The 127558-nt window shown below is 48.8% G+C and overlaps 3 protein-coding genes and 3 non-coding genes across 9 annotated transcripts; 4 read left to right on the top strand and 2 right to left on the bottom strand.

Annotated features, from left to right (window-relative positions):
- Nucleotides 1–10602: 10602 nt before the first annotated feature.
- On the bottom strand, nucleotides 10603–32889 carry TAB1 (TGF-beta activated kinase 1 (MAP3K7) binding protein 1). 2 transcript variants are annotated; one of them, XM_073326779.1, is made up of 11 exons: nucleotides 32756–32889; nucleotides 31377–31513; nucleotides 31018–31171; nucleotides 28604–28690; nucleotides 27881–28019; nucleotides 27244–27390; nucleotides 20039–20150; nucleotides 19770–19914; nucleotides 19184–19406; nucleotides 18685–18841; nucleotides 10603–17888 (listed from the first exon to the last, which is right to left on the bottom strand). In XM_073326779.1, exons 1-11 carry the CDS (start codon nucleotides 32786–32788, stop codon nucleotides 17681–17683), a joined length of 1542 nt encoding a protein of 513 aa, XP_073182880.1. In that variant the 5' UTR covers nucleotides 32789–32889; the 3' UTR covers nucleotides 10603–17680. The 2 variants fall into 2 exon arrangements, with proteins under 2 accessions (XP_073182880.1, XP_073182873.1); XM_073326772.1 differs by having other exon boundaries at nucleotides 27244–27357; nucleotides 32756–32887.
- Nucleotides 32890–35708: 2819 nt separating this feature from the next.
- SYNGR1 (synaptogyrin 1) lies at nucleotides 35709–73881 on the bottom strand. 3 transcript variants are annotated; one of them, XM_073326795.1, is made up of 4 exons: nucleotides 73553–73881; nucleotides 57374–57611; nucleotides 53492–53637; nucleotides 35709–36349 (listed from the first exon to the last, which is right to left on the bottom strand). In XM_073326795.1, the coding sequence occupies exons 1-4, from the start codon at nucleotides 73649–73651 to the stop codon at nucleotides 36179–36181; spliced, it is 654 nt and encodes a 217-aa protein (XP_073182896.1). In that variant the 5' UTR covers nucleotides 73652–73881; the 3' UTR covers nucleotides 35709–36178. The 3 variants fall into 3 exon arrangements, with proteins under 3 accessions (XP_073182896.1, XP_073182894.1, XP_073182897.1); XM_073326793.1 differs by lacking the exon at nucleotides 35709–36349 and adding an exon at nucleotides 49853–50511 and having other exon boundaries at nucleotides 73553–73876; XM_073326796.1 differs by lacking the exon at nucleotides 35709–36349 and adding an exon at nucleotides 50418–51806 and having other exon boundaries at nucleotides 73553–73880.
- A 24201-nt stretch (nucleotides 73882–98082) lies between these two features.
- Nucleotides 98083–109693, top strand: RPL3 (ribosomal protein L3). Its single transcript, XM_073326762.1, has 10 exons — nucleotides 98083–98185; nucleotides 99941–100133; nucleotides 100847–101015; nucleotides 101926–102061; nucleotides 103558–103744; nucleotides 104272–104432; nucleotides 106311–106412; nucleotides 107724–107819; nucleotides 108475–108594; nucleotides 109580–109693. The coding sequence occupies exons 1-10, from the start codon at nucleotides 98183–98185 to the stop codon at nucleotides 109622–109624; spliced, it is 1212 nt and encodes a 403-aa protein (XP_073182863.1). The 5' UTR covers nucleotides 98083–98182; the 3' UTR covers nucleotides 109625–109693.
- On the top strand, nucleotides 101879–101925 carry LOC140905654 (small nucleolar RNA U82P). The gene has a single exon (XR_012156899.1). It is a non-coding gene; the product is annotated as a small nucleolar RNA U82P (small nucleolar RNA).
- LOC140905650 (small nucleolar RNA U83B) lies at nucleotides 103908–104000 on the top strand. Its single transcript, XR_012156896.1, has one exon. It is a non-coding gene; the product is annotated as a small nucleolar RNA U83B (small nucleolar RNA).
- On the top strand, nucleotides 108947–109039 carry LOC140905651 (small nucleolar RNA U83B). Its single transcript, XR_012156897.1, has one exon. It is a non-coding gene; the product is annotated as a small nucleolar RNA U83B (small nucleolar RNA).
- Nucleotides 109694–127558: the final 17865 nt, after the last annotated feature.

Below are 127558 nucleotides of genomic sequence, written 5' to 3'. Positions count from 1 at the left end.
GATTATTATCCCTGCTTTACTGATGAGGCACTGAAAAATGTAGGGACTTTCCTACAGTTACACAGAGGTGGGGGCTGGTGGCTCATCTGGGTGCAGCACAGTGTAACTTTAGCTCAGGGCCATTCCTATTTGTCTTTGCTCCTTGCATGTTATGAATAGATATTAGCTGGAGCTCAGTGGTCTCCAAACTGGTCTTGGAACCGTCTGAGTCAAGCTGGGATTTGTTCCCTTGTTCATGTATTTTCTTTAGTCCTACAATGAAAACGTTGCTTTCTTTCATGAGCCATACAGAATATGTTGGTGCATTTCTTTGCAGCTGTTAATACTCAAAAAAGTGTTATCTGCCATTGACCTGAGGATTAAGAGGAGTATCTCCCACAATATAACAAGGCAGGGTTTCTAACAGAATAACAGGTTCTGAGAGCTGTCAGTATGTACCAGCGGAATGTTTGGCTCTCTGCACAGGCCCCAAAATTGAGGTGTGTTTACAACAGTTACATAATGAGGTGTTACCCAGGGAAGCAAGCTTGTTTGTTTTAATCACACTTTTTTCTGCCTTTAGTCTCCAATGTCCCAGTTCCGAGCTGCAGCTAAACTGAGTTCATAGACTCAGGGGCGGGGGAGAAGAGGGAAGAACGAGAAGGTGGCTGTATGCCAGCTTTGTAGCAGCTTGAATTTTGGTGACATCTGGGGAGAGCGGGGGTGGGGGAGAGGAGATCAGTCCAGTCCCCGCTCTGATCTACAGTAGCCCAAAGGCTACGTTAATGTCCTTTCAGCCGCAACTGGTCACAAAGCACTGGCAGCCAAAACCAGAGGGAGCACTGAGGTGCGCCAGTCCCCTGCCCTTCACCAGGGCTGCCAGGGGTGTGGCAAATAGCCATTCTTCCAGCTCTGGGCGTCCTGAGAACCCCTCTCCTCTGTGCTAGCGAGACTCCCAGGTGGCTGGTTCCAAGGCCCCTTTGGGACAGCAAAGCCAACCGAAAGGGGCTGCAGCGCAACCTACAACGGAGGCAAAGTGCTTTTGATTTCTGGGCACTCAGGCTGCACTGAGGTACAATTAAGGAAGCAGGTGTCTGTCGCTCCAGACCCAAAAGATTGTGGCATTTTAAGTGCGTAAGCAGGGCCTTGTTTGACAGCCGATTGCTGGCTCTTGCTAACAGCATGTTTCCAACAGGTTTTGGAAGCGAGTCCTGACTTGCCGAAGTCAGGGCACTGCCTCAGTCTGTCCTGGATGAACCCCCATGTTGCAGGTGACTGAGCACTCATGTGTTTGCTTATTTGCGTACAGGCATTTCAGTAGCAGACACCATTGCAGCACTGGATATAATTAGCAGTTTGGGTTTTTTTGTTTTTTTAAATACACAGAGCACTTGACAGAACCCACAGGAAGCCATAGCCTAGCCTCAAAGAATGTCCAGACTTGGGCCTGATGCCGGAAGACTACCAGGCACCGTCCTTGCCCCCATGAAAGGTCCAACTGTCTTCTGCGCAATTAGCCTGGTAATAAGTGTCCGCAGGACCTTAGTTTTAGACATGACAAGTAAATGCAACAAACAAAAGGCAGGGGAGGAGCTGAGATAATATGGTGATGAGGACTATATGAATACCTAGTGAGACCGGGTGTGTGTGTGTGTGTGTGTGAGTGGGTGTGTGTGTGTGTGAAGAAAGCAAACTGCACAAAACCGAGATCCTGTGTTCACTCAATCCAAGTGCATGGATATTGTGAGGGTGCCATTAAAAGTGGTCCTATACCACTGACTCTGGTTTTGTGGACATCATGGAAGAAGTGCATATTCAGGGGGAGTGTGAAGGGGACAGTGTTCCATCATCATCCGATTGGGTCTCACATTTGTCAGGCCTCCTTGTGGGTATTTGCTGACTGAGGGCTGCTGGCAGAGAACTTGAAAAGCATTCCAATGCTAATTTAAATAAATGAATGACTCAGCATGGTTTGCCTTGGAGAAGGGCATTTTAGCCAGCCATTGAAGCATCAAATACCTCAGGGATTCTTAATTTGCAGAGCTATTTTCTTTTCCCTTTCAGGTGCTTCTTCTTTTAAGCCTCTTTCCTTTGATGTAGCCAGAGTCTCTCACAGGTACTGTAAATCAAGGTATATTTGATGCATTTCCTCCAGTTTGAAGAGCTCTCAGGGACATGTGTTTAAAAGGGTGTTTTTCTGACATTTATTGCTGCCGCTGTTACTGATCAGCGTGCAAAGGGACATTATGGTGGTCTGACTTTTTTTTTTTTTTTTGGGTACCCATTGGGATGACAAATCCTCACTCTTGGAAGCACATTCCAAGTAGCCAGGTGGGAGCAGATGTGCTGGAGCAGAGAGAAAGAATCCTCCTTCTACCTCAAACAGCAGCTGCAGAGTTACTCTGTGGAAGCTAGCTACTCTGCATCTTGGCGGCTGGCGTCATCTCTTCAGCCCCTTATTTGGCCACCAGAGGATGGAGGATCTTGCATGTGTCCAATACACCATAGATACCTTAAGGACAAAAGGAGTTCAGGCCTGCAGGAACTGCTTTTACATTCACAGTGATCACAGACTGTACTGGGGTTGGGGGAGGAATGGATAGATCATAGAATCATAGAATCATAGAATATCAGGGTTGGAAGGGACCCCAGAAGGTCATCTAGTCCAACCCCCTGCTCAAAGCAGGACCAATTCCCAGTTAAATCATCCCAGCCAGGGCTTTGTTAAGCCTGACCTTAAAAACCTCTAAGGAAGGAGATTCTACCACCTCCCTAGGTAACTCATTCCAGTGTTTCACCACCCTCTTAGTGAAAAAGTTTTTCCTAATATCCAATCTAAACCTCCCCCACTGCAACTTGAGACCATTACTCCTCGTTCTGTCATCTGCTACCATTGAGAACTATCATCTGCAGCTATCATCTGCAGCCTCCCCACCCCACACCTTTCCTGTCACCTGACTCCCCTCACACATAGTGCCAAAAAACATCATCAATAGCAATTACAGGGCTGCAAAGTTCAAATGTTCCAGAGGGACAGTGCTGCCTACTTTTGTCATGCTTGGTGTTTTTCTTAAACCCCCAGTGCCTGGAGTCATGTGATTCTGAGACTCAGCTTTCATTTGTTTAAAAATAGACGTTTTGATCCCTCATGGGTGCAGAGAGAAAGCTTGAACACAGGACCGGTGTGCACCCCTCTCCTCCGCAAAGGCCCAGAAATAAGAAAGCAATTATAAAATTAATTGTGTTTATTTTTAAGCCCACGATTTGTATGCCAATCTCATGATTTGAGGCCTGAACGCTTGGGGTTGATAATAGTGCAGTGAACGTCACAGTCTACTAAAAAACACAGGAAAGTCCTTGGACACGGGCCTAGGAATGTCTGTCTTTCTGGGAAACGCTTAATCAAGGCATTGAGACTCAGCAGGTCACAAACTCAGAGCTTTCTTGATGCGACTAGAACTCATGTTAACTCTTTCCTTGTTCTACTTCCTTCCTATGTTCAGCCTTTCTGGTTCCTGGCCTATATTTAAAAGGTGTTAATCGTCAGAGCAGGGACCAGGATTTCATTTTAATCTCTGTGTAATAACAACAACAAAAGATATGGTGCTACATACATAGTTAATAGCAAACACCATCTGTGAGGCAGCAGAGTATTTACAAGAGTTCCTAAAGTCCTGGCCCAGAATGCACTAGATTCAGTGTGAAGCCTAGGATGGATGCTCTGGAAGCAGTCTCTTCTTTGGTTGGTGGCTATCTAGGGATACTAAATGCTTTGGTAACTTTTTATAAAATGTCCTTTTAAGCTAAAGGGGGAGGCGTATGTAGTATAAAGGGCTTGGGTAGCATCCTTTTACATAGCTCTACTAGAGGGTGGCTCACAGTGGTCTAAATTTCAGAAACCAGACAGAGCAGCAGTGTTGAGATGTTTAGTAAACATGGTTTATATCCTAATGGGCCCCTGTGGTTCCTTCCTATTTCATATATGGCCCAAAAGGCAGAAGACACACCAGAGGCTCCAAGTTCTCAGCCGAACAGTAGGGAATGTCCTAAGGACCTCGTACATGCAATTCAGTCACTCTCCTAGACTCTCTCTCTCATTTAAAGCAATCTCACCAGTTATTGGTAACAAGAAGAGATCAAACCTTTTAAGAGACGGTATTGTTAAGTTGCTAATTATGTTAATGGAGGACATTGAGGGAAATGTAAATCCTAGGAAAGAACAATGTTAAGGGGACTGGGCCTTTGAGGGGATGTCTATGCGGCAGTGAAACCCCCCCCCCCCCCCCCGGCTGGCCTGTGCCAGCTGACTTCGTTTGTGGCGCTGTTTAATTGGGGTGCAGATGTTCAGGCTCGGGCTGCAGCCCGGGCTCTAGAACCCTGTGAGGTTGGAGGGTCCCAGAGCTCAAACTGCAGCCTAAACTGTGTCTACATGGCAATTAAACCAACCCTTAGCCAGAGCAGCTGGCACGGGCCAACCGCGGCTGTCTAGTTGCAGTGTAGACATACCTGGAGAGAACTTAAAAGATGGTACGGGAGTAGTATGTAGGAAGGATACAGAGGTGGATATACGCTGTTAGTCACTACGAACAATTCTACTAGCACATGATAATATGTAACATTGTTCATAGGTTAGTGGGACCAATAAAGTTATCAGTGTGCACTACAAATGGCTTCCTTATCACAAAGCTCTTAAGAGGAAGCTCCAGGAGCTTTGATTACCATGCCCCAGAATACACTGGCCACCAAACTTGTCCCTCCAAGTGCCGTGCCAGCATATCCTATTCCTTTGAAGGTGCTGGACACAGCAAGACAAGCTGTTACTCTTGCTGCTCTGTTACACTGGAAGCTCTTAAGATGCTGACCCCCAACCCCCTAAGCAGTGCTCCAGTCCTTAAAAAAAAAAAAAAAGTGTAGTACCAGAATCCACTGCTGGTAAGTGAAAATACCGGGAGTACCAGAATGTGGAGACAGCTTTCTCAAGACAGTGCTGGAACAGGGTTTTCCAGCATTCCCACAGACTCAAGTCCCACCCATTGGTCTCTACTGTTAGGTTTTTCCTTTCACTGAATAAATGTGTTTCAGATTATTTACCCCTGACATTCATTAACTTTACAAAGCTGAATTCAAATTTGTGGTTTCCTACTTATCTTTAGCACATCTTTGACTCCCAACTCCTTGCAACTGTGGGGCCTGTTCTCATTTCCATTGAAGACAGTGGCAAAACTCCTATAGGTTTCAGAGTAGCAGCCGTGTTAGTCTGTATTCGCAAAAAGAAAAGGAGTACTTGTCTCGAAGGTGCCACAAGTACTCCTTTTCTTTTTGCGAAAACTCCTATAGGAGCAGCTCCTCCATAGTAAAGAACAGTCAGCAGCTCAGACAGGCACTTAAGCTGTCCTGGAGCACAGGTGATGTAACTTGTGGCTTTAAAATATTTTGTCACACACTAAGTGAACAGGCTTGTCTGCGATTAAATCTACCAAGGAGGGGAGGAGACAGGAAACATGTGGGTGGTTTGTGAGTGTTTATGTCTGCAGCTCAGTTTCCAGGAGTTCTTCACTGCTCTTACTCCAAGCAGAGTAACCAAAAGGTACAGTTTTCCCCTCCATTTCAGTATCCTTGTAAGTAACAGCCAGTCACCTACCCTCACACATGTGATCAGAAGCACACCAGTGGGCAATTCAGCCATATAAGGCACCGGAGTTTGACTATCCTAATTCCACACTAGTGTGCAAACAGCTCAAGGGGAACTCTGTTGAAATCTTGAATCAGACTGCCTGCTACCGTAACCACACAGCTGCTTAATAAGGTATCTTTATTTTCCCTGTTAATGCAGAAACAAGTAAGCAGCATACTTAGTAATAGCAGTGATTGGAAACTGGCATTTCCATTATGCAGGAATCCCTGTTCTGTGTGGCAACTGAGAACTCTTGAATGAACTAGTGATGGGAACAGTAAGGAAACAGACTCAGTGAACAGGACACATTGGCTTTTTAAAGCAATGATTTAACTACCTGGTTCAAAAAAATGTCCTTTCCCAAAGCCTCATGCTGCTGATATGCTTGCTCCTCATTTTATTTATCAGCTGCACTTCTATTTTAAGTATTGGAAGTGATTTCTCTTCAATGGTAGGAAAGTATTTATCATTTCACCTGCAGCCAAGTAGGACCTGGAAAAGAATGCTATAGCTGATGGGAGGGTCAGTTGGAGCCAGTTCTAAACTGGTTGTTCTGCCTCAGTGCTCAGCAGAGCTTGCTGTGTCCTTTCAGAAATGGAGATTTTGCTTCTGTGCATATGTCTGATCTGCATAGTTCACTGCATTCTAGAGCAGCATTCAGTGATCATTCAGATAGAACAGACAAGAAAGAGCTCTGCCCAAAGTGGTCCATTTATACAGACCAACAGAATTGTGTCTTTTGGTAACAGACTTATTGAATGTTCATGTTAAACACCCCACAACCATGGCAATATTTGCTCACTGTGTTAGTGGTTTGGATCACCACAAGAACATTTGTTTAGATGTTTTTGTTATTGGTTCTAGTATCAAAATGTGTAGCCATGGAAATTAATGATTACCAGACACCAGGGTCCCATAGGTCTCCCCTTCTGTGAGTAAAGCTTTGGAATGATTAGGAGGGGTCTCTTCTGCCTGCTGTCCTGGCAATGGAAGTGGCTTATGGGCACACTACACTGGAGATTTGGTGGCCTGGGAGGTCATATTAGAAAGCTGTTCCTCACTCAACTTGCTCAAGGGGCACATTAGTCAGGGACCTGATTCTTGGTTACTGCTCTTGAAAGGAGATCCAGAAGCTGAAGTTTCCCTGTTGTGCACAACCATTGCGACCCAGCTCTTGTACAATGGGCTATGCAGCCAACCAGCCCCCACCTTGTTTGTGCTCTGCTCTCACCTGCCCATCCCACTCCTTACAAGTGAGCCGGAGAAAGAGGGACCTGCCTGCTGGACTTTGCTCTTCACAGCCCCTTCCCCTTGGTCTCCTCCCGAGAAAGCAGATTTACAGGACTCTCCCTTCTAAACAGCTCCCTTCTTTCTGCATTGGCTAACTGAGTCTTGGCTAATTTGTACAGCTAGGGGATGTGGGGGGAGGGAGGCCCTATTTAAAGGGAAGGACTTATTTGCTTCTAGTCTAGTTCTAGCAGAGTCGACTTGTTGATAGGTGGACTATAATGCAGTGACTGTTTAGTCACACCAGTTCCGATTCTTCACTGCCGTGTGTGATATGGCAGCGTTTAAACCCCCAGTGTGCTCACTGGGAGGATAATTACACAAGAGGCAGAGCAGTGAAGAATCAGGCCCTCAGCCTTTTCCAGGGTGGAGTTTTGGGTCAGTTTTTGACATGGTAACTTCAGTTTCTGCTGTTTATGTTTTTAAATTGCTCAGGAACCTAGAAATCCATGAGGCACATGATATACATGGTGCAGCAGATATGGCAAATGCCTACAATACCCTTGGAAGACCTTGTTGTGTTCAGTTTGTATTATTGTGAGCCAGGACATATGTAACCTCTGTAGAGGGAGATGTGACAGATGTAGGACCAGGACATCCAAAAGACTATAAATTAAAGCAAATTCCTCAACTCCAGTTATGCAAAACCCCTGCCTTTTGAAACTATGCCCTGCTGACTGAGTCACTGGCTGCTGATTACTTGTTGCAGAAGGCCCAGATCAAAGGCCCAAGCTAATTCTGGATCAAAGGTGGATACACACTTGTAACCACAGGGAAAACCCAGCTGTGGGACTTGAAGACCAAAACTCTGCAGAGCCTAAGGTTGGAGCTGGGGTGACGTCTGGTAAGCTTGTTAGTGTGTGGAGGTTCTTTATGGTTTTCATAGGTTTTCTCTATAATGTTTTCACCTTAAGAATAAATGTGCTTTCCTAGAAGGAGTTTGTGGTAACTTATAACTGTTAGTAATACACTGGCCATAGCCCTTGGAGAGAAAGCAGAGCGCAGATGCTGGCCTTTTTGGGCAGTCTGGCTTGCTGGGGATATCACAGCGTAAGCAGGGAAATATGCAGCCTTAAAATCCCTGGTCAGGCAGGAGTAATATGTGGGTCTTCATCCAAGAAAGGTAATGCGTGGGAGCCAGACGCCTAAAGTGGGTGCCCTTGGTGGATCACTGAGGGGGAATACAGTCCAGTTGCCCTGAAACCGTGACACATGGAGCAATGTTAGAGGACCATCCCTTCTTGTGGTTTACCTCTTTGAACTTCTCCAAATGCTGGATGAAACTTGGAGCTTCCCAAGGCAGAGGTGGATTAAGGCCATAAACAGACTGGCTGATTTGAGCCTCATGCTTTGAGAGGACCTCCAGATTTTGGAAAATAGCTCTCTTCCCTTACCCACCAGGGTGGTCCATGCAGTCTGAATCCAAACCTGTTCTGAGCTATATTCTGCACTTTAGGGAATGGCCAGACCATTTAGTTACTGGGCTCATTCCCATCTGATTTTATGATAGTTTCTTACACTTAACCCCACCCCACCCCAAGAGCTCAGAGTAACTGTAGAAGACTCTCACCAGTTGGTGCACTCCCTTGTGGCAGGGCATGATGTTGCAGGACCTTCTCATCAGTCACCTCCACTGGACAGCCAGTCAGGCTTGCTGGTGGTCAAGTTATTCTGGTGATCTGGGCCTCTGGCCAGCTCACATTCAGGCTCACCCCTTCCAGGGTAAACCAGGAATCCAACAAAATGATAGTCCCCTGCCCTCACACTGGACCTTCAGCGTGACTCAAGAGTCAGTAGTCTTCACCCCTTGTATCAAGGGTTTCTGCACCACCTTCCTCAGTAGGCCCTAGGGCAGTGGGTGTCAACCTATATACCATTCTGGGCTGCATATGCGGCCTACAATATGTTATGTGGGGTGCATCCAATACTACCTGTATGGCCCTGATGTCACATGAACTGCAGCTGTGTGCTGATTGGGCCACAAGCAGCCCAAGGCCACAGGTTGAGAACCACTCCCTTAGGGGAACCAACACTCTCCTTCTATTCTAGAGTCCAGTCCAGGGACCCTCTAGCAAGCACACTAAGATGGTCTACTCAGACACCTTGTTTTTATCCCTGGATCGCTTCCTCCCTGGCCCGATTTCAGAGCTCTTGCTGGACTCAGCAGGTCTCTCAGTTGGCCTCTTGTCTAGGCCTATTGCAAAGAGCTTCCTAACACCTTACTACCACCTCTTTTGCTCTATGCGAATTTTTCTACTCCATCCAGAGGCAGGGTTACTACTGCCGAGGCATAATAAGAACAGCCATTGGCCATCACCCAAACACCAACAAAAGCCAGCCACTGGCCACCTAACAAAAAGGATCCAGCTACAGCTAAAGTGTTTGAGGGAAACATTTTACACACACACACAGATTTTAAAGTGTATTTTGATGTTATTTTATCACTTTTTTTTTTACTTTACCTGGATTACAGGGATGTGAAACAGAGAACATTCTAACGCACCCCAACTGAAAAAAAAAAAAACTAACAGCACATTAACGCTATCGGCTAACAAGGAAGCTAGCTGAAAACCAGCCACATAGCAACCCTATTCATAGGTCAACTTCCTGATGCTGCAGGCATCTATACCAAAGTAGAGATCCCCAGTGCATACTCACTTCCCCTTGCTTTCCTTCCTGTTTATAACTCCATCTGCCTCTATCATAGTGACCCAGCTCCTCTGCAGCTGGGCCTAATGCTAAATTGGGCATGGCCCACCCTCCAGGGACCACCAGGAGGGCTAATTGGGCTCTTAGGCTCCTGTTAACCCTTTGTTTGCCAGTGTGGGGTCTATACACACCATCCCAGGAACCTTCACTTTGGATTTCCAGGCTAACAGTTGTTTTTTGAGAAATCTGCAATACTCTCTCAGGGGTGTTTAAAATCATGGATATTCACAATCTTCAGGCCACATTCAGCGTTTTGCCAACTATTTCCTGTGGTACTCTGTAACTCAAAGCAGCACCCTGGAACCCCCATATTCATCACTGTCATATAATTAGGATGTGTTTTGTACAAAGTATGCCTTGTGAGGTATCATTTTTAAAGTCTTGATCTGTGGAACATGAATATCCTCCTGTTGGATGGTATGTGCTGTCATTGTATGGAAAGTGATGACGTTTTGCTATGTGTGTGTGCCTGAAATATGTTGTGAGGTTGGGAATACCTTTCAGGTACAACAATGGAGCAGCCAGATGCACTGAAGGCCAGTGAAGAGAATCCACTCCCCCAACATCTCGGAGAGAGCGTATATACAATGGAGGCTGTTTGACCCACATTATCGCAAAAGATCTTTCCAGCAAGCTGGAAGAAACTATAAAGAGAAGTGACATCATGACTTGGCCTCACCCCTCCCACAACTCAACACCTGGAAACATGTCTAGAGGACAAAGTCTTTGAACCAGGGGAGGGTGGTCCTGGGCTGGAAGGCAGTTCCAGCCTATGCACTGAACATCTGTGACCAGTTTGTACCATCTGTCAGGGTGAGACACTAGTTGACTCAAATTCTGTTTAGTTTATAGAACTCAGACTGCAAATTTATTTTTGTTTCTTAGGTAACCAACTTTGATCTCTATGCTTGCTAATTATAATCACTTAAAATCTATCTTTCTGTACTTAATAAATCTGTTTTATATTTTACCTAAAACAGTGTGTTTTGGTTGAAGTGTTTGGGAAATCTCAGCTCAGTTTACAAAGGCCAGTGTGCGTCCTCTCCACATCGAGAGAGACAAACTGGGCAATGAACGTACACTGGTCAGGCTTCTGACCAGGGCAAGACAGTACAGTTCTGGGGTGCAAGACTGGGGAGCTGGGGGTAACTGGCTGGATCCTCTCTATTGTTGGTTCATGAGTGTCTGGGGAAAACATTCAGGCAACTCAGTTGAGTGTGTCCCTGCCAGTGGAGGTCGGTGTAAGTGCTGCACCTGCCAGAGGTTTGTAGCTTGCCAAAAGCATCACAGGGTGAGACAGATACTTGAGGTTGGTGGGACAGAGGGCTCAGTGGTCTCACAATCCAGGTTGCACCCTAGGGGCCCCATCACATTTCCTCAGGTGTTTCGAGACTGTTTTATGTAGTATTGAGATAGATGTGTCGGTTCCAGGACATTAGAAAGACAAGGTGGGCGAGGTAATATTTTTTTATTGGACCAACATCTGTTGGTGAGAGAAACAAGCTTTTGCGCGTACACAGAGCGCTTCTTCAGGTCTGGGAAAGGTACTCAGAATGTCACAACTAAATACAAGATTGAACAGATAGTTTATAGCATAAGTAATTAGCACATATTCTGAGGGACTATTCAAGGTGAAGCGGCCCATGTGTTAAATTGTTATCTGTGGCTATGGGGAAGCTAAGGTGCAGATGGCACAGCCGCTCCAACATGGGCCTTAGGAAGGATGCAGTGTGGGAGTGTGACCATCCTAACCTAAAGGACACCTGGCAAAGCAGCTACAATCGAGGCCTTATGATCCCATGCCAGAGCACAGAAGTTCTGCCAGACTCCACATATGTATGCAGAACATGTGGGCATCCTGAAGTGTCACAACTAAATACAAGATTGAACAGATAGTTTATAGCATAAGTAATTAGCACATATTCTGAGGGACTATTCAAGGTGAAGCGGCCCATGTGTTAAATTGTTATCTGTGGCTATGGGGAAGCTAAGGTGCAGATGGCACAGCCGCTCCAACATGGGCCTTAGGAAGGATGCAGTGTGGGAGTGTGACCATCCTAACCTAAAGGACACCTGGCAAAGCAGCTACAATCGAGGCCTTATGATCCCATGCCAGAGCACAGAAGTTCTGCCAGACTCCACATATGTATGCAGAACGTGTGGGCATCCTGAAGTGTTTATTGCCCCACTTTACTCAGGGACAGATTCTGCCCCCTTTACTCATGCACATTAGCACCTTCTATCTTACTTTGTGAGTAGTCTCTATGAAATCAATGGGACAACTTATTAAGTATCACACTCCACAGAAGCATATTGGAATCTGACCCTAAATCAGTAGCCTGCTAAGGTCTCCTCCTGGAGAAAGCCAGCAAAGCAACACAAATGTGACATTTCTAGGCCAAGCTGTTCTTGTGCAATTGGGTGGGTGGGTGGGGGGAAGGAGTGTTAGGGACCTCTTAAAGCATCTAGCACACTTGTGTGCATGATCAAAATAATACCTCTCCGTCAGAACTATCCTCCAGTAGAATTTCCCATCTCTTGGAAACTGTCTAACTTGCCTCAAGCTGTGGGAAAACTCCCTTAGTAGAGAAGTGTGTGTGTGTGTGTGTGTGTGTGGAGAGACAGCCTGGCTAGTGTGTGTGTGTCCCCAAATGGACATTATAGTGGAAAAGGAGAGTCACCCTTGACTAAGGAGTTCGTGCTATGTCACCATAGCATTGTACCTGCCACAGCTTCTCTTGTTTCCAACGGAGGGAGTCCTAGCCTTTTCCCTCCCATGCTCCACTGTGCTTTAAATCCTTCACGCAGAAAATTCCTTATGCTCTTGGCTCTTATTCCTTCAGGACATCTCTCTTCTCATCAGTTCTGACTGTTGAGTAGCCTGAATTCAGTTGTTCCAGTCCCTCTCTTTTCAGTTATCTTCTCAGCTTCAGAGGATAAATATTAATAGCTTCCATCTATACTGTGCTTCTTTTGCATAGAATCCCGAAGAGTCTTATGGTTCATATGTACACGGGGACAACTTGAGCCCCCCATGAAACGTAGCCAACTCTGGGATGGAATGTGGCAGCTGTTTAGCAACATACAGCAACAATACACAATGGTTTAAGACAAGAAGCAACAATGATCATTACATTTATTTGAAACCCCAGTGGGGAGTCCACGTTGGCAGAATGTAATTACTTGTTTTGGATGTTAGCCAGAATACTTGGAATAACACTCCTACTTTTGCAACAAGTACCATAGGATTTTGAAATACCTAATCTTTCTATAGTGGCATATTTACAATGGACACATTATACAACTAACACTTATTAAGATAGGTTAATACTAGTACATGTTAGGATTCCAAATACAACCCCATTAATATTATGGATAATTATCCAGGTCACAGGCTATAGAGCGGTGGTGGGGGGAGACCATTAGAATATTCTTTCTGCCTACACCCATTATCTTTAACTGCTGCTCAGTACAGAGGTGTCACAGATACACCGTACGTATTTCTAAGATAGATTTTTAAAAGATGTATTGCCCCTTTCATTAACGTTTGTTAGTCTAAACTGAAAGACTTGGAGCACACACTGGCTGCTTCTTTGCCTTTTATATGTTCCTTTATTTTATCTGTAGCTTGCTCACTAATGTAACTTCTCATTTTGAGGCTTAGCACACTGGCAGGGACGACAGACTGGCGGTATGGAATAGTTTGAGGGTCAGATCTGGGAAATTCTCTCCCTTATACAAAGTAGCTTGAAAACTTACTCTTCTAAGGGAGGAATAAGTATGCAAACCAATGGAGGCTTTGAGTGGTCTGAGCAGGAAGTATTTCTTCAGCCCTATTAGCTAGAGAGGTCAGTAAATACCTCCCCCATGTGTTTAGACACCCTGTCTGTGAGCAAGCGAAAACCCTGGGCTCTCAGAGTAGGAGATTAGCTGAAGATAAGACTCTGGGGAAGTATGAGACAAATTACATTTCGCAAAGTGAAGGCATTGTTTCTATGTTTGCTTATATATTGATTTTGGTCTTAGATGGCTGGATGTGAGTACTCAAATAAAACAGCTCATATCTTTTCTGCATGTTTGTTTGGGATTCCAGGCTTACTCAAACAAGTCACGGGCTGCTACATGAGCCTCTAACTCATGCTGGTACCCTTTCCCAAGGGGCATGGCAGGCTAGAAGACAACAGAACAGACACCTCTCATGTTATGTTTGGAGTGCTAGTTCAGAACTGACATGAGTAAACCTGCCACTGACACTACTTCGTGCTCTACTCAGGCACTTCCTTGGAAGTCTATTAGAATACAGGCCAAGCCTGACTCAACTCAGTTCAGGAGATCACATGACCACAGCGGACAGCTGCAGGCAAACATCACAAATCTTTTCCTTCTTGCTATGTAAGTTCAGGAAAGCTTGAATCGTCTTCAGTTTACAGGAATAGAGGTGACAGATGTTCAGTAGATGGCTGAGGGGTTAAAAAGCCCTTTCATGTCTCTCCGTGGTATTTGGACCCAGCCTGGCCTGCAGCTGGGTGCAATATAGATGTGATCTCACTGTGTATGTTTGGCAGAGGCATACTGCTACAGAGAGTTTGATGCTAAGAGCAAGAAGTGCATCCAAAACCCTTAGAGTCGCCTTCAACACTGCCTAATACTCTCTGGACTCTGCTTTAGCTTGGATCATTTCTTGTCTTACTATCTGTACAGGGGAGCGGGAACAATCCCCTTTCTTGATTTATATTGTCATCCTAATGGGGTTCAGAGACTGCAGTTCACTTACCTCTTCCCTACAGCAGTATTTGCCTTAGATTGCATGTTTAGGGCTCTCTCTTTCTCTGATCCTTGTAACCCCTTTTCCTGCCCTTGTGATTGTATACTGGAGACCAGGTCTACAACTCTTATTCAAAGTCCAGTTACAGGGCTATTCACCATTACAGACCTCATTTACATGAGATTGCTCACAGAGAAGGGTATCAGTTTTCTTCACACCAGAATTCCACAGCATATTCAACATTTAATTTGCTTGAGAGAAGCTAGCAGTCTCCTGCTGGGTAGCTGCACCGTTTGTTTGCTCTCCTCCTGTGTGGGACTTTACTCTTTCAGTGATACTGAAATTCATCACATTGCATGCAGGTGTCTGTGGGTTTCTCCAGATCATGCTGTAGAATTTGGTTCTGTCCTCCTATGTCTGCTACTTAGCTGGGTTTTTGTTTTTGTTTGTTTTTTTGGGGTGGGGGGGAGGGGAAGAGCAGGAGAGAAGATATTACTTGGAATTTGATCACTGCTCACTCTGTATCTTCTTATAACTCACTAATGAATATATTAACTTCTGATTTCTATTGTAGCCAACGTGGTACTATTCATACATCTTCCCCTACCTTTGGAGTCTTTTCATTACTTAGATTTCTAACCCAGGCTGTAGTAATTTTCAAGAGGATAAGCTTTTCTCCATCTTCTTATTTTGGGGTGGGGGTTCTCTATGAACACCTTAGCGCAATCCACATACCGCACTACGGCCACTTCATTCCTTGTATTCACTCGATCAGTAATTAGGTCAAAAGATAAGTTTGTTTAGCATGTCCTGTTAAATGTGTTGGTAATTCTTGAACTTTTCTCTGAAATAGTCACATGTGGAACATTTTCCATTGGAACTGATCTCAGACTAATTAGCCAACAGCATAGATGGGGGTGGGAAGTAGGTTAGGAAGGCCTGTTTATACAGATATCAATATACAGGGCAGGGAATTGAGGATGGGATTGGAATCTTTCACCGACTCCAATTCAGTCCACGTCAGCAGACACAGATCATTCTCACTGGATAGCTGTTCCACAGGCTATGGGGAACGAAGTGAGGATCTCAGTTCTGATTCTAGGATGACAGATATCCCAGACATCTATGAGAACTCTCAGACACCAAGGACTCAATGGGCTGTGATTTCCTCTAAGTCAGGGGAGAAGTGCACTGTAGGGAAAGCTTGCTTTTCTGCAAATAAGGAGAGGACTTCCATCTCCAGGTCTCATCAAGCCAACAACAGACAGAACATCAGAGAGGCTCATACTGCTCTCCTGTCTTAAAAGGGATCCCCTCACTCAGCCCAACATATGCCATTTCCTCATCAGGTTTGAATGGATTTGACAAGGGGCACCGCTCCAGCATGCCCAGATATACCCAGCACCCCAACCTTCCCAGAAGTCCAAGAAGGGCAGAGAATTGAACTTTTCTATGATAATTTGGAAGGAAAAATTAGCAGCCAAGACCCACCCAGCAAGTATGAATCAAAGTTGGGTCATGCAGAGCCAAAAGCATCTGTATTTGGCACATATAGGGAGCAAACCACCCACACGTGTTCAGGGCATTTCTTTGTACTTTTCAGATCAAATGCAGCTTTCTATGCTAGTTTGGTCTGGCCCACATATTTCTGATAAACTCTAATCTTGTCCTGCAGCACTCCCTACTCCTCCTCCACCCCCATGTTATTTCAAGTCCTGGACTCCGCTTATCCTTCAAAACATTACTAAGTAACACATTACTAAGTAACAACATCCTCTTGCCAGCTCTGACTGCCCCACCCCACAGTCCATCCCGCTGTTTATCAGCAGCAGTCTGTTTTGTCTAAACTTGCATTTGTAAGATCTTCAGTGCACAACTGCTAAGATAAAGTCTGCACAGTCCCTCGCACACTCTGGGTACTACATAAAAACAACAAACTTTTAGGCTACCTCTTTTTAGGCTAGCATTTTGCATCAGCACTTTACAAAGCAGGCAGGTATCAATGCCCTGTTTTACAGATGGGGAATTAGAGGAACAGAGTGGTGAAGTGACATGACCATGCTGGGAACAGAACTCAGGTCTCCTGAGGGCTAGTCCATTGCTCTATCCACTAGGCCAGTCTCTCTCATATCGACGATAAGAATACTCCTAGGAAGCTGACAGGCTCACATCTCCCTTTGCTAAGAGACCAGCATCAAGATTCCGTTTTCTAATTCATTGTGCTACAATTTGCCCTCTGCAACTACAGTTCTTTGATTCCTGGAGTCTGCCAGAGGCAGACAGAAGGGCGTGTGGGGAAGTGAGGGAGCTTTAGGAGAGCACTCTCTGGACAAGACCTTCTCTCTGAGGATCTGAAGTTACATTTTAACTTGAAGTCCCAAGCTGTGTGACTGGATGGGGCAGGAGATTATGAGTGGGATAAAGAGCCTTTCCCTTTCACGTTATCAGTTCTAGACAAGCTCCGACCAGTAATTACCGACCAGTAATTACCTCCAACACGGTAATTACTCTAGAGGTCGTAATTCCTGTTGGGCAAGTCTCTGCATTACAGCTAAAACTATTCAAGCCCTGACCTCACTAAAAGAAGAAAGTCCAAGAACTGCAGAAGCCAAGGAGACTAAAATCCCTGCCCTCTTGCTTAAAAAGGGCCCTTCCCAAAGAGGTCCAATACACACATGCAGGGAGAAGCTGGCATGCTACTGACTGTCTCACCTGTTCTGAAGGTTTCAATCTCTAGGGCTGTCAGCCCAACACCTTCCTTTCACCAGCACTAAAATTTCCTCTGAAGAAAACACAGCAAGCCACGCAGGTGACAGTAGCTATATATTATTTATTCTGCAAAATGGAGGTATCTTCTATGGAGTTAAACACTGGTATCACAGCCTAGTGTTTCTGCACTGCAATATATGACTGCGTATATACACACACGATGTACAGCCACTGTACAGACATCTTCCTTGCCCTCGCCATAACAGAGCCCTCCCTGCTGACGCTGTCCATAATACTGGTGGTGAGGGATAAGTTCGTGACCCCTTCCCATATTCATGGGGTTTCCCAGAGAAGAAGGTGAAATGCAAAAGCCACATACATGTTGATAAGAGAGTTGCATCAGCACCCAAGCCCGGGGTTCATCACAGCCTGGATCCAGGTTACAATTCATGACAGAACCTGGCCACCACCTGGAGTTATTTCATTCTCACCTCAGTCTTCATTCGCTCCTCTAGGCGAGCTCCTGGTGGTTGCAAGGCACACCTCTCCTCCCTACATCAGGACACTGTTAATATTCCCTGTTCACCGTGGTCCATGTTCCAAAGCCGGTAGAACTCTGCAAAGTCCACATAGGGCTCAACACGTCCATCCTCATCTGGCTGGAGTGAGTGGGAGGGGCGGGAGCGGAAGAGGCCGCCATCTGAGCTCGAGCTGCTGCTCTGGGTATGGGTGTTTGTGGACTGGAGAGTCACTGTTGGGCTCTGACTGCAGAAAAGTGGCAGGAGAGAACACAGACATGTACATTTTAATCAGTCCATGCCTAGTGCATCTCAAATGCCAATGCCTCTTAACTGTATCAAATTATCCCTCCCCATGGCTAACAGAAACATGTAGCTGCGGTCCCTCACTCCTCCAGGAACGTTATGGAGACATGTTCAGATCCACTCTGATATTCACAGGTGATAAGAGAGCTGCCTCATCACGACAGGCCTGACGCACGGAGCATTTGAGGGGTGGAGGACAGAGTAAGAAAAAACTGAGGGTGAAAATCACACTTCCTTCCTTGCCCCTACAGCAGAGTCTGTCAGCAAGAAGCACTTTTCACCATGTGAACTGCAACGTGGATACGGCAGCTCCACTGTTCCTGGAGCAACTGGAAGGTGGGAACCAAAAAGTTACTGGCACAGCAGGAGGTGTACGCCCCTCTCTTTGGCAAAGGTGGCGCTGAAATCAAAGCCAACCACGATCTTGCATGGTGGAGAAACGTCCCTCCCCAAAAATATGATGTAAATTCAACCCTTCTTTCTTTTCTCCTGCGTGCAATCCACCAGCCAGCCAGGCGACCTGCACAGCCACAGCCTCTCCATGGGCCAGCCGGCTGACCTGAGGCCCTTGGTCTAAGTCCAATGGAGTGGGTGAGCCCAGACTCCCCTACCACTGCCCAGGCACTGACTACTAGACCACCCAGTCCACCAAGGATTCTATTTATTCCACCACCCAAACCACACTGAGTGAGAAGCAGGGAGGGACAATTGGTACTGAAATAGCACATGTCATTTACTTAGTGAGCGTGGGTGTGGCTTCATCCAGGGTGGAGCTGCTGTGGGCACCATTGACCATCTGGCCTTGGGAAGGCATGACAAGGGACAGCGTTACGCTGGTCTTGCTTGTGCTCTGGGCACTGGAGTACGGCACAGAGACAGGATAGATGCGGCCTCCTGAAAAGTGGGGGGAAAAGGAACATAACAGCTGTCATGAGATGTGGGAGAGTGCATGGAAACCCCAGTGTCTGTAGTTCCCCACAACTGCCAGAGGGGCCTGGCCTACTGAGATCCTGTATGTCCCCAGTTGCTCTCTCCAGTGCCCTCCAGCCTCTGAATCACACTGTGTAAGGACACCTTGGACACCTGGTATTGAAGTGATAATTCCCTTAAGGATGTGGGGGAACAAAATCTCCATCAAAGGCTTCTTCCCCTGGCATCAGGTCAGTGTTGGCAGGACAGAGGGGTACTAATCTCCACTCCACCCACCCTCTTTTTCCTGTTCTCTCCCTCCCATACCTTGTGTCGGGGTCAGCATGGGCTGGCTCATCTCGCCCAGCGGGTACCCAAAGTTCCTCACCAGCAGCGTCATATCCTCATGCCAGGGGCAGAACTTGGATCGTTCCCCACCACTGGCAAAGGTGTCACAATGGATCCGCTTAACCCGGTCCACCACAGCCTGAGCCACGGCATCTAACGACGTTTGCTTAGCAAACTCGGTGGCGATCATGGCTGCGATCTCCTGACCGTGGAGAGAGAAAAGGACTTTAGGAGAGTATTCTGGGGGAACCCTGACCCAGCCATCCAGCGTGAAAGGTTCTTATGGTAACTGCCCAGTCAGATAGTTGGAGAGGCCTGAATGTCCCACCCTGAACTGACCTTTGTGGTCTGGAACCATCCCACTGCTCCATTTCAAGACAGGGAAAACAGCCTGGAAAAACCACTCTGCCAGAACAGCTCACTCACCCCACTGCAGACTGGGATGATGCATCCAACCATGGTGGTGCTAACAGGACATCTGTGCAAGGCAGCTTGCATGAGTGGAGCTGGCACGGATGGGATGATTTAACACCTTTGGGAATGCCTCCAGCCAGGAAGTTCTCACCTGATTGGCCTGCCCGGGCCCGTGAGCCGCCTCCAGAGCTTTGTAGAGCCCTTCTGACATGAGTACCAGGAAGCCAGTCACCCCATCCAATGGCTGCCCTCCATGGATTTCAGGCTCAGCTATGATGGGCTTAGATTTAGCAGCACTGAACGGAGAAAGCTGATTTAGTATTTAATAGAGTGACGCAGGCAGGTGGAAGGGGGAACCTGCCTTCAGAAGAAAGCAGGACTGGGGAGAGAGCAAGACCACAAAGTTGAACTTTTTCTAACCTGAGCAGTTCAATATCAGTGTAGCCATATTTGACCTTGTAATCTCCAATGCGCCGGGTGCTCTCTTGCCCACAGATAGTTCCAACTTGCTTTATTTTCCCTGCATCCAAACCTGACAGATAAAGAAAAAAGTTCATTGATTCTTTGATATACCTCCTGAATTTCCTGCACTTGTATCCTGAGGAAGGAGAAAGGAAACACCCATAGTTAAAGACACCACAAAGGGTAAACTAAGGGACATGAAGAGACATCAAGAAACCTTCAGGAACTCAACAGGGAAGGGAGGAAGAGCAGCTCATCCTGTCCCAGTTTTTAAAGGAGACAGCTTTTCCCCATCAGTTGCTCCAGGAACTTTAGAGAAGAGCAAGAGAGCACACACACACACTGAATTGGACACTTGGCCCTGGGACAAAAAGCCCACGACCAGTTCCAAAGCCACCGCTAGCTGCAGTGCTGGGTGTACAGGAATTCCAGAAGCACAGTCAAACTTTACAGCAAGGTTGCCTGTAGACCCTGCAAAAGGGGAGAGAAGGGTGTCTTATGTGAAATAAGATGCAAGGGACTCTGTCCAGCTCCCTCTCCATCTGCGACTGCCATCCCAGCCCCCAGCCTTCAACCCCACTACACCATCTTTGTAATCCAGGGGTTGAGTGGATGAGTTGAACAAGCAAATTCAATGCCTCTCACAGATTAGGTGCCTACATTAACATTAGCTGCTCCGGAGAAAAGGGTAAAAAACCCACCAATCTGAGCCACAAGCAGGCACTTATATGGCAAAAAACTTAGAAGGAATAGGAATACAAACACTTTTGCTTCAGGGCATAAACCAATCACTAACTAGCTGCAGTGAGAAAGGAACTTCTCATCTGGACAGGTTAGTTGTCCATTCTGGGGGTTCTAGCACCTTCCATTGAATCATCGGGTCGTGACTACTATTAGAGACAGAATGCTGTTTCTAGAGTCTGATCTGCGCTGGCAAGTCCCATGTTCCTAATTATGACTGGACAATAGGCACAAAAGAATTTTGGAAAAAATTAGTTCTAAAAGGTGACTGTCGCCACCCCATGGTGAACACAGGAGTCCAGGTCAGACTCCCATCTGATTCCAATCACATTCACAACGTGGATGGTCCAACATCTACTCCCAATAGGAAGACACAGCCCTGAAATCTCCTGCAGGCTGAGACTGACTCAGTCATTTAGTGTGGCTGACTTGCTGGCTCCTGGCATGGATGATTCTTGAGATTGTCAGACCAATACAAAGAGGCTCCTGGTTTGCCAACCAGTCAGTGTGTATGATCCAGCCTTTACATATGCCTGTCAGTCTCCAGTGTTGCATAAAGGCTGCTTGGAGTTAGATATCAATTGCCAGTAAAACCAGAAGGCACAACTAAAATGCAGCTTAACCAAGTAAGGGAGAGCATCAGGAACAATGTTAAACTTCTGATACAGTTCACTGACACTAGAGGTGGATGTAACTGCAGACAGAATCAAGTAGGATACACTGGCTGGCTAACGGATTGGGTGTGCAGGCAGCAGAGTGCGCAGCATGGGGCCCTGGGGAAAAGGAGCCTTATTTGACTGTTTAGTCCATAAGCCTCAGACTACCACTGGTTTTTGTGGGTGCTTGGTTGCATATATCACAACCCAGAATGCCCCTCCAGCTCATAGCTACTTCCCAGGAGCTTCTGGGGAACAAGATGTAAGGTGCTGGACTGACAGCCCTTGAGACAAAATCCTCTCTATCCCCACAACAGATACAGCACAGGGGGTAGTAGCAGTGCAAGCTCCAACTCCATATTATTCCTCATTAATGTATGTCAACCTAGCCCTGGAGGGACCTAGTCTGGGTGAGAAGGAAGTTCAGTCACCATGGCTCATTCATTCCTTGGCCTCTCTGCTTGACTGCCAGCAGAAGTCCAAAATAGTGCCAGAGGAGAGGGGGGTTTTGTGAGGCAGACACCAGTACGGATGGAACTGGACCCTAGCCCTGACTGCTCTTTCATCACCTGCATCAGCATGCAGAGGGCTGCCTATCTCTGGATCCACTGAACACAGCTCCCCTCTTCCTGGGACTCATCACAGTCCTAAACTGTTCAGGCAGGGCAGAAAAGGTGGGGGAGTTGCATTGTATGTAAGAGAGCAGTATGACTGTTCAGAGCTCTGGTATTTAACTGCAGAAAAACCTGAGAGTCTCTGGATTAAGTTTAGAAATGTGAGCAACAAGGGTGATGTCGTGGTGGGAGTCTGCTATAGACCACTGGACCGGTGGATGAGGTGGACGAGGCTTTCTTCCGGCAACTAACGGAAGTTACTAGATCGCAGACCCTGGTTCTCATGGGAGACTTCAATCACCCTGATATCTGCTGGGAGAGCAATACAGCAGTGCACAGACAATCCAGGACATTTTTGGAAAATGTAGGGGACAATTTCCTGGTGCAAGTGCTAGAGGAACCAACTAGGGGCAGAGCTCATAGATTCATAGATATTTAGGTCAGAAGGGACCATTATGATCATCTAGTCTGACCTCCTGCACAATGCAGGCCACAGAATTTCACCCACCACTCCTAAAAAAGACCTCACACCTATATCTGTGCTATTGAAGTCGTCAAATTGTAGTTTGAAGACCTCAAGGAGCAGAGAATCCTCCAGCAAGTGACCCGTGCCCCATGCTACAGAGGAAGGCGAAAAACCTCCAGGGCCTTCCAATCTGCCCTGGAGGAAAATTCCTTCCCGACCCCAAATATGGCGATCAGCTAAACCCTGAGCATATGGGCAAGATTCATCAGCCAGATACTACAGAAAATTCTTTCCCGGGTAACTTGGATCTTACCCCATCTAAAAACCCATCACAGGCCATTGGGCCTATTTACCATGAATATTTAATTACCAAAACCATGTTATCCCATCATACCATCTCCTCCATAAACTTATCGAGTTTAATCTTAAAGCAAGATAGATCTTTTGCCCCCACTACTTCCCTCGGAAGGCTATTCCAAAACTTCACTCCTCTGATGGTTAGAAACCTTCGTCTAATTTCTAATCTAAATTTCCTAGTGGCCAGTTTATATCCATTTGTTCTTGTGTCCACATTGGTATTGAGTTTAAATAATTCCTCTCCCTCTCTGGTATTTATCCCTCTGATATATTTATAGAGAGCAATCATATCTCCCCTCAACCTTCTTTTAGTTAGGCTAAACAAGCCAAGCTCCCTGAGTCTCCTTTCATAAGACAAGTTTTCCATTCCTCGGATCATCCTAGTAGCCCTTCTCTGTACCTGTTCCAGTTTGAATTCATCCTTCTTAAACATGGGAGACCAGAACTGCACACAGTATTCCAGGTGAGGTCTCACCAGTGCCTTATATAACGGTACTAAAACCTCCTTATCCCTACTGGAAATACCTCTCCTGATGCATCCCAAGACGACATTAGCTTTTTTCACAGCCATATCACATTGGCAGCTCATAGTCAACCTATGATCAACCAATACTCCAAGGTCCTTTTCCTCCTCCGTTACTTCTAGTTGATGCGTCCCTAGCTTATAACTAAAATTCTTGTTATTAATCCCTAAATGCATGACCTTACACTTCTCACTATTAAATTTCATCCTATTCCTATTACTCCAGTTTACAAGGTCATCCAGATCCTCCTGTAGGGTATCCCTGTCCTTCTCTAAATTAGCAATACCTCCCAGCTTTGTATCATCTGCAAACTTTATTAGCACACTCCCACTTTTTGTGCCCAGGTCAGTAATAAAAAGATTAAATAAGATTGGTCCCAAAACTGATCCTTGAGGAACTCCACTGGTAACCTCCCTCCAACTTGACAGTTCACCTTTCAGTAGGACCCGTTGTAGTCTCCCCTTTAACCAATTCCCTATCCACCTTTCAATTTTCCTATTGATGCCCATCTTATCCAATTTAACTAATAATTCCCCATGTGGCACAGTATCAAACGCCTTACTAAAATCTAAATAAATTAGATCCACTGCGTTTCCTTTATCTAAAAAATCTGTTACTCTCTCAAAGAAGGAAATCAGGTTGGTTTGGCACGATCTACCTTTTGTAAAACCATGTTGTATTTTGTCCCATTTACCATTGACTTCAATGTCCTTAACTACCTTCTCCTTCAAAATTTTTTCCAAGACCTTGCATACTACAGATGTCAAACTAACAGGCCTATAATTACTTGGATCACTTTTTTTCCCTTTCTTAAAAATAGGAACTATGTTAGCAATTCTCCAATCATATGGTACAACCCCTGAATTTACAGATTCATTAAAAATTCTTGCTAATGGGCTTGCAATTTCTTGTGCCAATTCTTTTAATATTCTTGGATGAAGATTATCTGGGCCCCCCGATTTAGCCCCATTAAGCTGTTTGAGTTTCGCTTCTACCTCAGATATGGTGATGTCTACCTCCATATCCTCATTCCCATTTATCATGCTACCATTATCCCTAAGATCCTCTTTAGTCTTATTAAAGACTGAGGCAAAGTATTTGTTTAGATATTGGGCCATGCCTAGATTATCCTTGACCTCCACTCCATCCTCAGTTTTTAGCGGTCCCACTTCTTCTTTCTTTGTTTTCTTCCTATTTATATGACTATAGAACCTTTTACTATTGGTTTTAATTCCCTTTGCAAGGTCCAACTCTACTTGACTTTTAGCCTGTCTCACTTTATCCCTACATATTCTGACCTCAATAAGGTAGCTTTCCTTACTGATCCCTCCCTTCTTCCACTCCCTATATGCTTTCTGCTTTTTCTTAATTACCTCTCTAAGATGCTTGCTCATCCAGCTTGGTCTACAACTCCTGCCTATGAATTTTTTCCCCTTTCTTGGGATGCAGGCTTCCGATAGCTTCTGCAGCTTTAATTTAAAATAATCCCAGGCCTCCTCTACCTTTAAACCCATAAATTCTTCAGTCCAATCCAAGCTCTTCTTGACCTGCTGCTCACGAACCGGGAAGCAAAAGTGGATGGGAACCTGGGAGGCAGTGACCATGAGATGGTCAAGTTCAGGATCCTGACACAAGGAAGAAAGGAGAGCAGCAGAATACGGACCCTGGACTTCAGAAAAGCAGACTTTGACTCCCTCAGGGAACTGATGGGCAGGATCCCCTGGGAGAATAACATGAGGGGGAAAGGAGTCCAGGAGAGATGGCTGTATTTTAAAGAATCCTTATTGAGGTTACAGGAACAAACCATCCCGATGTGTAGAAAGAATAGTAAATATGACAGGCTACCAGCTTGGCTTAACAGTGAAATCCTTGCTGATCTTAAACACAAAAAAGAAGCTTATAAGAAGTGGAAGATTGGACAAATGACCAGGGAGGAGTATAAAAATATTGCTCAGGCATGCAGGAGTGAAATCAGGAAGGCCAAATCACACTTGGAGTTGCAGCTAGCAAGAGATGTTAAGAGTAACAAGAAGGGTTTCTTCAGGTATATTAGCAACAAGAAGAAAGCCAAGGAAAGTGTGGGCCCCTTACTGAATGAGGGAGGCAACCTAGTGACAGAGGATGTGGAAAAAGCTAATGTACTCAATGCTTTATTTGCCTCTGTCTTCATGAACAAGGTCAGCTCCCAGACTACTGCACTGGGCCGCACAGCATGGGGAGGAGGTGACCAGCCCTCTGTGGAGAAAAGTGGTTTGGGACTATTTAGAAAAGCTGGACGAGCACAAGTCCATGAGGCTGGATGCGCTGCATCCGAGAGCGCTAAAGGAGTTGGCAGATGTGATTGCAGAGCCATTGGCCATTATCTTTGAAAACTCATGGCGAACGGGGGAGGTCCCGGACTACTGGAAAAAGGCTAATGTAGTGCCCATCTTTAAAAAAGGGAAGGAGGAGGATCCGGGGAACTACAGGCCAGTCAGCCTCACCTCAGTCCCTGGAAAAATCATGGAGCAGGTCCTCAAGGAATCAATTCTGAAGCACTTAGAGGAGAGGAAAGTGATCAGGAACAGTCAGCATGGATTCACCAAAGGCAAGTCATGCCTGACTAATCTAATTTCCTTCTACGATGAGATAACTGGCTCTGTGGATGAGGGGAAAGCAGTGGATGTGTTATTCCTTGACTTTAGCAAAGCTTTTGACATGGTCTCCCACAGTATTCTTGCCAGCAAGTTAAAGAAGTATGGGCTGGATGAATGGACTATAAGGTGGATAGAAAGCTGGATAGATTGTCAAGCTCAACAGGTAGTGAGCAATGGCTCCATGTCTAGTTGGCAGCTGGTTTCAAGTGGAGTGTCCCAAGGGTCGGTCCTGGGGCTGGTTTTGTTCAATATCTTCATTAATGACCTGGAGGATGGCGTGGATTGCACCCTCAGCAAGTTTGAAGATGACACTAAACTGGGAGGAGAGGTAGATACGCTGGAGGGTAGGGATAGGATACAGAGGGACCTAGACAAATTAGAGGATTGGGTCAAAAGAAATCTGATGAGGACAAGTGCAGAGTCCTGCAGTTAGGATGGAAGAATCCCATGTACCGCTACAGACTCGGGACCGAATGGCTAGGCAGCAGTTCTGCAGAAAAGGACCTAGGGGTTACAGTGGATGATAAGTTGGATATGAGTCAACAGTGTGTCCTTGTTGCCAAGAAGGCCAATGGCATTTTGGGATGTATAAGTAGGGGCACTGCCAGCAAATCGAGGGACGTGATCTATTTGACATTGGTGAGGCCACATCTGGAGTACTGTGTCCAGTTTTGGGCCCCACACTACAAGAAGGATGTGAAAAAATTGGAAAGCATCCAGCGGAGGGCAACAAAAATGATTAGGGGACTGGAACACATGACTTATGAGGAGAGACTGAGGGAACTGGGATTGTTTAGTCTGCGGAAGAGAAGAATGAGAGGGGAATTTAATAGCTGCTTTCAACTGCCTGAAAGGGGGTTCCAAAGAGGATGGCTCTAGACTGTTCTCAGTGGTAGCAGATGACAGAACGAGGAGTAATGGTCTCAAGTTGCAGTGGGGGAGGTTTAGGCTGGATATTAGGAAAGCTTTTTCACTAGGAGGGTGGTGAAGCACTGGAATGCGTTACTAGGGAGGTGGTGGAATCTCCTTCCTTTGAAGTTTTTAAGGTCAGGCTTCACAAAGCCCTGGCTGGGATGATTTAGCTGGAGATTGGTCCTGCTTTGAGCAGGTGGTTGGACTAGATGACCTCCTGAGGTCCCTTCCAACCCTGATATTCTATGATCACTTACCCAGCTGGGAGAAGCGGAAGAGCTCATCCTCATTCTCCGTGGTGTGGTCCACGTTCAGCTGTGTCACCTGCAACCCATCCACCGTAGACTTGCACAGCAGTGCGCGGTTTGTACCTGTGGTGGGAGCAGCATGTGAGGACCTGGTGACTATAAAGAGGGGGTGGAGAGGTGGAAGAGAGGGAGAAAATCCAAAGAGATGGTAGGAGAAAAGGGGAACAAGGAAGGAAAAGAGGGAAGGGAATGAAGAGCACACAAACCTTCACTGCAATCTCCTACAAATAGCCCCTCAATAGCATACAAAACAATCTGGACCAACCCCTAATCCAGTCCTCAACCAGTGCCTGCAAACACAGACAGTTCCTTTCTTCCCTAGGGAACCACACTACTGTACTCAGCCCCTTTCCCACGTGTCTTTGGTCACAAACATTAGAACAGCCAACCTTTGGAGAGGCACAGACCTAGCAACCAGCTTCTGGACCATTTTGATTTCACTGCCATCCCCAATTAACTCAAGTGCATTTCTCACAATGTAAGAAGCAATCCAATTGTTTCCCAAACTCAGGTTCTCCTCACTCTGCCAGAGCTGCAGCCACCCTCAGAAATATCAAGATCAAGCGGGTGAAGAAGAGGAACACACCTACATTGGCGATGTAGAGCTTGTTGTTGAGTATGACAGCCACAATAGCCATAGCTCCTCCAGAGATCTCCCGCTCCAAGGCCTTCAATCTCTCCAGAATCTTCTGGTACTGAGAAGGCAGCTGGTGGTGGGGTACCCCCTAGAACACAGGATAAGGGGGGAGCTTAACCCTACACAACCCATGGCATCGAAATCACAACCAGACACTGTAAGCTCTTCAGGGCAGGGACCATCTTTAATCTTGTGCAGAGGTGAGCACATTGTTTAGCACTGAAAAATAATAGTGCCAGATTTGACAGACCTTGCAGACAGAAGTCCTGTTTACTGGCAGAACAGACACTTCATAGACACAGAGGCCATGCCCACTTCCCTGCCTGTATGCCTCAGCCTTGTCTTAGAAGGAACACGCCTATAATGGTGAGTGCGGAGTTTAGTCTCCATGACCCATTCAGTTCTTGGCCTCTCTGCTGAGACTAACAGTAAGGGGTCCAAGTAGTGCCAATGGTGATGGTGGGTTAATGTGATGTGGGAATGCCAGGAATTGGATTGAGATCCCTAAATCATTTCACACAAGCCAACAAATGATCACCAGAGGGTAACAATTTTCAGTTACAGCCTCCCGTGGGCCAGACCGAGGCCAGTGACCTAGAGACAAGAGGCTTCAAATCCCATCGAGCAATTTGGAGGGGGCAGGAATGCATCCCTTCACTAAAGTCAGATTACCTCTGGCAGTTGGGACTGAAGGCTGGCCTTCTCTGCCAAAGCATCATCAATGGACTCCAGAAAACTTCTTTCTGCCACATCAAAAGCCTACGAGGGGACAGGAAATATTAACAGGAGACAAGTTAACAGCAGCTGTTTTGCAAACACAGCAATCTGATGTCTGCTTACCTTCCATCCTAACAAAAACTTACACTACTCAACAACTTTACAAACTGATGTATAGACTTGTATATACACAGGGATCACTATACCCACCAGTGACGTGCAACCACTTTGAAGTGGAGTGGTGAAACTGGGTAACAGCACGTAGGAATATTACGCAACAGTTAAGGGCAGGAAATGAAAAATTAAACTCACAGGGAGACCAGAGAGATCTACTGCTGCTTTAGGAAACGGTTTCACAATCCCATCTCCCCATATCCTAAATGTTTTCCCTTCACTCACTATCATAAACAAAAAAGGTCAATGATGACCAGATACCCAACACAATTAATATTAACAAGCAGACGGCAGGAACACAAGCCAAAATATGGAAAGAAAAAGTTAACGAATGTTTAGATAAATTAAATGTATTCAAGTTGGCAGGGCCTGATTAAATTCATCCTAGGGTACTTAAGGAACTAGCTACGCAATCTCAGAAGCATTAGCAATTATTTTCAAGAACTCACAGAGGAGGGATGAAGTCCCAGAGGACTGGAGAACAGCAAACATAGTACCTATCTTTAAAAAGGGGAATGAAGAGGACCCAGGGAATTATAGACCAGTCATCCTAACTTCAATATCTGGATCGATACTGGAACAAATTATTAAATAATCAATTTGTAAGCACCTCGAGGATAATAGGGTTATAAAGAATAGCGAGCATGGATTTGTCAAGAACAAATCATCCCAGTCCAACCTAATTTCCGTCTTTGACAGAATTACTGGCATAGTGGAAGCAGTAGACGTGAGTGATATATCTTGTTTTTAGTAAGGTTTTTGACACAGCTCCACATGGCATTCTCATAAGAAAACTAAGAAAAATGAAGTCTATAGACGAAATCACTATAAGGTGGGTACCCAACTGGTTGAAAAACTGTACTCAAAGAGTATTTATCAATTGTTTGCTATCAAACTGGGATAATGCATCTAGTGGGGTCCCTCAGGAGTCAGTCCTGGGTCTGGTACTTGTCAATATTTTCATTAATGACTTGGATAATGGAGTGGAGAGTATGCTTGTAAAATTTGTGGACAACACCGAGCTGGGAGGGATTGAAAGCACACTGGAGGACAAGATTAGAATTCAAAAAGACGTTGACAAATTATAGAACTGGTCTGAAATCAACAAGATGAAATTAAATAAAGACAAGAGCAAAGTACTTCACTTAGGACAGAAAAATCAAATGCATAACTACAAAATGGGAAATAACTGGCTAGGGGGTAGCACAGCTGAAAAGGTCCTGGGGTTATACTGGATCACCAACTGAATATGAGCCAACAATGTGATGCAGTTGCAAAAAAGGCTAATAGCATTCTGGAGTGTATTAACAGGAGTATTGTATGTAAGACGTGAGAGGTAACTGTCCTGCTCTACTCGGCATTCCTGAGGCCTCAGCTGGAGTACTGGGTCCAATTCTGGGCACCACATTTTAAGAAAGATGAGGATGAATTGGAGAGAGTCCAGAGAGCAACAAAAATGGTACAAGGTTTAGAAAACTTGACCTATGAGGAATGATTTAAAAAAAACTGGGCTCATTTAGTCTTAAGAAAAGATGACTGAGGCAGGGACCTGATGACAGTCTTCAAATATAATAAGGGCTGTTACAAAAAGGATTGTGATCAATTGTTCTCCATGTCAGCAGAAGGTAGGACAAGAAGTTAATGGGGTTTAATCAGCATCAATGGAGATTTAGATTAGATATTAGGAAAAACTTTCTAACTAAAAGGGTAGTTAAATTCTGGAATCAACTTCCAAAGGAAGTTGTGGAATTCCCACTGTTGGAGGTTTTTAAGGAACAGGATGGACAAACAACTGTCAGGGATGGTCTAGATTTATTTGGTCCTGCCTCAGAGCAAGGGGTTGGATTTGATGAACGTTTGAGGTCCCTTCCATCTCTACAGTCACTTTGTTTCTCCTTATAATCCCCTTCTTAAGCTGACCTGTTCCTATGTCCAAGAAAGACTGAATGCAACTTCCTGCAGAGTTGTCAACACTGCACTAACGGAAATCGGGTGACAGAGGAAGGCTAGGCGAAAGTGAAATGAATAGTGTTGTTCCACATTCTCAAGCCAACTGCACTCCCAGCTCGTGCCAGATGTCCACAATCTTCTCCCCACCCTTTAAGAGCCAGGACATTGCTTATCCTAAGGCAAAAAGGAGAGTGGGGTGTTGATACAGGGGGAGGCATGGGGTCTTCACAGCAGAATTCCATTACCTGCAGCAGGACCCGGCGCACATCAGCATCACTGTGATCTGCATTTAGCTGGCCCAGCAACAGCTCCGCGGAGAGCCTCTGGCCCACGAAGTTGGTGACCCGGTTGCCATCGTAGCCATTGAAGACCCCATAGAGATAGTAGTTGTTCTCACTCCTGCCAGAGAGGGTCAGGGTGGAGGGGTTAAGCGCGGGTGTGAGGTACAACGACAGGGACGGATAGCACCACTGTGAGCCTCTCCTATCAAGCCTTGTACACTCTAATTCTGCCCCATTTCTGACCCCTACTGTAAAAAGCCACACACCACTTCTGTCCTGCCTCTCCATCTGTGAGCTTCTATCTCCACCTGCAGCCCCCTTACCTGAATTTCAGCCAGTTATCCTCCCATGGGTGGCCTTCTGTCCCCTTACCATCTGCACTGTAGGAACGATTTGGAGCTGAGCCCACCCCAGACAGCTGGCAGAGGGGCAAGTCATCTGTCCAGCTTGGCTGCTGCTCCTGGGGAACAAAAACAGGAAAGATCCCATGTAGAATCCCAACTGGTTCAGAACTAGGGACACTGGGTTCTGCACAGGATGGAGCACCATCCTCCTACTTCATCACAGTCCTGAACGCAGCTACCCAGCCAGTGACCTCTTATTCCTTGCTGCCCCAGCGAAATTACTTAACACCACTCTCCCACTCTGAAGCTGAGAAGCCTGCAGCACTAGCTGCACCTCCAGCCCTCACTAACAAGGAAACAGGACTGGAATGCACATCAGAATCTCGCACTCAAAAGAGCAGAGCATTAACTGCCCCAGATGAAGCCTGGTGTAATCTTTCATGCTTCTAGGGCAGGAGTACAGGTGAACTTGGGGAACAGACTGATCAGGTTTTGTGCTGCACACATCCAACCGCAGCCAGCAAAGGAACATGAAACAATCTACTGTTGTGAAGGTAAACAGTGAGGAACTCTTGGGGGCATAATTACTCCACCCTGCCCACCTACAACTTTTCTCCCAGAAAACATTTCCTCCAGAAAGCTGCACAGTCACTTCCCAAAACCATCCCTTCAAAACACAGCGCACACCTCCCCACCCAAATCAGCTTTCCCATATACATGCCTCCTATAGACATCTGCTTCCCTGAACAGAAAGACACTGCTTCTAGGTGAGCACACACCACACATCCCTGAGCATGCAGGTAACCCCCCCCCCCCCACGCACACACACTCATATGCTGGCAGGGGTCTCACACCCCTCCCTAGAACCCTCACAGTCATCCAGCGGGGAGTATAATCCCCTTCACTCACCCCCTCCCTGTGCCCCTCAGACACCCAACAGCCACCCCCCTCCTCCCCTATGTTCTCTCCACACCCCCACCCCCAGGCGGGGAGACAGGGTAGCCCCACCCCCTTGCCTGTGCCCCCATAGACACCCTCCCCACCTATGCCTCCCATACACACCCCCTTGCCTGTGCCCCCATAGACACCCCACCCCCCACCTATGCCCCCCATAGACACCCCCCCACCTGTGCCCCCATAGACACCCCACCCCCTGCTTGTGCTCCCCATACACACCCCCTTGCCTGTGCCCCCATAGACACCCCACTCCCCGCCTATGCCCCCATACACACCCCACCCCCCCACCTGTGCCCCCCATAGACACTCCTACCCCACAGCCCCGCGTGTGCCCCCAGCAGGGGAGTCACCTCCTCCCCACACAGCGCCGGGCCATTGCGGGGGGGGGAGCTCTCACTCACACTCTGCAGCAGGCTCCTCCTTTGCGCCGCCATCTTGCAGCAGCCACAGACACACGCCGGTCCCAGCCCCGCAGAGGGCGGAGGCGCCGAGAGCGGCGCCCTGGCCGGGCCAGGCCGGGCCGGCGGGTTTGGGGAGCGCGCAGCGCCGCCTGGCGGGCAGCGGGAGCGCCGCAGGGGCCGAGCTGGGGCGGGGGCGGCTGCCTGGTGCTGGTGGCCCGCCCGCCCGCAGCCTGGGGGGGGTTTCCCTGAGCCTGCGGGCGCCGGGGGACTCACCCGCCTGGGCTGCCCCACCGTGCGCAGAGCGGCCCCCCCGGAGCAGGATGTGGATTAGGGTTGCCCACTTTCTCGTGGCACAAAACTGAACCCTCTAGCCCCGCCCCTTCCCTGAGCGCCCCCCCCCGCCCAGCAGGGAGTTGGGCTGCGGGAGGGGGTGAGGACGAGGGGCTAGAAATGAGGGGTTCAGGGTATGGGAGGAGGGGGGCCTGGGGTGGGGCAGGGAGTTGGGGTACGGGGGGGACTCCAGCTGGGGGTGCGGGCTCTGGGGTGGGGCTGAGGATGAGGGGTTTGGGGTGCAAGAGGGGGCTCCAGGCTGAGGGAGTGGAGCTGAGGGATTTGGAATGCGGGAGGGGGTTGTATGTTGAGGCAGGGTGTTGGGTTGCAGGAGGGGTTATGGGCTTGGGATGCAGGCTCTGGGCTGGGGCCAAGGGATGAGGGGTTTAGGGTGCAGGAGGGGGCTCTGGGTTTGCGGGGGCTCAGGGCTGCAGCAGGGGGTTGGGGCTTGGGGTTGGGGTGCGGGCTTACCTCTGGCAGCTCCCAATCAGAAGTGCAGCGGGGGGCTAAGACAGGCTTCCTGCCTGTTCTGACTCCGCGCTGCGCCCGAGAAGCGGCCAGCAGGTCCGGCTCCTAGGCGGGAGGGGGGCAGATGGTTCTGTGCGCTACTCTCACCCACAGACACTGCCCCGCAGCTCCCACTGGCTGTGGCTCCCCGTTTCCGGACAATGGGAGTGCAGAGTCGGTGCTTGGGGTGGGGGCAGCATGTGGAGCCCCGTTCCCCCCCACACACACACACCTAGGAGCCAGACCTGCTGGCCACTTCCAGGGCGCAGCGGGGAGCCAGAAGAGGCAGGAACTAGCCTGCTTAGCTCTGCAGCACTGCTGACTGGACTTTTAACGGCCCAGTTGGTGGTGCTGACCAGAGCCGCCAGAGTCCCTTTTTGACCGGGCATTCTGGTCAAAAACCGGAAACTTAGCAACCCTATGTGGCACGTGGCTTGGGCCCTGTGGCGTGGAGTCTGCCCGGCTGCCCTGGGGATCAGCTCCTTGCCCTCTGGGTTCTTAGCAGGGCCTCAGCCTCTGACCCAGCCCCCACCTTTCTCCAATGGGTCTGGACTTTCCCTGTCTGCCACACACCATCTCCGTACCCTCTCCCTCTCCCCTCAGCACCCACCCAGCGCCTCTTCCTCTCCTTCCTCGCACCCTGAACACTCCCCTCGCTGGCCAGACAGGGCTATGTCTGCACTGCAGCCGGATGGGCAATTCCCAGCCTGGACAGATGCACACATGCTAGCTCTCCTTGAGCCAGTGTCTAAAAACAGTAGTGTGGCCATGCTGGCACAGGTGGCGGCAGCTTTTAGGGCCTTACTAAAATCCTGCTTGACTCCCTGGGCACGTACTGTGGGGTCTAACCTGAGCCACCGCCTGTGCTGAGGCTGAAATACTGGTTTTGGTGCTAGCTCAAGCTGAGCTAGTATGTACCCATCTATCCATGCTAGAAACACCCTCCCACCCATACCGACAGCGTGATTGCTCATACTTCCCTCTTCATGCGTCAATCGCACAGGGCTGGATAAGGCACAGGCCTCTAGCTCCTGGAGTCATGTGATTACACCAGAACCTCTGCTTTCATTTTCACTTAGCCCTCATGGTTCAGAAGAAAAGCTTGAAAATGTGACCTGAAAATCTGCCTGAACCTGAAACAATAGATTGGAGAGGTGTGATCTGCCCCAGGCATCTCAATGGATAAGCCCCACTGCTCTGGGGGCCCCTACAAACACCCCCCAACAGAGGTCTCTGTGTGCCAGCCAGGAAAAGAGTACAGCAGTCCCACCCCCAGAAGCAGATACTCCTGTCCTGTGGGGAAGTACTGAAGGGCCTCAGTACTGCCATTCTGCCTCTTCTCCTGGGAAAAGAGGGCCCTTTGCTTTTACTCTTCCAAGGGGAGAAAGGGACCTTGAGGGGAGGGGAGGGTGTCCCTCTGCTACCATCATTCTAAGTGGGGGGAAGGACCAGGGGGCAGAACCACGGTGGGCCTATGTCATGGTGTGCTTAGGGTGCCTGAAATTGCCTTAATCTGACCCTGCTCTCCAAAGCTCTTCTCCTCAGCCCCAGATCACAGCTGGTGCATCTAACAGGTCTTTAAGGAGGATCAGTTCTGATTAAGTTCAAAACCTTAGGTGTCATCTCTCAGCTGTGTTCTTAGCCCCTTTATGCTGCTGGAGTAGCCAGATCTCCTCCATTTAGAAAGCCCCTGGTGTAGAGGCAGCATGCTTCTGTTGTCCTCCTTTGCAGCACCCAGCATAGGGACATGTTGGGGCTGAGCCCTGGGGCAGTAGAGGGCATGTCAGCAGCAGAAAGGGTGTGTGGAATGTCTGAACGCATAGGTGGCTGCGAGTATCCACCGTAAATTAGAGCAGCCCCTGGGGTGGCTCTAATTTACACCAGAAGCTCAGCTGGCTCCTGGACGAATTCAGGCACCACAAAACTACCTTTGCACAACCTCTTCCCCTACGACTGGGCTGTGCTTCCTGCGAGGCACAGCTCAGAATCTGGGCCACAGTTGCTGAGGTCAGTGGAGTTACTCAGCAGTCTCTTATAACTGAGATCTTAATCTGGCCCTTGGTCAAGGCTAATCCTACCAAAGGAACCCAGTGAATGAATTTAGAGCAAGACAGCATAGTTTTTAAAAATTTTATATAATGATATACATGCACATGTACAGATAATTGGTTTTGGTCTTTTTCAAGAATGTGCCTGCACCTTTCTAGGTGAGGGCAGCCTGGTTCAGGGATGCTGGGTTTTGTATAACATCTTTAAGGGAACAGGAGGGGAGATGTAAGAATAATCCCATCGCTTACATGAGGATTCAGATGAAGGGACCTCCACTTGTGTGACTGACACATTTTTGATATGAGTGATGGATGCACTGAAGGTTTCTCGGAACAGCAAACATTTCTCTGTGTGAATCAGTACCCAAGTGATCAGATGTGAAATTCTGCTCTTGTGTGGCAATGTCATGCTGGCCAGGGTGGGAGTTATCAAGGCTGGACACTCCAGCAGTCCCATAGTAGTCTTTCGTTTTGTAGAAAATATATGAGGTTCAGACACACAAAATTCTACTTTCAAAATAAACACCAGTGAATTAACTCAATGATTTTGAACTATGTCTATGAAATGTTGGGGGCCTGGCCAGCAGAGTCCAATCCCTCTTTGTCCACTCTTGTCTTGTGCCTGATCACATGTTTCTTCCAAATATGTGGAGAGTTCCAATCCTTTTCCTTCAGACATGGTACACGATCCGTTGGCTGGAGGTTGAACCTAAACAAATTCAGACTGGAAATAAGGTGTACATTTTTAACAGAGAGGATAATTAGCCATTGGAACAATTTACCCAGAGCTGTGGTGGAGTCTCCATCACCGGCAATTTTAAAATTAAGATTGGATGGTTTTCTAAAAGATCAGCTCCCATTCAAACAGGAATTAATTCAAGGAAGTCCTATCACCTATGTTATATGGGAGGTCAGACTGCAAGATCACAGTGGTCCCTTCTATCTTTATAATCTATGAAGGACACAAGAATGTTCAATAATCCAAATGGAAATAGATACCGTGTTAGAATGATTTCTTAGAAAAAAGGTTAATATTGGCCAGGTAAGAGAATATACTAAATTGAAGGTCCCAGTCCTGCAAACAGGTACACAGAGGCTTAGCTTTATGCACAAGCGTAGTCCCACTGACGATGGTAAACCCATGTGTAAAGATAAGCACATTTGTAAGCGTTTTCAGGATCAGGGCTTGCATGTGCACACACATCAAATAGGGAAAATTATTTTAAAATAACATTTCTCTGGAACTTCAAAATCTCCTGTAGAGCAGAATGTTTCTATTGGGTTTATATATTAAAAAGATGATGGGAGCTATCTATTTTAAAACACAACTGCATTGCAGCTATCACCTTTTCTGGATTGCAGCAGAAGCAGATGCTGATTTGATGATGCCTAGGGTCACAGTCCTATAACATGATGAGCATGGGTAGATTCCTGTGCCTGCAGAGAGCTCCACTGAAATCACTGAGGCTGTGTATGGGCCCAGAGATCTGTCCATATGCATCACATTGCAGGATTGGGGAATTAGGATTGCATTCTGCTTTATAACACGTACATGCAGCTCCCACTCAGGTTAACGGAATTGTGTGTATATGTTACAACAGAATTTAATCCAGAGAGAGAAAGCACTGTCTAGAGGTTAAAGCAGACCTGCTTTAGTCCTAGAGTAAGTGATGAAGTGAGCTGTAGCTTCACATCGGATGAAGTGAGCTGTAGCTCACGAAAGCTTATGCTCAAATAAATTGGTTAGTCTCTAAGGTGCCACAAGTACTCCTTTTCTTTTTGCGAATACAGACTAACACGGCTGTTACTCTGAAACCAATCATCTAATAGTTACAGCCTTGCCAATCTGTAGTGACAAGCAACACGGCTGCTACTCTGAAACCTATCTTTTTTTTGGAGTGGGGGGGGTGTTCTTCCTTGCTTGCAGATCATCGAGGCTGAGGTTGGAGGAGAGAGCTACAGTTTTTTGGGAAGGCTGCAGGTTGGGTGGAGGAAGAGAAATGCTAGTCCAGCATAGCTGGGCCTGCTGCACTCATGCTAATCTTGGTCTTAACGCTGCAGAGCCATTCACAACCTGCGCATTGAAGAGGCAGGACCTAAAGCTATAACAGAGACTCTCCCCTCATCTCTCCCTTTCCCATCTTCAGCCTTCTTCCCGCAGGCTCAGCTGCCACACCTTTGCCGCCCCCTCCTGTCACTGACCAGCCACTGTAATAGTGGCTGCAGCACTACGTGTCTGGTCTATGAAGTGATTAATGAAGATGCTGCTGTGTAGTGCACTGGGCACTACACAGGAGTCAGCAGCTGGGCCTACAGGCATCCCCCCCTTTCCATGCAGGCTGGAAAAGGAGGGAAATGGAGAGGGAAGAGACAGACGTGTGAGAGAGAACTGGAGAGAGAAAAGATGACCCCTCCCTTTCCCGAACACACCCCAGGGGTTTAAAAAGGCAAAATGGAATAGCTTCCCCCGGAAGAAAGGCAGGGGTGGGCATAGAGCTGCCTCCACTCCATGTCTGTGTGTGCCCAAGAGAGACCAAAACAACAAAGACAATGATCCCATGAGGGTTCAGCCAATCTGGATTTTTTGAGTGGGTGGGTTTCGGTGTTGCCAGCAACTGTGATTTTATTGAGAGGCTCATGATATTTATTTATAATTATTTCACAGTCTCATGATATCTTAAAGCCCCAGCTTCTGGAGTCCTTGTGATCTCATGAAAATTTCAGCTTTCATTTTAAAATACAAGGCAGTTTCTAGCCTTCAGGGCCGCAGAGCAAAGCTTAAAAACATGGCCCCTAAAGGTTCAAAAAACAGAAGGAAATTAAAAGATGCCAAAATGTCTAATTATTTGAAATCTCATGATTTTTAAGATAAGCTCATGGGTTTGGGGGAAGGGAGTAATTTTTTTGGAATACTTGGGGTCGGCAGTGCTGCAATGGCTCATGAGTTATTGGTTGACACTGAGTTTTTAATGGGCTCCGAAGGACATTTTTGCAACCTACTAACATCTCAAAAGCTAGGAGAGTAGAAAGAAGCCTTTCATCAAATACAGCCTCCCACTTCAATGGGTGCACTGTACTAAACTCTTTTTGGACATGGTTTTGAGTTGTAATCCAGGGGGACACAGATGACCCACAGCAGCACCCTAATCCTGGCCCAGCACCGCAACCCTAATCCTGGCCTGGTGTGGAGGTGAGGTGTTGGGGTGGGGAACTGGAGAGCAAGCCCACCCCACACACACTCCACAGTGGTGGCTCCTGTCCCTGGGGCTAGGCCCAGCTCCCCAATCTGGATGTGGCAATCTGGTGCACAGGGTCACAGCACTACTCAAGTTTGGCCCAGCCACCCCTCTGTCATGACAAAGGGCATCTGGGTCAAATTTGAATGAGTGGCATTGCAACCTGGCTCACGGGTCACAGCACCACTCAGGTTTGGCAGCCTTGGTTTCAGGAGTTCTGTGGGTACAATTGAACCCAGGCTAAAGCCCCAAACAAAAATGGATCAGAAGATGGCTCTGCCTTTCCTGGCTACTCAATATTGCCCTAACTAGAAGGAGGGTGTTGCAGGGGGAAGGAGGATGTCTCAGGGGATTGGGAAAAAAATGGTTACTTACTTTCTTGTAACTGTTGTTCTTCGAGATGTGTTGTTCATGTCCATTCCACATTAGGTGTGCGTGTGCCGCATGCATGAGCGTTGGAAACTTTTCCCCTTAGCTAAGGCCACACCTGTCGGGGTTCACACCAACATGAGAACCTTTTCCACTGGGCCATATAGGCCGCCCTGATAGAGGGCTTTCTACTGCCAAGCAGAATCTGCTGCACGGGAAGGGAGCACTGGATCTCCAGGGCATTTAGCCACAGAGCCTCCCTGCCGTCAGGTGCAGTGACTGCAGGTCGGGGTGGAGAAGCCGCCCGCCGTCCTGTGTAATGAAGTCCTGGTGTAGGGGCAGGACTACTGGGGCGTCCACCGACAGCTCTGGGAACAATGTGTACCAGTGTTGGCGGGCCCAGGCAGGGCCGGTGCAAAGTTGTTTCGCGCCTTAGGCGAAACTTCCACCTTGCGCCCGCCCCCCCCACCCCGGGAGCCCTGCAGCAGCTCCCCCCCTTTCCCCCCGCCCTGAGGCGCTCGCCCTGCGGCAGCTCCCCTCAGCCCGGGGAGCCGTGTGCGGCAGCTCCCCACCCCAACTCACCTCTGCTCCGCCTCCTCTCAGAGCACGCCACCGCCGCCGCTTCTCCCGCCTCCCAGGCTTGCGGTGCCAATCAGCTGTTTGGCGCGCAAGCCTGGGAGGGAGAGAAGCAGAGCGCAGCGGCGTGCTCAGGGGAGGAGGCGGAGCAGAGGTTAGCTGGGGCGGGGACCGGTTCCCCTGCGTCCCCCCCCCAGTTCCTTGCTGCAGGCGGCCCTCCCCGCGCCCCAGCTCATCTCTGCTCCACCGCCTCCCCAGAGCGAGCTTTTGGCCGCCCCCAACCACTTGGCACCCTAGGCGACCGCCTAGTTCACCTAGTGGTTGCACCGGCCCTGGGCCCAGGCTGGGTTGATGAGGATCACCGCCACCCTGTCCCTGTGCACCTTGAGCAGGACCTTGTGCATGCGGTACGACCTGCTGAGGAAGTCCGCCAGCTCGTTCCGCACCCTCGGGAGATAGAACGCCTCGAGGTGAATCGCATGGGCTATGCAAAGGTCCCAGAGGAGGAGAGCCTTGCGACAGAGTGGCGAGGAACGAGCCCCGCCCTGCTTGTTTATATAAAACATGGCAGTAGCGTTGTCTGTCAGAACTGTCACGCTGTGACCACCCAGAGTGGTGTGAACGGTCTGGCAGGCGAGACGAACCGCCCTGAGCTCCTTCACGTTGATATGGAGCGACCGCTCTGCCTCGGACCACAACCCCTGCGACATGAGGTCCCCCAGGTGAGCTCCCCATCCGTGGTCTGACGCGTTCGTCACCAGCGTCGGGTCCGGAAGTGGGGGAAGGCCACGGTACCAGTGCTGACACGGGCGGTCCCGGCGGCACAAGCCCCACCGAGCCCAGAGCTAAGGGAGCTCAGTGTGAACGATGGGCTCAAGGGCATAACGGATCAGCCCTCTATGCCTGGCACCTTTGAGGCCGCAAAGGACCTCATCGAGCTGTCTGCGGCGAGCCCCCTCCCATATGGGGAGAACCCTCCGGCACCCATGCCTCAGGCGCCATCGAGGGGTAAGCCGGCAATGGTGTGCTGCTCGAAAACACCGTTCCGGCACCGCTCCCGGAGTTGGTCCCGGTTGAGCTCCGACTCCGCAGACTCGCATTTGCCAGTGGCCCAGAAGGAGGTTGCGGCAGAAGAAGAAGAAGTGAAGAAGGACCAGGAAGGGCACACCGCTCTCCAGCACTGCCCAGAGACTGGCACTAAGCCAGGCTTTTGAAGGTGCTTGAGGACAGCGTACCAGACCAGTCATCGGATCCGTCCCTTTGTTTCCTGAACCGCCTGTCCCATTTCTCCCATGTGTGGTCCACCATTATGTTGGACCGTTGGGTCTTACACATGGTGCGAAACGGGTACTTGCTGCAGTTCGTCTCCCTCCCCCCCCCCGCCCAGCCCCCTTCCCCATCCCTCTTCAGGGACCCCTCTCACGAGCATCTCCTAGAGGAGGAAGTCCGCTCGCTGCTACGGGTGGGGGCAGTAGAGGCGGTGCCTCACGGCCTAAGGGGAAAAGAGTTCTATTCCCGATACTTTTTCATCCCCAAGGCCAAAGGGGGCCTTCGCCTAATCCTAGACCTACGCAGGCTCAACAAATTCCTGGTCAAGGCCCTGCTCTTGTCGGTGCTCGGTGCCTTGGGAGGCACCAGCCTCCTGTGCAGGGAACGACCACGCTTTCCTTTAGGCTGTGCCGGGGGCCACACCGGGGAGGACGATCGGTGCTGGGGCCTAGCCTGGCGCTCTGGGGCCAACAGTTTACGGTGCTTCGCCAGTGCCGGGTCTCCTGACGGCTCCGGGGCACTACGCACCGAGGAAGCCTGAGCCGGCGTCGGGCGCTCCGGGCCCGGCGGCTGCAATGCGGCCTCCATCAACAGTTGCTTTAGGCTAAAGTCTCTTTCTTTCCTTATCCTTGGCTTGCACGCCTTGCATATCCTACACCTTTCAGTTTGATGTCCGTCCCCACAGGCAATGTAGACACGAGTCGTGGGGGTCACTAACTGGCATAGGTTTGCGGCACGTGGTGCAAGCCTTGAAGCTGTGGGCCTGCGGCATGCAGGGCTGGTGCTTGAGGCCTCCAAGCACCTAATCGCTTAAGTGTTCACAGTCTGAATGTAAACGAACTGATAACAGCTACTCTAAAGGCTAAAAGAAAAGGAGTACTTGTGGCACCTTAGAGACTAACAAATTTATTTGAGCATAAGCTTTCGTGAGCTACAGCTCACTTCATCGGATGCATTCAGTGGAAAATACAGTGGGGAGATTTATATACATAGAGAACATGAAACAATGGGTGTTACAATACACACTGTAACGAGAGTGATCAGGTAAGGTGAGCTATTACCAGCAGGAGAGCGGGGGGGGGGGGGGGGAGACCTTTTGTAGTGATAATCAAGGTGGGCCATTTCCAGCAGTTGACAAGAATGTCTGAGGAACAGTGGGGGGTGGGAGGGAATAAACACGGGGAAATAGTTGTACTTTGTGTAATGCCCATCCACTCCCAGTCTTTATTCAAGCCTAAATTAATTGTATTCAGTTTCCAAATTAATTCCAATTCAGCAGCCTCTCGTTGGAGTCTGGTTTTGAAGTCTTTTTGTTGTAGTATTGCAACTTTTAGGTCAGGAGAGTGAGTTTGTGTGTGTGGTTTTTGGAGGGGGGGGTGAGAAAACTTGGATTTGTGCTGGAAATGGCCCACCTTGATTATCATACACATTGTAAAGAGAGTGGTCACTTTGGATGGGCTATTACCAGCAGGAGAGTGAGTTTGTGTGTAGGGGGGCGGAGGGTGAGAAAACCTGGATTTGTGCTGGAAATGGCCCAACTTGATTATCATACACATTGTAAGGAGAGTGATCACTTTAAATAAGCTATTACCAGCAGGAGAGTGGGGTGGGAGGAGGTATTGTTTCATGGTCTCTGTGTATATAATGTCTTCTGCAGTTTCCACAGTATGCATCCGATGAAGTGAGCTGTAGCTCACGAAAGCTTATGCTCAAATAAATTGGTTAGTCTCTAAGGTGCCACAAGTACTCCTTTTCTTTTTGTGAATACAGACTAACACGGCTGTTACTCTGAAACTTTTAGGTCTGTAATCGAGTGACCAAAGAGATTGAAGTGTTCTCCGACTGGTTTTTGAACGTTATAATTCTTGATGTCTGATTTGTGTCCATTTATTCTTTTACGTAGAGACTGTCCAGTCTGACCAATGTGCATGGCAGAGGGGCGTTGCTGGCACATGATGGCATATATCACATTGATGGATGTGCAGGTGAACGAGCCTCTGATAGCGTGGCTGATGTGATGAGGCCCTATGATGGTGTCCCCTGAATAGATATGTGGACACAGTTGGCAACGGGCTTTGTTGCAACGATAGTGGTTCTGTTGTGTGGTGTGTGGTTGCAGGTGAGTATTTGCGTCAGGTTGGGGGGCTGTCGGTAAGCAAGGACTGGCCTGTCTCCCAAGATCTGTGAGAGTGATGGGTCGTCCTTCAGGATAGGTTGTAGATCCTTGATGATGCGTTGGAGAGGTTTTAGTTGGGGGCTGAAGGTGATGGCTAGTGGAGTTCTGTTATTTTCTTTGTTGGGCCTGTCCTGTAGTAGGTGACTTCTGGGTACTCTTCTGGCTCTGTCAATCTGTTTCTTCACTTCAGCAGGTGGGTATTGTAGTTGTAAGAATGCTTGATAGAGATCTTGTAGATGTTTGTCTCTGTCTGAGGAGTTGGAGCAAATGCGGTTGTATCTTAGAGCTTGGCTGTAGACAATGGGTCGTGTGGTGTGGTCTGGATGAAAGCAGGAGGCAAGTAGGCAGGAATAGTGGTCAGCAGGTTTCCGATATAGGGTGGTGTTTATGCGACCATTGCTTATTAGCAACGTAGTGTCCAGGAAGTGGATCTCTTGTGTGGACTGGTCCAGGCTGAGGTTGATGGTGGGATGGAAATTGTTGAAATCACGGTGGAATTCCTCAAGGGCTTCTTTTCCATGGGTCCAGATGATGAAGATGTCATCAATGTAGTGCAAGCAGAGTAGGGGCGTTAGGGGACGAGAGCTGAGGAAGCGTTGTTCTATGTCAGCCATAAAAATGTTGGCATACTGTGGGGCCATGCGGGTACCCATGGCAGTGCTGTTGATTTGAAGGTATACATTGTCCCCAAATGTGAAATAGTTATGGGTGAGGACAAAGTCACAAAGTTCAGCCACCAAGTTTGCCGTGACATTATCGGGGATAGTGTTCTTGACGGCTTGTAGTCCATCTTTGTGTGGAATGTTGGTGTAGAGGACTTCTACATCTATAGTGGCGAGGACGGTGTTTTCAGGAAGATCACCGATGGATTGTAGTTTCCTCAGGAAGTCAGTGGTGTCTTGAAGATAGCTCGGAGTGCTGGTAGCGTAGGGCCTGAGGAGGGAGTCTACATAGCCAGACAATCCTGCTGTCAGGGTGCCAATGCCTGAGATGATGGGGCGTCCAGGATTTCCAGGTTTATGGATCTTGGATAGCAGATAGAATACCGCAGGTTGTGGTTCCAGGGGTGTGTCTGTGCAGATTTGTTCTTGTGCTTTTTCAGGGAGTTTCTTGAGCAAATGGTGTTTCTTGAGCAAAGGTTCCCCCTCCCCCAGCCCCGCTAATAGCTCACCTTAAGTGATCACTCTTTTCAGAGTAGCAGCCGTGTTAGTCTGTATTCGCAAAAAGAAAAGGAGTACTTGTGGCACCTTAGAGACTAACAAATTTATCTGAGCATAAGCTTTCGTGAGCTACAGCTCACTTCATCGGATGCATTACAGTGTGTAGGGAACACCCATTGTTTCATGTTCTCTATGTATATAAATCTCCCCGGTGTATTTTCCATTGAATGCATCCGATGAAGTGAGCTGTAGCTCACGAAAGCTTATGCTCAAATAAATTGGTTAGTCTCTAAGGTGCCACAAGTACTCCTTTTCTTTTTGCGAATACAGACTAACACGGCTGCTACTCTAAAGGCTAAGGGACTGCTCTTCTACGAGAGAGAGAGAGGTTGTTCCAATGCCGCCATGGACGGTAAGAAGGAACTGGAGGGGGTTGGGCCGGCAGAGGTATATCTGTGGGGCGCAGTGGCGCCACTCGGGGGCCCGCCGGGAGCCGCTAAGGGAAAAAGTTTCCGACGCTCGTGCGCGCAGCGTGCGCACGCCTAATGTGGAATGGACGTGAACAAGCACTCGAAGAAGAATGGAGTCTTTCACTACCAGGACCCCTGTGTTGATTGACCACAAGTTGGAGAGTGGGGTGGGATACATAGGACTCAGATACCATGACAATGGGCTCATTAGTGCAAGATAGACAGATGTGAGAAAAGTGTCATCTAAGGCTAGGCAGGGGATGGTACTTTGAGTATTACGCTTATCACATTGTGGCTATTGGAAATGAGACAGGTGTTTGTGGGAGGGTATCTATTGCTGAAGTCTACTGTAGCAGTGCCTGGTGATTTTTTTAATATTTAATGATATTTTTAAAATGTAGCGCCTGCTAGAAGCTAGAGCAATAGACAAATAATCTACAGCAATAAACTGTAGGGTAAAATAACCCCCAAATCCCCAGAATACAAAAGGGAAGAAAACCCAAGGCACCTCCATTATGGTTTGTTATTTTGAACATAATAACTTTATTGATAAGAGACACCAGTAGTTACCACCTTCACTTTGTTAACCACAAATATACAGGACGTAGTAAATACAGGTGCCAAGATGGCAGGGTTTATTGGAATTGGTTTTGGAAAACATACTAGGTGGGGGAGGGAGTGGGGGGACACTCAGGATTGGACAGACACCCAAGGAACCTGTGTGCAGCAGGCCATTCTTTAGTCATCATATATATGTATTGCTTTATATTATACATCTTTTTATTTATATATAATATATATATACTATACACAGGCAGTAACGCTGCAGGGGAGGGGCAGGGAAACCCAACTGGAGTTGTCAATACCACAGAGGCAGTGAGATCGTCTGGAGAAATGGTTCGTACATGCCACACGGGGCGACTGAGCTAACCTCTGGGCCTCATTGTCTCCTAGTCTCTCCAGAAGCTGGAGTTAAGATTCCTAAAAGGACCCACCCATCTGTCCTGCATTCCCAGGGTCTCCCACATGCTTATAAGGGTACAGGGTGCTGGCAGTGTTAGGTGCAGAGACTTATTCCTAGGGAGCTGTCAGGAACAAGGGGTGGGGAGGGGAAGAGAACTGAATTGAGTTGGTGAATCGCATGTGTGCATGGGAGGGGAGCAACCTTGTGCCCAGGACTTGTCAGAACACTGGAGCTATAACCTCCTCTGGCACCTCCTGTTGTGAAATAGCCTCTAACTCAAGGTCCCCAAATGCTGTGTGTGCACATAGACGGGGGGCCAGAATCGTTCCCTCCCTTCCAGTAAGGAGCCTGCAACCCTGTTAAAAAGCCACCAACACCACAGAGGGAAATGCACCCTTATCATTCTACTACTCAGAGACCCTTGTCCTCCTTTCTCTGTCTGCCCCAGTCCCTCATTTATCAGGGCTGAGGATGTTACACTGAAAAGAGTTCGCTGCTCCCGCCAGGCAAAAGCAAAGCCAGGAACTGAGCCACCAGAGTGGGCGAACCCTCTAGGAACCACTGCAAGCTCCTGCTTGCCATGCAGACGTCTACCGACGGACAGAGAACAGAAGCAGAGGGACAGAGAGATGGGGAATAACCTGAGACAGGAGCAGACTGGTTCTTCATCTGCCTGGGAGATGCCTGCCCTGACAGGGGAGGTAATGAGCCTTCCATTGCAGAGCAGCTAGGGGGTCCCTTGGTGTTGTGAGGGGAGCAGGGTGAAAGGGGGAAAGGTCTCTTTACTGACCAGCTCTAAGAAAAGGAGGACTTGTGGCACCTTAGAGACTAACAAATTTATCTGAGCATAAGCTTTCATGAGCTACAGCTCACTTCATCAGAATGCAGCTGTGGCTCACAAAAGCTTATGCTCAAATAAATTTGTTAGTCTCTAAGGTGCCACAAGTACTCCTTTTCTTTTTGCAGATACAGACTAACATGGCTGCTACTCTGTGACCAGCTCTAGATGACTTTAGGGACCCTCCTGGCTGTGATGGGAGAGGGGACATTAAAATAGTCCCATGGTACAAACCAAAATAAAAACATCCCCTCCCCACGGGCAGAACCCTCTCTGATGAAGTGGGGGATGGCTGCTGGGTCTCAGAGATTCATTCCAAAAGATATGCTGGGGTTTTACCCTGAGACACCAGTTGTTTATAATTCCTCTGCCTCCCCACACAACCCTCCCCAACTCCGTCATTCTCTCTTCACTCCAGGGGGAGAGACCACTTGGAGAAAGCTCTCTCTGACACGGATTACAAAGAACACCTCTCGATAAAGTCCCCCCTCTTCCCAAACCTAAATATTAGACTACCCCAACAGAAGAGAAGCTTGGCAGATGGGAACCCTTCCCCACCAAACCTCCTATTTACAGTATTGCTTTTGCTCAGGACCATGGAGTGAGAGACTTGCCCAGCTCCTCTTTGTGCTTCAGCTGTGACAGGGCCTATCATTTCCTTCCCCTCACCTCCACTAGCTGCTAGCCATGTGCCACGTACAGCAAAACACTAGGAGAGGCGCCAATGGGGAGGCCTGTAAACAATATACACACATACACACACAGGCACATAGATCACGCAACAGCTGGAGTCTCAGCTCCCTCCGGTAACAACTTCTCCTCTTTTTAGTGCCCAAATGTGGAAGTTCCATAGGCAGCTCTGAGAAACAGCCCTTTAAAGATAGGTTTCAGAATAGCAGCCATGTTAGTCTGTACTCGCAAAAAGAAAAGGAGTACTTGTGGCACCTTAGAGACTAACAAATTTATTTGAGCATAAGCTTTCGTGAGCTACATGCATGCATCCGATACATACATGCATCTGATGAAGTGAGCTGTAGCTCATGAAAGCTTATGTTCAAATAAATTTGTTAGTCTCTAAGGTGCCACAAAGTACTCCTTTTCTTTTTCCTTTAAAGATAGACACTGCAGATAAAAACAGCTGTATAATTGTGTACAAAGGAGGGGATTCCTCACTAGACAGTTCCTCCACTCATTTTGGGGCTGCGTCTCCCTATTTCTCCTATCCTTCATTTGGCAAGAGGTGTGTGGCAAGGGAGGGAGCTAGTAACCTAGAACAGTGGCTTTCAACCTTTTTTCATTTGCGGACCCCTAAAAATTTTCTTAATGGCAGTGCAGACCTCTTTGGAAATCTTAAACATATTCTGTGGACCTCCAGGGGTCCATGGACACCAGGTTGAAAACCACTGACCTAGATGTTTTGCCCTGCCCTCCTGGCAACCCAAGTTCAATTCCCAAGCCTGGCAGGAACTAGGAGTCCTAACAGTAAGTGCTCTACACTGCCACCTAGCACACCTGTGTTCCATCCTTGATCTCTCAGTTCCTCAAGGTGCTCATGGTTAGTGTTCTGTACTATCATATTACCCTGGTTCTGCTCCTGATCCCTCCATCCGAGGGCCAGCAGGGCTGCGAGCTCTGCCCAGCTCAAGCGTGGTAGCCTAGGAGTTAATATTCTACACACCCACATGAGATACCTAGCTTTGGTTCCTGGCCTCATTTTCTTAGCGCTTGTCTACATGAGGAAATTGACCAGAATAGCTATTGTGGAATAGCTCCCACTGTGGACACTCTATTCTAGAATAAAAGTCACTTGTAGTCCAGAATAATTAGTGTACTTCCAAAGCTGAGTAAGGATTCTAGGATAAAAAAAAAAACATTTTATTCCAGAGCATAGTGTCCACACAGGGAGCTATCCTGGAATAACTGTTCTAGTCGATTTCCCCGTGTAGACAAGCCCTTAGGCTGCCAGGAGCTAGGGACTGAGGATGGAGCACTGACGTCTCTGAAGAGCTGTAAGATACACAAAGACCGAGTTTCAGTGGGAAGAGAGTGCAGCATGGCCAGGTTTTGCAAGAGCAGGGGGAGATACTCCCCATTCAGCTCACTTAGCAGAGCTGCTGTTTAAAGACCCCTCTTAGGTTCCCTGATCCAGTCTCAGTCAGGATAACTGGGGCACACACAAGAGCCCAGCTGCTGGGACCCTACTCACTGGTTACACCCACCCTAAGAATGTCTAGACGCCAGCTGGCAGAAATGCAGCAGTATTTCTTTCCAGCAGGGCGAGAACCTCCATTGAGAGTTCTGCCCTGTTTCTCTGGGCTCCAGAGAGAGTGGCACAGATGCCCGGGATAATCTGTCTAGGAGCACAGAGAGGCTGGAATTTCTTTCACTCCATCAGAGATGTAGATTCAACAGGACTATAGAAATTAAATTCATCCGCTTGTCCCTTTCGTCCTGCACCTTTATTCTGGGCAAAGGCCACAGGGCTCCCAGAGTTGGCTGGCAAAGTTCCCCATCAACTGGTGTGAAGCTGGCTTTTCCCCAAATCAGCCCAGTGACTTCCTCCTCATTCCGTGCTTAGCCAGTTGTGATCCCTGAGCGGGAAGAGCAGGGGACTGAATGGAGTTCTCAGGAGTTTCTCTTAAGACATCTTCCCCACCCTGAGCGTGCAGCTTGGTTCTGGTTCTCCCTAGAGGACCACAGTGTTAACCTCAGAAGGGTGCTTACATGGGGATGGGGAAGCACCTCCAATCCAACTGTCTGGGGAAAGAGGGATTCTCATTGCATAGCTCATCCTGTCCAGTCCTGATTATTCTCTTGGTTTAAAATCTATCAACATCTTTGTAGCTTTTGATGGTGCCTGCAAAACTCCGCCCCCAAGCATTTTGTCTCTCACCCCCCGTCCCTCACCCTCAACACCACTCCTCCCTACACCCCGAAGATAAACTACCAACAACTTCCCATACAGCCTTGTATTGCTGAGGGGGCAATACCCCATGAGGCAAAGGGGTTATGACCTGCCCCGATGCTTGCACATCCCCCCACCCTTGCACGCCTGCATGCTTGCTCTGACCTCTCCCTCCCTCACACACTCCTCCCCCATATCCAACTCTCCCTCCCACCCACACAGACAGACACACGCATCCGCTCCAACACTGTAGGTGCCACCTTCTCCCCCTGCCCCCCAGAGCCGCTTGAGCAGTCCCCGTTATCTCCCCCTCTTAGGCCTCTGCTACCTGTGCTGGTGCCCTTGTCACCCTCCCCTGCCCACCAAAAGGCTGAGCTGGATTCTTGCCCAAAGCTGCTGCTCACTCCCAGGTTGCCAGGGGAGCTTTTGCTGTGACAGGGACAGGGATAGACTTGGGAATATGCAGTTTGGGTCTGGTGGACAATTCAGAGGGAGGGAGGAGCAGTTAGGGCTTTTTTTTTCTTTTTAAAAAACAATAAATAAAAACAAATGGCCCCAGGCTGGAGCATGGCCAAGGGCCACCTGTTGCGCTGGGATGCGCCTGTCTGTTTTGTGCCGCAGCCTCCCGCTGGCAGAGGGAAGGGGGCAGAGGGGAGGGGCATGGGAAGGGGCACCGGTGTAGCTCAGTAGTTCTGTGTTTGGGTTTGGTACCCCTGTGTCTCAGCGTCAAAAGCGTCTACAGGAGGGGGCTGCTGGTACGTCCCCACCGTGTCTGTGGCATCGTCCTCGTTCGTGTAAGGGGTGTAAGGCAGGCCGGAGTCCTGGCTTGGGTCCGTGTAGTCCTGGGAGAAGAGGGCTGAGTCGGCACCAATCCGGTAGCGCTGGTATGCCAGAAACGCCTGGCCCACCTTTAAGGGAGGATGAGGGGAGATGGGAAGCAGAGAGAGAAAGAGGCAGGAGAAAGGGAAGGAACATGCCGAGGAGGAGAGACAAACAAAAGCCAAGTTAGTAGTGGTTAAGGATTAGTGCACAAGGCATGACTGGAAATCACTGTTTAAACACACCCAAGTGCAAGAAGAGTTAGTGTGCCCCATGGAGAGCGCGAGCCCAGGACAAGAGAGAGAGCGCACAAGTGTGCCACCCACTGCTTGCACTTGCTTTGCCCACGCCCACAGCAGTTGCTGAGTCCATCCTGCCCAGCGACAGGGTTCACATTGTGAAGGCATAGACGGATATACATGGATAACGTCCCCCCCCGAGCCAGGTGATCTGCTTCACGTCCACCTCAGAGGTCTCGCTCCTTTGGGCTGGATCTGTGACTCATTTCACCTCAGACCCTACTGGGGCTCCAGACCGATCCGCCAGAGGAAAGGGATGGTCATGAGGTAGCGGCTGTTCCCATTAACCCTTTCACTGCTAGTCATCCACTGAGCAACCCGCTATGGTGCCAAAAAAAAAAAATCACAGACCTTGCGGGGGAAGGAGGGGGGGGAAGCAGAGGCCTTCTAGAATAGGTCCAGCCTTGTTCCTGCTCCCCGTCTCTGACATTGCTTTTGGAACGCTCTTTGGTGTGACAAGATCATTGGGGCTGGGGCTCAGGGAGGGTCAGGGACCAGAGAGCTGCCTTCCCCCAGTGTCCCAGACATGTCTGAATGGTCCAGCTACCCAGGGACCATCCCAGCATAGTGAGTAAAAGGAGCAGAGGAGTGAGAGGAAGTGGAGATGGGAAGAAGGGATTGTGGTGCGGGGAGCCCTGCCCGGCTAAAATATTAAGACTGAGCAGATGCCAATAGAAAGAGATACAGGTGTTATTGAGCGTTAGTCAGGTGCGGGGAAGTGGAGGAGGAGAGGTGGGTCACTTCCTTCCAACTCCCCAAAGGACAATTAACGTCCCATCCCAGTTCCAAGGCACATCGCTTCTCTCTCTCCCCACCATGTCAGCTGCACTGACATGGCAACGTGCCTCTGTATTCTCAGCCCCTGCCTCCCACCCCGATCCTGGGAGTTGGAATCATCTGCACTCCAACAACCTCCTCCCCTATGCACACCCCTTCTCCGACAAGGCCCTGAGGGAATGGTGCTAAGCGCCCCCTGGGGAATGGCACTAGGGCAGCGGTGCGGGGGAGCTAGGGAAGAGAGTATTGTATTCTTCCTGAAAGCTAATGTGTCTGAGTCTCCGGAAAGCCAGAAATGTCAGGAGGCCCTGTGAGGAGAGAGCGGGAGGGGATAGGGAGAAGAGTCAATGAGGGAGACAACCAAACAAAGTAACGTGACTGAAATAAAAACCCCAACAGACACCATTAGACTCCCCTTTTTCCAGTCAAACAGAGAGAGGAGCTGGACACACGCCTTCCTCCTCAGGCCTTTCATCTCACATCCCTCTCTTCCTGTGGCTGAGGAACCCTGGTCTGTGGGGAGAGCCCTGCAGTACCACTCATTGGGTACGTCTGCACTGGAGCTGGAGGCATCATTTCCAGCTCCAGTTGACGTACAGGCACTAGCTTTGATTGAGCTTGCGTGCTAAAAATAGCCACGTAGCCGTTGTGGTGCTGGCAGTGGGATGGACTAGCTCTCTGAGTATGATCCTGCCTGGATCCTAGGTACTTACTCAGGTGGCTAGCCCATCTTGCCATGGCAACACTTCTATTTTTAGTGCCCTAACTTGATCAAAACTAGCATGGGTACATCTGCCTGAGCTGGAAACTACATCTCCCACTCCAGTGTGGACACACCCAGACAAAGTTTGGGAGGATGTGGCAGGTGTTGCTCTCCTTTGCCGCATTTCTCAGGAGGTGAAGATGCCGCCTCCACAGCTCTTCCAGCCCCTGATTTCCCACCCCCACTGATAGCCCCATCTGGACTAGAACTACAAAGAAACGTCTAGTAAGAGGAGCAGGTTCTGGTTGAGCGGGATGGCAGCTATGCCACTGGCATGATCTTATCATCTACGTACCACACATTTACATTCCTAGGAGTGTGCTGGCCGCTATTTTGTGTGGCAGGGGTGACACAGTATCTCACAAAAGACAGACACACTGTGCTCTCCTGTGCAGACTTTACTTATGTTCTTTCTTGTTCCATCTCTTAATTTCAAATAAAAGTCACATTGACTGAAAGTACAAGGAGGCTCTTTGTGTATGGAAAAAACCCAATCGGTTACATTGAAATGGAGCCCCAAAATCTGGACAAGTAGAGAAATTCCCTGGTGCGGGTTGGGGGATAAAAAGGGAAGGGAAAGGAAGCTCTGGGAAGGATCCAAACAAATTCCACCATTTTCTTCCTACCAAATGAACTAGGAATGCCAGCATGGGGGCAAACCAGATACAGACAGGAGGAAGACCACATGCTGTGCTACAGGATGTTAACAACCATCCCCTCCCCCAACACAGTTGCTGAAGCCCCTCCTGAGGTCAGTAATGCTAGCCACACATCCTGGAAAGAGAAACAGACTCTTTGTATGGTACTTATACGCCCCCACTGCCAGAGTATCTGAACACCTCAGAGTTTCAACTCTATTTATCCTCACAACACCTCGGTGAAGTAGGGCAGCACTATTATCTCCATTTTATGGACAGGGAACTGTGGCACAGGGAGGTTAAGTGGTTTGCCCAAAGTCACACACGAAGTCTGTGGCAGAACAGGGACTTGAACCCAGCTCTCCTGAGTCCTAGGCTAATGCCCTACCCATTGGACCATCCTCCATTTCTTCTACTGGGCCTCTCCCAGAAGCCACTTTCGTTTCTGTTCCATTGGAAATGCAGGAGTCAGCCCTAGCCAGGGGACCTTTCATCTACAGAGGGCTGGGCTAACCCTAAGTGGGGTTAGAACTGCTATGCAGGGGAGCCCTGATCCATGGGCTCTAATCAGAGTCCCAGCTGCTTTACTCACCCAGGTGAAGATGGAGAAGAAAGAGAAGGTGATCGCTGCTCGAGCTGCATCTGCCCCCTCATTCAGCGGGTTGTTCTCGTGCTTTGAAACTTGCCACTGGTTGGCCAGGAAGCAGAAGCCAACAAACCAGAGGAATGCCCAAAAGGCTGGGAAAGGACAGCATTAAAATAAGACAGAGAAGAGGGGTAGGGTAGGGGTAAACGTAAATATATTATATTTCTCCAGCAAATTTATATCCTGCAAGATCCTCAAGTGTTTTTACAGAGTACAGTAACTCCTCACTTAAAGTTGTCCTGGTTAACATTGTTTTGTTGTTACGTTGCGAATCAAGTAGGGAACATGCTAGTTTAAAGTTGCGCAACGCTCCCTTATAACGTCGTTTGGCAGCCCCCTACTTTGTCCACTGCTTCCAGGAAGAAGCAGCCCATTGCAGCTAGCTGGTGGGGCTTGGAACCAGGGGGGGCTGGCAGCCCCCGTATCAGCTCCCTGCTCCCCTAAGTTCCCTGTGCGGCAGCGGCCCAGCAGGCTGTCAATTGCCAGCAGTTCAGCTGTTCCTCCCCCACTGCTGTGTGCTGCTCCTGCCCTCTGCCTTGGAGCTGTTCCCCGGAGCCTCCTACTTGCTGTGCAAGGGTGGGGGAGAAGAGGGGGGACTAATGTCAGGGTGTCCCCTTCCTCCCTGCTCCGGCACCCCACTTACCCCATTTCCATGGGGGGGGGGCATGACAGGGCTCAGGACGGAGTGAGCTTCCTGGCAGTAGCTTCTTTCTCAACTTGCTGATCTACCTAAAAAGGCAATGTACTTAGAGTGGGGTCAGCATATTTAAAGGGACCTTGTGCATCTCTCTCTCTCATCCCTGTGTGTGTGTCTCTGTCTGCTATGATGTCTCCCCTCCCTCCGTTCGTGCAGCCTTGTAGAGTGTGAGGCTACATTAACAACGTGTTAATCCTTGAGGCCTCAGCTGATTCCTAGTTCATCATTTAGCAGTAAGGCATTCCCTGGGAAATATCCCACCCTCTGACATCACCACCTCAACCAAGCTTCACAATCATCATCGCTGTGTACAGTATTAAATTGTTTGTTTAAAACTTATACTGTCTGTGTGTGTGTGTGTGTGTATATAATCTTTTGTCTGGTGAAAAAAATTTCCCTGGAACCTAACCCCCCCTATTTCCATTAATTCTTATGGGGAAATTGGATTCGCTTAACATCGTTTCGCTTAAAGTCACATTTTTCAGTAACGTAACTACAATGTTAAGCGAGGAGTTACTGTAGGCCAAATTCTGATTGTGCAGTCCCAATAAACTCAGTGGAGCGGCATAGCTGTAACTGGGGGCAGAGCTGTCACTCTGGGGTGTGCATTAAGATATGGTGTGGTACCAACGTTTTATCGGCATGAGCTTGAAAGGGTAACATGATTCTCAAATGGCACCGTGAGTGAGTTCTGCAGGGCCTCCCAAATGAGGAGAGATCACTCACTTCTGAAATGCAGCCCTTCTGTACCAGTTACGCTACATAATATGGTCCTGGAAGGACAAGTGAAGAGCAGTTTCTTCACAACAAGCTGCAAAAGAATTGTAGGCAGCCAGACTGAAATTACACAGTGATTGGAATTTGGGCAGGACACCAGGGCTAATGCCCTTACACTTATAAAAAGTGCCATAGGCTCTATAATACAACTACATGATGACCGACAGGCCCTCCATTTTACTTCTCTTCCAAAAGATGGGCGATACAGACTGGTAATACACAGAATAACAGTGTTCCCGCTTGAGGGACTGGAGAATGAAAAAAGAGAGCAAGAGAGCAGTAGCATTTTGATGGAGGAAAACACCTGGATCACGGCTCCCTTGGGAAGGGATGATAAATGAGCAGGATCAGAGTCGTAAGGGAAGGGGAAAGGAGTGTGCATGATCCACATCGGAGCATCAGGGGTGTGGAAAAGGGGCTGGCCTGGGGTCCCTGGCAGGAACAGAATTGATGCATTTACCCCCTTTCTGAAGTACGACGTATTTGGGAGAAATAAGAAGGATGTTTGTTCTGCTGTACTGCACTCAGTTTCTCTAACACACTCCCTTCCGCTTCTCTTCTCTGCATCTCGCTGTTTGTCATTTACATAGCACTATCGCTGTGCCCTGGCTAGACAATGTGCAACTTTTGCTAAACAAGCAAAAAGACCCTTGATGGGCTTGCACACTTAAAAGACAAAAGAGGTACAGAAGAGTTTACAGACACTGGGCCTGATCCTCCCTGCACAACAGTTTTCCAGTGGGGTAACTCCACTGGTGTCAGTGGTGACTTGAGCTGATGGGAGTTCAAAATCAGGCCTGCAGAACAGGGGTGGATGTCACGTTGGGAAGGCTCTGCAGAACAAGTGATTGTGTATTTTACTTTAAGGGCGAGAGGGAACAGTCTCAGTGCACGTTCTTGGGAAGCTGTTCCAGGTGTCTTGGGGCTGCAAAAGAAGGGATGAAATTGGGAGTGAATGAGCCGGACAAAGGGAGTAGTGAGGAGTGAAATGTCAGCATGAAGGAGATCATGTGTGGGGACATCGGAGGAGACGAGGACAGATAAGTGAGGGAGTAGAGTACAGGAAAACGTTGAAAGAGAGATGAGGAAACTTGGTGCAGAAGGTGATGCAAAGCAGGACAGCGATTCGGAGACATGGTGTGACGGAAGACGACTTTCCTTGTGACACCCACCACTCACTGAAGCTTCCAGCTGAAGTACCAGGAACACAGGTGCCTCTCTGCAGCTCCAACAAATTAGGGACCATGAGAAGCAGAATGTAAGTTAGAACAGCCCTGGGTGCCAGGAGCTGGGCAGGGGCCAGCAATGCCTCAGAACATGCACAGTACAAAAGTGTCTTAAAGGGAATTTACAGTCAGACTATTTAAAATTCTGTGGGTTTTTTGGGGGAGGATGGGGTGGGTTCTCATTTGATTCAAACACCTGGCACTGGAAAGAAAAACCTCAGTTACAAGCTGCGTCACCCTCTACTCCTTCAAATAAGGGCCTAGAAAGATCCTACCCGTTTTCTGGTCTTCACAGAATCATAGCATATCAGGGTTGGAAGGGACCTCAGGAGGTCATCTAGTCCAACCCCCTGCTCAAAGCAGGACCAATCCTCAATTTTTGCCCCAGATTCCTAAATGGCCCCCTCAAGGATTGAACTCAGAACCCTGGGTTTAGCAGACCAATGCTCAAACCACTGAGCTATCTCCTCCCCCTCCAAGGAGACCTCCAGCAAAAACCAGAGAAAATGAGACTTGATATTTCTAAAGGAAAAAACAAGGGCAAAAAGGCATCCTTTCAAGCTGTTTTTATGCATCATACAGAATTAAAATAAAGGGGCATAAACCAGATGTTTCTTTCCTTTGCAGGTCATTTTTAAGGCTTGCCATTTTTAATCACAGGAATGCAATTTGCACATATGTTCACATCTCCCACACTGTGTGAGGAATGCTTGAGCTGCCTGTGGTGTCATTATCCCATCATCGAATCATAAGGCAGCAGCAGAAGCCAGAGAGAGGTCAAAGAGAGACAGGGCTAAGAGGAAGAGGATGAGATGAGGGTGAGGAAAAAAGATGATGAGTTAAGAGGAAGGAGAGGATGGGGATAGGAGGAGGAAAGAGAAGGAAAGACGAGACAGGGAGAAAAGAGGAAAAAAGAGGAGTGGGTGTAAGAAGGGGGAAGAAGGTTGGAGGACAAAGAAGAGAAGACGATAACGAAGGTGAGGGGGCACAAGGAAGGAGACCAGTCAAAGAGCTCCTGTTCCATGGATGTCTGGCCAGTTGGCTTATGAAATAAGACAGGCTCCTTCCCTCAGCTCAGCTCAGCTCCCTGAGGAGACGGGTTCCATGCCAACCAGCCAGGAAGCTCACCAGAGACGCCGATGTCCGAGAGCACTGCCTTCTTGCGGTCCTTGACGCTGCTTATCTGTGGGAAATAGACATCCAGAGCCAGATAGAGAAGGCAGCTGAGGAAAGCGAGGACGCCCACGGTGATGCCATAGTTGCAGGCATTGTGGTTGCGGTTGAAGATACAGTGCTCCTCCATCTCATCGGGGCGGTTCAGGTAACCTTCATTCACAATGGAGCCGAAGACAACAATAGAGAACACCTGAGGAGAGGGAGGCAGGAGGAAGGTGAGGACCATGCCTGCCTCCAGACCACCAGGCGACTAGTAGAGTGGAGAAGAGGTCTCCTGAGACTAGCTGGCCCTCATATGCCTTCTCTGTCTGAGCTGCGAGCCTGTCTTGTTAGCTTGTTTGGGCTACACTGAAAAAATATTGGGTCACTTAGATCCAAAACTGATTTGGAAGAGGCAGGATTTACTCAACAAACCGAAAACCTGAAAACATTTTGTTGGGTCAAATGCAATTTTGAACATCAACATGAAACAATATTTGGAAAACAATGTGTTGATTCCAAATGAAATGGTTCATTTTGACATTTCCAAAATTTTTATTTTAAGGGGGGTTTTTTTGGTAAAAACTATTTGCTGAATTGGACATGAACTCAGATAGTTTTGGTACCCCCCAAAATGCACTTGTCTGTGAATTTACTATTTGCTAAAAAAGTTTTTGCCCAGCTCTAGTTTGGACAATTGCTGAGGGGAAGATTACCTTACTTTATTTCTAAGAATTGCCTCATAATAGGATATTCTTAACTTATATTTTTATTTTTTATTTTATTATTTTTATTATTATTATTTTTTACATATTTAAGATCAATTGAAAGAGGCCATTCTCCATCTGAAATCAGAGTGCCCACACACAGACTAGCACCAGATTAAGGAAAAGGGTGAACTGGTACCGGTTTCATTTCTTCCGTTTTAGTTCTTGGGTAGACAAGCTCTGAGGGTTGGTCCACACTTGAAAGTTATATTGGCATAGCTACATCTCTCTCGGGTGGAAAAATCCACCCCCCTCAGCAACATAGTTAAGCCAACCTAAGTCCCGGTATAGACAGCACTAGGTTGATAGAACAATTCTCCCATCAACCTAGCTACTGCCTCTCAGGGAGGATTTACTACAGATGGCAGTGTCTTCACTGAACTGAACTGCAGCATTGTAAGTGTAGACAAGCCCTAAATCCTCTATAGGCAGTCATTCACCCTCCCACTCCATCCTCCACCCACCAGTTCTCTCCAGGTGGCTTTTCCTTTTATTCATTGTTCCCTCCCCCCATTTATTCACTTACTTTATCTGTCCAACTTCTACTCCTGTTCTCTCTTCCCCATTCACCCTCTCACTATCCACTACTCTGCATTCTCTACTTATCTGTTCTCCTAACAATCCTTCTATCCACACCTCCTTATCCTTTCTATCCATCTACTCTGTTCACTACATCCTTGCCTCTGTCCAACACATAACACTAACTATCTGTCTACTAATATTCTCATTCTATCTATTCAGCCACTGACTGATCCACTCTCTTCTTAGCTGTGGATTTTGCAGGCATTTCCAGGCCAGAGCACAGTGGCCCATGGAGAATCACGTAACACCCTAAATGCACATGCAATATATTCACCTCTGGTACCCCCAAAATCACAGCCCAGCCTGCTCCATGTGTATCAGATCACTAACCCAGCTGACAGCCCAGAGAAGGAGTGCAGAGCTAGTGGCAGGGTGGAGGCTTCTCAGCTTTGAAACCGGCCCTCATTGTCAGCCCACCACCACTCTGGTAGACTGACAGTCAGAGCACAGTGCAGCGAGACTCATCTATTTCCCTAAGCATTCGACTTGATAGGGGGCCAGAATGGGGTGACTTGAATGGATGGGCACAGTTGGGCTGGCAATTGTTGCTGCCTACGATAGGCACCAGCCTTGGGGTTTTTCCTGTTATGTAAATATGCCTAGAGGCTGCGGGGCTGGGCATGTAATAAATCATCATATAAATAAATAATGGCTTGGGAGAATCCACATTTGGCAGCCTTCAGAATGGAGGGTAGGGCCCACCTAACCCATGGCAGTTAATCCTGCACATGAACAGTGAAGGTGGCTTATCTAGCAACCCATTGGGACAGGTCCTACATTTGCCTGATTTCATGATAAAGTAATGATATAAATGTTTATTTAGATCATTAATTAAATGCAACTTCCCCCCACCCCAAATATCCCTGCATTAACTCAGCACTCAAGTTTCACAGCTAAAATGTCAGAAATGCCAAAAAGTTACAGGGATACCAACATAAAAAATATGACACTCTGGCTGATAGTATTGGGCCTGATTCACCAAACCTGCCAGCCATGTAAATCAGGAGTTACCACGCTGAAGTCAGTGGAGTTACACTGCATTAAGCAAGAGGCGATTTGGGCAGTTGGTACCTGTCACTAATAATGGCTAATGTTGCTGTAACAAGACGACTAGAGAAAAAATATGGCATATTTTCAGCTTGCTTGCATCGTGCACTTTGGGTATAATCACTTTCCCTGTGTCGTAGCATTATTTATTATTTGTGAGTTTAGGGGCCCCAACAGAGATCAGGACCCCACTGCCACAGGGGCGGCATATACGCATGGTAATAGACAGCGCCTTTCCCAAAGAGCTTACAATCTCAACAGACAAGACAAAGGAAGGATTATCCCCATTTTACAGATGGAGAACTGAAGTGCCAAGAGCTGAAGTGGCTTGCCTGTGGCCATACAGGGAGTCTGTGACAGGCCAAGGAATTAAATCCTGATCTCCCAAGTGCCAGCCCAGCACCTTAACCACAAGGCTATCCTTCCGCTCTGCGTAGTTATTAGGCCCAATCATGCAAATACATGTGCATAACTTTATGCACATGAGCCATCTCATTGACTTCAAATTGGACCATCATGTGAAGAACATTACACACATTGGTGTTTGCAGGATTTGGGTCCTGCTGGTTTCCACTGGTATTTGTGAGAGTTTCTCATGCTGCAACTGAGAAAGAAAAAATATTCTAAAAATAGAAAAACGTGATTGTAAAACTTCAAAAATTGGATGGCCGGGGAGAGGAGGGGGGACTGAGAGGCAAGGGCAGTACCTAAACCAAATCCACTGGTATTTGTAGGACTTTCTCATGCTGCCCACGGGGTTATTTTCTGCAGCCTGCTGGCCCCCCGCCGCATTTACCTAGAGCAGCTCCGGCCTGGTGCGCATCAGGGGCAGGGCAGGCTCCCTTCCTGCCTGCCTGCCCTTCCCCCGCGCTGCTCCAGGAAGCAGACAGAACCTGGGGGAGGAGGGGCACAGGCGTCTGCGTGTTACCCTGGTCGCTCCTCCAGGTGGGGGGGGCCACAGGGGTCTGTGTGTTGCCCTGGCCTCTCCTCCAGAGTTGGGGTGGGGATTTCGGGGAAGGGATTGGAATGGAGGCAGGGAAGGGGTGGGAAGAGGCAGGGCAGGGGTGGGGCCGGGGCGGCGGGTCTTAGTGATGTGGCCCTTGCGCCAATGTACTAGTCCTCATGTGGCCCTCGTGGTCATTTGAGTTTGAGACCCCTGACCTAAACCTACTTTGAAATCATTGTTGTAAACTGACTAGATTTCAAAGCAGATAGTATCTCTTTAAGATTCCAAGAATAACCTTCCAGTGGCCATGTTGCACATCCTGTACTGTATGTTTTATGCAATATATTCTACAGCAGAAAACATAATATATTAAAGCTACCATTAAACTAGAAAAACAGGTTAGCAAATAGTATTTCCATGTGATTTGGCTGAGTTAGCATTACTGTCAGAACCCAAACTTTTATAGGTTTCAGAGTAACAGCCGGGTTAGTCTGTCTTTGCAAAAAGAAAAGGAGTACTTGTGGCACCTTAGAGACTAACCAATTTATTTGAGCATGAGCTTTCGTGAGCTACAGCTCACTTCATCGGATGCATATAGTTCTTGGCTTCTTGTGGTTGTGAGCATGTAACCTTAAACACTGAATTAACACAGGTTTTTGCAATTACTTTTCTATGCTTATTTTTAAGAGACAGAAAAAAAAAAATAAAACCCCAGAGCTAGTCCATTTGCAGTGCTAACAAGCTCTGCCAGGAAAATGTGTAGGCTCCTTGCTGTGCAGCTGTTTGGCTTGCAGCGCAAGCAAGGTCCTGAACCAAAAAGCACTCGGTTTGGGCTGGGTCGCGCCATCTAGGCCCAACTCTAGGCACTGTCCGAGGGAGAACACTGAACACGTTTTCCTCAGAGAGGCAGAGTCCCTCCTGCGGCTGCCCAGCACACGGAGGAGTGCTCAAGCTGCTGCAGGCGCTGCATCATTCCCACTGGATCAGGGGCAGTGAGTTATATGAGCCCGTGCTCCAGCGAATTCAGGGCCTGGGAGCCCGGCTCCACCAACATTCGGGGCCAGGTCTCTCCCGCCTCCCACGCGCCTCCCCCAGTCCCGGCTGCCGTCCTGCGTGCCTCCCCCAGCCCCACCTGCTGCTGTGTGCGCCTCCCCCACTGCGTCCCCCAGCCCCAGCTGCCACCCCACGTGCCTCACCCAGAGCATCCGCCAGCTGCTGCCAGCTATAAAAGGGAGCGGCGCCGGCGGCAGGCTGCAGCAGGAGGAGGCGCACACGTGATGGCAGCCTCCCAGCCCCCACCCCGGCATCGACCACAGGGGAAGTGAGGGGGCTTCCTGGACCTGAGAGGGGCCCGGCCCCCAGGAGCAGGTGCAGTGATGGTGCCAGGTGAGTGTGCTGTTGGGGGGACTGTGGAGTCCTCCTCTTTGGCCCCAGTCCCTAGGGCAGCCTGCCTGCACCCAAACTCCTCATTTCCAGCCCCACCCCAGAGCCCGCACCCCCAGCCAGAGCCCTCACCTCCCTGTACCCCAACCCTTTGCCCCAGCCCTGAGCCCCCTCCCACAATCCAAACCCCTCATCCTCATCCCCACCCCGGAGCCCTCACCCCAAGCCAGAGCCCTCATCCCCCCACGCCCCAACCCTCTGCCCTAGCCTTGAGCTCCCTCCCACACCCCAAACCCCTCATCCCCAGCCCTACCCCAGAGCCCTCATCCTCAGCCAGAGCCCTCATCCCCCCCATGTCCCCTCACATTGTGCAATATAGGGAAACTGTTAAATGCTTACTGTTTCCAGTCCATTTTTACATTATTTTAATATATATATATTGGCTTACAAGGCAGGTGTGGAGGGGAGGCAGGACTTGGACCCATTCTGGGTACCACCAAAAACTATACAAACCTGCCGCCCCTGCACTTGATGGTGACTAACTCTGCTTGTTGGTGCTGGGATGCCACGCCATTGCTGCACCAATTCTCTGCCCCCTTACAGGCACTGTGCACTGCTGCAGGAATAGCTAGGGACCAGTCCCTGCACTCCTGGCTGGCTCTGATACGCCCTGCTCCTACCCCTCACTGCTTGCTTGCGTAAAGACCAAGTACAATCTAGTGCTTGTCTAGCACTTGTTCAGTTAAACCCGTGGTCCCTAATTCTCTTCTCACCTCAGTCTGGCAATCAGCATAACCCAGGGGTTCTCAAACTGGGGATCATGACCCCTCAGGGGGTCACAAGGTTATTACTTAGGGGGTCACGAGCTGACAGCCTCCACCCCAAATCCCACTTTGCCTCCAGAATTTATAAGAGTGTTAAATATAAAAAAAAGTAGTTTTAATTTATAAGAGGGATCGCGCTCAGAGGCTAGCTATGTGAAAGGGGTCACCGGTACAAAAGTTTGAGAACCACTGGCATAACCCCACCAGCTGCTCTGGAGTTATGTCGGAAGTACACTGGCCTGCAAGGGGGTTTTAAACAAGCAAAGACATTTGGCCAGGTAAACTCAGAGGTTCCGACCGTGCTCCTCACTCACCCTATGGTGGACTCGCTTCACCACTTGCAGCCAGTCCTTCTCTTAGACACCCACGAACTATTACCATGCATTCCCATGGCACATCCCCCTATATCAGAGTGCAGTAACGAAGGAGACAGACAGAATGGCCGGAGGAGATCAAATGAACACTGGCGTGTTGAAGGGGGAAACAAGGGAGCTGAACCTGCTGACAGAATTGCATGCTGTGGCGAGCGTGTGTGTTGTGTGCCAGTGGCAGGGGAGAAGAGGCAGGGTGCGCCTGGGGAAAGGGAAGGCAGCTTCCTTCCTGAAAGACATTTTCCTCCTTGAACTGAAGAAGCTGATTTAAACAGCAGCAAAGGGAGGAACCACACTCTGGGAAGCAGAGATTCCCCCTGCTTGACACATTGCTTTCCCCTCCGCCCCAACGCTGCAGGCTGAGCCATGTAGCCAGCATAGCAGAACCTCCTGAGTGTCATGTGATGCTTCCATCATGCTGCCCATTTTCAGCAGTGCATTAGGCCCTCCTGAGCATCATACGATGGGTGCAGAACACTGCCCGCCTTCAGCAGTGCATTAGAATTTGATGAGTATCACATGAGGACTCGGTCACGCTGCCTCTACTCCCTACTACTTTTCAGAGATCTCCAAGATTGCCCTACTGTGGGATTGTCTGCCATGCTTCCTGCCCTAACTCCCCACAATTGTCTGCAGTCACAAGGCTGGCTGGCTGTCACACTGCCTGCTTTCTTCCCTTCCCCTGAAAGCCCTTTTTATTTCATTATAGAGAGGAAATATTTTAGTGACATACTATTCCGCATGGAGCTTATAATCAATTCCTGCTCAGACAGAACAAAGCAAAAACCTCTCCTGCATTTGATATTGGTAGTGACCAATGTTCCCTCTAATTTTTGACATGCCATGTGCGCAAAAAAACATCTTCTGTGCGAATTTTTGACAGGCCGTGTGCGTAAAAAAAATTTTCTGTGCAAACTGTTGTGCTTCTGTGCCAATTTTTGTGCTCGCAGTGTTTTGCGGTGTGCGTGGGGTTTAGGATCTGTGTGCAGGTGCACCGCACAGCTTAGAAGGAACAGTGGTAGTGACCGAAAATAAATAAATAAATCAAGCTAAGCTAGCAAAAAGAAACAGAAGAAAGACCAACCTGCTAGAGATTATCCAGCTTTTGTTTTCACCCAGGCACCCACAACCAGAGTTCCTGAAAAGCTTTGGAGAGCCCAGCATAGATACATTTCTTTCTGTGTCTACTTTGATTTAGATAGTTTTGAAGAAATTGTGTATTTAGTTTCTTTGGTAAATGTCCGTGACTGGTGCTGGATCTGGCAGCTAAAGGCCTCTATTTACCCACACAGCCAGGTACTGTGCAGGCAGCCAAAACTTCCTAGATGCCACCAGGGTTTCCTCTAATTTTTCCCACCCATGTGCGGAATGAATTTTATTATGTGCACCAATATGGAGGTGATGTGTGATACATCACCTCCATATTGGTGCACATAACAAAATTCATGTGGCGGGGGTGGGGCTGAGGGGTTCCAAGTGTGGGAGGGGGCTGGGGCAGAGGTTTGGGGTGTGGGGGGCTGAGGGCTCTGGGGTGGGACTGGGGATGAGGGGCTCAGGGCTGGGGCAGAGGGTTGGGGTGGCAGGGTGAGGGCTCCAGCTGGGGGTGAGGGCTCTGGGGTGGGGCTGGAGATGAGAGTTTCAGGGTGCTGGAGGGGGATCAGGTCTGGGGCAGAGGGTTGGGGGGGGGTGAGAGCTTCGGCTGCAGGCTCTGTGGTGGGGCTGGGGATGAGGGGTTTGGGGTGCAGGCTGCACTGGGACTATGGCGGGGAGAGACGACTCCCCCCAGCAGCACCTGGGCTGGGATGGGACAGACACCACTCCCTGTCCCGGCAGGTCCATGGCTGGGCTGGGTTATGGCCAGAGAAGGGGTGCGTCTCCCCCGGCTGCGGCAGGTCCGTGGCTGGGCTAGGTGAGGGCTGGAGGAGAGGAATCTCTTCCTGCCACAGCCCTAAGCGCCTGCACTATGCTTAACAGGCTGCTGTGTGGCCCCACAGCTTAGCGGAAATTTAGGATGCCACCCTCCTGGTGTGACTGAGCCCTGACCAGGAGGGTCACCTCTGTGCAGGACAGTCCATCTGCATGACCCATTACCTATTTGGTTGCTCTGCTGAGACAGTCTGCTGGGGCTGGGGGTTAAGGATGTGGACAACAATCCCAGTAGGGATTGAACAAAACCCACCAGCTCACTTCATCCTGTCAGTAGCCAGATGATAACAGCTTTTATTCACTGCCAATCTGGAGCAGGTGATATTTTCAGAGATCTCTGGAATCCTAAATTCCCACAGCCGGTTCCCACCATACGATTTGAAATGGTGTGACTGAGCTGGCCCACTTTGCTACACAGCGTTGAGGTGCTGATCCCTAGTATTAACCCTTTTATATCCTGCCGGAGTAGTGCTCAAGATGTCTACATAACAGAAGAAAGCATCCTCTCCCCGCCATCGTTCTGTTCTTCTCCCTCCTTGGCAACCCAACCCAGCTTCCACTGAAGTGCTCCTCCCACACTCAACAGGGACAGAAAAGACCTAGTACATGACCTAGGCTTGGTTAGTGCACCTGACAATACATTTTCTAGTGCTTTGTACAGGCCATCTTATATGTCCCAAGCACTGGGGCTTCTACCATGTCTCCTTTGGAGAGTAAGGATGAGATTTTCAAAACCGCCCAAGGAATCTAGATTAAAAATTAAAGGAAATTGTTCATTCAGATTTCCATGGGTAACTTTGAGAAGCTCAGCCTAATCCAACAGATCCCCCTACCAAATGTTTTCCCTTATCTTCAGGCTAAACAATCTTCTTAATTTCATCCCCGTTACTCCTAGTACCACCCTAAAACATTCCTCTCTAACTTTGGTGTCAATATCCTTCAAATGCTCCCAGATGGTTATTCTATTCCCACTGGTTGTTGTTCAACCTAGCAACTGTACACATATTTAAATCATTTCGTCTTTCCTCATACAGGGACTGGAGGGCTTAATGATCTGTATGATCACCCTTCTCACAACACCTTCTAATTCATCAATATCTTTCTAGTAATGAAGTTCTCAGACTGACTACAGTTTGCCAGGTGCAGTACCACAACCTCTGTAGAGAACTATTATCTCTGGACTCCATGATGTATATAACTAATGTCTCTGCATACATGCCTTAAAGTAAACAAAAAAAATCACACTGGCTCTGTTTGCTGCCATCTCCTACTGCGGGTTCATGTCTAATTTACAATCCAGTGTCACCCCTAGGTTCCTCTGCATTACTGCTTCCCAACAGTCTCCCTCCCATTTTGGATTATTTTTCCATCAGTGTATTAGCCTGTATTTTTCCAAGATGACTGTAATTTTATTACTTTTTGCTCATGTTTCTAACTACTCTCAGTTCCTTTGCATTATTTCTCCTTCCTTACTGGGGTTCGCAACTCTGCCCAATTTAATATCACCTACCAATGTCAGTAATATGATGCTTACTGCCACTCCCAGATCATTACTGAAATGTTAAACAAAACTTGAACAACAGTCCCTGCTGTAACCCACCCAGCATCTCCCCCAGATCAATCCAGTGCTATGTATCGTTATTCTTTGGTTATTGTGGTCTGTTAGCCAGTGCTCAGTTCACATGACAGCATCCCTGCCCAAGCCCATTTGAATTATTGTTGTGAATAAGGCTTCATGAAACACTGCATCCACTGCTTTAATTAAATCCAAATACATTTTATATGCACTGCTGCACTCCCTTCAGCAGCCTATCTGCTGACATACCAGAAGGCAGCCAGCAAGCAGGCGTGGTAAAATCATGTGAACAAGATGAGGCAGCTACCACTCACAGCACTGAGTGCTATTTCTGGCAGAAACCGAATGGATGAGCCAAGGCTGAGCAAATGTGGAAACTCCTGAAGGCCACTCTGCTACCAGAGTGAGACTGGGAACTCACTGCGGGGAAGCAGTGTGTACAAGAGGCCAGCTTTGAATCCCCTTGTCACCCATCAGACAGGTGAGGTGGTAAGTCCCTCTCACAAAGAGACTCAATAGCCTGAAGTAAGTGGAGGCGCCACCGATGGAAACGTCTAGGCTGAATTCAGCAGTGACACACATGGGCTGTAGATTACAGCCAGTTTCTGACCAACATACACCTAAAGTAGTAACAGGGTAATTTGCAATGATTTAGCCGTCACTGTGTGCAAGACAAGTGTAACTTCTACACCTGGCCACGGAGGTGAGGGGGAGAAAAAGGGAATAGCAGAGAAAGCCCCTAATAGGTTGTAAAAGAAGACTGCTTCTCTATTCTCACACACACCATCCTCAACACCTTCCGGGACATTCAGGTCCTAGTGGAAGGGAAGTGGGTATAGCTGCCACTGACTTACTACACACCAGGGACTGGATCGGCTCCCCAAAAAACAAATCAGTGTAAATTTCACTGCTTCACTATTTACACTCATTACTTGACTAGCCTGTACTCCGAGTGCAGCTTACACCCCCATTTAAATTCCCACTGGACTTGTCCCCAACATTTAGCAGTCCTGTAAGTGCAGGGCTTGGAGAGAGCATGATGTAGTGCACAGGGTACTCAATTAGGCACCTGGAGATTTAGGTTCTATCCCAGCTCTACCATTGACCTGCTGTGTGACCGTGGGCAACTTATTTCCTCTCTCTGGGCTAATGTCGCTGTGTCTGTTTTGTGTATTTAGACTGTAAGCTCTTTGCCGCAGGGACTGTCTCTCACTATGTGTTTGTAGCGGTCCTAGCACCACAGGACCCTGATCTCAGTTTAGATGAGTGGTTCCCAAACGGGGGTTTGCAGAACGTTACAGGGGGTTTGCCAGAAAAAATTCACTAACGGCGGCCAGAGGACCCTGGGCATTGGAGGCAGCAGGTGGGACCCGGTTGCAGGGCAGACAGCCCAAGCCTCAGGGAGAGAGGGGCAGGGCAGTTGGGGCTGGCAACCCGAGCCCTGCCCCCATGAGCGGGGGAGCCGGCTGCCCAAACCCCAGCGCTCCGCACGGGGCTGGCAGCCCAAGCCGCAGGGAGAGCAGGGCTGGGCAGTTGGGGCTGGCAGCCCAAGCCCCGGCAGTCAGCGGGACCTGCAGCCCGAGCTCAGTGGAGCTCAGTTGACCAGGGCAGTCAACAGGGTCAAGCAGCAGGAGCCCCGTGGAGTGCGGAGGAAATTTAAACTTAAATCTCTGGAAATATTCATTTTTAGAAGGGGGTTCACGAGATTTCACAATTTAGTGAAAGGGGTTTGCGGGCTGTTAAAGTTTGGGAACGACTGGTTTAGATAGAACCTCTAGGAGCTTTTGTAATTTAAAAAGGAGAGGGGATGGTAGGGGGCTGTTTTAATTATCCCTATCTGGCTGATTCTCGAGCTCACATATGGTTGAAGGAAACTTTGCTTTTCTAGTCATAAGGCAACATTTTATTCAGAGCTTTCACTGAGCAGCTGCTGTTTGAAATGCACAGAACCAAGCCACCAAACTGAACCTATTTCTAAAACAAATAGACACCCCCAAGCTGTTTATGTTTTTTTAAACTGAATGATGCTTCTGTCTCTGGAATTAACACCACCAAGCAATTGGGAAACCCTGAACAATAAGCAACAAGCCTTTTCTCAATTAACACTTTATTTATTTGTGGAGTCAAAGCTAGATTCAAAAGCGGGCATGTCCACGGCAGATTTGATTTAAATCAATTGATTTAAATCACTAGTCAGGAAGACTCGATTTAATCATGGATTTCTACATAAAAGTGCATTCTTGTTGGTTGTTATAACCTCAATACATATTCTTCACAACTCAGAGATAGATGTAGGTTTCATTTTTAGAAGGTATACATTTTTAAAGTGATTTATTTTGAAAAACTTTTCAAATTAGTTTTACAGCTATATCAGAAAATGAATGATTGTTTGGTTATTTCATTTACCAGAGATAACTGAAGAAGGTATTTATGAAATCATTGGGTGGTAAACTATCTCCAATTCAACAGGTTAATCATTAATATTTGGAGGATTTTCTTGCCATGCTGTATTAGGAGGAGATCACCACCAGACAGACATTTAAATTGTTTAATTTAACTATTTCTCACCTCTATATATTTATTTAAAAACATTTTTGCTGTTAACAAGCATGTTATCTCTGGAGACACAAATCCACAGTTTGAAAACTGCAAAACTAAGGATCTCTGATGGTATCTTCTAGACTGAGCACTGAGTTCCACTGGGTAGATAGAAAGATTAACCTAAACCTATACAGAACCCCCTGGAGTCCCAAAAGATTGGGTCCCTAATCCATGAACTATTGGAACTCATTAACAAAACTTTTCTTAAACATTATATAATTATATTGTCTCATACTATAGAATCAGAATTTATAATCCCTATTCCATGATGAGATATCTTTGAGCCATAATGTATCTATCTTTAGATAGGTTTTTTTCTCAAAAAGCATTTTATCAAAAAAATCCAATTACAAAAAAAATCATTGATTTATATCCACCCTGGGCATGTCACATCCTGCCTTAGAGACTTACACAGGCCCCAAACCCAGCACATGTAGTTGTGTGGCAGAAGATGGGAATAACTTCTTATCTGAAACGGGGAGCGGGGACTGGCTTGCTCGGTGTAGCTGACAATGGTATAAAGAGGCTGTCAGCTCTAGATCACTGATTTCAGTGCAAATCACAGGTCAGGGTAAGGGTGTGACTGGATGACTCAAGGCTGGTTTTTGTAAAGCTTTCCAATGCTGCTAACACTTATGGGAGCTCCAGTATAGAGCCACTGGCATTTTACCCACTGTGTCATCTAAGGCTAGATCTATACTTGAACCGCTGCAGCTGCACTGCTGTAGCAGTTGAAGTGTAGATGCTACCTACATCGACAGGAGGGATTCTCCCATTGCTGTAGTTAATCCACTGTCTACACTGGGGGTTAAATTGGCTTAACTATATCTCTCGGGGGTGTGGATTTTTCACACCTCCGAGCAACGTAGCTGAGTCAATCTAACTTTTTAGCGTAGACCTGGCCTGCCTGCTAAGAACAAGTCTATGTGACATGGTGGTAAAAGCCTCATCTACACTAGGGCTCCTACTGTTGTTGCCAGAGGTGAAACTGCACAAGTACTAGCAAAAGTGGGAGATTTTTTTGAGCAAAAAGCCAGGATTGCTGTGAATGGGAGACAAAGCCTTTTACCTCTAAGGTAAAATGCAAATATAACTCCTGTCAATGTGACCTACTTACTGATCTAGGCCTGAGACTCAGAATCTGTGCATTCCATTCTTAGCCCTGCCTGCTCATTGGATGATGCTGGGCAGGTTGCTTAACTTCTCTGTGCCCCAATTTCCCTATGTGTAGCATGGCTTGTGTGAACAGAGTTGGCTGCCTCAGTCTGGTTGTCAGTGGACAAGTCCCCCCATCTCCACTGGCCCCCTTGTGGGGGGCCTCCACAGGGAGCCCAGGGACTGAACAGGTTATGTACAATTAACTCCTGCACGCTCCAGTAGCTGCTGCTTTTTCCAGCTGAGGCATGTTGACGGGGAGCAGTGTGGGGGAGGTGTGCATGGTTACTGCCCTTGGTAAGCAGGTTTGGGGAAAATGCAGAGGACTCTGTTTTCCAGGACTGTTGAGCCAACTCCTTTTGCCTGCACCACATTTGTTTAAATTTTTGTCAGGTGTAAAGAAATAAAGAAATATTCTGCCCACATGCTACAAGAAGTGTCCTTCCGTGCGTACTGGGGAGCTGCTGCTTCCTATCACCAGCAGCAGTCTGGAAACATGAGCTGCCTCACACCAGTGTCCTGACAGTGCACAGAGAGGCACTCTAGTGATGCCAACCTCTCTACACTGGCCTAAGTCTCCTATGTGTCAGACCCAATCACCAGGTGCTCATCTTCTTCTCAACATTAAACAACACACCATCTTCTACAACCTACCTGAGTTCTTGTGCCTCATCCTTTAAAGGTGTTTACTGCACTCATCAAAATTAGATTGCATGCTCTATGGGGCAGGGGCTAGGCAGAGGTGCTAGAACAATTTGTACAGTGGGGGGGTGCTGAGAGCCATTGAACCAAACTGTAAACCCTGGATATGATGGAAACCACATCAAGCCAGGGGGTGCAGCAGCATCCCTAGTTCCAACACCTGTGGGGCCAGGTGTTTCTCTGTGATGGTAAAGTGCCAGGCATACCTCTGGTGCTTCACAATAAACACGAATAATACACAGCATATCATTACAAATGCTTTGGGTTAGCTTGTGAACTCAAGGCTCTGGCTCAGCAGCACTGGGGGAGAGGTGCTAAAGAGGAGGTAAAATGGGCCAACAGGAACAGGTGAGAAGAAAATGAATTAAGGGGGAGAAAAAGGTGCCCCCCCTTCCCCATGACTAACAAGCAGGCTATCCTTGTTAGGATGCTGAGCCCAGGGTACCGCCAATGTTCTGCAATAGGATATTTGTTTCTACAGCTAAGTGAAGGTCTGTAATGTACTGCATGGGGTCAATCCCATTCCATCCTCTGTCAAGGTCAAGCAGACAGAGCTGGTGGTTGCAGTGAACTAGTAGGACATCCAAGGGAATGCTAAGCCCTGGGTAGTCTGCCATGGCTGGACAGTCATTATGGAACATTATGGGAGTTCATGGAGGAGACGCCAGAGTACAAGATACAGTGGTGCAGAAAGAAGCGCGCAGCAGAGACTGTCTCTCGTTCTCTCTCCCTCCCGGCTTTGGGAAGCCAGAACCCTCATGCAGTGTTACAGTGAAGTTGTGGTATTACAAAAAAGGGAGAGGAAATTCTGCCCCAGAAATTAGGGATGGAAAAATCCTTTTAGGTCACATCATGTCCATCATCCTCGGCTGGAACACTCTCTGCTGCTTTCCCCAAGCCAGGCGATGGGGGGGTGCATCCATCACTTCATAATGGATTTCCAGAGCAGCCATGCTCCAGGAGATTTCCTGAACTCCCCTCCCTTGGTAATACCATGCTCCTTTCCTTTCCACTTTTTTCATATACATTTTTTTAAAAACAAACGAACAGGGAGCTGCTCTGGGGCATCTCAGGCTCCTGCTTGTCCACCTTGCTGTGTGTGTGTGTCTCTCTCTTCATGCTCTCCTCCTCCTCCTTCTCACACTGCCCCCCACCCCCTTCTTAATGCAATCTCTCTCTCTAGCTCTGTGTTTGCAGCTCGCTCCCTTAATCCCCATGACCTTCCCGCACAGAGCTGCAGCCACGGGATCAGTGTTACAAGATAAGAGACCCTCCCTCCCCCCACCGTAGCAAGGAAAAGAGGCCGAAGAGACCCCTCCCAGCTCCCACTGAGCCGTCCTCCCCCCCCCCCCCCCGCACAGAACCACAACACATTGCAGAATGGGAAAGAAGGCAAGGCAAGGCAAGGGAGCCGGGCGGCCGAGAAAGGACAACCCCCCCCCCCCCCCGCATCTCGTACAAGCCCCCTCCCTCGCTGCTCCCCGTCCCCAGCAGCAAGCAGAGCAGACAGAACTAGACGGGCTGGCGAGGCAGAGGCGCTGCCGTGCAGAATTATCTCTGTCATTTGCAGATCCACCCCCACCCCCGCCGCAGACACCAGTGTTTCCAGGTCCCCCCTGTAAACAAAACAAACAAGCTCCTCTCTGAAAATATCCCCACTACACTGACTGACCCGGGGGGGGGAAACGACGCCCCCATTGCACCACATCCTTCCCTGGGGAGGGGGGCAGCGGGATTGTGTTTGGATCACGTCCCATTTTCCTCCCTCCTCTCGGCTCCCGTGTTCTGTCCCCACCCCGCTGCAGAAACACCCCGTCTTCGGGCAGCCAGGAGGTGTGGGGGGGGGGGATCCGAGACACGCGCGACCGGCACCGGAGCCGCCACCTGAGCCGGGGATCCCAGGCGGGGCGGCCGTCTCTCCCTGGGCAGAGGGGATTTTGCAGCACCGGCTCCTGCTTCGCCCCCCATGGGGCCCGGCCCGGCCGGTGGTGGAGCGGGGCCCCGCCCGGCAGGTGGATGGGGGGGCCCGGCAGGTGGTGGCGGGGCCCGGCCTGACGGGGGAGTGGGTGGGGGGTGGAGCGAGACCCGGCCCGGCCCGGCCCGGCAGGGCAGGTGGGGGGGGGCCCGGCCCGGCCCGGCGGGGGGGCCCTCGGAGCGCAGGGCACGCGGCTCACTGAGGAGCGCGGCCGGGGAAGGTCATTCCCCCCCAGCCCGGCCCGCACCCACAGCCCATGGCAGGCAGGCAGGCAGATACCCCGCCCCGTGCCCTTACCCAGGAGAGCACCCGCAGGACAGTGTGAGGCTGCCGGAAGAAGGTCTGGGGGTCGAAGGCGCCCCCGGCTTTGCCCGCTCCATACGCGCCCCCTTCCATCCTGGGGGCGCCCCGTGGCACGCCGCTGAGCCCCTGCGTGTGTCTGAGCCACTCCGCGCAGCCGGCCGGGGGGGAGGGAGGGGCAGGAACGCTGCCCCGCGGGGGTTAACGGAGGCGCGCGGGCCGGGGCTAGCTGTGCATGGCCGCGCTGTCGCTCCCCGCTCCGTCGCCGCTGCCCGGCTGGAGGGAGACGCGCGCTCCACGCCCGGGCAGGCGCGAGTGTGCAGGGGCCGCGCGCTCCTTCGCAGCAGCAGCAGCCCCTGAGCGGCGGGAACGCGCCAGGCCAGGCTCGGGAACGCGCCTCGAGCAGCTGGGAGGGGGCACGAGAAGTGTGAGCCCCTGGGAAGGCGAGCTGTGCAGACCGCAATGCAACCCCAGCTGTTATGTATTTTTAATGCAGTGCTCGGGGCAGTGAAGGGTGCTGCCTGTTTTATTTTTGTAGGGCCTACAAAACGTATTGCTCACAAGTGCCTGTGCCCCACAGCTGAGTCCTGCTCAATGGTCACCTTACCTCAGTCCAACTGATAAACATTTCACCTTTGTTGCACCCGCATGGGCGAGATGGAGAGGCCGTGGGTGTCGAAAGAGCCTTAGGTTGGCATGAAGGGTGCTTTAAGATCCCACCAGCCTGCTTGCTTGCCAGCAAACAAGACAGTCAGTAAATAACATTGTTTGTGGTTATTTTATTTGGCAGGGCTGGAGCCCCTACTAGGTGCTTCACAAGAGACAAAGACCTAGAGTCAGCTTCTTGCGTCCATTATTAATTTATATATATATTCTCATAGCAGTCATGGACCAGGACCCCTTGTGCCACTCCAGCACTGCAAAGGAGTCAGAAAGGGGGTGGAGTGACTCTTGAGAGAATCCCAGTGTAGCTGGAGCTGTCTGCGAATTTGGTAGTAGACAAGACTCTAGATCTAACACAATTTGGCAGCCAGTGTGGGTGGGAACAAACCCTCATAGAACAGGATTCAATAATGGACTGTAGTTTGGGCTCCTACCTGGCCTAAACCACTTCTTTTTTTTAACAGCCACATCCACACTGGGCAGCCATAGTGTGTTGGCACATGATTCAGGTGTAAGCTTGGATTGAGTAGCCTAGACATTGGTTCTTAAAATTTCATGTGCTCTAGTGTAGACAAGGTGCCTGTGACCACCCACATTTTGACTACCATGTTTTCTAGACCTCCTGTGAGCAGGTTCAGATGATTTGGTGGGTAAAGTGCCACTAGTCCGGCATTCAAAAATCACGAGTCAGGCCCAAAAATCATGAGATTGGTTTAAAATTTTTTTTTCAAAAAATAATATGTTGGGCTCTTTTCGTTTGCTTTGTTTCTGAGCGCTTACGTGCACTCATTTCATGTTTTCAAGGATTTCTCTGAAACCACAAAGGGTCAAAACATACTTTTTAAAAAATGAAAGCTGAGATGTTCATGTAATCACTTGACTCCAAGAGCCGGGGCTTTAAGAAAAACACCAGTTATTGAAACTAGTGGTAAAATCATGAGAGTTGGCAAAGCTGCTGGTCTGAGGTAGGACTCCTACCCTTGCTGCCACCAGTGGAATTGCCTCGGTGGGAAATTGTAAAGAAAAAAAAAATGTAGTGGAGACATAGCTCAAGTTATTGGGCTTGATTTTCCTGCTGCATACACTGGTTTTATGCCTAGACGCTATTGGCTTCAATAGAGCTACTCCTCTAAACTGGTGAACTGAAATCAGAAGCAGGTTCACTGGGTTTTTAAGATTTGTAAAAACCATTGTGCAGAGAAAGTCCAAACTGTTGTGAGCAACATTGTGGATTCTTCTCAGCAAAGCTGTTTCACTTTTCTTTTTTGCTCCCCTCTAGACACATTTTCTGGAAAATGCGAGCTTCTTATTTAATAATACCTAGTTTTTCATCAGTAGATCTCAAAGTGCTTCCCAACCTTTAACAAACTCATGCTCTCAACATCCCTCTGAGGTAGGGAAGTATCATTATCCCCATTTTACAGAGAGGGGACTGAGGCACAGAGAGGCTATGTGACTTGCTCAAGGTCATACAGGAAGTCTGTGGCAGAGCACAAAATTGAAGTCAGGTCTCCTAAGGGCTGGGCGAGGCTAGTGCCCTAACTGTTGGACCATCCTTCCTTCCATTTTTGTGGAATTATTCTGATGTCTGGGCACACAACCACCTAGAGCTCTAGGTGCAGCTGAATCTATTACAAAGAATTTAGGCTGAACCAGTGCCAACAAAGAAAAAACATTACATACCCAGGGTAAACCCTTCTTCTCTCAACATAGTTAACCCACTCCCTGAGTAAAAGCCTGGAGAAACAGATGTTGCAACATGCTCGAAGGTGAACAGACTTAGGCTTGTTAAGCATCTTTTGACATGTGGGCTCTGCCTCTTCAAATCTGAGCAGTGCTGAAGGGGGAAACTGACATTGTAAGAGGTTTTCTCTGATCTATCAAATCTGTTTTAAATGTTTGCTTAATTCAGTTGTGGTTTGTAAATATTAAGAGAACTTACAACTTTGAAAGCCACTGTCTTATTTATATAATGTTGCCCCTTCTTCTGACACCAGTGTCCCCATTATGAAATGAGTGTGGCCCCTTTGCCAAGTACAGATGTTCTCAACCTTTCCAGCCTACTGTTCTCCTTTCACAAGTCTGATTTGTCTTGCGTACCCCCAAGTTTCACCTCACTTAAAAACTACTTGCTTACAAAATGAGACATAAAAATACAAAAATGTCACAGCCACTATTACTGAAAAAATGGCTTACTTTCTCATTTTTACCATATAATTATAAAATAACTCAATTGGAATATAAATATTATACTTACATTTCAGTGTATAGCAAATAAAGCTGTATAAACAAGTCATTGTCTGTATGAAATTTTTGTCTGTACTGACTTTGCTAGTGCTTTTTATGTAGCCTGTTGTAGAACTAGGCAAATATCTAGATTAGTTGATGTACCCCCTGGAAGACCACTGAGTACCCCAGGGGTACATGGACGCCTGGGTGAGATCCACTGGCCTAGTAGTGACAGACACTGGAATCTTGCAGTCTAGCTTCCCAGTGGAAGAGAAATCAGCATTGCAGAGTCTGGTACATTCTAAGCATAAGTTGCTTTATTTACATATATACATCAGATCTGGTATGAGATGACAAAACAGCCCACAGGGCACATCCAATTTCCAGGAATCTCAGCCCAACACAAAGGCCTGGTTCCTGGAGAGTAACTCTGCTTCAAGAATTTACTCTAATCTGAGACCAAGGCAGACAGCAAATTCTCCTGCCACTAGTGCAGTTCTAGTGTACCTGGTAACGTGGGTAACCAAAATCTAACACAAGCATTTCTTCCAATACTCAAAGCTTGTCTGTATGCTAAGGAAAAGAATTTGGGAGACCCTTGGGGGTAACAGGGCTACCTGTGAACACCTGCCATAACAATAATATATACATTAGTTATCTGTTATTTTAATCTGAGTTTATAGCAAATTTATTAACGCTTTTTGCCTTTTCATACTGTTTCCCTTGCTCTTTTCTTCCTCAGTTCCCTTCTTTCACTCCACTTTTCTTCTGCTGTACAGGGGAAAATCCTGCCCCCTTCCACCTATTGGACACATGCCATTGGAAAGGCAACAGAACTGTGCTGTGTGGGGGAGGGGTTCCATTGAGCAGGGAGGATTTGCAGGGAAGATGGGGGCATGAATCCCCGACAACACACATGTATATGTGGGTCTGCTGACCAAACTCCTGTGTATGAACTGCTGCTCCCTTGGGTGCTACACTAGGGTAGAACAGCTCTGTTTCTCTCTGGCTGTGGAGGAGGAGGGGGATTTGTTCTCCTTCTGCTCACCCTGTTTACTCAGGCTTGGTGCAGGGCAGAGGTTTACCCCATCTTAATGTATCCATTCCTTCCTTCACACTTTTCAGTATCAGTTTAGCTTAATTTTTTCTCTTTATTTAATGTTTCCATCTTTTCTTCTCCTTCTTTCTCCTTCCTCCCTTTCTGCTCAGAGCACATCTAAATGATACACTGTTAAAAAACACTGATAGCTGCTAATGCCCTGTTTACCCCAGGGCTCCTGTCATTGCTCCCATTGATGGAGTGGCACCAATGTTAGCAACACTGGGAAAGTTTTGCCCCCCAAATCCTGGTGTAGACAAGGCTCCGTAGTGAGCTGTCTTTGCAGGAACCAGAGTTTGGGCATAAAAGCATTTTTTTTTCCTCCTGCGTTCTCAACAGAACTTATTGGTGTTTCTTTCCTCACCCCTACACTGGCAGGCCAGGGAAGGAGGATGGACGAAGGTATCAGCCTGCTAATGACTCAAACACTACTGGGTTGTTGGCAGAGCAAGCCAGGAATTCTGATCTGCATTCCTCATCCTCTGTCTGGTGTGGTCTAGGATTTGGGGCCAGATTATGGCTGGGTGGGGGCCCAGGAGTGGTGCAGGTGCAAGGGCAAGGAGCCTGCACTGAAGAATTGTAGCTGCTTGGCAAGAGCTGTGTCTGAAAACAGCTAGTTAAACGGGTTGTAGCACAATTTCAAATCCAGACAGACCTTAGAGAGCTTCTTGACTCCAGTACTATCTGATTTCCCTTCGCCAAAGGAGGAGTTAATAATTTATCTCATCCTGCAGTTCCCAATTAATAACTGTTCCGGTTGCAACTCAGCCCTATATAGCTAGCAGAATGAAGAGATGCCTTATCAGAAACCCTTGTATAAACAATTTATTGACATGATTTGAGCCAGCTTCTACCATCCAGCAGTTTGACATGATTTTTATTAAGCTGATTTGTATGCTAGAAATACCAGTAAATGAACTGAGAGTGATTTAATATTGGTGGTGTATGTATTACATTTTCTTATGAAGGGATGATAGTCTCCATCATTAAGTTGTTGCAGACAGGTTTCATGATAAGGCACATTGTTAGCTCTCCCTTCCCTGCATAATGTTAACTCCAGAGCATTGTTTTGTATTGTTTGACAGAGGAGTACCTAGAGGCCCTAATTGCATTCAGGATGAGTTGTACCAGGCACTTAAAAATACATATGAATACATGCTTCCTGCCCTGAAGAGCTCACAATCAGCTTGATAACATGTCCCTGCTGGGACAGGAGATGTGAATTATCTTATGTCTTTTTTTTTTTTTAATCTTGAGGTGCTCAGATGCTAAAATAATGGATTCCAATATAAGAAACTAGATCTATTTTATCTGATCAATTGTTATCTAATCTAAGGGTGTTTTGTTTTTTACAGTGTCTAGGTACTGTATGCTGTATCTTTTTGCAAAGTATGAATAAATTAATCAGGCTGTTTTGGAGTTACAAGGCATTACAAATTACCATGAACATGGAACTGTTCAGTAGCAGAGTTAAAAGTTGCAACACTGTTCTGTGATAGGCCCTTATAACTGCAGAAGAAAAATATTTTTTGTGATTTCTTAAAAATAAAACATGCTAGTGTATCCTGAAAGTGAAGGCAATTGATCAAGCATTTTAAAACTTAACTGTAACCCCATATCACTGTGCCATTTTCAGGTGTCATTAAAGTTGTTCTGGACTATGTAATATGATGACTACACATGTAAATTTATTTAGGAGATTGTATGTACTGTGACTATATTTGAATATCTGCTTTCCTCTAATTGTTCAACATTCATACGTTTAAATGTTCAGTATTTTTAAGAGAATATTTCCTGGAGTGGGAGTGTAGCAGTGACCTTAATTTAAACTTCACAAAGTATTTTGTCTGTTAATTCTCTTAAGTCACATTTCAAAGACCTTACCCAAGAAAATGCTAATTGGCTTTGAGATTTTTCTTATATAAGGAATTCAGGATTTGGCCCAGTGATATTTCCTGAATAGTGGAAAATGTATCTTTTTAAGTGTCATGGAGGAAGAAAAACAAATAAATCTGAACTCTCACATTCAGCCAATGGACTACCAATTAGGAGTAGCAGTTCACCAGATGAATCACTCATTGGCTGATCATGTCATGAGCACATTGTACTTTTTATAACTGCTTCTGAAAGGGTTCATCCAAAGGCAGGAGCCTTTCATGTGGGACGGTTCCACCACCTTTTAAATTTGCAAGACAAATTCATTTACATCACGACATCATGGGATGACATTGCATAAAGGTGCCATCACAATGCAAGGCCACTGTACTTGCATCTGCCTCATCTTCTCCACTCTTAAGTAAGCGGGGGACAACTCACCCAGCGAGTTGCATCAGTGAAGCTCTCACCAATATCGAGAGTCCCGTCCCTTTTCCCAGGGATGCAGTTATTGTTCAGGCATAAACACAGTTCAACATCAGTCAAAACAGGTCCGGCTGCCTGGTTCCTCCAAAGACCTCTGCCTCATAGGGCTTCTCCTGCCTGCACAGCAGGTATCCCCAGCCAGGTCTTTCACCTAGCTAGTGTGGCAAGCCCCCTTTCAGAGACAAGGTGAAGAGAAAGAAACGTGAGAGGGAGAGAGAGAATAAGGAATAGGGGGGAGAGAATTGAAGGAGTCATCACTGCTCAGACGCTCCTCAATTATATTATCCAAAAGGGAAGATGCCAAGATGTTTGGGAGTCTTAAACAGTCTCTACCTCCAGATATCCTTCTTCACAAACACTTCAGATATTCTAGAGGCTCCAGCTGCTCCTGACTCCTCACTCCACCATGCAAGCTGTACTCTATAAAATGGGAAATAACCTCCCCCACACAGCTTCCCTGACCCCATTGGACAGCCCCCCATCAAATAATGCAGAATTGCACCATTAGAAATGGGAAATACCTAGAGGCAGTCAAAGATGGCTAAACTTTGCAATGCCAAGGGCCACACTGGCAACTTGCATAAAAAACCCTCTGAAGAGTATGTCAAACTTATGTCTGTTTTAAATGCCATCCAGTGGAAACTGGCTTGGATACTGCATTTTTACTGAGTGTTTTTTAATAACACTGATTGCGTATCGAGACTCTTCTTGCTTCCTTATCACCTTCTTCTCTCCTCATACGCTGCTTATTCAGACCTAACTCTTTTGACCTTTTCTCTGCATTCATAGGGTGGGTTGGGGTTGCGATTTTTGTGACTTTTTTATTTTTATTTTTTTTTGTTCTGCTGCTGCTCTCATTCCCTGAACACTGCAGGGACTCAGTTAGTGCCAATTATGATGGTGGCTTTTGCAGTGTGGTCCATCTCTCTGCTAGGACTGAACTGAGATACGCCTAACTCATTGCACATATTGAGAGCACTGAACAACCTTTGCCAAAAGAACCACATGCCCATTTGGTACAGACTGCTCCCCATGTTGGTATTCTCTGGAGAAAGGCCAATGACTGGGATGGCCACAGACATTGAATTGCCCCTGCCTCATCTCTCTCTACCTCTCTGTTTTCTTCCTGTTTGTTCTCTCCTTTTGTCTCTTACCCCCTTTGTCACTCTTCTGTATGGTCTCTGTTTTCCTCACCTGTCTTCTCAGCCTGTCCCTCCCTCCCTCCATTCCTTCTTTCTCTCTCCTCACTCTCTTGCTTCTTCTTTGCTCCCTCTACTTTCACTGTGTCCTCCTTGGTCTCTTGCCTCTCTCTCTGCTCCCTTTGTGCCTCCACAGCCCCTCACCTTCTTCCTTTTACTCCATCTCTTCTCTCTGGCTTTCCATCACATATATCCTACTTCCTGCTTTCTCCTCTTAATACCTCACTCTACATAGTCTTCATTCCTTGATGGAGTTCTTCTGACCCATCAAGAAATATGATGAGGCCAAATTCTTGTCACTTGTCATTTAAATCAGGATTTGTACCCAAATCCTCAGAGATGGACATCTTATGCTTAAACCACACTTCACCACTGGGACTCTTCCCCCTATGTTACACACCTTGTGCTGTTAGGCCCCTCCCCTCAAAAACAGGGTTAGTGCAAGGACATCTTTCATAAATAAAATACCACAAATATATGAGCTGGTCCTTTACGTGACTCACTGGACAATGACAGAAAGTATGGAGAGGTAGAGCACAATGAAGACTATGCAGGCTATCTTCAGCTGCCTCACTGTAGTGCTTCTGGATTGCACAGAAAATGGCTCTCTCATTCTCATATAGCTCTGGAATCTTACATGCAGGGGAAGAGCCGTGCCTTCCAAATGATACCTACCAGCACCCCTGCCTATGTTCTCACTGACAACCACAAACTGAAGCATGTCAGTGGATGAGGGGAAGTCTTTGAGGACTGAGGCTGTAGGGCCCTTGAAGCGGTGGCTCAAGGGAACCCGGGCAGGGGGGAGGATAGAAGTGATGGTAACTAAGCTGTTGTCCTCTGAGGCAGGGTCCCATGCGGACCTGGCATAGCTGAAGATATGGGTGATTCTGTATCTCACTGCCAGCGCTGACATGTGGAAAACTTCTAGCACCCCATCGAGGAACCCAAAGAAGAGTGAGATGCTCGCCTGCCTCATGCCTCCTTGCAGCACTGTCTTACAGTCCCTGCTGTTCTCCCGGAAACAGGCAGCCAGATGATGGTGGACCCACTGGGCACTGGATGACAAGGTAGCCCAAACCACTTGTTTCAGGTGCCCCAGCAGCTGCACAGCACATCTCCTGCCACAGTGCAGCAGGATAGTGAGTAGGTGAAGGCAGAAGACTCTGGCTGCTGCCAGGGACTGCCATAGGGCCTTATTTGCTAGCATCTCAGCCCAGAGCTTCTTGCCCAGAATTAAGAGTAAAGCAGTCGCCATCTCTAGGCTGCAGCGCCACAGGATGAAGAGCCTGATCACCTGGGCAGTGACCCACTGGGACGCTAGGTCTGCTACAGTGGTGAGGTGATGGAACAGTGGTTTGTAGATGTTCACAAAGATAGAATAGGTCAAGAAGTAGAGTAGCACCAGGTGGACTCGATGCAGCTCCCAGTTCATTCTGCTCTGTATCTAGTAGTCTTCTTCACTGGCAGATGGAGATCCAACCTTTTTGGCCCTGCTCTTTGCTCTCCTAGAACTCCAACCCCTCAGCTGTGGGGTTGTGCTCATCTCAACAGTAATGTCCTGCCCTGCCATCTGTCCCCTGTATTTGGTTCTGTATAGTCCCCTCAGATGACTGGGTGATGACACCACAGTCAATTGCATCAGAAAGAGAGGAGGGGTGATGGGTCCTCTAGAGGACACTAGTAGCTTGAAAACACAGGATCAACTTAAAGGGAGTGGAAGCTGGTGATAGAAGAAAGTGGGTAGGCAAAAATGAAGGAAAAGTGCTTGCAGAGGCCTTGGGCACTGGTGCACCTTGGTCCCTCCTATTCTCTGGCTGTGGCACACCATAGTTTAGTCTCCTAAAGGCTGTAATACTTAGGTTTAATTCTGGTTGTGGGGTTTGATGTGAGTGTGGCTGGGTGTTTGGTGGCCTGTGATGTACAGGATGATCAGAGTAGATCCCTTCTGGCCTTAAACCTTAGGACTATGACTAATGCTGAAAAGATCATACTGTATCTGGCTTGCATCAAGACAACCAATCCTGAGCAGTTGCCACTGTTACTGGAATGATTTTTACTTGCCAAGGTTCTACACCAGTTCCTGTATTTATCCTGTGACTATCTATAGCAACATATAAAGCAAAGCAGAACTCTTTACAGTGTTCTAACCATCAAACTATCAAACTTTTAAATGTTTGTAATTTGCAGTGGTGTCAAACAGGGATCTGTTTTGCTACCAACACTCTTCAGTTTATTCTTCTCTCTGCTCCTTTGTCACGCTTTCTCATATAACACAAAGTGTGTACATACAAGATCGGACGGGAAAACTCTCCAACAGTGCATGTCTAAGAGCAAAAAGCAAAGTCAAAAACCTGCTGATACACTAACTGATTTTTGATGATGATGCAGTGCTCATCATACACGCAGTGAAGAGGAGCTCCTGCACCTTTGCAATAGCTTTGTGCTAGCTTGTGATGAATTTGGAGTAATCGTCAGTTTGAAAAAAAGAACAACCAAAAACCCAATGCTTATGGCAAAAGGTGTGTTGACTGCTCCAGAAATTCTAATAGCTAGCATCACACTATAAGTTGTGCAGAAGTCCTGTTATCTAGGATCAATTGTATCTGATAATGTATATCCAGCTGGTGAGTTTAATTTTTATAACAGAAAGGCAGCCACCATATTTGCCCAACTGACCAAGTGCGTGTGGGATAGCCGGAAACTGACACTGCACAACAAGATACAGGTCCACTAGACATATGTTTTGAGAATGCTGCTATATAGTGGTGACACCAGCTACAGCAGACATGAGAGCAGGCTAAACGCTTTCCACACCCTCTGGCTTTGCTTTATGCTGAATATCAAGTGGGATACCAAAGCTCCTGTCACTGAAATACTTGAGAAAGAAAAATTACAAAGTCTTATCACTATTCTCAAACACAGACATCTGCGTTGGCTTCGTCATGGGCACCAGATGGACGATGCATTCCAAAGTATCTCATGTATGGAGAACTTGTGGATGCTCCAAGGACACTGGGTCGACCTAGGCTCAGGTGCATGGCCATTTGCAAAAGGGACCTGAAAACTTTTTACATCGACACAGCAAGGTGGGAAGATGCAGCTAGCAACTGACTGTGCTGGAGGGAGTCAAAGAGGCTGAAGAGAGGGGGTTGAGAGAGCAGAAAGTGAAAAGAGGGAAGAGGAAAGCACAGCAGGCCTCAGGTGCTCGTAGTGCACTGGCTTCATCTTCCTGCCCTGCGCTTTATACTTGCATTACCTGTGGCAAGGACTGTCGCTTGAGCATGGGACTTTTAACCACTTGCGGTACTATAGCACGGCACATAGCAACTGATCTGCTTTGGCACTTACACCATTGTCTTTTCAGACAGATGGTTGCCATTCATTTCTAATTTTTAAGTGCACACATGTATAGCTGTGAATTACATGAACTCCAACATAGATTTTATTTATTTATTTAAGCCAAAAGAGAGTTCAGCTCACCTTTGAAATGATGAGAGGACGGCTCTGCTCTTCTGTCCCTGTTGTTTGGCCCAGGAATAGAGGCCCAGAGGACTGTGAGCAGTCAAGAATAGTTGGACTGTACTGCACTCTAACCTCTCCTTAGCACACTCCCCACAGCAGGGGCCAGAAGAAGGGCTGTCAGAGAGCATTTCTAACAGCTTTGTGCAGAGGGTGATCCCCTTTAAGTGGGAGACATTCCCTGTAAGCTGTTACTTTGGCAGTAAGGTAAAGGTACAGTAGCTACAGCTAAGCAGATCTGAGGAGTTAATTCTGCAGGTATAACCAAGCCCCTCAGCTCCTAGGACAAGAGCGAGCTGGGTGAATGTATCAAAGAACAGGAAAAATTCTCTTCTTGGTCCCTGTTTCTTCCATCTGCTGTTGGAACATAGATCTACAATCCCAGCCGTGTTGTTGAGACAAAGAAATTAACAACATTGAGTGACTGAACATTTATATGAACAAAGATAATATTCTGTTATAATAGAAGCAATCTTGGAACCATTCACAATTATCACGGAGAACTCATGGAGGGCAAGTGAGGTCCTAAAAGACTGGTGAAGGGCAAACATAGTACTTATCTTTAAAAATGAAGAGCAAAGAGGACCCATGGAGTCACTGACTGGTCAGTCTAACTTCAATACCAGGAAAGACACTGAAACAAATTATTAAACAATCATTTTGTAAGCATCTGGATCAGTGGTTCATAACCTATTTACCATTGTGGGCCACACATGAAGCTCTCTATGGGTATGTCTACACTATGAAATTAGGTCGAATTTATAGAAGTCGGTTTTGTAGAAAGCATTTTTATACAATTGATTGTGTGTGTCCCCACACAAATGCTCTAAGTGCAAGTAGTCGGCAGAGTGTGTCCACAGTACCGAGGCAACCGTCGACTTCCGGAGCGTTGCACTGTGGGTGGCTATCCCACAGTTCCTGCAGTCTCCACCGCCCATTTGAATTCTGGGTAGAAATCCCAGTGCCTGATGGGGCTAAAACATTGTCGCGGGTGGTTCTGACATATCGTCAGGCCCCCGTTCTCTCCCTCCTTCCGTGAAAGCAAGGGCAGACAATCGTTTTGCGCCTTTTTTCTTGAGTTACCTGTGCAGACACCATACCACGGCAAACATGGAGCCCGCTCAGGTAACCGTCACCGTATGTCTCCTGGGTGCTGGCAGACGTGGTACTGCATTGCTATACAGCAGCAGTTTATTGCCTTTTGGCAGCAGACAGTGCAGTATGACTGGTAGCCGTCGTCGACGTAGTCCTGGGTGCTCTTTTAACCGGGCGCCTGGGCAAACATGGGAGTGACTCAGCCAGGTCATTTCCCTTGTTTCGTCTCATGGCGATTGAGTCCTACCGGCAGTGCACTGTCTTTTAATCTGCAGCTAGCAGAAGACGATGGCCAGTAATCATACTGCACCGTCTTCTGCCGAGCACCCAGGAGATGACGATGGCTAGCGGTCTGACTGCACAGTCTGCTGCCAGCAAGATGTATAAAGATAGATGAAGTGGCTCAAAACAAGAAATAGACCAGATTTGTTTTGTATTTATTTTCTCTTCCCTCCCTCCCTCTGTGAAATCAATGGCCTGCTAAACCCAGTTTTGAGTTCTATCCTTGAGGTTTTGAGTTCTATCCTTGAGGGGGCCATTCAGTTTCTTGCAAAGCCACCCCCTTTGTTGATTTTAATTCCCTGTAAGCCAACCCTGTAAGCCATGTTGTCAGTCGCCCCTCCCTCCGTCAGGGCAATGGCAGACAATCGTTCCGCGCCTTTTTTCTGGGCAGATGCCATACCACGGCAAGCATGGAGCCCGCTCAGATCACTTTGCAATTAGGAGCACATTAAACACCACACGCATTATCCAGCATTATATGCAGCACCAGTACCTGGCAAAGCGATACCGGGCGAGTAGGCAACGTCAGCGCGGTGACGAGAGTGATGAGGACATGGACAAAGACTTCTCTCAAAGCATGGGCCCTGGCAATGTGGGCATCATGGTGCTAATGGGGTAGGCTCATGCGGTGGAACGCCGATTCTGAGCCTGGGAAACAAGCACAGACTGGTGGGACTGCATAGTGTTGCAGGTCTGGGATGATTCCCAGTGGCTGCGAAACTTTCGCATGCGTAAGGGCACTTTCATGGAACTTTGTGACTTGCTTTCCCCTGAGGCGCAAGAATACCAAGATGAGAGCAGCCCTCACAGTTGAGAAATGAGTGGCAATAGCCCTGTGGAAGCTTGCAACGCCAGACAACTACCGGTCAGTCGGGAATCAATTTGGAGTGGGCAAATCTACTGTGGGGGCTGCTGTGATGCAAGTAGCCAATGCAATCAAAGATCTGCTGATATCAAGGGTAGTGACCCTGGGAAATGTGCAGGTCATAGTGGATGGCTTTGCTGCAATGGGATTCCCTAACTGTGGTGGGGCCATAGACGGAACCCATATCCCTATCTTGGCACCGGAGCACCAAGCCGGCGAGTACATAAACTGCAAGGGGTACTTTTCAATAGTCCTGCAAGCTCTGGTGCATCACAAGGGACGTTTCACCAACATCTACATGGGATGGCCGGGAAAGGAATGACGCTCGCATCTTCGGGTCTGTTTCAAAAGCTGCAGGAAGGGACTTTATTCCCAGACCAGAAAATAACCGTTGGGGATGTTGAAATGTCTATAGTTATCCTTGGGTACCCAGCCTACCCCTTAATGCCATGGCTCATGAAGCCATACACAGGCAGCCTGGACAGTAGTCAGGAGCTGTTCAATGACAGGCTGAGCAAGTGCAGAATGGTGGTAGAATGTGCATTTGGATGTTTAAAGGCGTGCTGGCGCAGTTTACTGACTCAGTTAGACCTCAGCGAAACCAATATTCCCACTGTTATTACTGCTTGCTGTGTGCTCCACAATATCTGTGAGAGTAAGGGGGAGACGTTTATGGTGGGGTGGGAGGTTGAGGCAAATCGCCTGGCTGCTGGTTACGCACAGCCAGACACCAGGGCGGTTAGAAGAGCACAGGAGGGTGTGGTGTGCATCAGAGAAGCTTTGAAAACCAGTTTCATGACTGGCCAGACTCTGGTGTGAAAGTTCTGTTTGTTTCTCCTTGATGAAACCCCCCGCCCCTTGGTTCACTCTACTTCCCTGTAAGCTAACCACCCTCCCCTCCTCCCTTCGATCACCGCTTGCAGAGGCAATAAAGTCATTGTTGCTTCACATTCATGCATTCTTTATTAATTCATCACACAAATAGGGGGATAACTACCAAGGTAGCCCAAGAGGGGTGGTGGAGGAGGGAAGGACAAGGCCACACAGCACTTTAAAAGTTTAAAACTTTAAAACTTATTGAATGCCAGTCTTCTGTTGCTTGGGCAATCCTCTGGAGTGGAGTGGCTGCATTCTTGGGCGTCTGGGTGAGGAGGCTATGGAGCTTGGGGAGGAGGGCGGTTGGTTACACAGGGGCTGTAGCGGCAGTCTGTGCTCCTGCTGCCTTTCCTGTTGCTAAACCATACGCTGGAGCATATTAGTTTGATCCTCTGGCAGCCTCAGCATTGAATCCTGCCTCCTCTCATCACGCTGCCGCCACCTTTAAGCTTCAGCCTTCTCTTCAGCCCGCCACTTACTCTCTTCAGCCCACCACCTCTCCTCCCGGTCATTTTGTGCTTTCCTACACTCTGACATTGTCTGCCTCCACGCATTCGTTTGTGCTCTGTCAGTGTGGGAGGACAGCATGAGCTCAGAGAACATTTCGTCATGAGTGCGTTTTTTTCACCTTCTAATCTTCGCTAGCCTCTGGGAAGGAGAAGATCCTGTGATCCTTGAAACACATGCAGCTGGTGGAGAAAAAAAAAGGGACAGTGGTATTTAGAAAGACACATTTTACAGAACAATGGGTACACTCTTTCACGGTAAACCTTGCTGTTAACATTACATACATAGCACATGTGCTTTCGTTCCAAGGTTGCATTTTGCTTCCCGCCACCACGTGGCTAGCCCCTCCACCCTCCCCTCTCTCCGTGGCTAACAGCGGGGAACATTTCTGTTCAGCCACAGGCAAACAGCCCAGCAGGAACGGGCACCTCTGAATGGCCCCTTAAGAAAAGCACCCTATTTCAACCAGGTGACCATGAATGATATCACTCTCCTGAGGATAACACAGAGAGATAAAGAACGGATGTTGTTTTAATGCCAGCAAACATACACTGCAATGCTTTGTTCTACAATGATTCCCGAGTACGTGCTACTGGCCTGGAGTGGTAAAGTGTCCTACTATGGTGGATGGAATAAGGCTGCCCTCCCCAGAAACCTTTTGCAAAGTGTGACAGGTTTCAGTCCGTCCTCCGAGCCCCTAGGGGCGATGGAGAGCTATGATCCACTGGCAGGCCTCAGTAACACCTTTTGGGCGCTGGGGAATTAGCGGGGAAGGTGTGCCGGCCGGAGTCTGCAGCGCGCCCCTCAGGCAAGGGGGCGCCGGCACAAGTCTGTAGCGCACAGTTCTGCTACCCAAGGCAGGTTGGCCGGGGTAGGGGAACTCAGGCCCAGCCGACTCCACTGCGTTCCAGCCCCTGGGCCCGGTCAGTGGCGGGAGGCGAAGGTCCTGCCACTGGGTCAGCGGGGCCGACCGCGCCCGCTGACCAAACACACCCACCCCACGGTGCAATTCTGCCCCTGGGCTACTTCCTACCCGGTCTCTCCGGTCCCTCCAGCTCGTCCGGGTATTCCGCTGCTGGCAGCTCCAGCTCCCCCTCTGTGTCAGACTCACGCCGGCCCAGGCTGCAGCCAGGCCCCTCCAGGTCCTCCGGGTATTCAGCGGCTGGCAGTCCTGGTCGCCACCGGCCTTCCTCCCGGTCCGGTTCCTCCTGGCCCAGGGCTTCACCTGGGTCAGCAGCAGGATCGCGAGGGACCAGCCTGCATCTGTCTCCCTCCCTGGTGCTCTCCTCACTGGGCAAAGGGCCCCGCCCTTTATACTTCCTGTCCCACCCCTCCCCTTCCGGGGATTGGCGGAAGCTTGGCCTGGCCCCGCCCACTCAGGCTCAGAGGGTGGCTCTTTACCCTCTGGTTCGGAGGGGAGCCACGCTGGCTCCCTACCCAAAGGCTTTGGGAGTATATCCAGGAGAGCCACGAATGCCAGGGCAAATTAATCATTAAACATGCTTGCTTTTAAACCATGTATAGTATTTTAAAAGGTACACTCACTATAGGTCCCTTCTCCACCTGGCAGGTCCGGGAGGCAGCCTTGGGTGGGTTCGGGGGGTACTGGCTCCAAGTCCAGGGTGAGAAACAGTTCTTGGCTGTCGGGAAAACCGGTTTCTCCGCTTGCTTGCTGTGAGCTATCTACAACCTCATCATCATCATCTTCCTTGTCCCCAAAACCTGCTTTCATGTTGCCTCCATCTCCATTGAAGGAGTCAAACAACTCAGCTGGGGTAGTGGTGGCTGAAAATGGCATGCAGCTCATCATAGAAGCGGCATGTTTTGGGCTCTGACCCGGAGTGGCCGTTCGCCTCTCTGGTTTTCTGGTAGGCTTGCCTCAGCTCCTTAAGTTTCACGCGGCACTGCTTCGGGTCCCTGTTATGGCCTCTGTCCTTCATGCCCTGGGAGATTTTAACAAATGTTTTGGCATTTCGAAAACTGGAACGTAGTTCTGATAGCATGGATTCCTCTCCCCATACAGCGATCAGATCCCATACCTCCCGTTCAGTCCAGGCTGGAGCTCTTTTGCGATTTTATCTACATACATATTTACATATTATTTATGTAAAATTAACAAGTTTATTCTACTCTCACTACACTCAATTCTTCAAACAAATTTTTTCCCCTAGCTTTAGATGTGGCAAAGTCATGAATGATATCATTGTAATTCAAAGACCTGATGATTTCATTCTCAGTGCTCAAGAGGGACAAAGCACTGAGATGCTCTTGAGTCATGGTGGATCGGAGGACATTTTTGACCCTTGTAAGAAGAGAGAAGGAACATTCTCCACTACAGTTGGTGATCATTAGTGACAAATTCAGACGTAATGCAGTTTCAACATTTGGAAAACATTCTATCACATTAGATTCAGTGATAACTCGGTATATCCAAATAGATTTGCTTTAGTCATCTTTTTCCCTCTATATCTGAGAGTTATGTGAATTCAACAAATTGAAGAAATTCTTTAGTAAAATCTGCTGGGAGATCGTCTGGTTACTTCTGACACAGACGTTTGATAGCTTCACTGACTTCGGAATTTGAAATGTTAGGCAAAAAAATTGTGAGTACACTAAAGATTTTGTCATTATTTTTGTAGGCCTTGATCCAATGTTCTAATGAACTCTTCAGTTTGTCGATGATTGTGATGAAAGTATTAACTATGAAAGCCTCCTTGTCACTGAATGAGTGGGCAGTTGCATCTTCGCATGTCTTCTATCTTTTGTGGTGTTTGGCTGACTTATACTCATGGTTAGCAGTCCTTACAGCCCCCTGAATTTCATACTCATCAAAACTATCTCGCATTTGTGGAAGAACAGTTCCAAGACTTCTTATTAGATTTACAGCAGTGGAAAGGTCAATTTGAGTACTTTGCAACCTTAGACTGCACCTGCTGAATGGCTGCAGTAAATCATTCCAGACCTCACACAAAATACCAGTTTCCAAAGTGTGCATTGCATCACTCAGGATCTTCGCATCTTTTTTTGTTGCTGATTTTTGAGATTCATCATCCTTGATGCTCTCTAGCGCTTCAAGGATGATGGGGTATCCCAGAACAACTGCATTCACAGCTTCAGCATTGGCACTCCACCGTGTCCCTGAGAGTAATTTGGGCACTGGGCAGCCCTTTGGTAGTGAATCTCTAAGAATCATACAAGGACTGGTTGATGCAGAGAAAAAATTGTAAAATTCTTGACAAATCCAAAAAAAGAAACTGCTTTAACACAACAATCCACGGCAAACTGGCAAACAAGGTTGAGTGAGCGTGCATGGTATATAATCAACCAAAACATTGCGCTCTTTTATCTTTGCCTGCATCCCTGAATATTTGCCATTCAGATTGCTTGCATTGTCATAGCTTTGGCCACGACAAAGGCTGATGTCAATCCCATTTTCAGTGGGGAAATCAAGTAGATATGAGGCAAGTTTCTCCCCTGTGTGGCTGGTGATGTTTATGAAGGTCATGAAATGCTCAGCTGGTCTGCTGGGTAGCACATAACGCAAGATGACAGTCAGCTGATCTACATGTGACACATCCGATAATGAGTCGACGGACACTGAAAAAAAATCCCACATCTTTGATCTCATCTACAATGGCCAATAACATTTTCTTTGCCAGCAATGCAATGAATTCATCACAGTCTTTGATAGATATAATGTATGGCCTTTTCCACGATTTGCATGTTCATTGATGTGCTGAGATAAGAAAGGATCGAACTTAGCGATTAGCTCTACAACGCCAAGGTAATTGCCGTTGTGTTTTGATCCAACAGTCTCATCTGAGCCACGGAATGGCAGACCACGCTCAGCAAGAAAAACTATGGTTTCAACTACATGTCTGAGAATGTTCTTCCTATCAGCATGAGCTTCCCAAAAATGGTTTTCCATTTGTGTATTAATACTGCCACTAACTTTCTTTCAGGCATGGTAGCTGCTAATTGAAAACGTATGCTGCTCACTCATTGCATGATTGGTAATGTATGCAGTACTCTTCCAAACACTGAAGCCTTCACAGAACATTCCCCACTTTTTGGTATCAGAAAGCAGGTGGCGAAGGCGAATAGATGAGCCATTCTTGCTTGCCAATCTGTTTGTTAGGGTTCACATATTCAAACATCAGATAATGATTCTGATTGCTCTACTCTCACTTTGTCAATGAAAAGTCAGCGTCTAGATTCTGGCATTTCTGTGGGCCCTTCTCAGTCCAATATGCAATGAGATCTTGAGAAGTCACATCCCACTCGCCTGAATCACTGGAGAAGGATTTTTTTTATTACTATCACTGGGGAAGTCTTCAGAGGAGTGGGATGAGGCTGCAGCTAGAGAAGTCACAGGAGGCTGCTCCTTTTCATCAGTCACAGCAGGGCTGGTATTCGCCTGGACTTCCTTACCACCATACTTAGTAGGAGGAAAAAACATTAGGAGCGAAGGAGAACCTTTCAGCACTACATCTTGTCTTTGCCGTCTTTCTTTGGCCTACTTCAATTTCTGCCATCCTCCATTCTTCAACATTGTTTTTATTGTCCAGTGTAGGCATACTGTGTACAAAGTTCAATATTGCTTGGGCCCACAAACACTTACTTAGCCCACAAAGACAAAATCACAACCACCATAATTTGAATTGACAATCTTGATGGGTTAATTTGTACATAGCAATATCTAATGAGACAAAACATTTCCGATGGCCCCGCTACTGTTGCTCAGCTGTTACTTCAGTATGGAATAGAGGGCGTATAGGAGGGCCTAAAATAGGGCCTAAAACTAGGAGGGCCTAAGTCTATAGGCCTCCTTCTGCACTGCCTGCCCAGCAGCCGGCTTTCCTGCCCACTTGAGCCCTCCCCCTGTCTTGGAGCTGCCTGAGCACATGGCCAGGGGAAGCACTGGCTGGCAGGGTAGCTCATGTTCCTTCCCTCCCGAGGCATGTTCCATGCCTGCTGGGTGCTTCTTACCATGCTTGCCATGGGCCCCTGGTAGGATTGCCAACTCTGACTGAAGCTATTCCGGGAGATTTTCCCCCCCCCAAAACATGACATAATGTCATTTTCTTAAAATATTCTATTAAAATCTCCCGGATTGCTTTCAATAGTCACTGGGAGATCGATGCCGATTCCGTGAGACTCCAGGTCAATCCTGGAGGGTTGGCACCCCTAGCCCCCGTGCTCTATCCTCCGCTGCAACCCTGCAAACCGTGCTCCTAAACAGGGGCATGCCTGCTGCCAAGGGAGCCACCACGTAAGGACTGCCCGCAGTAACTGGACTTTTAGTGTCCGCTCAGTACATCTGACACTGAAAACCAGACCCCTGGTAACCCTATGTCCTGAGCCGGCCTGGCCTAGAGCCACCTCAGCCAGAGGCACCATCCTCCCAGCCCAACTCAGCTGCCTCCTGTCGCCCAGTGCCACCTGCCAGAGAGACCTGCGGGGAGGAGGGCGGTCGGGGGGAGGGGGCTCTAGATCCCCTTGGGGGAGTTCAGTCAGGGCTGGTGAGCAGCCTCCACACCCTCACAGGAGCTGGCTGGCAGCCCCCCTTGCCTGGGTCATCTGCCCCTCCTTAGGCAACTGGTAACCCCAAGCTTCCCAGGGATCACCATGTTGATGCCGAACTTAGTGCGGACACCCGATCAGCATAGCCCACTGCAGCCCAGAACTCCTGAGCTCAAGTGATCCACCGGCCTCAGGAGGGAAGAGTACCCCAGGCCAGCTCCGCCAGAGGGCTGGAAGCTCTGGACTCAGGGTTCTCGGTTTACAGGGTGGGCACGGGGCTGTCCCTCTGGAGCGAGTGCCTTGTTCCCCTGGAGGTGGATGGGAAGAAGGTCAATGGATACTGGGATACGGGTGCGGAGGTGACGCTGGCCCAGCCCGAGGTGGTGGCCCCAGATCGGGTGGTGCCCAACACCTACCTGACCCTGACAGGGGTGGGTGGGACCCCATTCAAGGTGCCCGTGGCAAGGGTACACCTGAAATGGGGGGCCAAGGAGGGCCCCAAGGGTGTGGGTGTGCACCACCATTTGCCCACTGAGGTTTTGATGGGGGGAGACCTAGAGGACTGGCCAAGCAACCCCCAGACCGCCCTGGTTGTGACCCGCAGCCAGAGCCGGGGAGGGGCACTGCGCCCTGACCTTGGGGAGGGTACCACACCGGAGGCGCAGAACCCTACCCTGGTGGGGAGAGAGCACTGAGGGGCACGGCTCAGAGAGGCTGTGGCCTCAGATCCGGCCAATGAGAGGGAACCGGGCCCCATCCCTTCCCCAGCCGCTGAGTCCCAGGCCGAGTTGAGGAAAGATCCCTCCTTGTGGAAGCTCAGGGACCTGCCCAACCTCAGGGTGGTACGGACCATGAGGAGAGGTTGCCAGGAGAGGTTCCTGTGGGAGAAGGGGTTCCTGTACCGAGAATGGGCTCCCCCAGGGGAAGTGGAGTCCTGTGGGATCAGGAGGCAGCTGGTGGTCCCCCAGAAGTATCGCCGCAAGCTATTGTACCTGGCCCATGACATCCCCCTCGCAGGGCACCAGGGAATCCGGTGCCCCCGGCAGAGGTTGCTACAGAACTTTTACTGGTCTGGGGTCTTTACCACTGTCCGGCAGTATTGCCGATCCTGTGACCCCTGTCAGAGGGTGGGGAAGGCCCGGGACAAGGGGAAAGCAGCTTTGAAACCTTTGCCCATCATAGAGGAACCTTTCCAGAAGGTGGCCATGGACATAGTGGGACCTCTGAACAAGACAACCCGGTCAGGGAAGAAATACATTCTGGTGGTGGTAGATTTTGCCACCCGGTACCCCGAGGCAGTGCCCTTAGCTTCCATTGAAGCAGACACCGTGGCGGATGCGCTCCTGACCATTTTCAGCCGAGTGGGGTTCCCCAAGGAAGTCTTGACAGATGAAGGATGAAACTTCATGTCGGCCCTGCTCCGGTGCTTATGGGAGAAATGTGGGGTCCGGCACAACTGGGCCTCAGCTTATCACCCCCATTCCAATGGGCTGGTGGAGAGGTTCAATGGGACGCTAAAGATGATGCTGAAAACATTTATAAACCAGCACCCACAGGACTGCGATAAGTACTTACCTCACCTGTTGTTTGCATATAGGGAGGTGCCCAGGAGTCTACCGGATTTTCACCTTTCAAACTGTTATATGGAAGTAGGGTGAGGGGCCCCCTGGACCTGATGAGAGACGAATGGGAGGGGAAGGCCACACCCAATGGAGAGTCAGTGGTGGAGTATGTCCTGATCTTCTGAGAGAGACTGGCTGAACTCATGGGCCTGGCCAGGGAGAATCTGGCCAGAGCCCAGAAGAAGCAGAAGATCTGGTATGACCGCACGGCGCGGGGCCCGTGCCTATGCCACCGGGGATCAGGTGATGGTTCTCGTCCCCGTGAGAAAGAACAAACTACAGGCCGCCTGGGAAGGCCCTTTCAAGGTTGTCAAGCAGCTAAATGAGGTAAACTATGTGGTGGAGCTGTCGAACCGGGCGCACCACCGCCGGGTGTACCATGTGAATATGATGAAGCCATATTATGCCAGGGGGAATGTGGTGTTGGCCGTGTGTGGACATTGGGAGGAGCAGGGAGATGATCCTTTAGTAGATCTATTCCCTAGGACCAGAGCTGGTTCCCCCCTGGAAACAATTCCCCTCTCGGATCAGCTAAACCCTGCCCAGCAAGCTGAGATCAGGGGGGTGCTGCATCCATACGAAAGCTGTTTTCCAACCAGCCTGGCTGCACTAATCTGACTGTCCACCGGGTGCAGACAGGATCGCACCCGCCGATAAGATGCTCCCCCTTCTGAGTCACATGGAAAACTGCTCAGGACCTGGAAAGAGAGGTCAGGGACATGCTGGCTTTGGGGGTGATCCAGCCATCTGCCAGCCCTTGGGACTCGCCGGTGGTGCTGGTCCCCAAAAAGGACGGGTCGGTCCGGTTCTGTGTGGACTATCGGAAACCCTATGCCATCACTGTATCTGATGCCTACCCTATGCCCAGGCCTGACGAGCTCCTAGACAAGCTGGGAGGAGCTCGATACCTTACTACCATGGACCTTACAAAGGGCAACTGGCAAGTGCTGCTGGATGCAGATGCCTGGCTGAAATTGGCCTTTATCACCCCTCTGGGGCTCTATGAGTTCCTGACCCTGCCTTTCAGCCTCAAGGGAGCGCCGGCCACCTTCCAGCGCCTGTTGGACCAGCTACTGAGGGGGATGGAGAGTTTTGCCGTGGCGTATATTGATGACATCTGTGTCTTTAGCCAGACCTGGGAGGACCATGTGTCCCAGGTTAGACAAGTGCTGGACCGACTCCAGGGGGCTGGGCTGACTGTAAAAGCAGAGAAGTACAAGGTGGGGATGGCGGAAGTATCTTACCTGGGCCATCGGGTGGGGAGTGGCCGCCTAAAGCCGGAACCAGCTAAGGTGGAGGTGATCAGAGACTGACCTGCTCCCCACACCAAAAAGCAGGTCCACGCCTTTATTGGGTTGGCAGGATACTATCGAAGGTTTGTGCCCCGCTTTAGCGCCATAGCCACCCCCATCACTGAGCTATGCAAGAAGGAGAAGCCAGACAAGGTGGTCTGGACCGAGCAGTGCCAGGAGGCTTTCCGGGCGCTGAAGGAGGCTCTGGTCAGTGGCCCAGTTCTGGCAAACCCAGACTTTGACAAGCCCTTTATGGTGTTCACTGACGCCTCAGACACAGGACTGGGGGCGGTGTTAATGCAGGAGGATGAAAAGGGGGAGAGACACCCCATCGTGTACCTGAGCAAGAAGTTGCTATCCCGGGAGCAACACTACGTGGCCATCGAGAAGGAGTGCCTGGCCATGGTGTGGGCCCTTAAGAAACTAGAGCCATATCTCTTCGGGCGACACTTCACCGTGTACACCGACCACTCTCCCCTGACCTGGCTGCACCAGATGAAAGGAGCCAACGCCAAGCTCCTGAGGTGGCGCCTGCTCCTGCAGGATTACGACATGGACGTGGTCCACGTAAAGCGAAGTGCCAACCTGATAGGGGATGCGTTGTCCTGGAGAGGGGGCTCTGAACTTCCCCAGGTCACTGGTCAGAGTGACTCCGCTCAGTTCAGTCTCGAAGGGGGGAGAGATGTGATGCAGCAGGGAGGGGGGAGTGTTGACCTGGGAATGTGGCAGGGGAGTTTCAATGGGAGACCTGAGAGCCTGTAATCTGAGGCAGGAGGGGGAGGTAACACCTCTGCCCAGGAATGTGAACAGGGGCTGCAGGAGGGAGCCTGCTGCGGGGGTTTAGGTTCAGTTTGGTGCTGGATGGTGGAACGCAGGGAACCCCAGGGCTGGGGTCTAAGCTCTCTGCTCCCCCAGAGGACTTGAGTGAGGGGTCCTGGTTGTACCCACAAGCTCTGTTTTAGACTGTGTTCCTGTTGTCCAATAAAGCTTCCGTTTTACTGGCTGGCTGAGAGTCTCAGTGAATCCCAGGAAGAGGGGTGCAGGGCCTGGACTCCCATCCCCAGCTTGGCTCCTGTTACTGCCCAGGTGCCCCCCTCCCCTGCTCTGACTGAGCATCAGTGATGCATCTGATGAAGTGAGCTGTAGCTCACGAAAGCTTATGCTCAAATAAATTGGTTAGTCTCTAAGGTGCCACAAGTACTCCTTTTCTTTTTGCGAATACAGACTAACACGGCTACTGCTCTGAAACCTGAAATGATCCTATTGGCATTAGGAATTCGCTTTCTCAAGAAGTGTGGCCCTAACCATGAGCCATAGCTCCTCGCGCACCGCCGTACGACGGGAGGGGGGAGGAGGAGGGAAAGGATGACGTGTGAACGCGCATGCGTAACGGTGATCGTACGCCCTTACGCAAGGCGCCGTGGAAGCGGCTATAAATAACGTGTGCGCGGCCTACCCGCCCCTTTCTACTAATTCGGTGCGCCTGCCTGGCGGGATGGTGAGTGGTGTTGGGGCGGGCGCGGGGCCGGGTCTCACCATCCCCGGCCATCGTCGCCATCCCGGCCCCGGCCGCCTCCGCTTCTGCCCCCCGATTCCACGGGGGCCCTGCTGGAGGCAGCGCGGGGCCCATTTCTTGGCGGGGAGGGGAGACGGGGCCGGAGAGCGGCCCCCTGACGGGCGGGAGGGAGGGGCGGACGGACACTCGCTGCCTGGGCTTGGAGAGCGGGAAGCGGGGGAGGAAGGACTGTGACGGCCCGGGGGTGGGGGCGGGGGGGCGGCTGCAGAGCCCCCCCCCCCCCGAGTTAGAATCGTTTGTAGGCGGCTCTCACACGTGTTAGCTGCCGGCGGGGGTGGGGGAAGGACTGGGGAGAGCCCGCCTGGCACCACGGGACAGCTGGGCTTTGCAGAGCCGCCGCATGGCGTTGTCCGGGCCTCCCGTAACTTCCTGCGGCCTGTTCCCCGCCAAGAGCGGGGCGCTGCCTGTAGCGTCTCACTCCTCTTCGGGAGATCGGGGGCTACGGATGGGCTGCAGCCCAAAGCTTATTGATGGGGGCTTCAGCTGTGGTTGACTCACTCCCGTCACTCTTTAAAGTGAGGCTTCGCTCTGAAAAGGGACAGGCGGTGGCAGATCTGCCACCTGTATATGTCAAAGTCTGAAATGCTGACTTTAGGGCTAAAATGCGCTTTTGCTGGCTTGACTTTTGCTAGCCTGGCAAGGCAGTGCAGTTGAGTGTAAGGTGAAGCCTTGTCTAGCTTGTGTGCCACTAGTATTGCTGAGGGAATTCCAGTTGCAGGGCCAGATCTTCTCAGAGTAATAATGTCTAAAGCTGTTTTGAAGTGTGGGGGGGAGGAGGGGAGTTTGCACGCGTCCAAGTGGCAGCATTTGGTCTTGCAGAGCCTGTTGTTGCTGGGTCTTACAGGCAATTTGCAAGAAACTGGGGATTGCTTGATGAACTTTAAAAGCAACACACTACTAGAGTAGCTGCCACAAGATAAAGCTAAAAGTTTTAGAATTCAAGAGGGTTTGACTTCTGGAAAATGAGGGCACTGTAGTTAAATTACATGGATCAAGTGAGCCCAGAATTGTCTATTATAGGGCTTCTTGCAGGTTCCTTAAGCATGTAGTGTTTGCCACTATTCCAATAAGGATACTAGATTGGATGGACTATTAGCCTGAGTTGGTCTCACACTTCTTATGATCTTATGTAACCTATCTAGACACTTAAATCTTAGGGTGAGTGTGCAGAGCTGGCAGTTAAGAAAACCTTGTTTTTGTAAGCTAATCACATTTCATCTAAAAGTGATTCCAACAAAGGTAGACCCCATGGAGCAGTTTTTGTCATGTCACTTTTCAGAGTAGAATCACATTTTGCTATTAACGTCTGTAATCTATAAGGATTCCCAGGTGTGTCCATTAATTTTTGCTTTCCCCTTAATAGACATTTAGTTAGAATGGCACTTTGGGTGTTCAGAACCTCATCCTCCAAAAAACCTTTGTATTGTGTCTTTAAATTTTCCTCAGTCGTGAACAAATCTGACACATGTAAGGCCCTGATGTAGTCACCATTCTAAAATGGTAAAACAGAGGAGAGCTGGTGTGGAGGAGAGGAACTTGTAGAAGGCAGGACATACTGGTATGCCTATGTAATGGCCCCCTCAAAGGGAACAAGAGAGACAGCAACTAGTATGCCATTAGGGGCAAATTAGTCACTCAGGCAACATGAGTGTTAAAAGTATCTCCTTTGTTTTGTAGTCGCACCGTAAGTTCTCAGCTCCCAGACATGGATCCCTGGGCTTTCTGCCCCGCAAACGCAGTCGTCGACATCGGGGCAAAGTGAAGAGCTTTCCCAAGGATGACCCCAGCAAACCCATTCACCTCACTGCCTTTCTTGGGTACAAGTCTGGCATGACCCACATTGTCCGGGAAGTGGACAGGCCTGGATCCAGTATGTATTCTCTGCTGCTCTTGTTATAGGAGGTCACTGTACAGCTTTTTTTCCCTTCACTGAGGCAGTGGGAGGAGACTGTCAGGTTCACATGGGTCCCTGGGTTTGATTCCAGTCTGATTTCTGCCAAGTCCTTGCTGTTCTTTACACTGGCTCCTCGGCTGTTGTTTCCAGTTGCTAGTTATAAAAGCAAGCTCCCAAAGGCTAGTGGATATGTCCTCCTCGCCAGTTCCAGACTTTGTGCCCAGCTGGTGATTGGTGTATTATTTTACTGTAACGGCTGTTCTTGGGGTGTGTGGGTGACTTGCCAAGGAGCCCCACTGGTAGAGCTGTGTTGTAGCAGGCTACTTATGATGATATTTTTTCGACGGGCGGACATAAGGAAATCGCTTCTGGCGCTTTTTGCTGACTGTCGAGTCCTGAATGTAGTTCTGTTATCAGCCACCACGCAGCTCAATTTGGCTACTCCATTTTACATCACAGGGCCAACCTTGGGTTTAAGTATAGCATCTAGTCACCATTATACCCTTAGGGTGCTTAATAGCTCAGGTGGCTAATCAAGGTCCCCTGGCCCGTGGATCCCACTGACTCCAGCTGCGTGAAGACCTTTTAGGGGGTCACTGGCCCCTCCTGATACTTTTGGGGTGGTGGTGGTGGTGGTGGTTCATCTGCTGTGGTGCTAATTGGCACAATGTGTTTTTTGTCCTTCCCAGAGGTGAACAAGAAGGAAGTGGTAGAGGCAGTCACAGTGGTAGAGACTCCTCCCATGGTCATTGTGGGCATCGTGGGCTATGTGCAGACTCCCCGTGGCCTCCGCACCTTCAAGACCATCTTTGCTGAGCACATCAGTGATGAGTGCAAGAGACGCTTCTACAAGAACTGGTAAAAAACATGGAGGGAGGGACCTCAGTCTGTGTTCCTTGCATTGCTGGCTTTGTTGAATGAGTGTAGTGCTATTGTGGTTTTTAGTCTGAACAATTCACTTCAAGGCTCCCACATCACAGCCAGTGGTTGGCCCGTCGGGATCTAGGTGCTAGGCTGAAGTTTTAGTCTGATCACATAATAGTATAAAACCGCAACTGGCTGGAACAGTAATTGCTCACTGCTTGTCAAGTGCTGTTCATGGTGGGGCTTGGGGATCAAGTGAACTGTCTGATGTCTGCATGAACACACTACACATGATGTTTTTTCCTGTGGATGGACATAAGAAAATTGCCTTTGTTGCTTTTCGCTGAGTGTTGAGCATAGTCCTTTTTTCTCAGGGAAGGGGGGGGGAGATTTTTTTTTCTTATCACTCTTCCATGCATTGCTGTCATGCCTTCCTATAAGGTCACTCTGACAGTAGGGCTTCAGTGGGGTTGTCAAGTTCTCCTTTGCCTATGGGATTAGGAAGTATTTCTCCTAGATGCTCTTCATGAACTTCCCACACTGCCAAGATATTGGGTATTGCATCGGTGTCCTCTTACGTCAGCTGTAGTCCAGGGTTGAAAGATGTAGGACTTTAATCAGCTGATAGGCACTGTCGTGTTGCAGAGCAGTGCTTTGATATTTTGTGAATGTTTTATACTGTGTATATTAATATGCTTTGGATGAATTCATGGCAGCTCCGCTCAGCTCTGGCAGCTCAGCCTCTGTCTGATGAGCTCCAGGCTCCGCTTGCTGGTGGAAAAGATTCCTTAGAAGCTGGCAATGAGCCGAAACCAACTTGGGTGGCAGCTCCTTCCGCTCACCCCCCTTTCGTTGGGGGACTGATGAAGGGCTAAGCCATACCCTCTCTGCTCTGCTCCTGAAGGCACAAGTCCAAGAAGAAGGCCTTCACCAAGTATTGCAAGAAGTGGCAGGATGAGGAGGGCAAAAAGCAGCTAGAGAAGGATTTCAGTAGCATGAAGAAGTACTGCCAGGTTATCCGAGTCATAGCTCACACTCAGGTGAGTGTTCTGACTCCTTCACAAAGAGGGCTCACACTTTGGGATACAGAGAATCCACAAGGGCTAGGGTGGTCCTGCCATTCTCTACAGAAACTCACTCCACTGCTGCTCTCATATTCCCTGTTCCCCAAATCTGGTGCTCAGTATTAATACCTAATAGTTATGGAGGGAGTGTAGTCTACTCTACTGGATAGCTCACTGGACTAGGACTCCAAAGACCTGGGCTCTATTCCCAGCTCAGCTACTGGTCTGCTGAGTGAACTTGGGTGAGTCACTTCCCCTCTTGTGCCTCGGTTTCACATCTGTACATGGGGATAATGATACTGAGTTCCATTGTAAAGCACTTTAATCAGTAAAGCACAATATAAAAGCTGGGTATGGTATTATTCTTGACTTCAAAGGCTTATGCAAACGACTAACAAATCCTTGCTGTACCCCTTCAGAGTTAAGGAGCCCCATCCCCATTTTACAGGTGTGAAAACTGAGTTTGGATAGTCTACAGTAACCTGGTGCGTGCACACGTGTGTATGTAGGCGTGTGTCAGAGCTGGCATTGGAACTTGAGTTCTTGGCCTCCATTCTGTGTTCAGACCAGTAGACCACTTCCTCTCTCTGATTATAGTTAGTTAGAAATAGGATTGAATGTTTTAGCCTCCTTTCCATGGGGGCCAGAGGATCCCAGGACATCTCCTTCACTTGGTTTTAAAAAATGGATGGCTACTATAGCTTCAGACCGCAAGGATATGCGGGCAGTGCTCTTCTGTGGAGACCATCAGTGGCTTATATTAATTAGGTCATTGCTAAGCAGTGTGAAACTCTCCTCTCCTTCCCACCCCTGTGTGAGTGCCAAATACTTCCAGACTGAGAAATGTAATAGGATCTCCTGTGTGGGAATAAGTGGAGTAAGCTGTCTGCTCACAAGACTAATATTTAGAGATGGCCTCTTGTGGCAAGCAGCAAAGGGGGGCGTGCAGCTGCTGTCAGCATTTTAATGTCAGTCCCCCTTTTCCCAAATATAGTGTAGAACACTGGGTGTGATGTCACCTTACTTAGGCTGGTACTCAGTCCCAGAGGCTTTGTCTTCAGTCCTTTTTTAAGATCCTCAGCCTGGCGACCAGCTGTAAGGGCAGTGTGAGGCATGTATTACTGCTGCTCTGTGTAAGTTCAAAAGTTTCTCTCTCTCCAACAGAAATTGGTTCAATAAAAGATATTACCTAACCCACCTTGTGTCTTTACTGCTTTTCCTCTCATTCCCTTTGGTGATCTGGCTGCCAGAAACGTAGGCCTGTCTACGTACGTCATTGTACAGTCTTGATAACTCTTCCCCTTACCCTCAGAGCTTCAGTCTTCCAAGCATTGTGTATATTGTGACTGGGATACAGCAAAGGTGGAAAAATCCATCAGACCAGGATGTGCATCTCAGAAAGATAGATTGCCCTAGAGATCTCAGCACTTTGCCTGGGTTATAATATTGCTAATGTGAGGTCTGTCTTCCAGATGCGTTTGCTTCCGCTGCGGCAGAAGAAGTCTCACCTGATGGAGATCCAAGTGAATGGTGGCACCATTGCTGAGAAAGTGGATTGGGCCCGGGAGAAGCTGGAACAGCAGGTTCCTGTGTCAACTGTCTTTGGCCAAGATGAGATGATAGATGTGATTGGAGTCACCAAGGGCAAGGGATACAAAGGTAGATGTTATGGCCGCCTCCCTCTTGTTTCCCCAAGGCTTCAGTCTGACCAGAACCCAGAGTTTAGTGGAGAGTTGTTTGTAATCCCCACACACTCTGTTGCCCTGGTACATAGGCCATGGGTCAGAGGGGTATCTTCATGTTGCTCTCACATCAAAAATGGACTGTTCAATGATGAGGCCATGGAATACGTGCTGGGGACAGCATCCGACATCCATGAGGAATCATTCCATGCTGCCTTCCTTCTGAGAACAGCACCCAGGGAACAGTTTGGGAAAACACGGGCAGCTGTGGGTGGGTTTTCCACAGAGAGTAGTTATTCCCAACACCCACGCCTAATCGGTACACTGATCTGAATTTCTGTTGGTGTTGCACTGGATACACATTCTCATTACGCAGCAGCCACAAACTGTGTGCATAGTGTCGTCACAGGTTAATGATAAACACCTCTGTAAAAAAGGCACATGCCACAGCTGAGCAGTTATGACAGTCTTATAGGGCTGTAATGTTTTGTTTTCTTCTTTTAGGGGTCACCAGCCGCTGGCATACCAAAAAGCTGCCCCGCAAGACCCACAGGGGTCTGCGGAAAGTAGCCTGCATTGGTGCTTGGCATCCTGCTCGCGTGGCTTTCTCTGTGGCCCGAGCTGGTCAGAAGGGATACCACCATCGCACAGAAATTAATAAGAAGGTAAGAGTCTGAGATGCATATTGAAGTGTCCTGGACAAACGAGTCCTGGTTCCCCCGGATGGATTGTCAAGGTCACTGCAGAATCCTCAAGCAGACTGAAGGTTTCAGACTACAATTCAGGCTTTGTTTGACTAGAGTTGCAGGCCTACAAAGTAATTCAGCATCCCTAGCTTACTATTACTTACCAACAACATGTAACTTGTTAGTATGTATAGGTGCTTAATGAAAACTGCCAGATCTGCACCCCGCTACTGGTTGGCCCTGTGCTGAAGGGCAGTGGTCTACAGTGAGCTCAGACTGTGCCTAGGACCAGCACTTAAGCTGCTTTGTTGTATTATATTTAGGGCCCTACCAAATTAATGGCTGTGGAAAACATATCGCAGACCGTAAAATCTGGTCTCCCCTGTGAAATCTGGCTATTGTAAGGGGGGGTCATGGTATTGCCACCCTTATTTCTGCGCTGCCTTCAGAGCTGGTGCCCCCAGCCATCCAGCTCTGAAGACCGCGTTGCCAACAGTGGCAACACAGAAGTAAGGGTGGCATGAAATGCGGGAGGGGAGGGATGGCCTTTTGAGTGAGTGACTGCCCAGGGCATTGGGCGGGGTGGTCCCTTCCTCTTCTCCTGCATGGGCTGCTCCCGGGGGCAGGTCAGACCCACCTCCACAGCCAGCACAGAAGTAAGTGTGGCACTATCATGCCACCCTCACTTCTGCATTGCTTCTGGTTGTGGCGCAGTTCCCATCCAGCATCTGCCACTCTTAGCTGCCCAGCTCTGAAGGCAGCACCGCCAGCAGCAGCACAGAAGTAAGGGGGGCAGTGCCACGATACTCTCCTCTTCTTTCTGCCCCCTGGACTGGACCTCCATGGTTAAAACTGAAATTTCAGATTTAAATATCGAAACAATGAAATAGACGATTTTTTTTTAAATCCCACAACCGTGAATTTTATTAAAATGGACTGTGAATTTGGTAGGGTCCTATTTATGTTTAAACATATCACAGCAAACCAGTTGGAGAAGGAGAGGCTGATGAATAGTCACACCAAAAAAGGAGGAGGAGTTGTCCAGTGAGTAGGACACTTGGGTTCTGCTCTCAGCTCTGCCACTGAATGGTTGTGACCTTGGGCAGGTCACTGAGGGATGTTTACGCAGCAAAGAAAAACCCTGTGGCTGGCTGCATGGCAGCTGGCTTGGGCTTGCAGGGCTTGGGCCCTAGGGCTGTTTTCATTGCTATGTAGACTCATGGGCTTGGGCTGGAGCCCAAGCTCTGGGACCCTCCCGCCTCACAGGGTCCTGAAGCCTGGGCTCCAGCCCAAGCCCACTAGTCTACACAGCAATGAAACAGCCCCGCAGCTTCAGTCCACGTTGGTTGGCACAGGCCAGGTGCAGGTTTTCTTTGCTGTGTAGACATACCCTTAAACTTTTTTCTCCACCCATAAAAATGGGGATAAAGCTACTTTAACCCACTCACATAAAACACGCTGTGATACTATCTTGGTAGGTATTGTTGCCGTTAATAATAAGTTGAAATCCGGAAATTCAGCATAATTGAAATTAAGGGTTTTTTATGAAATGGGTAGGTGGCCAAGAGCCTCTGTGTACACCAGTTCTAAGTATGTTAAAATACTTTTGATTTATTTCTGTTAATAGGGTGCCCTGGTGACAAGTTAAAATGCAGTGACTGAGGCATTGGCTTCATGATAGAGACAATATTTGAGGCTCTTAATTGCTGCCCCTAAACACCAGCCACATTTGTTTTCTACATTTCTGTGTGCTCAACAAATTTCATATGGATTTGAACTGCTGTTTCTGGGTTAGGGTCTTTGCTCCTGTCAAACCATTTGCACATGCAAAATAGCATTCTCCTTTTGTCATCTTAGGTCTACAAGATTGGCCAAGGTTACCAAATCAAGGACGGAAAGCTGATCAAAAACAATGCATCAACTGACTACGATCTGTCAGACAAGAGCATTAACCCTCTGGTGAGTGGCTTTCCAGCTGTTAAAGGTTAAGTGTGTGGAAAGGGTATGGGAATTTAATCCTGGACTGTGAGCTCATAAACCAAACCACTTATTCTAGTCTAGTCAATACGGAAAAGCTCAGGTACTGCAGGAAACGATATTGATTCCTTTGGTTGCATTCTTCTCTATCAATATTACACAAGTATAGTACTGTGGATTGCTGAGCTGTATTTGGTTGCAACTTAAGAGAATGGTGTCAACTTAAAAATTACACTTGTGTCTGTTGTAAAGGCCACAAGGATTGGAGGGAGGACTCAAGCAGGTGTAGGACCAGAAACAACTGGTTCATTGTCTAGATTTCAAGTTTGTGTCCCTTTACCATGGTCCTGATCACTCTTGGGCCTTAGACCCCCCAGGCAAGTTTTTGCAAAAATTGGGCTCCTGTGTTTTCAGCTTGGATAATTCTGTCGGCCTAAAATTCTCAGCTCTTTTCAGCTGGAGAAGCTTTTGATTTGACTTCCATGACAGTGTGCTGTTGCTGTGGATCATTAAATGGTTGCCTTTCAGTAGTGTGCAGCTAGAAGGCCCTCACAGAGGCCTCGAACACTGAAGTTTTAGCCAAAAAATTAAAAGAAATGTTCGCCTCTTTAGGCCTGAATATTTTTTATTTTTTTTTTTGGTTCTTGGCTGAAGAGAGAATCGGTGGTAGCTGGGAGATTTCATTTAGGGCAAAGTGGCTAGCCAGGTTGTCGCTCTGGGGAGTCTTAGATAGGAAGCTGAGTAGTGAAGCATTTATAAGTCATGCTGTCTGCCTTAGGGGATGTAACGTGCCAGCTCAGTGCAGTGGAAGAGCAAGAGGCAGCCAGGCAGGACAAGTGGAAAGGTGGGGGGGTGGGAAGAGCTAACTGAAAAGTAGCTTGTGGCTTGCTGGGAAAGCATAATCCCTGTGTCAGAGCCCATGACATAGCAGCGTGAAAGGACTAAAATCTCCAGAGGCTGCTCTAGTGAATGCTGGGCTGCCACAGCTCCCTGCGGAGCCATCCAGCAGCACAAAATAGCTGCCACTCTGGCCACACCTCTTACTTACCTCCTCCGGTCTGCCCTTCATGTCTTGGGCTGCTCAGAGCTCTTGTACCTATGCTTCCAGGGACTCTCCCTTACCCTGGGGGTTTCCCTGGGAGGGAGGTCTGCTGGCCGTGACCCCTTTAGAGCCAGCATGTGTGCTGTGCAGGAACCTCGGCACCCGCAAAATCAGAAGGTACGGTTCAGTTTAGGCCAGTACTTACTGCTACTGCATGGTACCGTGTGTTTAACCATCCTCTCTCTACTCAGGGCGGTTTTGTCCACTATGGGGAAGTGACCAATGATTTTATCATGTTGAAAGGCTGTGTGGTTGGGACCAAGAAGAGAGTCCTAACTCTGCGCAAGGTGAGAAATGCAAGAATATTGGTTCTGCCAGTCTGTGGGAGGGAGCCAGGATTCTCTGTTCTGCCTTGCCGCATGCTTCAAATTAGAGTCCCTTTACCCCAGAACATTGTCTTGTTTGATAATGGGTAGGGCTTTCCATAGCAAGCTAGAGGAGAAGACTTGGGAAGAGAAAGTGATGCCCTAACACAGGAGTGCATGCTGCCTAATGCTAGTGCACTGCTCTTCCGAAACGCTTACCAGTGTCACTGCTGGGGCGCTGGGCTAATGGTCTCTCTGGAATGCTACGACCTGCATTTTGTTGTTAATGAAGGACGCCGATGCGTTTGAGAGCTCATGTGGCTCATGAAGCTTCTCTTGTACAATAGCTTTTCCTTCTGCCTGTTAATGCTAACCTGTGGTGACCACTCCATCCCCCTGTGCTCCTGCCTTGGTTGGTGTGATAACGGAGTGACTTGCCAACACTGCTGTTAGAGCAGCCGGTGTGTTACCAGGCTCTTCAGCTCCTTGCTGTGATGGTGGTTTGGATCATGTGTGTTGCCCACAGAAATCTCATTTTAAAATACCCAGTTAAGGCAAATTCTAGCAGGGAATGCAGGTCCTCTGCTGAAAATTGGTGACCTGGGCTGCCACATTTGAACATGTCTCTTCCCCACAGTCCCTGCTTGTGCAGACAAAGCGTCGGGCCCTGGAGAAGATTGACTTGAAGTTTATTGACACAACTTCCAAATTTGGTCACGGCCGCTTCCAGACGGTGGAGGAGAAGAAGGCTTTCATGGTAAGGGCATTGATCCCCTGGAGCTCAGTTTTGTATTGCATACCTTTGTATTGTCTTGCTGCACAAGCATGCGTCTGTGCAGACTTGGACAGAGGTGGGTGCCAATGCAGTGTGTTCCCACCGTGAGAACTGCTGTTAATAACTCAGCCATTGGGTCACTGGCACACGTGTACTCACGAAGCACAGCACAGGGGTTTGTTCCAAGGCTGTGTAACTGTCCAGATGAAGTTTGGAATCCTGTGGGAGGTTCATTTTTTCAAGACCCTTGTGATTGCGAACTCATTTCATCTACGTAGCCCTTGTTACCTGGAGCTGGGTGAGGCTTGGATGCTGCCCCTGCCCCAGCATATGGGCTGTTCGGTGATGAGGCCGTGGAACTAGCACTGGACACAGTATCCGACAGGCATGAGGAGACATTCCATGCTGCCTTCCTTCTGAGCACAGCTCCAGGGAACCGTGCGCAGGTTGCTGCAGGCAGCAGAGCAGGCTCTCTCTGCCCATGGCACACTGAGTATCTGATCTGTCCTTGGTGAGAAACAGCAGATCTCTGGTCCCTTCTTGAACAGTTTTTAATGTGGCAAAAACTGGTTTTGAGTAAGATTTCATCCACCATTTAACACTGCAGGCTTTCAAGAGGTGGAGCTATTTATAAGCTGCTTAGTGCTTTCTCAGGAAGAGGAGGCAGTGATGATGGCTCTAAAGTTAGCTTTGCCACTAGGTGGTGCCAGATTTTATATTTAAACTGTTAGTTTGAGATGGTGAATAGCAGTGTAGCTTCACCAGCCTCCATTTCTGCTGCTTGCTTCAAGTTCAGCCACACACTTAAGCTAAGATCTGCACCACAAGTAGGCCTGTGGCCATTGTCTTCATTAGTGGTTCAAAGCAAAGATAATCTTCCACAATGAGGTACTGAGGACGGTGGGGTCTCCAACGCTGGGGAGATGGTCAGGTCTGCTAGGTAACTGCGTGTTTGGGTTTTTTGCAGGGACCACTCAAGAAAGATCGTATCGCTAAAGAGGAGACCGCTTAACATCTGGAACAGTCCTGTGCAGCTCTGGGGTCTGCCTCAGACAAATAAAACTACAGATATTTTCAAAAATACCAGCCCTCCTGCCTCTTGCTTTATGAATGTCTGGGTAAAATCTGAGATTGCTTTTGCTGTGAATCTTATTCATATTTAGCTTTAGCTGGGTCACCATGGTAACTTGGGGCTTCATGTCCTACCTTCTGCACCATGCTTTCTTTGCAAGAGGGTTCCTGCAGCACAATGAAAATTCTCTCACCACCATGACCCCCCTTCCTTTCCCCAGTCCGTTTTTGTGAGTGTGAACAGGGAGCTGGTATACCAAAAACACAAGCCCTCATGCTCCAGAATGTAATTCATCTTCTTAGGAGGAAATTTCCCCTATAGGGGAAGTTATTCCACGATAGCCTACTTCAGGGTATCTGCACCTGGAAGTGGACTCTGATGGGAACAAGAAACTGGACTAGATGTTACCCTGTTGTGATCTGGTATGGCAACTCTCGTAAACTTAATGCTTGGAGAAAGTACCAAGGCGACAGTCCCTGGAGTTCAGAGTCATCTCTCCATAGGGTGCTCTGCTTCCCTCATATCCTGCCCCCTCCACCACATGCTTTATGCCTGCGTTGAAGGGACCATATCTAGTATGTTTAGTCTCCATGGCACTTAGGTCCCTCAGACTGCTAAGAGGTGAGTAAAGCCAGGTGGAGGGCTGCCCTTGGAACTAGATTGACCCCCCACATTCTTTACGCAGGTCCGCTTTACACTTGTCACTTGTACACTTTTTGAAGGTGCTTTAGTGGGGCAACAGCCAAAGTATTCTGGCTCCCCAGCAGTAACTGGCATGGGAGGGGAGAAGCAGAACAGGCTTCTCCTTACCATGGCTGTTCTGTGTATTCCAACCCCTTCCCAGTTGGTTGTTAATCTGAGGGAACCATTCTCCCCTGCATTCTAGAACAGGAAGAGGAGATGCAAAGCTTCCTTGAATTGCAGATTCTTCAAGTCATGCTGATTCCTTGCTAGCTCTGTGTGCTGCATGCAGTTGCCAGAGATTTCCCCTCAGTGATATCCATAGGGCTGGCCCCAGCATCCCCTGGAGCCCTGTGCATGTGTGCTGGGATAAGGGATGCCACCAGCTCCACATCCTCTTTCTTACCACCCGTGTCGGTTGCTTGGAACAACTGTGCTCTTTCAAGGCTTTCCTAACACCACCTGCATCTGTGCTTGTTCCACTGTGACCACTTGCTCTACAAGAGTACAGGTTTCTGCTGCGTTCCTCATGCAGTTACCAATCCTGGCTATTTCCAGGGCCATGACATGGTGGTCAATTTATACCTTTGCGTCCCACTACGCCATCACCCAACAGGCCTGTGACTTAGTTTGGGTAGAGCTGTGTTGCAATCAGCATGTCAGTGAGCTCTGAGCCCACCTCTGGGAATACTGCTTGAGTCACCTAGCATGGAATGGACATGAGCAAGCACTCAAAGTGGTTACTGACCTTTGGTAACTGTTGCTCTTCGAGGTGTGTTGCTAATGTCCATGACCTGTCCTCTTACCCTTCTGTCGGTTACCCTCAAGAAGTTTGCGGAGCCAGCAGTGCCCCTTACACTGGCACATGTGTGCAGGGCTCCAGGGGGCACTAGGGCCAGCCCTACAGATACCACTAGGGGAAAAATCTCTGGCAACTGCATGGGCCGTGCGCACACCTAGCATAGAATGGACATGAGCATCGCATCTTGAAGAACAACAGTTAGAAAAGGCAAGTAACCCTTTTTTAGAAGTGTAATAACGTCCAGATTTAGAATCTAAAATGAGTTGAAAATCTCTCTACTCAGTGTCTGGACTGGAGTGCCTTGAGTTTCCATGGCAACGGTGGATGTTACTAACACTCAAGTGGGAGCAAGAAGAATTGTCCCTGCATCTTCTGTTCCGAAGTGTTAATTATGGCACTGGCTGCTACCAAAGGAGCAGTAGGGAGGTTGGCCTGACACATTCATACGTATGACAGCAGTTTAATTTTCCTGAATCCCTGCCCCATCCTTGCTTAAAGGCTTTTCCTCCAGACAGAAAGGCTGATGCCACAGAAATAGCTTGAGAGAGAGATGTCATTCCATGTTCGTCTGGCTTCCTGATAAATGTGTAACGGGACGGGGGGAGGAAGAAAGAGAGACAGACTGAGCTTTGGATCATTATTCTGACCCTCTGTGTAAGAGCCAAGTGGTATTACTGCGCCACTGAAAATAACCAATTCATCTTGAGTTCTTGGCTGAACACTCCTCTCTTCCCCCACCCCACTTTGTTTTAAGTCAAGTAAAAGTGCCATGATTGATAGAGAGGGCACTTGTGACAAATCTGGCTTGGTTTCCTGCTGATGGCATAAGTACATGTATTGCATCTAAGAATAAGTACTGTTTATGGGCACCCTCATGACACTGGCTAGGAAAGCACAGGAGCTTACAGTGATGGGGGCCATACAAGTGCTGAGATCTAGTCTCCTGCTTCAGGGCATAAATTGATCACTGTCAAAGGTCAGAAATTTTCCTTCCTGCCTGTAGCCCATATAGAGGAAATAATGGATTACTACTTCCTCTGACGCATCCAGCAGTGGCCACAACTGAAGGTACTGCATAGTTAAGCCACTGGCTCCATCCAATCTTGAATGAGACGAATAACTGCTCTTGGTAGACCTGATGTAGCAACTGTTCCTATTAAAATGAAAAGAGCGTGAAAGGGAGAGATTTGGGACCCTGTATGTGGCTTAGAAACTTGCCACTGCTCAGGTAAGGTGACGCCAACAATGGAGGGATAAAATGGGCTTTTCCTTCTTTAAAAGAAACTGCAAGATTACAAAATTCTACTTCAGGCCCTGAGCAAGTGAAATTGACATCACCAAGGGTCAAGCAAGAGTAGAGCAATGGAGGGAGAAGGGCTTTTCAGTCCAACTTCTGCCACCTGTTTAATCTCATTGACAAACAGCCTTGAGAGAATGTCTGTTAAAGGTTCAGCACCCACACTGGGTGGGGGGGGGTGTGTGTTCACAGATTAGACTGATATAGATATAGGGGGTGAGAGGCCATTATACATTTGTGAGACCTCAGTTCTAGCAAAATCAGGGGAGACCAGAGTTGACATCAAATTCCTGCTTCTTTTTTCTATGCGGGTTTTAAATTATATCTACTCAGGCCTTCCTCTTAAGCAAAAAGCCCCAAGCTCAATTTTTAAAATCCTTTGCGGCTCCCTTTTAAGCCTGTTCCTCAAGCGGCACTTTAAGGACAAAGGTGTAATGGCCAGATGTGCCACAAGATGGTGATCTTCCCTCTGGAGCTGAATACGGTAATTATGCCTGTGGTGATGGCACTTCTTAGAGGAATTTGACAGTAGGGGAGGCTGTGGCCTGTTAAATGCCCAGTGTGGGTGCATGGGTTCCTTACTAGAGCCTGGGGCAACGGGGAGTTAGGGCTGGGCGGCAGCAGGCTGAGGGTTCACTTGACCTCTCTGTGGCCATTTCTCCCTCTGTAAAATGGGGAGAAGATGTTTCCCTGCCTGCCATGCTTTAAAGCTGTTTGGGATGCTCATGCCTTAGAAGTGCGGGGTAAGCTAAACAGTGAGAGGTTTGAGGCAAACTAGAATGTGCTACTTGAGAATTAAGTGGGCCAGCAGGCAGTCTGCGGGCTCAGTGCATGGGCTTGTCTAGCAGCGCGCTCTCCCCTCACTCTTCCTTGTCCTGCAGTAAAGGCTGCCTCCTGTGTTTAGAACACAGTCTCCACAGCAACAGGCCACAATCAATTGAGGTCACAGATCAGGGCTACTCTGGGCTCAGCCTGGAGGAGACTTGGCTGTGAAGACAATAAATGGTTTCTAAAACCTAAAGCTTGGAGAACTGGCAAGTAGGGCAGAAACTAGCTTGGTTTTGTGTGTGTTGCAAGGTGCTGTTCTCATATTAAATGTTCTGTTATGCAAGTCCCTCTTAAAACAAATGAATGCTTGGCCCTTCTGAGGCTCTCCAAGTACCTTACCCACATTGATTAAACTTCTGCCCCTGTGAAACAGGCAGGGTTATCTACATTGAATATAGATAACTCAAGTTGCAGTGGGGGAGGTTTAGATTGGATATTAGGAAAAACTTTTTCACTAAGAGGGTGGTGAAACACTGGAATGCGTTACCTAGGGAGGTGGTAGAATCTCCTTCCTTAGAGGTTTTTAAGGTCAGGCTTGACAAAGCCCTGGCTGGGATGATTTAACTGGGAATTGGTCCTGCTTTGAGCAGGGGGTTGGACTAGATGACCTTCTGGGGTCCCTTCCAACCCTGATATTCTATGATTCTAGGGGGGAGTTGAGGCAGAGCTTCCCCCTACATAAATCACTTGCAAAAGATCTGACAGTCTGGTAAAGCTAGGAATACAGCCTGGCCTCCAAACTGCCAGCCCTTTCCATCAATCACTGGACATTGCTTTCCCTCTGTTCTGAGGGCAGTGGGAATCCAGACCCTGGGGCACAAGGCCTGGAATTCACACTTCCGCTCTGAGGCCGGTGGAGCCCACAGACCCAGGACACAAGTATTGGAATCCATGCTGCCCACCTGCAGGCAGAGCAGGAATCGCAGTGCGGAACATCTTGGGCTGCTCCAGGAAGAGGCTACGAGTGCATTTTTATTGTCTTGCTGAGGCACATCTGGGCAGGAGCTGTCTGTTTTCAAGCTCTTCCCCTTCTTAGAGATGAATCAAAAAGCAGCTGCAAATCTCTAAGGAAGACAAAAAACGTCTGAGGATGCCTTGGGGGCAAGAGCGGGTTCAGGTTTGAGGTCTTGGCTCCCACAATTAGCTTCACGAGTGGCCCAGCTGATGTTCTTGCATTTCGCCCAGGCCTCTGCCTTTGATCAAGGGACAGGTGGAGAGCTTCAAATATGCTTAATGTGGAAGGGGAGCTTATTAACATGCCCAAGGGGGATGAAGCTGGGTTCACACGGCATGTGGCTGTTTTCTAGCACAGGTTTAACCCAAAATGAATATTTAACACACTGCTTTTTGTAGTTTGGTTTGAAAGTGCTGCTCCTCAGTCCCCTTCACTGCTAGGTATATTATGGTAGACCCTCCTCAGCTCATCCCCCATTGTATTGGGCACTGCACAAGCTGAAATGAGAGACGGGCTCTGTCTCTGAACTCAGATTTTGTAAGTCTCAGGCCAGTGCCTTAACCACATGATCATCTGTCCGCTGTTCACCTGCTCCCTCTGCACCCCCAGTTCTCCATCATCACATTCACTGGCTTCCTATCACCCCCGACCCACTTGCTTTTCAGACTTATCTGCAGATCGGCTCCAGATCTGGCTCTGTGGCTCCACTCTGCCCTTTCTGAGTTGGTCTCCATCTGCTCTGTCCTCCTTCCTATTTGTATTTGTCATTTTTAGTTGTGCTGTCACTGTCTGGAAACTCCCCCCCTGCAAAGTCATTGCTTGGTCTCTTTAATCGTGCCTAAATTTCTCTGTAATTCATTATCATGATTTCTTTTTTTAAAAGGAAGCAAATTACTCAGTAGGGTACAAAAATAGGATTACACATTACCATCTGCAATTGTGCTAGGATAAAAGTGTCTAAGGGACATCAACCCACACGCTTGGCAATCTACTAACTACTGTCCCTGGCATGAGGAAGCAGCTCCCCCAATAAGCATAACTTAAGTGTCCTTTGTGGCAGTTTTACACCTTGCCTCTGAAATGGCAACTGCTACTGGCCATTACTGGCAATGGGATACTGGCTTAGCCAGACCACTGGTTTGATCCTGTATAGCAGTTGCTATCAATTCGGTGACATGTTTTGGGGCTACTGTGTGCATGTGAAAACTCTATACAAAGGACTGCGTGGCAAGCTCTGCGGGGTCCAGTCCTGTTCTTGTGGAAGCCTCCGTCCAGCTGCACTAATAACTCTGTGGGATGTGGACCCTGGCACATGGTGTCAATCATTCTGACAACCCCTGGGAGAGTGTTGGCACATGGCCATTCTCCGGTAAGGCATGGTCACTGGGCAGGTGTTAGAGTGGAACTGAGGTGCCCCCAAGGAAGGTGCACAGGGTGCAGATTATCTGTACTGTCCCTTGCTATTGCTCAGTTGGAGTATGGAAAACTAAACGGGCTCCCCCCCCCACCCCCCAGCAAGGATATTTTGCTCAGGTACTGGTGTTTTCCATTAGCTAACACTACCTGTTCCATGTTAGACCTGGGAAAGGGCCCTGAACATTTGCCATGATGATCTGACAGAAATTGTGGCCTTGAGGTGGACAGGAGAAGCTGAAGGATGCTCCTTGGGTTCCTAAGTCCATCTTGATCACAGGGTACGTTGCACGTGTGAGTAGCTGAAACACCCGAGCTGGGAGGAACTGCCACAAGGCTTCACTGACTCAGCAACATTGGCTCCAACTTGGGCAAGAATCACCAGGAGGAAGGAAGGTGCAGCTCCACTGCCTTCAGCTGGCTCGTTGTGACGCAGCAGTTGGTTGGCTTAGAGGGCAGCCTTTTCCTTGGCTTAGAAGATTTCCATTCTGTTCAGATTGAGTCAAATCCATGCGTGGTGGGTGTGTGATAGCAGTTGGGTAGAGCAAAATAGGGATGGACATTGGAAATTACACATGGTGCTCTGCTAAACACAGTGCTGTCCTGCCCTGCTAGTCCACTCCTACGTGTGCCTTCTATAGCTATACCAATGCACCTCACTCCAGATCTGCAGTGTCTTGTTCTGTTCTTCTCTTGGGGTCCCTACATGCAGCTCTGTTTCATAGAATCATAGAAGATTAGGGTTGGAAGAGACCTCAGGAGGTCATCTAGTCCAGCCCCTTGCTCAAAGCAGGACCAATCCCCAGCTAAATCATCCCAGCCAGGGCTTTGTCAAGCCAGGCCTTAAAAACCTCTCAGGATGGAGATTCCACCACCTCTTGAGGTAACCCATTCCAGTGCTTCACCACCCTCCAAGTGAAATAGTGTTTCCTAATATCCAACCTAGACCTCCCCCACTGCAACTTGAGACCATTGCTCCTTGTTCTGTCGTCTGCCACCACTGAGAACAGCTGAGCTCCATCCTCTTTGAAATCCCCCTTGAGGTAGTTGAAGGCTGCTGTCAAATCCCCCTTCACTCTTCTCTTCTGCAGACTAAATAATTCCAGTTCCCTCAGCCTCTCCTCGTAAATCATGTGCCCCAGCCTCCTAATCATTTTCGTTGCCCTCCGCCGGACTCTCTCCAATTTGTCCACTCCCTTCAGTAGTGGGGGGCCCAAAACTGGACACAGTACTCCAGGTGTGGCCTCACCAGTGCCGAATAGTGGGGGGGTTTCAGCTTGTGGAGGTGACCTGCACTCACCTGCTATAAGCCAGTGTGGGTTGGGGGAGTATCTCCCTCTACTAGGTGAAGCTCTGTCATTTGTGACGAAGGTCTGTCTACCAACCACAAAGGAGGTGGCTCTTGTGTATTTGTGTGTGTGTGTGTTTGACTCCCACTGGCATGCCATTACCCGCTATGGACCTTGGCTTGGTTTGAGAACCACGTAGGTTATGGTAGTTCCCATGACTTTTGGGGAAGTCTTTCCCCTTCCCCCACTGCACTGTTGAATCATGTGTTTTTTCAGCAGTCATCAGCAAACTGTGGTGAGCGTTAAATTTAGCTTGTGCTGTACCCGTAACTTCCTCGAAATGCCACAATGACATTTCCTGCCTGAGCTGAGTTTTCAGGGCAAGCAGGGGTTTCCTCTGGCTTTGAATTGGGAGGAGAGGACACTCTAGAGATGGAAACCTCACCTGGTTTTCTTCCCTTTTGCCCATGCCAAAGGCAGCTACAGGGCAGGACTCTAGGTGCTCTGTGGCAAGCTCGAGCTCAACTCTGCCAAGCCCTTGGGGTTCTGCAGTGCTGCCACTCAGTGCATCACATGTTCTGCGGCAGATTCAGCTGCATTCCAAACCAGAGGATTTTACCCAAGTTGGTTTCGAAATGAGTAACAGGCTCAGTGCAGCAGCCCCATGTTCTTTGCAGTGTGCTGCAATATCTTGCACCAACATGAAACTGCACTGTGGAAGCTGTCCAGGGAGGGCGGAAGTTGGAGGTTTTGACACTGAGCTAGAAAGGTGCGGGTGGTGGGATCAGTGTTTGGCACCTTGGAAAAAGTTGAAGCTTTTATTTCACTAGGGTGAGGATGTAGCTCCTCAATTCCTATCATGTACAGGCAGGTTCAGAAGTGACTGTACATTCTGAGGAGAGGGTTTGAACTCTTTGTTCCCCAGCAAACCCTGAAAGTCATCAGCTGTCCTAATAGTCTCTGCATCTAGTAACGATAAGAAAATTAATTGGATGTATATGCTTATATACCTGTTGTGAAAAAGTTAAAATATTTATATTTAAATTACAACATTCGGCTCCAGAGCAAATGCCCTATAAAGAGAACTACTTCTCAGAGCTATTGTTTCGGGTGGTCTGCAGATTCAGGCAGCCAATACTGCATCGATTTACACCTGGTTCTCCTTTTGAAGGATTTCTCTGCAACCGTAAGTGGTAGAGCCGAAAGAAAGAAAGAAGCTGAGATTCTGTGGCACAAGTCTGCCGCTGTGGAATTGCTTAACTTGGTGATAGAGGCTTCCCCTACAGAAGAGTAGCTCTCTACCAAATACTGAAGAGGTAATTTTCCACACTGTGGTCATCACAATCTCTGTGTTATCCAGCATCCTTATCTGAAATCTGGATCAAAATAAATGTTCTATTTTGTCCCTGTGGCCCAAGCAGTTAGCCAGTATTCAGGACCATGCATGTTGCTTCCATTAAGAGGAGTAATCAATCATATGAGTCAGATATAATCTTTGTGGTTAATCCTGGTTATTTGCAAAGTACACAAAGTCCTGTTTCCCTGAACACAGGAGAATCACACAACAGCAGGCAGTTTCTTTGCCCCAAAATTCCCAAGCCTGCCCTCTAGAAAACTCTGTGCCTAAGAAGTTCTGTCCCTTTGCTTCCTCTCAGAGTCACAATCTCACCTGCTTCTCTGGCCTTCTGCCTCCGACACACACAGACAAACAAACCTAATCTCTAAACCCCTTTGCAATCAGGGAAACTTCTGTTAATCTACGTGAGTTAATTTTTGCACAGGCCTTGCCATGTGGCTCATAGCCTTGGGTGTAGCTTCTACTGTTTCTGGCTATCCCACTACAAAAAGGTGCTTAATTGTTCTCTCCATTTACCCTGAAAAAAGGAATGCTTAGCACATCCATTGATTTTAACCAGGTCTGTGATCACCTCTGATGGCAGCCCTTAACAACTTGCAGCAAAACAGCAGGCTTTTATGAAACTCCAGTTTGGCAATGTTTTCAGCTATGCTCCATGCCCTTAATAAAACAGGGGTCTTTCTGTGCAGCCATGCAGAGCCTCAAGAGCTCTCTTTGAGTCCTGATGTCTCAGCAAAACTCCTTCACTATCTTACAACAAAAAAACTTCAAATCCAGACTCCAGCGAGAAACTGCTGAATTGGAATTCATTTGCAAATTGGATACTATTAATTTAGGCTTAAATAGAGACTAGAAGTGGCTAAGTCATTATGCAAGGTAGCCTATTTCCCCTTGTTTTTTTCTACCCCCCCCCCCCCCCCCGACATTCTGGTTAAACTTGGATTTATGCTGGAAATGGCCCACTTTGATTATCATGCACGTTGTAAGGAGAGTGGTCAGTTTGGATGATATATTGCCAGCAGGAGAGTGAGTTTGTGTGTGTGGGGGGGGGGTGAGAAAACCTGGATTTGTGCTGGAAATGGCCCACCTTGATTATCATACACATTTTAAAGAGAGTGGTCATTTTGGATGGGCTATTACCAGCAGGAGAGTGAGTTTGTGGGGGGCGAAGGGTGAGAAAACCTGGATTTGTGCTGGAAATGGCCCAACTTGATGATCACTTTAGATAAGCTATTACCAGCAGGAGAGTGGAGTGGGAGGAGGTATTGTTTCATGGTCTCTGTGTATATAATGTCTTCTGCAGTTTCCACAGTATGCATCCGATGAAGTGAGCTGTAGCTCACGAAAGCTCATGCTCAAATAAATTGGTTAGTCTCTAAGGTGCCACAAGTAATCTCCTTCCTTGGAAGTTTTTAAGGTCAGGCTTGACAAAGCCCTGGCTGGGATGATTTAATTGGGGATGGGTCCTGCTTTTGAGCAGGGGGTTGGACTAGATGACCTCCTGAGGTCCCTTCCAACCCTGATATTCTATGATTCTATGATTCTAAGTACTCCTTTTCTTTTTGCGAATACAGACTAACACGGCTGTTACTCTGAATCCTTCTATTCAATGCTCCTGACCCCAGCTGTTTCTCCCAGCAAGTGATTGTGAATATTCTTCTCCTACAGGAGAGGGGCTGAGCATGCTGCTTCCATTGAGCTCTCAGCCCTCTCTGTGCTTCTTGGCGTGAAGGGACGTTAAGGGGAACTACTCTCTGATATAGTAGTTTAATGTGGCTTGCCAGGCGTCTCCTGCCTGTTCCTGCAGCTGTAAACAGCCCAGCGCCCTGACATCAGTGATGAGGCCCAAAACATCAATGTGACTTTCTAAGGTTTTTGGGGGGAGAGGGGTTGCCTCTGTCCAAGAAGGGAATTTCCCAGCCTTGTTCTCTACCTCTTCTAGGTTTCATTTTATAACACCAGTGGGTGAGTGGAAACACGAGGCTGATGGGAAGCGACAGAAGGGGAACACAAGACGTCAAAAGTCATGTCCAACTTCCTCAGAGAAACTTAAATATTAAAAGTGAAGCACAAACTCAACAGCCACCAAAACTGCCTTTCATGCTAAAACAGCCACAAAACAATTGTTTGCTTTCTTTTTAAAGGAGAGAGAGTAACCCAGTTTGGGTAGCAGGACTGTCTTTCTTTAAGCTGCCTATCTTGGCCCCTTGTCAAAATTATAACACTTTGCTTGGCCACTGGGGCTCTCAAAGCCCTTAATACAAGCCCCGTGTGCATCATTTCATAGCTGAGTAAACTGAGGCACTGAGCAGTTAAGTTTTCACTGATTTTGGGTGCTTCAATATTTGGGAGTCTGACTTGACACACAGAGCTTTTTCTGGGGTGCTAAGGACTCTGAGCTGGAGAGCAGCTCAGCAACTCTGAAATATCAGGCCTTATGTGTCTCTTGTCATGCCACTTTGGGTTGTAATCTTTTATGTGGTAGGAAGGCTCAGACCAAGCTACTACTTGGGTGGGAGAACGTCAAGGAAAACCCAGGGCTGACTCCAAACAGGGGCTGCTGTTGCTTCTGAACCAATGCCCCAGTTTGGTATGAGGAGGTGCTGGGCTGCTGGAATGCCATAAAACTCTGAGCGCTTGGCCACTCATGATGCAAGCTCCCATGGCAAGATGTGGGTTTAGTGCAGGGTCTTTCATTTTACCAACCTAAAATTCCTCCTGCAGTGTCAGCTGGATACAATACTTGAAAGCTGTGCAGCATTATGGACTTGATGGATTCATTTCAGTGGTGGGTTAGTGATCCTTTTGTTTGGCAAAGTGCTTGGAGAATCCTCTGGGACAAAAAGTTCAGAAAGAACTGCTGTGGTCCTCTCCCAGGTGCTCTGGTGACCCGGTTTCTGAATCGGTTTTCCTCTCGCTTTACCTCCACTGTGTCCCTTCCTCCCAGCCCCGCACTCCGTGAAAAGAAGGCATTGTCTCCTCACTGTTATTGTTGGCACTGCTGGGATGATGAAAAGTGATCAAGAAGGGGGAACGAGAGGTCCCAGTCCCCTCCGCTGGTCCCCTGGGAATGTGGCGTGGCCAAGCCAGGTGCTGAGTGGGTGTTGGAACCTTTCTCCCATGTTGACAGTGATTCAAGGGGTTGGGGGGGGGGTTCTCATCTGAACCCATCGCACCTGTCTGTGCAGCGGCGGGAGCAGTGGGAGGACTGATGGGGCATGAGACCCTGTTGCAGGCTCTGAAACAATCTTTTGGGGGGTTTTGGCCAGTTTAAAAATGTCATTTTTGTTGTTTTCAACAACCTATAATAAGTGGGCATCTACAGTAATATCACTCCTAATATCAACCATGCTCAAACAACTCTTAGCAAACTCAAACCAGTGCCCTGTGGCCACTGGCATCCAGATGTTCACAGTGCACTGAAGAACTGAAATTTAATGTTTTCTATTCTAGCTGTGCACAGAACATTCAGAAACTGCTTTTTAGGTCCTCCTATTCTAGATATGCAGGCAGCATTTGAGAACTGTCCTTTAGTGACTTTCGGTCCAGTTGTGCACAGAGCACTCAAGAACTGCCCTATAGCATCTCATGTTCTGAATGTGAACACAGCATTCAAGGACTGTCCTTTGGTAACTCCCATTCCAGATGTGTCCATTGCAGGTGAGCGATGCTCATTTAAGCACTCCCTGTCTCAGAAGTGAAGAGAGCATCCAAGAACTGTCTGTTGAGCTTTCACCACTCTAGATATGTGGACCATCTGAGAACAGCCCAGGCTAAGTGTTCTCTATTCCAGATGTGCATAGAACATGCGAGAACTGCTCTTCTGACATCCCCCATTTCAGAGACCACCAGTGTCTGGTTGGACTCATGCGTCTTATGTGGTTCAAGGTCAACATGACCACAGAGCATCCCTGACCTGCTCATTTAGCACCTGTCCTGCAATCCATCATATGCAGATGGCAACCTGGACAGATCCAATTCCTCCCTCCCCTGATCCTGCTGATTATGATGTACCACTCGTAATGTGTTCTTTTTGGTTCTCCCCAATCAAAAAGAACCTTCTATCCCTATTTAGCATGGTCCATTCTTTGATTTCTCCCCAGTCCTCTTCAGCACAGTTCACTCTTAAACCCCCACCACTAGGAGGAGAGGGATGTACATATCATGCTGAGGTGGCAGGTGCCTGGGAGTCCCTCCCTCTCCCCCCCCCCAATCATTCCCACTCCAGCCCCATTTGGCCGTTGTTCTGTTTCTGCCTTTGGGAGCTGGAATTTGGAGCAGCCCTGACGTGCATGTGTTGCTGCCTATACAGGCTTCTCCTCTGAAGCTGGGCCAGGAATTCCTCACGCCTGTTCCCAACAGGCCCTGAAGGAGGGGAGGAAAGAAGGTGGGAAACAGCAGCCTTGACCTGGGACATGGGAATAGGAACTTTCAGGAATGTGAAGAAGAGAGCACCAAACATCCGACCCCTAAGTAAAACCCGGTTTCCCCCGCAGCCCAGAAGTGGGAATTTGTAGGAAAAAGGGCCAAAACTGGCTGAAAATCCTGGACACTGGGCCACAGTGGTGCCCTTTGGGGTGCTCACAGGGGAAGGTAGGGTACCTCCACCTTCTGAATCCCAGATCCCAGCTTCCACTGGAAAATGACCTGGTGGAATGATTGGAAAAGGCAAACAACAAAGAGGCCTCAAGCCACCAGTCTGGAGATTTTCTCTCCAAATCCAATTGTCAAGAGGGGCTTTTTGTTCCCCTCAGAGATCTGTTGGCTCTTAGTGAACAGCGGCGTACTGGGACATTGCTCCTGGGTTCGGTAGGGGCTCCTTGCTGAGCTGGAGGATACAGTCTGTCCTGCAGCTTCTCCAGACAGAGCCCCAGAGAATACAGGTCACAGGAATTTGCTCCCAGAGAAATTCAGCTGCTAGAACTTAGGGCGTGAGGGTCAGTTTCAAGAAGTCTGAGTTCTCATCCCAGGAACTGCCCTTGTCTCCTTCCATCTGATAGCAGAGGCCCTCTGCTGTGCCATATCTCTGTTGTCATACTCAAGAAGAGAACAGGGAAAAGGAAGAAAAGGGAGATACAGGTATTTTCCTCTAGCCTTTTCTACCTGGGAATGGGAATCTCAATGTATGGTAAAAAAGTTAATAAATAAATCTGCACAGTACCCCTATTACCTTTCCTGCCTTTTTATCAATGAGAAACTGAGTCCACGTGACATACCCAATGGCACAGAGCAAGTCTGTGAGAATGAAAACCTTGACCTTCTGGCTCCCAGTCCTTGGCTTGAACCACTAGGCCACGCTTCCTTTGTCCCTGTTCCTGAGAGGGCAGACTAGCAATTGAGAGAAGAGGTGAGGAGACAACTAGCTGAACAGAAGGCAAGAGAAAGCCATACAAGGTCAGAGACACACGAGGGGAGCAGTGTAAATATTCAGATGGGAGTTTGGCCCTCTGCAAGACAGAGGAGCGTGGAGGACAAACAGCGATAGGGGAGGGATCTTGTGGCTGTCGGTCCTGAACAGATCAGGGCACATGGGTGCTGGACGCCCCCCTGCCCCTGAGCTCTCTTTCATTCTCTCTCCAGGCTGTAGTATGGATTGGGTGCCTTGCCCAGGAGTCCCTGTTGCCACCTGGAGCAGACGAGGAGCCCAGTGAATGCACCCCGAAGCAGGAGCTGGCGGCTTCTTTTCATGTCTCCCCCTCACTCACCTCGCTCTTTCACCAGGTTGCCATGATGTCACTGGCTAATTAACAGTGTCAAGTTTGGGGTAGCCAAGAGGGGACTTGATTTTAGGACAAGGCAGAGGACTGGGGGGAGGGCTTCACTGGGTGAGAGGTCTGGGGAGAGGGGCCAGGCCCATGGGGAAGGAGGGACCCCCACAGGGAGAGAGGCTGAGGGAACAGCTCTGGGTGGAAGGGGGATCCATGAGGATAGGAGGCGCCCAGTGAAGGAAGGGTCTGATGGGGTAGAAAGGTGAGGCAGAAAGGCCCTGAGGGCATTTTTATTACACAGTCTTACTACAGACAAGAGTAATGTGTGTGTGTGTGTGTGTGTGTGATGTGTGTGTTTGTGTTGGGTGTGAGGTTGTGGGGGTATGTGCATGCGGGGTGTGTGTGAGTGAGGCTGTGTGTGTTTGTGGGTGTGGATGTGGATGTGCGGCATGTGTGCGTGAGGTTGGGGGGGTATTGGAAGTTGTGGGGGAGTGTGGGGTGTGTATGTGTGTGCGGCTTGTGCGTGCGTGTGTAGTCAGTCATGGGATGCAGGAGGAAGGGCCCTGCAGCAATGAGCTTTGTAGGTGCCCCCCATTTTCTGAATGACACTGTGCTTGTATCTCTGGGCATGTCACTTTCCTGAGAGCTGATGTTCATTCTTCCCTGCCCCCACCCAAAGTGGACCCCACATCTCACTATGGCGCACACATGACCTGATCTCTTAGAACCCTGCATCCCATTTGGGGTGCACAGGGGAACGATACACTAGGCAACTAATCTGGAGAGAGACTATGGCTACCACCCACTGTGAATTTGATAGCAAACCTCGTTTAATGCTCCAAATCGCAGGGCGGGGAAGAGCCACCAGCTCTGAGGCTCATCACAGAAAAGGAGGGAGGCAAGCTGGCCTCATGGTAACACACTGTGTGTGAGCGAGAGAGACACACGGGGAGGGAATCCCTCTCGCTCCCCTGCTGGCCAGTGGGGTTGTGGGCCCTGAAGAGACAATGAGGGAAATTCATAGTTGTGTGGTGCTTATTTTACAGTGGCAGCTGAAAGGGGGTCTCCCTGGCAGGCGCACAGCCAGCATAGCTGGCTCTGGGCCACCTACTTTCACAGCAGCTCCTGGCACAGCTGTGTGCTGGGGACAGGAGAAGGGTGTACAGAGTGCTCCTATGCCCCAGCTGTTCTGTGGTACTGCAATGGTTCACAGGGGCTGCAGCTGGGATGCAAGATAGGGCTGCTCCAATCCATGCTGAGGGTGTGGGTTCAAGCTGCTTTCCCCCCTCGTGATCAGTCCCCGTGCCAGGATCAGCAGTAGTGCAGGGAGAAGTTCCCTTCGGTGTGATCAGCCCTCTGGGAACAGGTGAGGCTGCATGTCCCCTTCTTGGCAATCTGGGAGCTCTGCTGCACCCAGGGGGACGGAAGATCACTACATTTTGGGCCTGGAGGATGTGCATGTGGGAGGACTGAAGGGTCTGAGGAACACCTCAGGGAATGTGAAGGGCAGCAATCTGCCTCCTTTCAAAGCTGCCAATGGTGTGGGGTTAAGGAGCAACTGTCCTGAGGGAGAAGAGAGGAGACATGCCCAGAAGGAGAGAACTCACATTCCCCGACGTCTCTGTACATTCCTCCAGATGAGTGGCATAGTCAACAGTAGAAGTGGAAGTTCCCTTCCTCCCTCACAGGTGCTAGTTGTCCTGGTACCCTTTCACACAGATCCCATTGTAGTCTGACTCAATGATTCCCTTCCCCTGTGTGGCTGGCTGCGGGTTCTGGTTTCGGACTATTAGAACCCCCCTTGCTATACACTCTCTCTCTCTCTCTCTCTCTCCCATCCCATCCCATGGAGTCTGATATGATTCAGGATTCACTAACACCTCATTGTGTCCTTTGACTGTCCCCTCTAGCGCCTCCAGCTGGCAGAGGCTGAGAACAGAGGAGCAAGTGAGCACTCAATCGCCAGCACTCCTGTGCCATCCCCCCTCGTGCCCTCTGCTGGGCAAGACTGGGAATGGAGTTGTGAGTTCCCCAAAGGCAGCGCTCCAGAATCACCTCCTATCTACTGTGCTTTTTCTTGAAAGGGGCAGGAGTGGCTGTGAGTGCCTCACAGCCAACACTTCTGAACCCTTCTCACAGTGCTCCCTGCTGAGAGCAGCTGGGCAGGAGTAGCTGGTTCAAGGATAATGGGGGGTCTCGTCTGAGACTGTTGAATGTTGTGGGACGTTGTGCCGGCCTGTACACCTCCCTGCTCATCTCCCTCTTTTGCCTTCATGCTCTCCACTGACAGTGTGGGAGTCGCTGAGTGACATCATTGCTACAGTCCAACCTATTCTGCCGCCTGCAGCTGTTCCGCATTCACACATAGAGCAGACAAGCCTGGACCCAATCCCACACTACTAAAAATACACACACTTCCCTGGAGGGGGGCAGTCTGGGCTCACTCCCGCACTCCTAAAAATACACACAGAGCTAAATACACAGACAGCCAACTGGCCAAAGTGGGCTCAGTCCCGACTGGTTGACACTAAAACACCCACATGTAGGAATTTGGCCAGGCTATGGAGAGTGGCACCCCTAGTCCTGTGAAAAGTGCTCTGGGAGCTTCAGTGACCATAAATAGTCATAGCCATGGTTTTAGGTCTCATCTGTCAGCAGAGCACCCTCTAGCACCATGCTGGGGCCTGGGTTCAACACATATTCAGAGGGACAAGCACCCCCTTCCGAATCACCAGCACCACTTCTTGCAGCCCCTGAGGTTTGCTTGGGGGTATCCATTGTAAGAACTAACTAAACCCAGCCCTGCTTAGTTTGTGAGAGCAGCCTGAGGTACCGTGGCTCACTCATAAGTGAGTGGTGGGTGTAGGGACGGGGGAATAAAACAGGCTTGGCTAAGCCGCAGAAGGAAATGAAAGAGACAATTTATAGTTCAAAAGTCTCTGTGTGAGCCTGTCTCCCTCGCTCTCTTGCTGCAGTCCAGGTGCAAGTCAGCCCAGGTAAAGGAGACCTGACTCATCCAGTGGAGAAAGTGCGGTGTGTCTCAGACACTGCAGCCTGGGAGGGATCAATCAGTGAACAAGACAAACACACAGCACATCTCTTGCCACAATACAGGACAGCCTCGGCAGCAACGCTAGCTAAAGTACCAGTGACAAGGGCTATTGCTCCTCATGCTTCAGGACATAATCTGATCGCCAGCTGATGCCAGGAAGAAATACATGCCCCCTAATTCACAACTGTTATAATTCTCTACAGCGAGGGGGGTGAGTAGTCAGCACTGACTACCTTTGGGATTCCTGATCAGAAGGCCCATGGCACTGTTCTATTACATGAATGTCTATGTTCCTAGGCAGGTGGGAAATTTTGACCCCCTCCCTCCCTTTCCATGTGTAAGAGGTGGTAGGCAGAGAGTGACGGAGTATCTCTTTTTCCTTCTTTCTTCTTTCCCACAAAGAGTTAACACCTCACTGTGCTCTAGCACCTCTTCCCGTCCCCCCCCACCCAGCTTCCCAGGTTAATGTTTAAACAAGCCCCATTGCTAATT

This window comes from Lepidochelys kempii, chromosome 1 (assembly GCF_965140265.1).
Source record: "Lepidochelys kempii isolate rLepKem1 chromosome 1, rLepKem1.hap2, whole genome shotgun sequence".
Lineage (NCBI taxonomy): Eukaryota > Metazoa > Chordata > Testudines > Cheloniidae > Lepidochelys > Lepidochelys kempii.
Note: the sequence above shows the minus strand (reverse complement) of the source record. Positions and strands in the feature narration are given on the sequence as shown.

Coding starts and splice junctions, on each gene's coding strand:
- RPL3 (XM_073326762.1), top strand. Junction 102,062..103,557: donor GAGTCATAGCTCACACTCAG/GTGAGTGTTCTG, acceptor TCTGTCTTCCAG/ATGCGTTTGCTTCCGCTGCG. Junction 108,595..109,579: donor AGGAGAAGAAGGCTTTCATG/GTAAGGGCATTG, acceptor GGTTTTTTGCAG/GGACCACTCAAGAAAGATCG.
- SYNGR1 (XM_073326793.1), bottom strand. CDS start 73,651: ATGGAAGGGGGCGCGTATGGAGCGGGCAAAGCCGGGGGCGCCTTCGAC. Junction 57,612..73,552: donor TCCTGCGGGTGCTCTCCTGG/GTAAGGGCACGG, acceptor CCCTCTCCTCAG/GTGTTCTCTATTGTTGTCTT. Junction 53,638..57,373: donor CTCGGACATCGGCGTCTCTG/GTGAGCTTCCTG, acceptor GTCCTTTCCCAG/CCTTTTGGGCATTCCTCTGG.
- TAB1 (XM_073326779.1), bottom strand. CDS start 32,788: ATGGCGGCGCAAAGGAGGAGCCTGCTGCAGAGT. Junction 27,391..27,880: donor GCTCTACATCGCCAATGTAG/GTGTGTTCCTCT, acceptor CCCTCTTTATAG/TCACCAGGTCCTCACATGCT. Junction 17,889..18,684: donor GCCACACCCACGCTCACTAA/GTAAATGACATG, acceptor ACTTTTCTGCAG/TCAGAGCCCAACAGTGACTC.